At 42.7% G+C, this 112,475-nt stretch overlaps 1 protein-coding gene across 4 annotated transcripts; it reads right to left on the bottom strand.

Moving 5' to 3' along the window:
- Nucleotides 1-40,297: 40,297 nt before the first annotated feature.
- On the bottom strand, nucleotides 40,298-112,055 carry LOC147619252 (ABC transporter B family member 25, mitochondrial-like). 4 transcript variants are annotated; one of them, XM_086772915.1, is made up of 17 exons: nucleotides 111,744-112,055; nucleotides 78,098-78,187; nucleotides 75,477-75,605; nucleotides 62,386-62,587; nucleotides 61,774-61,934; nucleotides 61,538-61,609; nucleotides 61,293-61,358; nucleotides 60,798-60,971; nucleotides 60,617-60,687; nucleotides 59,924-60,029; nucleotides 59,635-59,841; nucleotides 59,448-59,537; nucleotides 59,099-59,167; nucleotides 41,239-41,289; nucleotides 41,051-41,107; nucleotides 40,875-40,973; nucleotides 40,298-40,773 (listed from the first exon to the last, which is right to left on the bottom strand). In XM_086772915.1, the coding sequence occupies exons 1-17, from the start codon at nucleotides 112,020-112,022 to the stop codon at nucleotides 40,648-40,650; spliced, it is 2,049 nt and encodes a 682-aa protein (XP_086629041.1). In that variant the 5' UTR covers nucleotides 112,023-112,055; the 3' UTR covers nucleotides 40,298-40,647. The 4 variants fall into 4 exon arrangements, 2 of the variants coding, with proteins under 2 accessions (XP_086629041.1, XP_086629042.1); XR_015261831.1 differs by lacking the exon at nucleotides 40,298-40,773 and having other exon boundaries at nucleotides 40,928-40,973; nucleotides 41,239-41,284; XR_015261832.1 differs by lacking the exon at nucleotides 40,298-40,773 and having other exon boundaries at nucleotides 40,944-40,973; nucleotides 59,099-59,133.
- Nucleotides 112,056-112,475: the final 420 nt, after the last annotated feature.

Raw genomic sequence — 112,475 nt, 5'->3', positions numbered from 1 at the left:
CAGGTTAAGAGCATGTGGAGGGGCCCTCGAAGTCATTGACAATGAGGCCAAATACAATGCACACTCCACTAGTCGCTTCAATTTGTCATTGTGCTATTCTGTTTGCTACTTCTATTGTTGACTCAATTGCTACTCTAATATGGCACTATGAGCATCCCTTTTTATTAGATGAGTTGTGATGGTCTCCTCATGATTTGCCCTTTCTTGTAGGAGAGTGGTGTACTTTGTGTTGGCTTCATGGGCTTGACATATCTTCAAGCTAGACCAAGGCCTTTTGAAGTAGCTCTTCCTCTAATTTCACCTTTATCTTTACCTCTTGTATATAATCTATCAAATGAGTCACTACTTTTGCTGGTGACTAGTGATAGCTAGTTCTAGTTGCTCTTTTTGGACCTCTACATGAAGAGAGCGGATCATATGTGCATGTGCTCTATTCTTTCCTTCTCTTATTGATCTTTCAATCTCTTTTGATCTCCTCAACCTTGTGAAGCTCTGCTACCTCTTCTTTAACTAGCTTCTTGCTAGCTTCAAAGTGTGCTTCAAAGTGTGCTTCAGTTTGTTGGAGCTTGGCCTTCAATTCACTACATTATTCTATCTCCACTTTTACCTTATGTTCATAATCTTCTTTAAGCTCCTTCATATGCCTTTCTTAATATAGTCATATAACTTAAGAGGTTTGGCTCTATATGGCTTGGATATAATCGTGGAAGATCTATAAGGGAACCTGGCGTAGGCATCTGTAAGCTGAGATCATTAAGAGGGAATCTTCTCTTTCTTGGTCGCTCATGTGATGATGCTTCTATAGGTTCACTTGTCCCATGCTTTCTTGAGGATTCTGCCATATCAGCTTCCATGTGTTGAGATGCGTCTACGTGTTCTTTGAGAGGAGTCTCTTTCTTGCAGTTTTACGAGCTCTTCCTATTGTACTTCTTTCTCTTATACTACATCCTCAACTCATATGGGTATCTTTCTTCTCTCTTGCTTCTTTTTCCTTGCCTTCTGTTGGTTATTCCTATTGTTGTGGGGAAGGACGTGTGGGGCTTTTCACATATTGTAGTTTTCACAAGCTCCTCCAAGGACTTCTCAGTGACTTCGTCCATTGTGCAATGGAGAGTTTATGTATTAAACAATAATGATTCCTATTGTTATACATATTAAGGTGCTCTAACAGAAGGTGTTACCTAAGCTTCGATGAAAAAAACAAACTCTATACATCTGTCATGATCGACACATGATATCATACTTGTTATTGCAACAAGGACATCTGCCTCCTCTAGGTCCTCCATCACTTCTTCCTTCATGATTTAACAAGTTTGTCTTCTAATTTTTCACATGAAAAAGCAAAATTATTGCAAAGTCAAAAAATAAAATAAAAACTGATTGGAAAGATTCTCTCCAAGCTTTACAAATACTCCATAACTTAATCTTTCCACCAAAAACAATAAAGAATCAAACATCCACCACACCTTTCACCTTTTTGTAGCAACCTTACCCACTCACGTCTATATACAAAACCTCAATAGAACTTAAAATAAAGTTTTTAAAGAATATAAAGAAGGAGCTAAGCACTAGAAGAAGGAAGAAACAAGATTAGCTACCCGACACACGATGATGACACAAAAAGTGTTATAACCTATTTCTACTCTTCTAAGAACTCTCTCATTCAAGCAAATAGTGAAACATGCAACCTTGACAGTGGTGCTAAAAATATTATGACCTATTTCTACTCTTCCAAGAACTCTCTCATTTAAGCAAATAGTTAAACATGCAACAATTGTTGTGGGATTCTTACCTTGCTTCTCGGCCTAGGATCCCTTTGACCTCCAAGATTCACCAGAGGTTGCTAGATGCACCTCCCTACTACAAGGACTTGTTCTCTCACTTTCTACACTCTCTCACACAAAGCATAGAAAGGTACATGTGTATGAAGTTACAAGTATCTTCTATGATAAAGAAGAGAAGATCATGAGGGAAAATCTAGATCTATTGTCACTATTTGAGGTAGATGTGGAAAGGATCATTCAAAGATAGGATCTTTAGGTATTGACAATCCAACTAGTGGAATAGGAAAACGAAAGCAACACGGAACTAGAAGTTCAAGAAGAGAATCCCAAACACATCCTACCAAAGAAAAAAGAAGCTAGGTTGATAGTCTCAATTAATAGTTCAAGAAGATGAACTCATTGAAATCAGTCTGGGTGAAGGTGAGGATGGGGTAGAATACACCTGGGCAATGAGAAAAATCCTATCCATATCGAGGTTGCACGTCCATTGCCTATTGTAAATCTGGATGTGGTCTACACGACTACACTTCAATAATCTATAAATCAAACTTAGCTAGCAAGCTCATTGTCAGATAACCTTAGTTCGTAAAGCATGCTATGATTCATCACTAGGTTAATTTTCCCCCTCACTTGGGTTTGCTTCATATATATGTGTCCTTTGATATACTAGGCAATGGCGTGTGTGCATCCTCACTGTGATATGGCATGGGTACTATAGGTAGGTGAGCTAATGTGAGCTAAGCTATCTAGGACATCACCCACCATGCTCTAGAAGGTACAAGGAGTCGACAACATTACTTGAATAAATGACGATGTAAGTCCATAAGTTCTTGCTCTCCTCCCCTGCTCTACAAGCTGTTCATGTGCAGTTCTAGCTTGATAGGGTCCTCCCACTGGGTAATGTACACTCACATGATTATGTCATTGTGGTGTCTGTCCTACCATGGAATGCGATAGTCCTATCCCATAGTGCCTAAAATAAGTTCTACAGTGCCAACATGAGTAGGACGTTGCGTACAACATGCGATGCCTCTACAGGTAAAGCATGGTGCAAGGGGATGGAACTGTAGGTAGAACAGGTCCACAAAGGTGGCTCCATAACATCTCTCCCCTAGTGGTGCATAAAAATAGCGTGAGTTGGTCTAAAAAGGAGGAATACTTAGCTGTCCCCTCGATAGTACCATTTTTATGGCTCACCCCCCTAACCCTCCTTGAAACACAGCCAACAAGAGATTACTTGGTAAACCACAATTGTCGTGAGGATCTTTCCAATGGCTGAGCTCGTATAACCCTTGAGGTCTCCAAGCTCTATAACTCCTTGAGAAAAAATTCCACTGCGCCTCCGCGAAGCGTTGTCACACCGTCGCATTGCACTACGGGTACTCGTCCCTCCTCTCACCTCACCTCACTTCACTCACACACACTCACTAGCATGAATTAGGGAGAGATAGTAGCAAGAGGATTAGCAGGAGCAAGACTCTATTGCACAATGGGAGAGTATATTATATTATGAGAGATATTCACTTATATACATGGCCATAAGTGTTCACACTCACTTAAATTGTGGTCGGCCGGGCACTTAGGCTCATAAGAGGCCTAATGCTGTTACAATGACTACTCTCATAATGTATCCATGAAGTACATCACGTAGGATTACATCCTAACTTGCTACCACACGTTCTTGAAGCGAGAATCACCATAAATTCTCTATCACACCGTTACGGGCACCCATCCACCAAGTTATAGCTTTGGACACCATTGCTTCATATCTTGAATGTATGACTTTTGGTGTATCTACCTTGACTCCTTGATGTAAGATAATGGCGGTAGCTCTTGTTAACCCTAGGAATGGGTTAACATTCCCCCCTTCCTGATGGTGATCACGTTGAAGACCTTTGTGTGTGGGGAGAATTTACATGCTTATAGATGGCTTTGATATTGCGTTCAATGGTTTTTTGTTCCTCTGGAAGGAATAAGGAGGGCTAGTTAGTAAATGAAAAGGTTAGTGGTTTATTGGGCATTCCTAATAGGTGGGTGGGTTGGTTTTTTTTGCGAATGATTGCATTTTTATATTTGTGTGAGCATTTTTTAAGGTTTTTTGCTCACGTTGTTTTTGGCAATCATGAGCAAGGTTACATGTGATTGGGAACGCTAATAGATGTTAATAATGGGATAGAAGAGAGAGAGGATCCGGAGGAATGTAGACATAATGATCAAAACGAGATTGTGTTTCTCATTTCCTCATTTGATTCATTGCAACAATATTCATCATTTGAAGAAATTGGCCTTCAACGATGTCCCTTTGTGTGGCATGATTCTTGTCAAATGTTGTTGAGTGGAAACTGTTCTTGCATGCTTCTTTCCATGTTCTTATGTATATTTAAGTGCTCTTATGAAGCAGATATACATGAAGTACAAGAAGTGAGTCATATAGACTCTTATTAAATTGCACTGTGTTGAAGTAGCCACTTGTTGGCGAGGATTGAAAGAATTATGTTGACTTGCGAGGCTAATATAGATATCTTCACTAAGGATTGGAGATCATTGATTTGTGAAGATGGTAGCGTCCTTTAGAGAGGTTTGTAATTTGAAGGAAAATTCCAGGCGATGGGTTGTACCATTGACCAGGCTTTCGCCCACCATGGCCCCCCCATCCATAGATGTACCTAGAATGTTATTGATAGTGAGGCTTTGGTGTGCAAATGTCCTCCAGTGCATGAGTATGGATATGTACTCATGGAGCAGCTGCTGCTGCTACCTTAACTTAGCTAAAAGAATAGTAAGCTATAAGCTTAGCAAAAATGGAATTTAAGATTCTTGGGAGTTGTTTGTGATATTCTACCACTTATAGGTAGGCCATATGTGTGACTCCCTTATGTGTGTGTGTGTGTGTGTTTTTTTTTTGGTTACCACCTGGCGAGAAATAGGTTCTTGTGGCTACTCTCCTCTTTGAGAGAATAGGTTCTTATGTTTGCCGCGTAGCTTTTGCACTTACACTTCACATCCAGAGGTGTGAAAAGAGCTTTGTGAGGTTGTCTTTGATGCGCTCATAAGTCTCCGTTGTGGGAATTGATTCTTGAATTTTTGGCTCAAATGTTGTGGAGGTGGTAGGTAAGACTACTGGTTGGTTACCATTGGGGTTGCTTAAACACACAAGCGCTTGTGTAGGTGCTGAATGCAGAGAGTAGTTGAGTGACTTGCTTGGTGTTGCTTGGGCCTCCATTCTTGTTAAACTTTAGGTGAAGCTATTGGGGTTAAGTCTATGGCGAGGCTGTCTTCACTTTGTTCGATTTTGGCAACCATATGATGGGATTACCATCAGAGTATCCTTGTTGTTGAAGCATGTGCACAGGCACCCATCTTTGATGAAACATGATAACATGATAAATTAGTGGTAATCTTTTTGGTACCCACACTCGTTGAGATGTTGGAGTTCTTTGAGGAACTCGCATAGGCTTTTGTGAGACGATGTTGTGGTGTACTTTTACCTTTCCTTTGCCTCTGAGTGTTGCATTTTGAGGAAGAGGTTTTGACTATCGAGGCACCCAAATTTGATTGGCATCTTTGTAGTAGCCTTGAGCTAAAAGTAGCTGCTCCTCCACCCACATTTTGATACCATTAAGATATCTTGATCGTGGCTGTCTTGGTGGAGTTTTCTTTTTGGTTGCAGTGAAAGGTTTTGGGCCCTCCTTCACATTGGTTGGCGTTGAGGCTACAAGTTTGAGACTCATGGGCATTGTTGATGATAAGGTTCGAGTCTCTTGTAGAGTGGTGGTTATTGATGTGGAGGCTTTTGAGCATGCAACCCCCTCTTTTGAGCATGCAACCCCTCTTTTGGTGAGGTTGGTTGATGAAGAGGCGTTTACGCTAGGGCTTTTCCCTTGAGTTCCTTGTTAGATGGTTGTGCTTGGGACACTTCTTCAGGAATAGAAGTGGACGAGGTTGTGGCATTGGACTTTGTTGGTGAGGATGGAGTGGAAGGAGTAGATGCTTTATCGCAGTCGGTCGTTGAGACAGATGGTAGGTCATTGTGTGTGTAGAGGGGCTTCTGTGGTGGAAGAGGTTTGTAACTTTTTGTGTTCAGCATCATAGAAATCCATTAGGGTTGGATCCTCTTCCTTGCAGTATGGTATGGTCAACTTTGTGGCATTGACCACCATCATGAAAATGCTAGCAAAGCACAATGGTGCCTGGGCAGCAATAGTCCATTTATGCCCAAAGATCACATCTACTTCCAACGCATACTAAGACTTGCAACAAGTAAGGGGGTTAGTTTCAATATACATTGTATGTTCAAAGTACCCCAGACATGGCATGTTCAAGTCTTGTGTAAATGGAATTCTTTCAAGATGAGCCTTAAGTGTTGGTTGACCTAACAAATCCCATAACTCGAGGGTCATGAGATTGTGTTCTCGAGTTGGATAAAGTTGTGCTTGGATTATGGTGATTTTATTGGAAATTTCCAATCCAACCATAATTCTTGGAATACTCTCAGTAAGATATGTTGGAAGTTCCAACTCTTCCAAGGTCTTGTCCTCCGGTAAGAGCAATTGCACAGTGCCTGCAGGAGTGTTCAAGGTGACTATTTGCATGGATTCATCAAGTGAATACAACGAGTCATGTATCCAAGTTCCGCCAAAGGGTAACATGGAATCTAAATTCCACATCTCCACCGATTGTTTGAGTAGCATAGCTAAAGTAACCTAGAACTTCAATGTTTTGTCCCTTGGCTCCTCTTGTAAGACCATTGTATTTAGGGGTGATTTTAGGTTGTCCCAACAATGACATCCAAGTGTCTATTGTCAGGATGTTATGACTAGCTTGAGGGCTAATTAACGCGCGTTTGCGCTTAACATCATTGCCCACAGGGAAATCTAACCATACCATGATAGATTCTTCAAGAGGAACTATGGATGTTTTAGTTTGTGTTTTAGCTTCAAATCCCATTTCGGTTTCATATTCCCATTCTCTCATCCTCTTTTTGGCTCTCAGCTCGTTCCATTCTTCTTTTTCTGAAAGAGAGCTGGCACTCCCCAAGGTGAAACACTAGGTCTTACAAACCCTTGTTCTAACAGCTGCTCAATGGCTTCAGGGACTGGCATTTTGTACGTGCGCTGGGCTACTGGGGCGGAGCTCCGGGGGTCAATTCTATCACATGATCTACTTCCCGAATCGGAGGCATCTCTGTTAGGTCTGCTGGGAATAAATCATCATACTCACTTAACCATTCTGGTTCTTTAGCCTTTGACTTTGAGTCTACCGGATTCATTTTAACAACATAAATGAGTTGCCTCTTTCGAAGTCCTTTCAGTAACTTAGAAGCTTTTACTAATTGCAGATCTGGGGATCTGGAAACTCCAGTTCCTTGAACTTTGTTCCCATGAAGGTCAAGGAAGGAAATGATGGTTCCATTGTGACAGTGAATGTCAGCTTGATTTGAGTGGAGCCAGTCTATTCCAAGGATTCCGTCAAAAACTCCCAAAGGTGAACTGGCAAGTCAGTTACATTCCTATCTAGATTAAACTAAATAAAATTTGCCTCATGGTGAGTGAAAAGAATCTTTCCACTGGCCAATTAAACTTGCATGGGTTTCCCTGATTTCTGTTCTAAGACTAGCTTACGCAAGCATGTACACTTGGTCCTCTGACAATTTTAACTGAATTCTATTTGGAAACTTGTGGATCCTCACAGTCCTGTGCTATGTAGCTCTTTATGTCTTGGTATAACTCATGTTTAGCCTTTAAAGGTGTAAGTACTGATGTTATGATGGCTTCACCATGAGAGAAGAGCACTCCTCCAAATGAGGTTTTGAGAGACTACTTTAATTTCATAAGGGATTCATCAAATTCTTCACGTGCTTTTTCAACTGCATAATTCATGCAATCTGCCTCTAATGACTCTTCCATAAAGAGTATGTCTTCCTCTTGAAAGGGAAAGCGATACTCCTCACGTTCTTGTATTTTGGTTGATTTTCTAGGATTAGCATTATGAGGTTCAATCACAACCGCTGATCTTGTATAAAACTCAACTAGGCTAAGCATGCTCTCATGAGCTTTCTTTTTGTGTTATGCATATGTCATATGATCATGATTTTCAATTGGGGGTGGTTGGGCGGGTTCTAGTTTCTTGATTGGTCTGTGAGGTGCACCTAGTGCCGAATCAGAACTTGTTTCATCCTCACTTATCGACGTACTAGAACTAGTTTCTTGATTGGTTTGTGAGGTGCACCTAGTGCCGAATCAAAACTTGTTTTATCCTCACTTACGACATACTAGAACTTGTTTCATCTTCTGACTTTCGTTGGCTCGTCAGGTTTTCATTATGTTTACCCATGCAATGAGAATGAATTTTCTTTTGGACTTTTGTATCCTGTGTCGCACATATGGGTCTTGTGGTTTGAGTGGTGGCCTTTGAGGTGGATGCCTCTCCATCATGTGTAACTTTTAGTTCTTTTGGGTTTAGGTCCTCCACAGGCTCCTTTTCCCTGTCTTTTATTTTTGTATGAGTCACTGAGACCATATATGAGTGCTCTTGTGGGTAGGGACTTAGTCAGTCCTTGGGCAACCCCCCTTCCTAGACTAGTCAATATGTCCAAGGTGTGGACATCCAAAGGTTGGTACCTATAGGATTTGTCGAAATGTTAGGTAAAGGACCAAATCCCGGTGGAATTGAAGTGATAAGGGGTGTAAGACCCGATGACACGCTTGTTGTTGGCATGGCGAATGGTATTGGGAGGTGCATTTGTGACATGGATCTCAATGGCTCGAAGATATTAGCCATTGGGTTCAGTGAGAGTGTCGGTCCATGTAGTCCCTCTATCGTTACCATGTCTGACGTTATCAATTGCTCCTTAATACGCAAGCACATGTTTTGTTTTTGTTTTTGTTTTTTAGATTTTCTCACAGCCCGTTACATTCTCAAGAGGTTTGGCGTACTCTTTGTTGGGTCAAATGAGTGTCTGTTTATCCTAATTAGCTTAGGCACTACATGCATGTGAATGATCTCTTAGAGATATTTTTTCAGAAAAGATGCATGCTAGTAGCTTCTCAGATGGAAGAGTAGGTCTCAAAACCTATTTTCCATCATAGTCTTAAGATGAAAGTTTTTTCCAAGAGTAGGCCCGTTTTTGAAGGTGTTCCAAAAGGGGTTTGGAAAAACTCTATATGAGACAGTTGTAGTGTTTTTGGAGTACTACAACTTTATTTCTTTGTCTTTCGTGATTTTATCATTTAGACCCTTAAAAAGTAGCTCGAATATGGTTCGCAATCATTTTTGCTTTGGTTTTGACGATTTTTAGTGCTTTTCAGGCTTCCTTTTTTTTTTGGCCATGATTGTCGAATTTTGAGGCTGTTGGTCGGAGGCCAAAACGATCGATTTTGACCTCGGACAAGTAAGACCAATTTTGAAAAGCTTGATGTCAGCTTTCTCATGAACATTAGAGCGCCTTCATCGAATTCACGGTTTAGGAGATACGAGCCTCCAAACAGGGCTGTTTTCTAGATGCTTTAAAAAAAATCAACGGACTCCTTCACGGCATGAACTAGCAGGATGGAGTTCACGACGTGAAATGGACTTCACGGATATTATCAAATTTGATTTTTTTAAAACGCGAGGAGTGTTTCATGATGTGAAACACTTGAGGGTTCATGTCGTGAAACACTTAGGACGTGAACTGATTTTCGATTATTATTTTTTTGGTGTGAACCCTTAAGGCGTGAGAGTGTAGAAACGGTTCACGGCGCCACGTGGCTCACGTGGAAATTTTTTGGGACTTGAACCCTTAAGGCATGAGAGTGCAGAAACTGTTCACGGTGTGAGCCACGTGGCTCACACGAAATTTTTTTATTTTTTATTTTCTATTTTTGGGACGTGAACTCTTAAGATGTGAGTGTAGAAACGGTTCACAGCGTGAGCCACGTGGCTCACGCGGATTTTATTATTATTATTATTATTGGAGTCTAGTAGTAAATTCGAATTCCTTGTTTGGGAGGAATATTTTTTGAATTTTAAATTAGGGAGATATTGACATCTTCCCAAAAAGGCAAGTGGGAATAAAAAAAGTATGACACCCCCTCACATAAATGACGCCCAAAATGGACAATTTGACAACTCATGAACATCTACTCATTCAATGCTCATTAGCCTTAATGAGTTATGTAAAAAAAGTGATTAAAATTTAATCAAAGATTAATTGTTTCACTAATGTTTTTTCTCTTTTACATTAATCAAGGATCTAATTAATCCTTAATCACTAATTAATTCACACAAAATTGAGCACATCATTAGATAGAGCAAGGCGTTGCTAAGCTATGTGCATTAACTAATGTATAAATTAATGTATAATTAGAGATTAATCAAACTCTTAATTTTTATCTCTTCTTTTAAGGCAAAATTAAGCAAAAGAGAGTTAAATTTCTCCAATTGATGAAGAAATTGATGTAATTAGGTGTTTTGATGCATCTAGATGCTCTCAAAACACTCAAAAACACTAATTTCGACTATTTACATGATCAATTTGGACCCCAAATAACATATTTTCTAAATTTTTTACCTCTTGAATAAGATTAATCACCCTTAATGACAAAAACCAGTTCATTAAGAAAGATTAGTCGATTTCAAAGATTTTTTGACGTTTTTGAGAAATTTTTTCAATGATTTAGCTACTTCTAATGCTTTCTAACACTCTAATGTATACAATTCTAACAAAAAACATAATTTAAGCTAAAATTTATGATTCGAGCTCTATGTTTAACTCTAAAGAGAGCTAACATTCACTAAAAATTGCATTGTTTGATGCAACGGATGCAAACTAAGCCTAATACACTTTATGTGAAAGCCCTAAGAACATTAAAAACCACATTAACAACAACAAAAATAATAAATTAAGCTAGAAATTAAGCAAAAAAGCATTATTTCCAAAACAAAAAAGAGAGTATTCTACACCAAATCACACACAAATCTCCATTAAATCCACATATTTTTCATGAAACACTATTAATAAAGACAATGGACAATGGGTAATGCATAGATTAGAGAAAAACGATAGAAAAAGCCAAGAGATGGCTCCCCGCCGACAGTGGCGCCAAAAATGTTATGGTAACCCTCCTTGAAACACATCCAACAAGAGATTACCTAGTGAACCGAAATTATCATGAGGATATTTCTAATGGAAGAGCTCCTAACCCTTGAGGTCTCCAAGATCTACAACTCCGTGAGAAGCAATTCCATCGCGCCTCCCGTGAGCATTGCCACACCGCCGCGTTGCACTACGGGCACTCGTCTCTCCTCTCACCTCACTTTACTCACACACACTCACTAGCATGCATTAGGGAGAGGATTAGCAAGAGCAAGACTCTATTGCACAATGGGAGAGTATATTGTATTGTGAGAGATATTCACTTATATACATGGCCATAAGTGTTCACACTCACTTAAACTATGGCCATAAGTGTTCACACTCACTTAAACTATGGCTAGCCGGGCAATTAGGCTCATAAGAGGCCTAATGCTATTACAATGACTACTCTCATAATGTATCCATGAAGTATATCACTTAGGATTTCACCGTAACTTACTACCACATGCTCTTGAAGTGGGAATCGCCATAACTACTTCATCACACCATTATGGGTGCCCGTCCAAGTTGTAGCTTTGGACACCATTGCTTCATATCTTGAATGTGTGACCTTTTGGTGTATCTACCTTGACTCCTTGATGTAAAATAAAGGCGGTAGCTCTTGTTAACCCTAATAATGGGTTAGCAATCATTCCTGGCAATTTGAGTCCAGCATAGGGTCACTCGTGTCAGTCCACAAAAAGTCCATGTTCATGGCCTGTGACTTAGAGTTGTACTTCATTATTTTGTTTTGAGATGTGCTCTTTCTCATTATCTTTTTTTTTTAAATGGTTAGTCGGATATTTAGTATGTGTATAGGTGCTATATTGTTATACATATTGGTGCAAGCTATATTGTCATGGGGTAGATTTTTCCAATAGGCTCCCTCTTGATATGGACATGAACTTTGTTGGGGAGCAAAACATTGAGGGTAAAAGTAATTATATTAGCATAAGTCCCCCCTTCCTACTTTATATCATACCCTTCCTACTTTATATCACACCTTGACTTCGTGGAAAACCATCCCATGGCGGCAAAAGGCTCTCATAAGATCGGATGGAGCCTATGGGTTCGCTCTTATGGATGAGCAATGGAGTCGACACTTGCATAGTGGGTCGGTCTAGGGAGACCAATAGGGTTGGGCTTGGATAACCAACAATGGTTTTGTAACCTTTAGTGATGTAGAAGCTTCACCATCCATCACCATGTTTTTTGTGATAGGGTTTCTCTTTGGGATCTAGAACTGTTTGGGCATTGGTGGTGAAGGTTCTTTTACAATAGCTTTCCCTTTGATGGCATTTGATCTATTGAAGCTTTTATCCATTCACTGAGGAGACTTGGGAATTTGTAAGCGGTAGTAGTGAGACTAGTGATATACATTTATGTTTTGGTATCCAAATAGAATGGTTAACCTTATAGTAGCGTTGAGTTACTTTTAATAAACATTTGGGTATCCATTTTGGGGTAACTTGTAACTCGGACTTCCTATGTCGATTCTTACGTTGAGGTCCTCCTTGCTTGGTTGGTTGAGGTGGTATTGATGGAGAAATCTTGGGAGCCCATTTCAAGGTAGATTTGGGTTGCCACTTTATAGCTTGTCGTATTTGCTCATTCTTTTGACATGTAAGTGTTTGCTATGTAGAGATAAAAGAATTGAGAGTTTTATGAATAGTGGATGCTAAAGTGGAGGGAGTTTCCATAGATTTTATGGATGTTGAAGCTTCCTTCTTGTTGCATCCCTCGATAATTGTAAGAGGTAGTAAGGGTTTATGAGTAAGTTATTCAGCTATGGTTTCATCCACAGAGACACACCTTGTCGACTAGTCAATCATACATCTTATAGCTTTCATCCATGTGCGACCAAGTATTACCGGTTTGCGTAATATTCTTGCAAGCATAACTAGAACGTTTACCACTAGGTACTTGTTGGGCCATCATAGTATGTCTCTATTTGTAGTAGTCTAAGAACCTTGGTATTTTTACCATGGATACCTTTCACCTTTAAAGAGGTATCTATGAGTTGGGGTTTTCCCAAGTGGTTCCATGCATTGAAGGAAATTAGATTGTGACTAGACCCCGTATCAAGTAATGCATTATAAAGCACTTTACCATAAGGGCTAGGCGATTGAATGGATGTTTGTAGAGGTGCTATGTACTCCTCTGTGTCTCCTTCAACCTCTTCAACAAAGGCTTGTGTGGATCCCAGAATAGCTTCTTGACGTTGTTGAAGTTTGGCTCGTCTTTCCCTTACCTCCCCTTGGGCTTGGGTCTTGTTTTGAGCATCCCTTTCCTTAGCAGCTTTCTTGTCATAAGAAGCATGTAAGGATTCTTCAGTAAGAGGTCTACAGTATTTTTAAAACTTACTACCATTAAGGAAACCTACAGCTTCAACTCCGTCTCAAGAGTCTCAACGTGTATAGTATCTTATGGAGTAACTTTACAAACTCTAAATGGTCCCTTTCCAGTATATTTAAGCTTTTTTTCACTACAAACCCTACATAAGTACAAGATTTCCTACCTTAATCTCCTTGTCCTTGAGATTTTGGTCAAGCCACTTCTTCCTTCCGTCCTTTTCGGTCAGCATGTTTTGCACTGCAATTTGTCTTTTCTCTATAAGTTGTTCTAAAACAAATAACCGGTCAGCCAATTTATTACCATTAAGCTTTTCACTTACAACTACCCTTAAGCTAGGGACCATGAACTCCCAAGGCAATACTACCTCAAGTCCATACACCATCTTAAATGGCGTGCAACCAATTGCAAATTTGTATGATGTGCGATAGGCCCATAAAGCTATTGTGAGCTTAGACTCCCAGTCAATGCGTCAAGCCTCAACAGTCTTTGTCAATATTGAAATAAGAACCTTGTTGGTGCTCTCTGCTTAATATGGCGCTGACTTACGGTGAGCGATCATGAATGTGTTAGTGAGATTTTGATAAAATTCTTACCTTGATCATTCACTAGCTCAAATGGACATCCAAAGCAGGTAATGATGTTCTCATAGAGAAACTTAACAGTCACCATTGCATCCGCTTTTCGTGAAGCTCTTACTTTCAGCCCATTTGGTTACAGAATCTGTGGCTATAATGATGAAGCGTGCTTGTGTGCTATGTGCAGTAGGACTAATATGGCCAATGAAATCTAAGCTCAATTTTTTAAAAGGTTGGTTGAGCCTGACAAGATGGAGTGGCATCCTGTCCTCCTTCTGTGGCTTTGCACAACATTGGCACTCGTCACATCCCTTGATAAATAGTGCACAATCTTTGAAGAGCGTGGGCAACTAATACCCCAATTGGAGTATTTTTCTTGTTGTAAACGTCACCTATGAAGTGTCCACCAGCTACCCCTTGGTGTGCTTGTTCGATGATGTCTAAATATTCATCCTCCCTCGGACATCGTCTTAATATGTCATCCTTGCCTCGCTTATAAAGAGTTTAAGTTGGTAAGGTGCACTCTCTTTTAGCAACTTTATTGCTAAATCTTTCTTTCCTTCTGGAAAACCATTAGCTAAAAAGTTAATGATTCTCTCACTCCATTCTAGAATAGCCTCAACCTTGAATAGTGTAGCATCTGGTAACTCGTCAACCTTGATTGGTGCTTCGCCATTAGGTATGCAGGATAGATAATCCGCCATGACATGTTTCTTGCGAGGCCTCACACAACCACTGTAAAATCAAACTCAAGAAGAATTAACAACCACCTTGTGATCCTTCCTGTGGAGCATGGTTTGTTTACCAGATACAACAAGGCTTGATGGTCAACATAGAAAATAATTTTTTTAGCAAGAAGGTAATGCCAAAATTTATTTATAGCATAAACCATTGCTAACCCTTCACAATCAGTGGTGCTATAATTAATTTTAGCTTCATCTAGTTACCGACTTGCAAAACTTATAGGATAGTCCAATTTGTGCTTCCATGGCTGTGCTAGGACATATTCGATTGTGAAATTAGAGGCATCAATGTGTACATGAAAGATGAGATCCCAATTAGGTGTTTGAAAGATTGGAGCACTAGCCAAGGCTTGCTTCAGTGCATCATAAGCTTGTTGACACTCCTCGGTCCATATAAATATACAATCAATAGCTTATACAAAGGATGAGCTATTTTTGCATAGAAAAGAATAAACCGATAGTAGTAGCCGACATGGTTCATGAATCTCTGGACTTCCTTGTAGTTTGTTGGTGGGGGTAATTTCAAGATGACCTTGATTTTGCTCTCATAAGTGGAAATCCCATTTTTGGACACTATATGCCCAAGAATAACTCCACAATTTACCCAAAACTAGCATTTTTAGGGATTTAAGGATATGCAATACAATCAACACCTTTCAAACATCCTTTTTAGGCACACCAGGTGTTCTTTCCAAGATAAATGCATGCACAAATCATCCAAGAAAGCTCTGAGAAACGTTTTTAAGAAGTCCTTAAGAGCAGTATTCATAAGTCTTTGGAAAGAGCACAAATCATCCAAGAAAGATTTGAGAAACTTTTTTAAGAAGTCCTTAAAAGTAATATTCATAAGTCTTTGGAACGTGCTGTATTGGCTAGACCAAATGGCATAACTTTGTAAGAATATATATCATGCTCAGTGACAAAGGTTGTTTTGGCTTGGTCCTTAAGTGCGATTAAAATTTGATTATAGCCTAAGTATCTATCCAAAAAGCTATACGCCTCTTTGCTCGGTCGCAATGTGTTTGAGCACATGTTCTGAATATGGCAAGGGATAGCGATCCCTGCGTGTGTGGCAGCATTCACTTTCTTGAGATCAATACACACTCTTAGTTTTCCATTCTTCTTGGGCACAACCACAATGGGTGAGACCCATTCTAAGTGTTAAATCTCATCAATGAATCTACACTCAATGAGTTTATCAATCTCTTCCTTAACAATGCTTGCATATTTGGGATTCATTGGATAGGGGTGCTGTTAGACTGGTTTACCTTTGGGAGCCATGGATGGTGTGTTGTACCACCTCTACGAGAACTCCCTTCATATCATGGTATGTCCACGCAAAGAAATCCCTATACTCCTTGAGGAGAGCTACAAGTTTAGCCTCCTCTGCCTTATTTAAGTCCAGACAAGTTTAGGATCTTCTCTTGGTTCACCCAAATTTACTTGACCTCTGTAGGCTCGTCAGACTCCTCCACTCTCACTTGTGGGGTTATGTTTGGCATTATCAAACACTAACCTGCGTTCCCCTATGGTGTATAACTTGTAATGCTCAGGTGCTAGGTGCAAATTAGACTCATTTTCCTTTCCTTTGTTAACTGCTTTAGCTGCAACCTTAGCCTCTCATTCCTTTTGTGCGAGTTTACAATTTTGTTTCCTTCTAGCCGAGTGACTCATTTTTGGTTTATCAGAGACTTCCACCTTAGCTATATCAACATGGGGTGGTCTACAATACTTGACCTTTTATAACTCCTCTCCCTAACTGTCTATAAACTTTCAATGTAAGTCAATTGCACCCATGTACTGGAGCCATTGGGTAGTAGTTGTTCTTTCTTGTAGCCTTTTATGATGATTCAGTGCTTAGCGTTTACATCTCCACCATCTTTTGAGATGCTCCTTGGGGTCTTGATAAACTTCATTCCTTTTTTCAGATTGGGAATCTGTATTAGATTCAGAGCTACTCCCTATGCAGTTTCTTTGGATATTCTGGGCTCTATTTTTCTTGTGGTGATTGAGGAGTTGGTGTCACTTTCAGTCTCTCTTTCAGACCCCTCACCACTATTGGATGTTCTGGGCTTTGTTTTTCTTGTGGGGTGATTGAGGAGTTGGTGTCACTTTTAGTCTCTGTTTCACACCCCTCACCACGATTGGTGCTTGATCTTGAGTCATCCCATGTGGACTCAAGTTCATTATAACTAATCCCCTCAGTATCAGAAGGCAGAGCACAAATCATTCGTAGGGGCACGACCTTAGGGAGCTCCTCACCATCAGGTGTAACCTATGTGGATCCTTTAGCTCCCCAACTATCGATTGTAGCCATCATATATCCTGTTTAGATCATCTTCAAGCTCAATAGCTTCTTTTTTAGCATCTTTGTAGGGTGGTTCCTTCCCTGCATCGGTCTCTTCTCTATAACAGTGTTGCTCCAAAGGGGTTGAATGGATGGTAGCATCACATCTCTCATCGAATAGTCCACCACTACCCATTGGATGTATGTGACCACTCACCAGGTTGAATCATCAAATTGTAGGTAGACATGGTTTTTGGAACAATCATGGACCATTTTAGCTTCACACATAAATGGTCTTCCTAAGATCATTTCATAAGATTTGAGTTGCTTGGAAAAGTCCATTATAATGAACGTATGTCTCACCCAATGTTTCAACACCTTTATTTTAAGATTGCGTAATATTCCCATTGTTTTGGTAATAGTATCGTTAGCCATTTTAATAGTACTGTCAGCCATTTTAATCACAATGTCTGAGACTTCAAGCCTGGGTTTGGCCATCATTTTTTGGTGATTATACTGAATCTTGAACCACCATCAATGACTCCCATTACTATGATGATTGGTAGTAATGTATTGGATTCATCACCTTCAAAATATTGAGCCAATTAATGGAATTTTGACCATTGATTTGGTGTACTCATCCTCTACTTGGGTTCTTGGATCTTCTACGACTTGAGTCGATGAAATTCCATAGTAGGGTTGAGTCTTGTTGGTTTCTACAAATGGTGGTAGTCATATGTTGAGTTCTCCATTTAAAAGAGCTTTCAATGCTCTGCAGTATTAGAGATGTTTACTTATTTTGATCTTAGTTCTAACTCCTTCTGAGTATGTGTGACCATATCCCTAAGCTCATGAAGTTGTTCCAATTCTTTTAGAGGGTTAGGATATGAACCAAGTTTCTCTTTGTTTGGTTTCTTGGGGGCTTGAATCCCTTCCTTTTTGGTCTCGTTCATTGTTGTTTGAGTGTCTCTATTTTGCTAAGAACCAGCATGTGTGTCCATTGAATCAGAATCCTCATCAATATCATTCATGTAGACCATATCCCTAAGCTCATGAAGTTGTTCCAATTCTTTTACAAGGTCAGGATATGAACCAAGTTTCTCTTTGTTTGGTTTCTTGGGGGCTTGAATCCCTTCCTCTCTATTTTGCTAAGAACCAGCATGTGTGTCCATTGAATTAGAATCCTCATCAATATCATTCAGGTAGACTGATTTGCCAGGTGTTCCCAAGTTCACTCGTTCTGTTTTGTTCGTTTCCCCCCCTTTTATAGATTTCTTTCTTCTATGGCTCCTCTTCTTTTTGGATCCCCCACTGCTGAAGTAGCTTGGTTTTCTACTTTCTTTTTCGCAACATGTGTGTTTTGAGCTATGAGTCTCGTTATTGCATTCACAAATAGGTTAGGATTTCTCAAAATTGATCTCTAAGTTTGCCCGCCCACTCTAATCATGTTGAGAGGTGTGATTGTAGGACCATTCTGCTGATTTACAACCACCACTTTCATTGGGTAACTTTAATTCAATGATATATGCCACAATGATTACAGGTTACAGGTGGCATACCGGAAGATGCAACTTGGGTGATTGGTTGGTTTCTAATGGGACACTCAGAGATTTGGTGTGGTCCCTAAAATTGATAGCATTGAAGAGGCATCCAATTGAGAGTAGAGTTAATGTCTTGACCTCTTCCTATTGTGGCTAGTTTGTATAGTGGTTTGACTCCGCCCCCTGCAGTCCAAATAAAGCTCCGTGGAGTCCTCAGCGACATGTGAGGCACTTTCCAAGTCAACCTCATATTATGGACACTCAAAAGGTTCCTCGAAACCTATTTGATTCAATGGTGTGATCCTTAAGGGTGGAGGTTGAGGTCCTAGTGGCGGTAATGACACATTTTGTGCATTGTAAATCTCCCTTGCAAAATAGGTTGTTGTGTCATTTGATCAACATTGGGTTGAGATGTTGCTATAGGCATTATGATTCGTGGCTATGATGGGGTCGGTAAAGCCAGCTGTTGAGGCCTAAAAGCATTAGAAAGGGTTTACAAACGCATGCGGCACTGTGAAGCCTCATGAACATAACGTCCACAAAAAGTAAAGTTAGTCAAATGTCTTATCGCCAGATTGAGCACCATTGAAGCTCTCTCCTTGGGTACCTATGTACATTTTTTGGGGGCTCTATTGGCCTTCATTCCCTCTTGGAGTGCTTTCATGTAATCTATGAAATTCAACTCCTCTAAAGTGTTGCCTTTAGCAAGGGGTTTAACTGTAGAAACAATATGTCTTGTGACTCTGAAAGCCATAGATTTAGAATCCGATGCTTTAGCTCCTTTGACCATGAGATTATCTTCTAATTGGATGGCATTTGTTGTGACTTCATCCCATATAGTGATCGCTCTAATGAATAAGCCATTATAGATTGCTTCATGGTTAAGCCCATGGATGAATATATCCAACAAATTCATTATTTGAATAACGTTCATGCGAAAGGCAACGAGAGTTCAAATGCTTGAGATGGCTAATGAAATCTCTAACCGACTCATCTCCTTCCCTCTCAGCTTTGTGTAGCTATGAAGCTACACCCCATAAGACTCCTTCACACATAAATTACTTCAAGAACAATCTCCTAAGAGTGGTGAAGTCTAAAAATTGGGTTAACATCTCCCCTAATTGATGTTTATTCTATCCTCAGAACATTTAAGGACTAAAAGCCATATCTCCCAACTTAAATATGTAATAATTTCTTCTTGACTATAGCTTGTGATGGTGAGTTCTTCTAAAATATGGTAGTGGTGTCTAGAAAGATTTATCTACCATGTTTTCACACGTGACATCTATGATAATGTAGACGATGGTAGTAATATAGAATGCATTATCCTTCAGGTCCCATGTTCATGTCAAAACATAGTACATCTTTATAAAAAAAACGTATTGTGTCTTACTTTTAATCTAACAAGACCACTATGAGCTTTAAGAAGCAGTATAGTAGGCGGGCTGATGAATAAGGCTGGTCTGGGATCCACCTCCATTCTCTAATCCATGACAATAGTCCTTTTCTTTAGCTCTCTATGCTATCAAAGGTGGCAGGCTCAAAGAGTGGGGAGTTATAATAGATATAACAATCCCTCCTCTATTATGTTATAAAGGTAACGGGGGTGAACCACCTCGTGATTGACATGTACAATGGGTCTGCTGCATTAGAATCAACCATATGTAGATGCTTCCATACTCAAGAATGGTGAGGTGCCATTTGATTGGATCTCAAAATCTTCTATGGCTTCATGTGTATCTATCCTGGAGTATCCACCTTGGCTCTCTATTGGGTGCTCTTTCTTCCACCTGCAACAACGGTAACTATATGCGATCATAAGGTGGATCTTGAGCAAATCGTGGATCTCAAGCAAATCTTACAATTGCGGGTTTGTCAACTCTGTGGATACTACCACATTCTCCTAAAGACATCACCATTGGCATTAATTATTTCCATTCTAGTATGGGCGCTTTGATTAGATAAGGGTCATACGGCAAGCTATGTGAGTGATACTGTAGGCGTCGGGAGAAAGCCTCATTTGTTAGGTTAAATGGAGTCACTTGCATAATCACCTTGAAGAATAGCTTTGGCATGAGCATTTGGTTGCTAGCGGTAGGAATAATAAGTCCTACAAAATCAATTTCTCATTTTTTAAAGGGTTACTCGACTATTACTAGGGTGAGGGGCATTCAATCCCTCTGCTATGGTATAATGAATCATTGACACTCATCGTAACCTTTGACAAATTCAACTGTATCACTAAACAACATTAGCCACCATAAGCTTGCTTGGAGAACCTTCTGTGTTGTGATTTCCCAAGCAAAGTGTTCTCCGATAAATTCGGAGTGTGCTTTCTCTAGAACTTGCACAAATTTATCTTATCGCACATACCTCTATAAAACATCATCCTTACCCAGCTTGTATAGTTGTCTAGCTACTATCCAATGATATGGTGCAACTAGCTTGATAAGCCACTGCATCTTAGCTTGACATGGCGTCACATCTTATTCAATGGTCAATCTTGCAAAAAACCATAAGAAAGGTATTGTGAGATTTTATCACTTAATCTTTGGTACCATGTCGATCTTAAATATGCATGCATTTGAGAGATCGTCACATCGATTCCTGTGGTAGGTTTTCCATTAGGAATCATCAGCTACTACATATTGTGTTCCCTTCCTTACAGCAGCAGCAGAGTGACCGTAAAGTTAGACTCTAAGAATAGGAGTAACCATCTTGTTATCCTTCTTGTAGTGTTGTAGGGCTTATTAACACAAGATATAACAAGGCCTGAAGAGTATAAATGTATTGGCCAAAATATAGTGTTTATACTTTTTTTATGACATAAACCATGGTAAACCCTTCTCTTTATGTGGTGATGCAATTTATTTCCACCTCATTGAGTTGCCTACTAGCAAAACAAATAAGGTAGTCCAATTTATGTTCCCCTGGTTGCGCTACCAAACACCCAATGGTAAAGTTTGATGCTTCAATATGCACATAGAAGATTATGTCCCAATTAGGAGGGGTCTCAAGATTAATGCATTTGCCAAGGCCTTCTTAAGTTCATCATATGCTTTGTTGACATTCATCGGTCCATTTAAAAACTACAAGTATTATATGTAATGGCCGTACAATCTCCACATGAAATATTATGAACCTTTTGTAGTACCCGACATGTCCCATAAACCTTTGTACTCCCTTAAAAATTGTGGGTGGTGGGTGTTCCAGCATCAACTTCACTTTTCTTTCATCTATGAAGATACCATTTTTAGATACAATGTGTCCAAATATAATACCATTTTTAGATACAATGTGTCCAAATATAATACCATTCTTGATGCAGAATTGGCATTTCAATGGGTTTAAAGATATTTGATATACAACTGACAAATTTGAACTACTTTTCTCAAGCAAGCTAGGTGGTATTTCCACTTGGAGTAAGCAAACAAATTGTCAATAAAAACTTCCAACCATTTTTGTAAAAAGCTATGTACATTAGCCATTGGAATGTAGTAGGGGCATTGGGGTTAATCCAAAGGGCCTAACCCGATAGTATACATGCCTCTCTCATCATCATAAATGTGGTCTTGTGCCGATCCTTAGGTGCAATAAAAACTTGGTTATAGCCAAAGAATCCATCTAAGAAGCTATTCTTTGCCATTTACTCTTTCTAACACATGTTTGGTATACAACAATGGGTAGTGATCTTTTCGCATAGCTACATTGAACTTTTTAAAGTTTACATACACTTGTAGCTTTCCATTTTTTTTTAACACAATGATAATGGATGATACCCAATAAGTCTGCTCAATTTCATAGACGAGACTTGATGCACTAGGTTTGTCAATTTCTTCCTGCATAATAGTAGAATACTTGGGGTTCATCGCCTTTTTCTAGATGGCCTTGATCCCTGAATGATAGGGATTGCATATTGTACCACTTTTGGGGTAGTAATCCCTTCATATCTATGTATTTCCAAGCAAATAATTCCTTAAATTCTTTTAATAACTCAATAAATTCCCTTTCTTCTTCAGGGGCTAGGTCCTTAGCAATAAGCATGGTTTGGGCTCCTCCCAAGGTTCACCTAAGTCCACCTCTTTGACTTTAGTAGGTCCATCATAAGAGATTCCCTCTTGCCCCTCCTTAGTGTCTGTGAGAGAACATGACAAATAAATTTTTCTTATTGGATATTTAACCACTAATGGTTTGTACAAATTGGACATGTATGACAAGTGTGATGTTACTTATTTGGCAGACACTTTTAATGCAATGAAAGTTACCCAAATTGTGGCATACTAGTTTTAGCCACAATTCTATTAGTGGTTTGGTGCTTTTGCAGAAACATGAGATGCTAGAGGATCTTTCTCAAATTGATCCACCACTAGGATATGTTTATAAAGAATTGGCAGACTTTCTCATCACTAACGTTTTCCAAAGAATGTGATACATAGAGTTAATCACAAATTGTCGCTCGTACACCATGATGTGTATGGTCTAATGCAGACTACATCTTTGGGAGGAACCTTATACTTTATTAAATTCATTGATGATTACAATAAATACAATTACTCTTACCTTCTTATGAGAGAAAAATCAAAGGTATTTTTACATTTTCAACACTTCATTACTATTTGAAAATGAAAATGGCTTAAAAATTCAAACTCTCCATTTAGACAGAGGAGGGGAATATATGTCTAATGCATTCCACTAGCACCACCATCTAAGATAATAGAGATTGTCTTTCCCTTATACATAACATGTAGCACGTCATTCATTTCCTTGCTTTTCAAAGTAGTGTTTGACATTTTTCATGGGCACTTGTGGTGTCCTTTGGACTTGGGTTTGAAAGGAGAGCACTCTGTGTGTGGCATGGCTCTTTGTCATCCTCTTTAAGCTTAATTATTTGGAATCTAAAATTCCCATTCATCTAGTCGGATAAATCTCTCCAGGGTTCAGGATTTCCTTATAAAAGAGAACTTACTAGGACTCAGACTTCTAAGGACAAGAAGTATGTAAGGCTTGATAATGTCCCACGGTGTGGACGATATATGCACTCACTTAGAGGAGATGATATATGCACTCACTCGAAGGCTAGGCCCTTGCATGGTGTGTATGGGAGTACAAGAAGATTGTGAGACTTGCTAATGTCCCACAATAGGAAATACATGTACTCACTCAAAGGTGGGGGTTAGGACCACCAATGGTGTATGGGATGTGCATTGAATCTTCCTTAGGAGGCGGTGCCTTTGAAGGGGCTAAAAGGAAGTCATTGTCATGGGATTGTCACTCACCAATCACCTTGGAGAAAATATTATGATAACCCTTAGAATGTGCACTGAATCTTCCTCAGGAGGTGGTTCCTTTGAAGGGGTTAAAAGGAAGTTGTCACCCCCAATCACCTTGGAGAAAATATTATGATAACCCATGGAAGGCCAACTTTGTCTCCCATTGATTCCTCTTTCATTGCATCTAGCAATGGGGAGGATTTAGTTCAATTGGTTCAAGAGGAAAAGGCTTCAAGAATTGGATTTTTCAAAGGTCTTTTGAGAATGGTTACAAGTTTAATTAAGGAATTTGGCATGCTATGAGGCTCCCTCATAGATTCTATGATTGGATCTAGAGTAAGGTCTAGGATATGCCAAGGTGAGGTCAATTGATTATACTCAGCCACATCAAGGAAGCCTACACCTTCTTCACAAGCTCTTAGGCTTGTTTCATTTATTCCTTCGCTAACATGGGTTGGGGTACTCTTTGAGTTTGTTGGGACGGTTTGTAGTCAATAAGCTTCTTTTCTTTGTGAAGAGCTAGATTAAGCAGAAGATCATTCACTATCTCTAATCTTGTTTCCACAAGGAAAGTAGCTTTAGAGCTCTTTTTTGATGGTCACGATGTCACTATTCTCATGTGTTATGTTTCCATGAACTCTTTAATGTTTTCTTCTTTTTTGGACCTCTGGTTCCACTAGCCTTTTTAGGGGCTACTATAGCCTTTAAACTTATGCCTTAGGCTCTTTAGCTGCTTTCTTTGTTGAAGCTTGAGATTTCTACTTATTTACAGCCTTAGATGTTCCCTTGGCTTAAGGGGGATTATGTGAATAAGTCCTCCTTGTACACTCAATAAGTTAATGCTCATTCAAAAGTGGCTGATGCTTGTGCCATTGGGGCAATCCTTATAAGAATATCCAAATCCACACTTGTAGCATGTGCCTCCATATGAAATGATGTTGGGGTTTTTATCATTGTTTTGAGAATGAAGTCGGGGTACTTGGTGCATCATCTTTATGAGGACACTCAGTGGCACGATGCAAGCCCTTGTAATGAAAACATTGAAGAGGTGGCATATATGTCATGTTATTGAAGTCTCTTACTCTTAGTTGCACAATTATAGATTTAAACAAGGAGTCGTATTTAGTGGATGGAGACTGTTTTGGATAGCCATATGGATTGTATTACTCATACGACTCAGCTCTCTTATTTTGACTCTCGGAGTTTATTAGCAAAGTCATCAAGTATTGTTGTATTGGTGTGTATACTGATGTGTTAACCCCTTTATAGGTTAAAATGGTTTTGCTCACCTAACCTACCGTAAGGCACTTTGCCATCTTACGTGCTCAAACATAGACTTAGCTTTTGTAAGATGGTGTTGGAACATATAAAGTGAACTCACATTGAGATTAATATTAAATAGGAAAAGTCGAACTTTGTGTGTATATTTGCGTAAGACTATTAATAGTGTCTGGATCATTTTTAAGTTTGGCTAGCAAACTATGAAAACTAGTCACTTGTATGTAGGTCAATTTTGACACCAATCATTCCCTTGTAATAGAGGTTTTCTCTTCTATATTCTTGCTTGCATGATGCTATTGATGATAGATGGTTACTTTCTTGAATAGGATTTCTTATAGATTTCTCCCTCTCATTAATTTCTTCTTACTTTGCCTTTTGTGAGAGAGAACCACAATCTCTTTTTATGGCCATCCAGGCAAGAGAGCTCTACCTTCATCCCCTTAGCAAAGGAGCATTTTGGTGTGACAAAAGAGTGAGGAAGCTAGCATATCTACTTTGGGAAATTTCATTAAAACTCAAAGGAAAGAACCAATGACACATGATTCAGTAAGGCTAATTGAGCATTTTTGGCACCATCGACGGTGACCACCCTAGATTTATTCTTCTATCCATTGGTAAGCTCTTGAGCATTTTTGGTACCACCTAATGGGAATAGCCTAGCTCTATTCTTCTAGCCATTCTAAGCTATTGGGTTTACCCAATATTGCTTGATAGTATTGATAAGAAGGTCACAATCCTAAAAACATATTATTTTGGAGCTTTAGATGTGTTAGTTTATTGTTTTTTATTTGCTTTTGAAGTTTATTACATTCTAGTTTCATATTTTGGAAGGGGAAACCCTAGTTTCTTATTTTACATGATTTTGAAACCCACAAGGCTTGCTTTGAATTAAGAAATATCTTAGTAATTGTGATTATGAGTGGAATCCACTCCAAAAACATAAGCATTTAGCTCCATTAAGTGTGGTTTAGGGTGAGATGGTGCATGATTTTCATTATTTTTCTTACATTGTTAGGATTGATAGCTTAGAACATGAAAAATCAATAAATAATAATAATAATATAATTCACTTTTATATAGCCATCATTTACTAAGATTAAGAACCTTAATCACCCCTCATGAAGTCCAAAGAATCTTAAAAAACTCTAAAAATCAGGCCAAAAACTAGCTCTCAGGTTGGGAGATATGAGCCCATAGTCCTGCCAAAAAAGGAATAAGTCAACATATGTGAGTGTTAGTCCAATTCCAGGATTAACAAGAGCTACCGCCATTATCTTACATCAAGGAGTCACGATAGATACACCAAAGGGTCATACATTCATGATATGACGCAATAGTGTCCAAAGCTACAACTTGGACGGGCACCCGTAATGGTGTGATGAAGTATTTACAATAGACTCTCCCATTGTGCAATTGAGTCTTGCTCTTGCTAGTCTCTCTCCCTAATACATGCTAGTGAGTGTGTGTGAGTGAAGTGAGGTGAGAGGAGGGACGAGGACCCGTAGTGCAATGTGACGGTGTGACAACGCTCGTGGGAGACGTGGTGGAATTGCTTCTCAAGGAGTTGTAGAGCTTGGAGACCTCAAGGGTTACGAGCTCGGCCATTGGAAAGATCCTTACGAGACAGACGCGGTGGAATTGCTTCTCAAGGAGTTGTAGAGCTTGGAGACCTCAAGGGTTACGAGCTCGGCCATTGGAAAGATCCTTACGACAGTTGCTGTTCACCAGGTAATCTCTTTTTAGATGTGTTTCAAGGAGAGTTAGGGTGAGCCATAACAGTGAGCCTAGAGATGTGAGTCTGGACACGTCAGTCATGAGTTTAGATGCATGAGTCACAACAATAGGTGTGATTCTAGAGAAAGGTATACTTAATAATGTACCAACTAATTATAACTACCTTGAAGACTTGTAAGGACATACCTACTCATGTTGTTTAATGATTTCCCTGTCATATAATCTATACTAGTTACAATTTCTAAGGATAATTCTTATCCTTTATAGTAGGTGCCAAGGTAATTGTATTTCATAAAAATAAAATCCGCGAGCCTAGTTCATATAAACAAGGTGTGATTCTAGAGGCGTGAATCTCGTACATGAGTCTACATACATGAGTCTATAAGCGTGAACCTAGAGATGTGAGCCTAGCACTAAAAAGAGAGAGAGAATAAAATAACAAAAAAACTCAAAATTATATATATATATATATATATATATATTATAGCTTGAGAAGAATAGATGTGTCTGAAATCAATTTAAGACCTGCTTTAAGAAGTACTAGAGATCATTTCACTAAAGTGAAACCTTTGATGCAAACCTAATATTAGAAATGCTAATATAATTGATTATAGTTCACCAAACCAAAATTTCTCAAGCCCACTTAGCCTTCGGTCCCACAACAAATAACCAATACACTTAATAGAGTGCTTCTCTGATAAGGAAAACTCCTTCAGATCCACCTCAAGCGTGGAGCTTTGGGATAAGATGAGTCAACTAACCATAGATGTGAGTGGAGAAATAGTGGAACCCTTGGAAAAAGGAGCTACTATGGTCTTTCAAGTCCCAAATTCACAATTGGCTCTGTAAACATCACCATTAACTTCTTTAAAAAAGGGAATTCAACCACCCTATTTTTGGGTGAAGTTAGAGTGAGGGAGTAGGAGTATTTTTAGACAAATTACTAGAAACCTTAAGGTTCACTCCCTCAAGAAGTGGTCAAACCATGTCAAATGCCATAAAATTTAAAAAATTTAGCCTCAATCCTGAGTTGGAAAGTGTAAGCAAGAGTCCCACTCTCTATAGTAGGAGCTCATTATAGAAGCTTCTTTATACCATAAAACCAACTTCTAGCTCCTTTCCATTTGAATGAGGAATAGGGACCATGAGGAAGGGTAAAGAGCCAATGATAGGGACTACCTTAAACCCTAGGGATCCACTAGGGTACTTGTATATATTGGTCGACAGTGAGCCTGTAGCCTCAAAGGCATGCTAGTGTGGGACAAGTGCCACTGAAAAGCACACATCCCAAAACAAGGGGCAAGAAATACAACCCATGAAATAGAGAGTTTTGTGCAACCACTCCCTTAAGTTTCACTGCCCATGAGTGAATATGTAAAAGACACGCTTAGAATAGAATTTGAATTGAGAAGAGGGTTTAGCACAAACATAGCACCTAGAGGCTCAGAGTTGGGCAAAACAAAGCCAAAACACATCTCAAGGATGATGACCAAATTTGAATTGGGAAGGGGAATTACCACAAATATAACACCTCTAGAGGCCTAGAGTTAGGCAAAACAAAGCCAATCCACATCTCAAGGATGATGACCAAATTTAATAGAACTGGAGATCCCATTCTCAATATCTAGAAAAGCTTGATCAAACATGCAAGACCATGGAAATTGATGATCCCACTAAGATATATTCATTTGGACTTTACCTTAGGGGCAACTTGAAATGGCCAGACATGAGGTCTTGAGGCACACATTCATTGTGGTATTCTTGCCTAGTGGAGCCCCATTACATAGATCTATAACCTCAAGCAAGATAATCCTAAAATGGGAGTGATAGACATATATTAAGCAACATAATTAAGGTGGATTAAACCACACTAAGAACTCCATAAGAGAGAGAGAGAGATTGCACACTCAACACTCAATTCTATTGCATATCACAAATGAACCATACAATGATATAGGCTTTCTAGCCTTATCCCACTTTACATGTCATCATCCATGTGGTACTCCCTTTTCCACTTCTTTTGGTCAACACTCATACACCATTCAATATTACATGTGGCATTCTTATCTTGCCACAATATCTTGCACCTCTAGGGTGCTTTCACACACTCAACCAAATAACTCATTCATTTCACATTGCACATTTCAACACCCCTCCTCAATGTAAACTTGGGTGTGTGCATACAATCTCTTCAATCAATTTGATTAACTCACTTCTCATCCTTATCAATTTGGCATTGACAATCTCAACACTCCTCCTCAATGCAAATTGGAGTGTTCTCAATAAGTGTGTGTGCATGTGCCTAGCCAATCTAGACACAAAGTCCATTTTGAGCCGACTTGCTCACAGGCGGACACCATTGAGTCCAATTTGAACATATAAGTTTGGGTGGGAACCAACCCATGTGCATGCACCTCACACGTGCATTGCTTATGCACACATCACAAACAACCATTTCGAGCTTCTAGGTGAGCTTGGGCAGGGCAACTCTCATACCATGGGTGATTACAAATTTTTTTTGTTTTGAGCACATCGGCTCGGGGATGATTTTCTCATCATCAATTATGGGTGAAAATAAAAATTACAACACGTTCTGGCCGAAGGGGCAGTGAACCCAAGTGTGAACATACCCTCAAAAACTCATCTTTTTTACATACAAACAAGGATATAAATCATCTTTTGTGTATGTTTTTGTGTATGTGAATGTACCCTTATAATGCTTAAGGTCTTTTTTACATACAAACAAGGATATAAATCATCTTTTGTGTATGTTTTTGTGTATGTGAATGTACCCTTATAATGCTTAAGGGTTAAACGTATATTTAAAAACTTTCTTCAAAATTAACACATGCTGCCAGCTCTACCATTCTGACATCTGCACATGGCCAACTTTTGTATTGAATGCCACCTATCAGTCTTCTCCTCTGCAAATCTACTTTGAGCTCTCATGGCGACCTGCAGATTTCGCACTTCGCATGGACTGTGGCCTATGCTCGTGGCCGTCTTCGCATGGACTGTGATCTACGCTCATGGCTGTCTTCGCTTAACACGTAACACAGGTGCGCTCGTTGCCTACAGAGCTCGTCACCCCGCCATGTCTAAGCCCTTCATAAGCCTTTGCTCTAGTTGCCTCGTCTCATTCTGGCTTATGGTGCGGAGCCCAACAGAGTGCCTCCTATTCAATGCCTTAAGGCTCTCCATCTCTCTGCTCGTCATCCCAGCCTTTCCATGCTGGGGTAACTCTCCTTGCTCACAAGAACAAGCACTTGGCTCTCAGCTGCTCTTCCCAGGACATGACCTCCTCCTGCATTCTGCCTATCTGTTGTGTCATGGTGGCAGTTCAGTCCGCCACAATTGTTACTTCTGTCATTTCATGGTTGTGCGACCTTACTCTGCTTCAACAATGGTGACATTGCTATCACCATATGTAGCCTTCTTTTGCTACAACTTCTCTGTAAATGATGTTGATTTGCCTGCAGCTTGGAGCTCTACACTATGCATGGCTTTTGCTTGCTACATGCTTCCTTAAGGGTGCTTTAATCTAGTCTCTCATTGAGACCAAAAGGTGCCAAACATGTGAAAGCCCACGTGCCTCCACTCCTTGCCCATTTGCTATGAGCAACACACAAGTGCATCCTCCTCTTCATGCACACACATGGACTCCCAAATGAGCCCATAAACTCGCTTGCCACAACCAAGCAAACATGCACCTTCTCGTCCTCATTGCCATATGCAAGGGACATGGGATTCGCAAATCCCGTCACATAGCAACCCTTCCAACTTGAGCAAATCCATGCTCAACCAAAACTGAAATGAGGCAAAAACTTCACAAATTACCTCCACAAATCTCCTTGGCAACTTCCTTATTGACAACGAAGACTCCATAGCCTTCATACTTGCTGAAATCTCCATTTTCAGCTTCTTTGGGCAGCACCATAATCTCTAAATCTTCATGGGTATAATCTCTCTCCAAATGCAATACTAATGACAATGAGTGTGCTAATTTTTTTTCATAATAAACTGAAAATAATGCTTAATCAAAGAACTCATAACCAAGAAAAACTATACATAAATATTCACCATGACCAAGAGCCCAACCAAGCTTTGATACCATGTTAATAATCCTAAAATGGGATTGATCATGGTGATAGACATAGATTAAGTAACATAATTAAGGTGGATTAAACCACACTAAGAACTCCATAAGTGAGAGAGAGATTGCACACTCAACACTCAATTCTATTGCATATCACAAATGAACCCTACAATGATATAGGCTTTCTAGCCTTATCCCACTTTACATGTCATCATCTATGTGGCACTCCCTTTTCCACTTCTTTTGGTCAACACTCGTACACCATTCATATGTGGCATTCTTATCTTGCCACAATATCTTGCACCTCTAGGGTGCTTTCACACACTCAACCAAATAACTCATTCATTTTACATTGCACATTTCAACAAGAGGAAGAAGAGACAATGCGGGACTACATTATTAGAACCAAGTATCTCCACATGTAGTTCTAGGGAAAGACTATATGATCACATCAATGATTTATGATTGGTCGGAAGAGCAAGAGACTTCACCACCATCTCTACACTATTGGATGAGGGAGTAGATGCTCTTCTGCACACACACATAGACACACATGCACACACACGAGCTTAGAGAGAAAGAGAGATGAAATGCGATAGCTGAAAGTACTCAATAATAATGATAAGAAATGAATGAAGTACAAGGTACTTGTAGTCCTAGGGTTGACAACACACTCTACTTGTAGTCCTAGGGCACGTCAGTGCTTTATGCAATCTGCATACCTTACACTCTGCATCTGTCTCTGAACAAAGCTAGGAGGCTATGATGCAGAAACCTCTTCCTACAAATCACCATTCAGAAATGTAGTTTTGACATCCAACTAATGCATATTCCAAAATTTATGCACAGCCAATGCAATTTCAATGGAGGCCAACTCCAAGCACATGGTTGTAACCTAATTATCATTCTCCAATGCATCAAAATGAGAAAGTGGTTCCTCATTACATGCAATGGCAATAAGGGATGTATCAGTAAAATGAGATGCATGTCGAGAGACAACACGTGTCCAACCTATCACACAAGCTGGCACAGAGCTAGCACAGAATCACAAATGGCTACATTCTCTTCAATTAATGCATTACCCATGGTATCCTGATCCAAGTGTGACTGATCTGGAGCAATAGGGGGAATGTTAGTGGGCTGCTGAATTTGCTGATTGTCAGTAGTAGGCAGAAGGCTAATTTAGAGCCAAAGGATGCTCAACGGATTCAACAATAAGCATGAAGATTAAGCCATGTGGACAATGTGCTATAGTCACAATTTGCAACAGTAATGCATAAGCTGTCAAGTTCCACTGAATGCTAATACATCAAAAAAGGAACCTTAGTCAAGGGTCAAGCTAATAAGGAGCAATGGAAATGGGCTAATATAACAAATTTTTAGCATTATAAGTGAGCTAAAAATGTTGAAAATAAAGGGATAAAGAAATCCCAAATGAAAGTATCTGTTAAGTGGGGCAGCAAGGCATACATCTATCCATTACTATGAGAGTATAAGGCAATCTCTCAGTAACACCATATGCAGAGGTGTGTATGGAAAAGTATGTTGGATGTGGAATCCCACACAGATGGATGTAAAGAAACCCTGAATTATGCATAGAGACAAGGCAACAAAGCTGAAGGCAATGTAACAGTCTGATACCATTAGCATCCATGTAAATGAGCTGCAAAGGGGAGGCAACTCAAACAAGAAGTTAGGAAAGAGAGTAACACATCTCAATAAGTAAACAACACTGCATAAAGATGTCCAAGACATAGCACAATTGATAGGTCAAATGCATAAGTGACCAAGGACATCACCAATAGCAATATACAACATGTGCTGCCCTCAAATGCAACATCCATAGAGACAACTCAGGTGACAAGTGTTATAAAGCATAATCATCTAAGTATGTAATGAAGATGTAGTGACTAAGGCATAATCATCATGAGCCAAATTAGCATCTTCCTTTACATCAAATGAACCAACACTAGCTCACACACCCAAATTAGAGTACCAATCAGAATCCGACAATGACAAACAAGAAGCAAGCAAATCACTGCATGTGACTGTTAAGGTATAGCCATCATGTGCAAAATTTGATTCCTCGGCATTTTCAGTGGTAGTTGTAGCTTCTTCTTTTTCTCACTCTCTATCCACTTCTGGCATTCCTCAATATTACATGACTAGGTTTCTGATAGTAGTTGCATCTTTTCTTCTTCTCAGTTTTCTCCTCTTGGGACTTAGGAGGATTTGAATGGGCTTGTGCTTTGCCCTTAGGTTAAGCACTAGAAGCGGCCCCAGATTTTCCTTTACCATAATGGGAGGCAACAAAAGCCTGATTTGTAGCAATCATATTGTTCCAATTGAAACAAGATTTGTAGCAATCATATTGTTCCAATTGGCTCATTGAATGCCACATGAATAATAACATAACTCATTGTTAGTGTGCGAAGAAAAACTAGTAGGGTGGACTTTGGCACCACGATAGATGCTCCCCACCACTGTGCCAAGGCAACCATTGGCCTTGCCATCCCAAATGTCACTCCTCAATTAGTACAAGCGCTAGTGCCCACCTACCAAAACTCCTTACCAAGAGGTGTGTAGTATAGACCCCCATAATTGTTGTATATCCACCTCTAGTGCTACAAACTTAACTAGTTTCTTTAAGAATCCTGCCAATACAACATTCCTCAATGACTTTGTATTTACAGATAGAAACCTACGAATAAGAGAGCTATCAATCCTATGAGAAACAAGAGAGCTATGAGTCTTATGAGCAACAAGAGAGCTATGAGTCTTATGAGCAACAAGAGAGCTACAAGTCTTATGAGTATCAAGACCTATACAAGGTAGCAAACGACAGGGACAATAGAGTTATGAGTCTTATGAATAACAAGACCCATACAAATAGGAACAATATGATCCTTATGGGTATCCTAAATAGGCTACACTCATAGACTATGCCTCTCTATTCGAAGTTGTGGTGTAGCAAAGAGCGAGAGACCTCAATAATTTGATTATAAAGGCCCACAAGAGCCTTGCCCCAAATCCCCCAAGTGCTTTAAACACTTTGAATCCTGTAGCCCTAACATAATTCCTTATGGAGGCACATGCTATAAGCACAAGTGCACGTGTAGAAGTGTAAATTCATGTTGAGATATTGAGCTCAACTAGTGTGAATATGGGTGATAAGCCAGGATGATAGCTCTGCATTTATGCCACTCGCATAGTTGGTGAGATTATGGGTGATATGCTGCCAGTGGTTTACAGGCTATGTGGTGACAACCACTTTGGTGTAGTATACTTATGGCATAGTTATAGTGTTAGCTCCTCATGTAGTTGGGTTCACACTATAAATCAACCTTTGTATGTTATAACTAGTAGGATATTACTTTCCTTTATAGTACATACTCTTATCTTTATGTTATGGTTGTAGAGAAGAGAAGAGAAGAAAAATTTAGCTATCCATTTCTCATGTGTGCTTGTCTACTCGTGTGTGTATGTTTACCTATAAAGGAGCTCAAAAGGAAGAGATACATGGGTAAGGGTAAATCCATCTCTTTCCCTTTAATTTGGAAGAAAATATTTGCAGGTAAGTACTAGGTAAGAGTAGCAACAAGCAGGCACTAGGGAGACACAAGAGCAAGGTGTACTGTCTAAACTGTGAATGAGGTTTCTTATATACTAGCTAATCCCAAGGTGTCCATTTACAGCTAGATGGCCATGGGAAAAATTCAATGGGACAAAAGTGCCCATGGCATAAGTGCATAGCCTCATAGTGTAGTACTATCAAATATCTAGCAAACACTCCTGCAATACAAATGTGAGGTTTGTTAGCGATTGCAGATTAGTCTCTGAAAGGGAAGGGGCTCAAAGCTTTGAGAAAGGTCTTAAACTTTTCACATGATACGGCGTTACTGAAAAGATCTACCGCATTGTCATGTGTACTACAATAGATCAAATGATTGATCTCACTTGCATGGAGTCTCTTTCTGACATAGTCATAATGCACTTTAATGTGTTTAGTCCTGGCATAAAATATAGGATTCTTGACAAGTGCCATTATGCTTTGATTATCAATGAGAATAGGAGTAGGGGTGTTTGAAAAGACATAAAGATCCTCCATCAATCTTCTCAACCATACATATTCAACTATCACAATGTGGACACATTTAACTATCACAATGTGAACACATTCAACTATCACAATGTGAATGTTGCTCTATATTCATCTTCATAGGACAATGTTGCCATAGTTGGTTTTTCTTACTTAGCCAAGATATGCACGAACATTGCCAAGAAAGAAAAAATTTCTTGATGTGGATTATCGTATATCATAATCATCTGCCCAATCGGAATCACTAAAGACCTATAATTGTAAATCACCTCCCTTGGCATAAAACAATTCAAGATCTTGAGTGCCTTACAAGTATGAGAAGATACGTTTAACTCCCTATTAATGCTTTAGTAAATGCATGAACTTTGAAAGTTATGATACACCATACTGGATGTATTGCACAACTACTTAATCATAAATGGTTATGTCGATGGTTCATTTGGTATCTTGTAGACTAAGTTTTATAATAAGTTCTATTGGTATAAAAGTTGGTTTGCAACTTTCCATGTTGAACCTCTTGAGCAGTGCTTTCATGTACTTTGACTACTTAATGACTATACCATCATCTTACTATATAAATTATATACCCAAGTAATAGTGTAAAAGACCAAGATCTGACATCTCAAAATTTTAGGCAAGGTCAGCTTTAAAAGCTGTTATAAAATCCTCATTGGTTCCTGTTACTAGCATGTCATCTACATAGAGAATGACAATAAGCTATCCTTCTTCACATATAAAGTGCTTTCCATAAGATTGTTTTAAAATACCCATCCAATCAAATAGGCATGGATCTTCTACTACCAAGATTCGGGATCTTATTTCAAATCATATAAAGCTTTATTATGTTTTTATAACTTCTGTTTGTCTCTATCCTCAATAAAATTTTCGCTTCATTAATTTTTTTAAAAAAAAATCCATCTCCTTATATTTTTCCTTTTTATTTAATATAATCCCTACTATAGGGGTCAGGGGACACTAACGATGAGCGGTTCTCTAGGACCTAGTGTTGCAAGAGACAGAGAGGGCCACAAGAGGACACCAGCGGGCTTACACGTCAGATTCAAGGCATTGAGTGCAGATCATGCTCGGGCGGCCCAATGTGGCTTGCTTGTAGTGATTTAGGCGCATCCAATGATAGCCAGATCTGGGCGGCGAGAACACCAGTTGCACTGTACGGCTGATGGAATGACATGAATAGAAAAGAGAACGCCAGGGAGAGGGAAAGAAGAAGACGAGGACAAAGAGAAAAAAAGAAAGATAGACGCAACAAGAGAGTTTTTTTTATTTTTTTGTTTTTGTTTTTTCCTCCTTTTTTCACGAAGAAACTTAAAGAACTAGAATGCTTGGGTACCCTTATCCTCTTGATTGCTTGGACTTGTGTGTTGTCAACGTACTTTGAAAGAATGTGTGTCATTCCGTTCATGTATAAACATCTTGAAGTGCTTGAATATTGCAACCCATACCATTTCTGCAACACCTCCTCTTCGTATGCGTGTCTTTCTCAAGTTTATATGAACAGCTTACAGAGCTCGAATGAGCATGAACATCAAGCCTATGATTATATTCAACATGATGAATCGATGGACATTGATAGAGATCTCAAGGTACATCACAAGGTTGATAATTCCAAATTCATTACCACATTTGAATCTTAGTTACATGTCATTCATCAAGTCATAGGATTTTCGTGCTCGTTTGTGTGAGTGAAGTAAAAAAAAAACCATACATAAAGTATGGTGGGGAGTTGACACAATCCTTCTCGAAATTTTATAAACATAGGAGAATGTGCCATTCCCCCGTTTCCCAAATAGCACTTTCGATATCGAAAGTGGACCAAAACACCTTCAGTGTTGAAGGCGGCCATTAGTCCTACGCATTGATTCATGATACAAAACTCATTTAATGAATTTGTAATTTTTAAATTTTCGAGGTACTTTTGAATCCCCATTGAACATAAGAACATGCTTCAAGCTCATTGATTTTGCGGATGTCAGCAGTCTAGCATTGCTTCCAAGTATGCTTTCAAATTCATGTTCATTCAAGCATTTCAAATATGCTCTACACTACACCCAAGCACTCACACAAAACATGGTAAAAGAATTAAAAAAAAAACAATCTTGTTTTGTAAGCTTCAAAGCATGGAGTGCACCTAGTTTTGATGATAATGATGATATGTGTGTGTGTGTGTGTGAGAGAGAGAGCGAGAGAGAGAGAGAGTACCTGCTTGCGTTTATGCACGAAGACATCTTGTGCATGAGGTAGTTGGGGATTCTCAAGCATATACAAACTTGCAAAATGTACCCGGTGGATGCGGCACGATGCATCTGGCCATGGACCCCACCACCTCAGGATGCCAATTGGCAGTGAAGACGGTGCTCTGTGATATCTTGGCATGGAAGGAGGACGTGGAGAACGAGGTGGCCATCCTATGCAAGATCATGCAGGCACCTGCCCTAACGTCATCAAGTCCCTGGGCTTCAAGAGCGGCACCGTGGAACGGCCAACCAAGATGCGAGGTGAAAAGGGTGTTTTGATTTCTATGAGCATTCGCACATGCTCCTGACTCGAGGCTTCGGATGAATCTTTCAGCTACGTTACCTCCTCTCCCAACAGGCTCACTTATTTCTACAATGGGGCTAACTCCACCACTTGAGATTGTAAATGAGAAATCTGTTGATTGACAGCAGTAGCCAACCACTGAGGTCTTCAGCTGCTCTAACTACTGTTGAACTTTCCATCCTAGCAATAGATCTGCCTTCTCAAGATACTTGGCTAGATATTCAGTGCATTGCCGAGCCATTATCAATAGAACGTTTTGCGAGGCATAACGCCACTTGATAGTAGGCCTTCGCCCAAGTCCATACCCCCTCCTCCTCCCCCCCCCCCCCAGCATGAACCGCTTCTTCTTTTGGCATGAAGCTTAAGATAAGACCGCTTTATAAACTCGAGCATCATCTTACAAACATGGGATTTTGTTATATGCAGATAACATGATAAAGCACCTTATCGTAGGACGACACGTGAAATCGGCAAATTAGTTAACATAACTCCGTTTCCTAATGGTGATTGTGTCCTCGCATCACCATAACTTGGGTGGTGAAGATGTTTCCAGTCCCAAAAAGATGTAGATGGTCAAAGATTTAGTCAGTAAAGAGACCAATTCATGTGCTTCTCAAGGCCTATCACAAAGATAAAAGTTGGTTGGCCATTGAGTTAAGAAGCATGTTGAGGATGCATGTGATGTACTGTGAGTGAAAAAATGCTTGATGTGAGGCCTCATTCCTAGGTTTGTGAGTTGTGTGATTTGCAGATTCATGTGTTAAGACCACATTCATTTGTAAAACTAATGGAGGTCTAGAATTGTTTGGTGCCATAAGATATGTTTCTTAGGTCTCATGATGGTGCTAGAGATTGGGCTGCTTCGTTGTGTCTTTGATGGCGAGTTTTTTTTTTGGGTGATGGTGAAGATAGTTGAAGAAGAGGTAAATGGTCTAATGAAGACTATAAGGAGTTGTTTCTTTAAAGACCTTTGGGGGTTCTTGCACATTTAAAGGGGATCCAAGCAATGGGTCATAACATGGACTAGGTATCATGGACCAAACTTTCACCCTGGCTCCTCCATCCAGAGATATACCCGGATGGCTGTCGATGATGATGAGGCTTGGTGTAGGTGCGAGCTAGTGTGAGTGCTTATGTATGCAAGGCGTGCTTATGAATGTGAAGTCTTTGTGAAAATTCAAGTGTTGTGCAAAGACTATGAGAGCTAAGGGTGTCTCGTGTGTGTGTTCTCCTTCATGTGAAAACTCCAACACTTCTACTTTCTTCAACTCTTAATTTTGCTTTTCTTGATCATTTTTTTCACGTTGATTGAGAGAAAAATGAGAGGCTTTTTCAAGCCGAGGTTTGTCGTTTGAAGATTTGGTGACAAGATGGAGTTGTCAAAAAATAATTATAGAGAACAACCACTTGTGCACGTGCATCTTTTGTGATGAGTGGAACCATGAACCAAGAGTTTGCCCACTAAGGTCTCTTTATCCAGAAATAGACTTGAAGGTATTTTACATGCACACTTTTTGTAGTACTTTCAATGTAGTATGGTTGTTTGGTTGGTCTCATAGTTTATAGTACTTTGGCTTCAAGTGCAGTATCATTCTTTGGTTGGTCTCAAGGTTTCCACAACTTTATCAAGGAAAATTGTGAGCTTTTGCTTTTTGAAGTGTATTTGGCCAAGACACTTCTAATGTTGATATTCCTACATTACTTGTGTGAGGGTAATGTCCTTAGATTTATGACATTGAATACCTCCCCACGCATGTTTTGCATTGAGTATTCTTTTGTGCTAGAATGTAAATACGTGGGGTGGCATTATCTCCTTTAGTTTTGATGTCACCTTTTAAAGTGGCCATCACTTGGGCTCACAATGCTCTTCACATCACCTCGAAATCACATGTAGCACATCTTCAAAGAGACCATCACCATTGCTTTAGTACCACCGCCTCCATTATCGAGCATGTGGGCATGGAAAGATTTAAACTTCCAAGGAATCACAACAAAAACATGTACTAAAACTTCTTTAAAAATAAGAATTGAAAAGATCACAGCTCAATAGGGAAAATTTGGACTAAAAAAAGACCTCCAAAAAGAGCCATGTTATCACTTTTCTGGAAAAAATGGAGCCTTGTGAACCTTATGTGTCTTACGTCAAAGCCCCCACATGTGACATACTAGTAAGGATGGTGTGGAAGGACTCGGTTAGTAGAAAGTACGTACTTTTGCATGACTTGCAGTTAAGTATTTTTGAATGACTTGAAGGTGTGCTTTATACATCATGTTACTTTGCCATCGCCCGTTATGTTACCACTTGAAATTCCCTCTCAAAGTAGCAGAATACTTGGGGCAAATTCCTTTCAAATCATGTGTGATTTTTACTTGTAATCCACGTAATAGAGAAATGTTAAGTGACACAATGGCTAGTCACCGAGGGTGCAAAATGCTTGCGACAAAAGAGTTTGTTTAGTTAGAGCCTTATATTGAGACGATTGACCTCTTAGAATCCTTTGGGTCCACCAAAGGTGATCTTGGCACTAAATCATGGGGGAAAAGACAAATCAATGGGGATCATTGAGGAATGACCAAATGTGTAAGTGATCATGAGACCATCATGTTTTGGCAAACTGTAACACGTTAATGCAATCTAATAACAAGCTTCACTACCATGATTAAGTGTTTATGTGATGCAGAACGCCCCGTTTGGTATTGGCCACACAAAATTTATCATCTCAATCATGAGATCGAAACTCAAATTTTGGTTTAGGTGGCTCAAAGGACTGAGAAGGTTCTAGGGATTTGCTTTTGGTTGTTGGGTTAACCAGTTATGAATTTGCACTCAGAAGAAACACCTGCAATGTTATGATAGCATTTGTCAGCCAATAGAATCCAAGAGAATGCCAAAGAGCTATATTGTATCCATAATGTTTTCATCAACATTATGGAGATTTTTTTTGAGAAAATAAAATTGGTAGTGTTCAAGAAGATCCTGAAGCAACTTGGACATGCATGTCCAACTGCAAGGTGGCTGTACAAGAACTTTCCATACATAAAAATGTGGTCCAAAAATTACACTGGTAGCATTTTTGCTTCCATATTGCCATCTTGAATGTATCATTTACACTGTACCACCTTAGGTAGGTGGATGGTGGATGGACCCCAAAGGTAGCCTGAGGTTATTTAGGTACTAAACCAAATAATTAGGTGCTTTTTTTAATGTTCATAAAGGCACCAATGGTTTCTTTTCCTCCGACTCCTGCAAAGACCACATGTCTGCATACACGCCTTTCCTCCTCAAAAGATCTTGATGTGGTCCTTCCTCAATAACCAGTCCACCATCCAAAACCTATATGGCATTCAATGTTCAAAAACATCCCAGATATCATCAACTCGTACGTTGATCACTCACATGTCATCAATACTTAGGCTGTTGCAAATACACCATACCAGGATTTTATCACAATGCATTATCGTTGATAATCGATGAGCCACAAATACACAAGTTCGACCTGTAGACAACTCTTTTAGTGTCTTCAAGATCCCTGCCTGCACAAAACCCAGTCATTGAAGCCACAAATTTTTGGTCACCAGGGAGAGAAGACAACACAACAGTTCATTCTTACTTCTGTGGTTGAGTCCAGTGCACTTGTAGCTTCATCACATATAAGCAATCTTGGAGCCTAGAGACCATAAGAAAATCATTAGTACTTCTGCATGTAGACCATCTCCACAGCATGGCATTACTGATTGGTGGTTTGAAATTGGAAACAACTAGTGTAAGAAACGTGACAACATAAAATTTAACACTCACTTTAAGAAATGCTCTTGCTATGGCTACTCGTTGCTTCTCACCTCCACTGAGCTACAAGAATGCACAAAATAACCAGATTAGGAGTAATTTCTTTTTCTACCCATGGCATCACAAGATCGCTTCAACTGAGGCCTAGAAATCAAGTTTGCACATGCTCAGCCTCTCAAAAAAAATAAAGAATCAGCGTGCTTTTGACATAAACTGTGAAGTAGGCAAAAGAGGACTTAGCAGCTCTCCTTGGCTTCAAAAAGAGTGGAAGAAAAAAAAGTGGAAGACAACTTCCTAAAGAGCACTATAGAGGATCCCTCTCATGACATGGACATACTAGCAGATCTTGCTTGACAACCATCAGAAAGTAGGAACTCTGGCTGGCAGCAAGCAGCCCCCTCCCTGGCCCTGGCCCCTACCCCTACCCCTGCCAGGGAGAGAAGACAACACAACAGTCATCCATTGTGAGTTCATTCTTAATTCTGTGGTTGAGTCAAGTGCACTTGTAGCTTCATCACATACAAGTAAACTTGGAGCCTAGAGACCATTAAAAAGATATTTAGCACTTCTGCATGTAGACCATCTCCACAGCATGGCATTACCAGCCCCCTCCCTCGCCCCTACCCCTACTACAAAACAACAGCATCACCCCCCCCCCCCCCCCCCCCCCGCGGCCGCTGTGGTCATCTTCACCGGCCTGTCCAAAGATTACTTTGAGCTTCTCCTGGTGATCGGACGCTCCATCGATCAAGTTTAGAGTCTCCCCCAGACAGCAACGAGCGACCGAGGGTGGCAAGATCCCCAACACTTCGAGTTCTCATTGCCTAACGATAGAACCTTCCAAGCCACCTGGCCCACAGTTGGATAGGATTACCTTCCAACATAGGTCAAGTTTTTTAGTCTTCCAGGGGAGTGCTTTGTCAGCCACCAGATGGATTACCATGCACGCTCTTGCCCTCCCCATTGTTCCAGTGAGGGGCAGACGGCACAAGCCACTGTAGGCTGCAGCCTTGGAGCCTGGACAACCAGCACAGCCTAGCAACACTCGCCACCCTGCCTGCCGTCTCTCCCACCCCAGCCTTGTCTTCGAGCTCCACTCCACCAAGTGGCTCTCTCCCACAGCAAGAAAAGCAACAACCCACCACTGAGCAGGAATGGCAGGTGCGTTGCCGCTGCCCTTGCAACAGGCTTGCCTAAAGTGGTGGGCACCATAACAGTTCCTATGGAGAACCGTTATGAACATTTATCTCAGGATACTCCCACAGAGCCTACACCTGATCTTGTGGGCCCGGAGCCCGCACAGGCAAAGTCACTTAACACTATCCCATCAATGAGGAGCATGTAAGACTTGATGAATCCTTGCCATAGGTGAAAAATCCAGATAATAAGCAACCTTTTAGTTACTTGAATAGCGTTACAGTGGAGAAAACTTGTACACTCTTTCAGTTTCAGTCTTTATCACCTACACATCCTTCCTGATTCTAAGGTAAACCATTTGACCAACCTTGGCCTTAGAATGTTAACGCTCATGATTTGCATAAAACTTGGCCCTTCCTGCGTTGTCACAAAATAAAGATGCTTCCCAAGCGATGGTGTCCACATGGGACCACACACTTTTTTTTTTTTGTAAAGCTTCATGTCATTAATTACAGGTGGGAAACCTCAAAACGAGGAAAACCCACCAAAAAGACCATATACAAGGGAGACTACTAGAGTGTTCACTATGTTCAGTGTGAACATAGTTAAACATCTAAAAACAATCTGTAAAAAGAGCATACAGAGATGAGTCAATCTCATGAAGAGAGAGACAGTCATATAAAGATTGCTGAAGAGAGGAACGGAAGTTTGTCTTAAGTCTTGAGTGTGTGCCATGTGGCACCTCTATAATTGTCCCATAAGTCAGTCTACTCTATCTTGTACTTCTCACCTATATATTGTGGGTGTCACATCAATGAAAGTATCAATCTTGTGTCTTGTCTACACTCATCTCAAGGTATGTCTACGCTTTATGTCTTCTTCTTGTCTTGCTTTCATTTCAGTTTCAGTTTCAGCTTTGTCTCTACCCCATTTTTCATAACATGGTATCAGAGCAGGTTTATCCTGGCTCCCCTCATCTTTGCCCCTGTTTCCTGTGAGCAACTGCCCCTCTTCTTTCTCTTGCTGCAGTCACTTGGTTCAGAACAGGCCGCCGCCTTTGCTGTTGGCCGCCGCTTAGCTGGGTGCTGCCCCTGCTCTTGGTAGTCGACCTGCTGCTGTAGCAGCCCAACAACTATCTGCCGCCACATTTTTGGGAGCTGCCTCACGTTTTTTTTGTATCTCACCGTTTCTATATGTTCGCTCCTGTCCTCTAGTATTGCACATGTAGCTCGTTATATCAGTAAGCAACCCGCCGGCCTGAACTTTCTGTCCGCCCACCTTCTTGCTGTCCACCCTGTTCAGGCTCATACAGCCCGCTGTACTGTTGCTGCTCTCCTTTGGCTGCCTTCTTCATCGACTCAAGGGTGCGCATCATCTAGAAGCAGCTCTGCAGATCGACTTTCCTCCTGTTAACGAGCTATTTGCTGCATTCATTTCTGCCATCGCTTCCTCTTGAAGAGTCTACAAGGTACTGTGCATTGTCTCCTTCAGTTTGCTGGTCAGTCCGTTTCTTATCCTCATATCTGCAAACTGCTAGTTCCTCATGCTTCGATGGGCTGTCACATGCTATGGCCTTGACAAGTGGTGAGAGAGCCGGCTTCTAAAAACAGTTTGGATCTCTTCTTTCATTCATTTCTGCAATCTTGTAAGGGAATAGACACTGCCCTTGCATTTTAGCAAGAGGTAAGACCTTCCCACATGGCCTCTTCTACTCATTCTCTCATGTCTATCGACAAATTCAATGGGTCCAACTTTCATACTTGGCAAATCAAAATCAAGTGCCATCTTATGAAAGAAAGTCTTTGGGACGTTGTTCACCATGCTGCTCCCGAAGATTCCGACATTGAGCAAGTTATCACTTATGCTCCCACTGCCAAGAATGACAAAGCCTATGCTATCATCTTGCTCGGTCTTGGAGATGATTACATTCATCACATCTCCGACATACAGTCTGCTTCTCGAGCATGGATCACTTTGGATACCCTTTTTGGACCCCGCTCTAAAAACTCTAAGATTGCACTTATGATCTCATTCTTTGATCTATATATGCAGGAGGGAGCTACTATAGCCTCTCATGTCAATTATTTTCGCAGTCTTATGGTTCAGCTTGCATCAGTGAAGTTCCCCATCTCCGAAGATATTGCTATTGCTGTGCTTCTCAAAAGCTTACCTGACACCTATGCTACTCTTGTCACTACCTTCAAGTATCACAATAATCCTACTCTTGAAGGTATCATCAATGCTCTCCAAGAAGAGGAAAGAACAAAACAACAAAAGGTAACTGACACTGCATTTTTAGCAAAGAAAGGAAGTTCTAAGGTAAGAAAGCCTTGCACCCATTGTGGAAAAACTAATCATATGGAGAAGGACTGCTTCAAGGCTCATCCATGCACCATTTGTGGCCGTGATAATCACCGGGAGAAGGACTGCTACTCTAAAACCTCTACATCAGCCCCTGCATCTACCTCAGCCCATGTTGCTGCAGCATCTCCATCAACAGCTCTTGCTGTTCATTCCTCACATGATGAGGAGTGGGCTTTCTGATTACTTCACCTTTCTTGTCTACCACTTTGACCACCGATGATGTAGGTCAAGGGGTTCTAGTGTCTTACTCATTATGCTTTTTGACCTCTCTCTTGTCCCTACCCAAGAGGCAGAGATTGCCCTTGAGGAGGGGATGTCTTCAAGGTCCATCTGTTTGTCTACAGTCAGGTCTACAGTCAGTCTTCTGTCTATCTAGTCTTGTCTGTCTGTCTATTTGTCTATCAATCTGACTGTGTCTTGTTTTAGATCCATCTTGTCCCTATCCTTGTGGACCCATATGAGGATATCACTTGAGGAGGGGTGTCTCAGGATCTTTGTCTATCATGTCTTCTGTCTTGTCTCTCAGTCTATAGGTCTTTATGTCTGTCTTCTAGTCTTGTCTTTCTGTCTTCCTCCTAGTGTCCACTTAAGGAGGGTGTTGGAAATAAGTGCACACTAGGTGTACTATTTCTCTAGTCTACATTTGTCTAGTCTCAGTTTTTGTCTTAAGTCTTGAGTGTGTGCCATGTGGCACCTCTATAATTGTCCCATAAGTCAGTCTACTCTATCTTGTACTTCTCACCTATATATTGTGGGTGTCACATCAATGAAAGTATCAATCTTGTGTCTTGTCTACACTCATCTCAAGGTATGTCTACGCTTTATGTCTTCTTCTAGTCTTGCTTTCATTTCAGTTTCAGTTTCAGCTTTGTCTCTACCCCATTTTTCATAACAACAGTCCACTTTCCAAAAGCAGGTGAAGACATAGACATACACATATGACCCAACATAATAGCCCATGGCTGGCGCTGATGTACAAATTCCAACAGCAAAGTGGATTTACGAGCAAGCACATGAAAATGAATATTCAATATGTTCAAGCCACCATGTATCTTTGGAGAACACATCTTTGGCATTGACAAAAGACGAAGACCCTTTTTACGATGTTGAGTTTTCCACACAATTGCCATTGCCAGAGACATAAACCGATCTATATCAGCTTTCCTCCACATAATCAATGGAAGAAAGAACTGTATGTAAGCTATTACAATAGCCTGCACTATTACAATAGCCTGACGTACATGAAGAGGCCAAGTGGAAAGCTACCAATAATCAATTTTGCGATTCAATTTTAGCATAACCCATTGAATCATTTGTGAAGATGATAGCTGCCAACCCAAAGGGTAACCCAAATGACGAACGATATGTCCACCAGGAGGTATTCCACCGGGCCACAATACATGATGCCATTGCTGTACGTTAAGCGCAAGCAAGGTAGACTTATGGAAATTCACTTTCAAACCAGCAGGCAGACCAAAAAGTTCCAAAGCCTCCATTAATCTCTGAAGATCTTGTTACGTATTCTTGGGCATAAAAAAAGAATCATCAGCATAAGCTTGAGCCAGGGAAGTATGCCCAGCAGGAAGCTGTAAGCCATGCAATTCATCAGTAGCTTGCAAAAAATCCAAGTAGCAAAGAAAAGGATGTGTGGCAATAGCAAACAACAAGGAACTAAGCGGACAACCCTGGCGAACTGAACGTCCCAATTTCCAAGAATCCGATAGAGAAGAGCTCAAAATCAAAGAAGCATCACTGTCATTATAGAGCCAATACACAATATTTTGCCACTTCGCACCGAAACCAAGATAACTCATAGTCATAGCTATATAGTCCCAAAGCACGGAATCAAAAGCTTTCTCGATATCAACCTGCAAAATGAGTACATCCTGCTTAGTGTATTTGGCATATTCAATGGCAATATAAGCATTGGCCAAATTATCATTGATTTGCCTCCGAGGCACAAAACCATATTGCGCAGGATGCAAACCATCATGTAAAAATCCTTTAATACGATTTGCCAACATCTTAGTCAGAAGCTTATAGATGACAGGCATAAGAGTAATGGCCCTCCAATCAGAAAAAGCTTCACAAAGATCCCGTTTAGAGAAAAGCTTAACCAATCCTTCTTTCCAAGAAGATGGTAGTGCATCATTTGCCCAAGCTTCATTGATCATATACAGCAATGATTGTTCCAGCTGAGGCCAAAAAGCATGGAAAAATTCCACTGTCAATCCATCCCATCCGGGAGATTTCCATCGACCCATTGAATGTAAAGCATCTTTAAGTTCAATATCAGTGAACGGAGATTCTAATTCCAAAGCATCCTGTGGAGAAATAATGGGCCGAACATGATGCAATAAAGCATAATGAGCATTAAGTATGTCAGATGAAGTAGTTGCCGGTTTAGCAAAAAGAGCTGCAAAATGCTGACTAGCAATATATAAGAGCTCCGACAAAGAATGAGTCCATTGACCATCAGATTTTTTCACCCTTCTGATGCATTCCTTTTGTCTTGAAGCATGTAGATTTTTGAAAAAATCTTTGGAAGAGCAACCCTTATCTATGATAGCTCGATGTCGCGAACGTGTCAACCATTTTTGCAATTTTCTCTGATCATTTAGCATGAGGAAATGCTTAGCCTGCATTAAGGATTCTTGTTCATTAGTATTTAAAACCCGAAACTGAGCAAGATCGGCCATAGATTGACATGTTTCTTTAGCTTGCAGGATCCGATCCCGCAAGTCGGCCATGTAATAACGACCATAATCACAGATCACAGCCTGCATGCGCTGAACAAATTGAAACCAAGAAATGTCAATATCCTCATGCATTTGAAGGGGCAAAGGCTCAATGGCTTGCAAAACCATTTCCTTGAAATCAGCATGCACAAGATAACTGTTGTTTAAAAGCATTAGCCTATGTTTCTGAAGAATAGAGACATCTTGTGGCATATCAAAATAAAGGCCTAACCATAAAGGAGAATGATCAAAGAGTAACATGGAACGATCAATCCATAGTTTGCAAACAAAATCATCGTATTGGTCAGCATGTAACAAGTACCAGCGATCCAGACGTGTCCAGATATGTGGAAAAGCATTGTGATTAAAAGTAAACCCTTGCAGACGAGGGAATACATGCTGCCATAGGTCCAAAATATTGCAGGAAGAGAGCAAATCATTCCATGTTCTACGTTCAGCTCCAAGCATATGAGTTCTTCCAGTGGAATTAAATTCAGGAGATGGAGCATTATTAAAATCTCCACAAAGGAATGCATTATGGAGCCAAGGATAAGCCAACATTTGCGACCATATATTTGCCCTGTCAGCTGAGCTTTGTGGTGCATAAACTGCTGCAAATTCATAAATTTGTCCATACAATAAACATTGAATGACCATCCATCTGCCAGCAGAATCATTATAGGCCAACATTGGTTGCAGATCATGCTTAACAAGCATAAAAACTCCCGAGTAATGCTGAGTGCCCGCATAAAATATATCATAACCAGCAAAGTGACCTGATTGACCCACTAAGGTATGCTGAAACATGGGACCACACACATCACTGTGTGTGAGCTGTAATTTCCAAACAGCCCTTCCAGATCCATCCTTTGGGAAGGCATTCCTGTGCATTTTGCTTGAAATGCACCCTTCACATACATGTCTAGGTGGTAGCTCCACATGAGGCATATCCTACACCATTTGATGCCTTTGTAGCATCAACAAACTCCCATAATTCACATGCCCAAATCTGGCATGCCATAACTCTGCCTCTTGCATGGCAGAAGTAGTAGTGGCCAAACATGCATCCTGTGCTCTCTTCTCAAATGAGTCCAAGTGATACAGGCCCTGGTACAAAGTCCCAGAACTGACTATCACACAGTCTTTCTCTCTATCTCTCACTGTGCATTTGTCATCCTCAAAGTTAACCACATAACCTCTTTTGGCAAAAGAGGAGACTCATGAAACTATGTATCAGGCAAAGCATGAGGCTAGAGTTGCATACCTCAAGAAAGAACTTGAGAACCTGAAGGTGCATGAAGGTGACAGTATGGCCGATCATCTTACGAAGGTCCAGGATCTTCGGGAGAAATTACTTATATTGATGAGGTCATTCCTAAAAACGAACTTGTATCTGAGACATTGTAGTCACTGCTCACTACTAGAGTCCTACTTGAATTTCCACACTTCTCTTACTTTGTGTTTAAGGGGTAACCTAGAGCCTCTATAGTTTGAGGAGTTGGTGGGTTTGTTATTACAGGAGGAGCAGACTACGAAGAATAAATCATCCATCATGCATGGCAGTGACTAGGCCTTTGCTAACAATGACAAAGGCAAGGGTAAGGCAAAGGGTGGACACTATCAGTCTAAGGCCGATTCTGGACAGCCATCAATCAAAGCAAAGAGTGATGCAGATCAACCCAAGAAGAAGGGCAAGTGTCATTATTGCAAAAAGCCAGGGTACTGCATTAGTGAGTGAATGCAGGAAGAGACAGGCCAAGGAGAAGAAGAAAGAAAATGGTTTGGTAGTGGACTCTTTTAATGATCTTGCAGGCAAAGCTGATGATTCAGCTAACTTTATGCGCAGGATGATTGGGCTTTTTTGGTTTGTAGTTATGATGCATCACGAGAACACTTATGTGCACTGCCAGGCACAATGAGCACAAACTACCACCAAATGCAGTCAATTGTACTACACAAACTTGTTGCAAGAAACTAAAGGACAAATGTAATTTGTCGACACCAGAATAGTGTTGTGTGTAGATAGCCAATGCCAAGAAGCTTGGGAACCCCAAAGCCCAAGTTCTCGTAACTTTTGCAACTTCAATTTTGTGTGCAGGTACAAAATCCCACGTTAGCACTATACGACCACCTCCAACCAAGCTTAGATTTTTGCGTAGGTGATGTACAAAGTAGAGCAAACACAGCCCCTCACCGTGGAGTAACCTAACCCTAGGCTAATCGAGACGTAACACACACCATGAGAGAAAAGACAAGGATCCCAAAGTTTATCATACCTTAGGGAGAAAGAGGGGCACAACAAGTACAGAGGCTGGTGCAACCCATACAGAGGTTGGTACAATAGGTACATAGGCCAATACAACAATAGGGAGCTTGATCCAACATTTCTTCGCGATAGAATTGTTGCACTACAGCCTGTAGGGCCTAGGCAGCCAGGAGCACAAATGATGTGCAAGAGAAGGGGTGGAGAAGGGCTAATTTTTTGTGTGAGAGAGAGGGGGCTTGCCAAATAGATAAGAAGAGCTGCAAAACTTTCCCCAAATGTGTGTCTACACCTCATAAAGCCACTTGTCATGCTAATGCATACACACTTGCCCCAAACTGTGTCTACACCTCAGAATGCCGCTTGTCCACAGATGTGTCTTCTCTTGCTCAAAACCAAGAGCATGAATGAGGCGCCCGACTTACAAAATGTCCACCCTATTAAAATGAATGTGAAAGCCTTTAACAATCAGGTTCACACATCAATTAGTGAGTATGGACACCTCATAAAGCCACTTGTCACGCTAATGCATACATACTTGCCCCAAATGTGTCTACAACTCATAATACCACTTGTCCACAGATGTGTCTTCTCTTGCTCAAAACCAAGAGCGTGAGTGAGGTGCCCAACTTATAAATGTCCACCCTAATAAAAATGAATGTGAAAGCCTTTAAAAATCGGGGTCCACACATCAATAAGTGAGTATGGACAACCAAATAAGAGCCAATTTCACGCTCAATCCTTTCCCAAATTCTTGGGCACTTGTTAGTAGGCATGCTTCCCACACAACACATGGGCTCAAGTGACCATCTTTGTGTCCAGGGAACCATCTCAGGCGCCCAAAACAAACTCTGGGAGCCTAGCTCTTTGTACTGGATGATTCCCCATTCCCAAAGCTTGTACTTTCTGAATATTCCCTTTTCCATTGGGAAATGTCCTGCCTGGTGACAAAATGCAATGGTAAATTAGAACTAAATGCTGGAGCTATGCAACGTGAAGAACCAAATGAACCAAAAACCATGTGATAGCTCTCACGACGACAACTCACATATTCCGCAAACCACACTCTACACAATGTTTGACCATTATTAGGGAGGAAAAAGAAAAGAGTTATCAAAAGAAAATAAAAAGAGCTAAGAATTTACTGCTCTAGGTTATTGTAGAGTGAAGAGAAAAGAAGAGAATTAAAGACATGCTCACGTGTCACCACATGTGCAAAATCCAAGCTCATGTAGATTGTGGCACATCGTAGCTGTAGGACAACCCGCTTTTGTACAGACTGGGTGCATTGTATGTGTCTGGAGTGAGCGTGATACCTTTACACACTACTAGTAATCAACGTCCAGACAGGCTGCAGCCTGTGCACTAAGGTTTGCTATTGGTCAAGCGTGTTTTCTTGTGTTGTTCTTTTTTCTTAGGACTGCTGTAGGAAAGCCCACGTAACAGGATATTATACAGTTTCTCCAAGAAAACTTCTAATTGTTTCCCGTGAGGCGCTCCATTTGAAAAGTGAACAAATCTCAACATCAGAAGTCTCCAAAGCTGATTGGCATGTTGCTTTATCCACGGTGGGGAAATCAATAGCCTATAGGCCTTTGCTGATGTTATTTCCTTCATAGGAATGGCAGTGTAACCAATCTCTTGCCGATCCAGTTTCCAATCATCCAGACGATTCTGCATCTCTAGCATGGGGGCAGGCAGGAAGGGTTGAAGCAACTCTTGTAGTCTATGCCAAATTGGCCGGGAGTGCATACCCAAACCATAGCGCCTATTGGCCAACGGAAAAGACATAAAAGAACCATCAGGTTGTATAACATCCTGCACATGTTTTGACTCCTTTATAGGCAAGAAAGTATGCTTTTCTGGGTTCAGCCACTGCAAGAAGCATTTGAAACATACGACTCCAATGCACACTTTCCAACGCCATGTTGTTGCCCTCCTGAAGTGGTCTCCCCGACCAACACATTGCAAGATCTCTTGCCATTGCCCTCCTGAAGTGGTCTCCCCGACCAACACATTGCAAGATCTCTTGCCAATCTATGATTAGACGGAGAGCTGCCAGGAATTGTACCTTTGAAACAACCCGTGATAAAGTCCCATATAGTGGTCTTCCAATTGCCAAATGCATCAGTCTGCACCTTGGTGCACATTTCAGCCAATATTTTCGTCCATGGTTGCATTTGGGCAGCAAAAGTATGGAGCAAGGTAGCTTTCCTCGCAATCAAGTGATAGTGAATGTTCTGGATGTTGAGTCCTCCATGCATTTTAGGAGAGCATACCAGCTCAAATTTCAGAAATGGAGTGCTTCTTTATCAGTGTGGGTTTTCCATAGACATTCCATAGCTTGTGACATAAAAGCATCCAAATCCTTTGTTCCATGCTATAAGTGGCAAGTAAAACTGTATGTATGCCATAATGATCGAATGAACAATTCTCAAGCAGACATGCAAAGGCCATGTTGAGAGCTTCCAATAATCTAGCTTCTGTTGTATGCGATGCATCACCCATCGGGTTTCATCTTTGAGCGAAACAAACCAGCCTATGGGATAGCCCAAGTGTCGTACGATTTGTCCTAGTGGCACAATATTCCTTGGCCACAAAATGTCATGCCAATCCTTATCATTCAAAGGCAAGAGCTTTGACTTGTGAAAATTAATTTGCAGCCCAGCAGCTAATCCATACAAATCCAAAGCATCCATAATGGATCGCACGTCCGACTCAGCATTGTGAGGGAAGAAAATAGAGTCATCCGCATACACTTGAGCGACAAAGTGCTTTCCATCCGGTAGCTGCAGCCCATGCAAACAGCCCACAGCAATGAGTTTATCCATATACAATAGCAATGGATGTGGGGCAATGGCATAAAGCAAAATGCATTGAGGGGGCAGCCTTGCCGTACTGATCTACCAAGTATCCAGGGGCGGAAAGATTACCACCAAGAATGCATCAAGCAGTGCTATTCTTATACAACCAATACACCGAGCTCGATGGAGACCCGCATAAAGGACACCTTTCAACCGATTGACTAGCATTTTAGTTATGAGCTTATATATAACAGGCATCAATGTTATTGGATGCCAATCAGTAAGAGACTCACATAGTCGCTTTTTCGGGGCCAACTTAACCAAGCCTTCCTTCCACGAGGACGGGAGTAGTTAAATCTCCCAACAATGATTAACCATGTGAAGGATCGTATCCTTAAGTTGATCCCAATAGGTACGAAAGAATTCCACTGTGAGTCCATCCCATCCTAGGGATTTCCATGTGTCAAGAGATTTTAATGCATCATCAAGTTCCCCCTGCAAGAATAGCATGTCCATGCTGAGAGCATCTTCAGGCAATCTATAGTAGTCACTTCATCCAACATCACATTTTTGCAGCACCCTCATGTTGAGAAGGTGACAGTGGGGCTGCAAACAATTGTCGGAAATGGTTCAAACACTCACTTTCTAATTCAAAGCTATCCATGGTCCAACTCCCATCCAATTTCTTAACCCGAGCAATAGATTGCTTCTGTCTGGTTGCATGCAAACCTTTGGATGAGCAGCCCTTATCCTCAAAGGATTTTTGATGCGCACAGATTTGCCATTTCTGTAGTTTTCTCTGGTCATTTTGAGTGATACAATTCCGGGCTGCCAAAAGATCAAGCATCTCAGATTCTTGCAGTGGTCTTCGATGACATAATTGAGAGTTCTCGTGAATTTTTTCTTTTGCATTTGCTACATGCTGTCTATGCTCACCTAGATAGTATCGGCCATACCATACAATAACATGCTGCATTCGCATTACAAAAGAATGCCATGCTACATCCATATCTTCACATGCTTGAGGGAGCAAAGGGCGGATTGCATGCTTTACCATGTCAGCAAACTGCTGGTTCTCTAGGTAGCTTTTGTTAACAATAAGAAGTTTTTGCGTAAGCAATCTACATGCATACGTATTCATGCCAAAATAGAGTCCCAACCAAAGGGCTGCATGATCCGAAAGGGTCATCGAGTGGTCCACCCACATGTCACATGTGAAGTCATCATGCGTGTCAACATTTAGCAGGTACCACCAGTCTAATCTCCCCCAATAATGAGAATCTGCATTATGATGGAAAGTATAGCCTTTGTCATGAGGTTTGGACAGCACCCAGATCTCAGAAGCATTGATGCAAGATAGCATATCAGCCCATGAGTTGCGTTCCATATTCAGCATGCCCAATCTACGCATCGTGTTATCATCACGATTTGGAGCATTGTTAAAATCTCCACAAAGGAAAGCATTGCGTAGCCATGGATAAGTTGCAATCTCCAACCACAATTGTGCTTTGTGAGCCGAATTCTGAGGTGCATAGACCGATGCAAATTCACATATTTCCCCATGCAAGAGACATTGAACCACCATCCACCTTCCACCAGAATGTATGAAAGCAAGATATGGATTCAGTTCATGTTTGACCATCATCAAAGTACTAGAATATCCATCACATCCAGCATAAAAGATGTCATAATCTGCAAAATGCCCATGTTTGCCAACAAACATATGTTGATTGTGCTCTTGTAAACACAATATGCGGCTGTTTTTTATTTACATAATGCCAAAAGAGCCTCCATTTTTGAGGATCACAGAGACCCTAGACATTGTATGACATGCATTTAAGAGGTATACATGAAGGAAATAAGCTGTAGTAGATGTAAGTCAAAAGAGCAAATTATTAGGCATCATGTGCCATATAATCCATGCTATCCACCATCATATTAGAGCCAAGGTGACTAGACACATCCACATTTGACTTCCTTTTTACAATGTCTGTCCATAGGACACCAACAACATTTACATCATGGAGCGCCGCAGATTGACCCGATGCAACCTCACACTCATCCCATGCTTTCGATAATTGAGGCCTCGTGGAAGCATGTGCTGATTTGTTTGGGGTTTGCCATCCATCCTACAGTAACCTACTGCAGCTTGTCTTTTCCTTTCTCTTTAGCAGTCTCTTTTATATTTTTCATTGGTGGGGACTATTGCACACAAGAGCAGATGCATTCCCTGTTTTGCCTGTGCCCTTTGCATTTGCAGACATAGCATTAGACACTCTGTTAGATGCAGGCAAATCAGACTGCGGTACTGCCACTGGGGGAGGCTGATGCAACAACAGTGGGCATTTCGTAGACACATGACCAAACTTGTGACATCTGTAGCAGGCACCTACAAATACACCCCATTTGAGTTCAAAATACTTAGCACCCATGTTCACATTCTCAACCTCTATAGCAATAGAGGGGATAATAGGCTTATCCGTGTCCCACAAGATACAAAATCTGTTGTGACTCCCTGTCAGATAAGGACAACAAACTACCTTGCCAAGAGAGGCAGCAATGAAAGGGAGATCTTTCCGCATATATTCAAGGAGGTTAACCACCTCCACCCACACCGGACAACTCTGACGAATAAGACCCTGACAACAGTCTTTCGTAGGGGGCCACTGTAACACATGTACCATCTGCATGCCAAACATCAAAGGCGATGCCTCCAGTAATACATTCCGATGCTTAGGCTCAGTAAGGAGCACCTCATAGAATCCCGGCGCAGCAAAATATACTCCCTCAACCACATGTCCCTGCAATACAGCTTTTATCCATTTTGCAACATCATCCACTGATGGCATTTTCCCTAGGAAAAATATGATGACTGCACATTCTCTGAGTACTTTTTGACAGGAGAGACGATGGACGGCAAAGCAATCTTGTAAGTGAAGGCCGGTATGGGCTTGTCCCAGCTCATACGGCTCTGCTGAAAGTCTTCATGAAGCGCATCATAGACATACTGCGCATCAGGGCTGACATGAGGTGCAAGATTTTCACTAGTAGCATCCATAGGTGTAGGATTGTCGCTCGGAGCAGCAATTTGTCTACGTTTCGGTTCCACAGAAGGGTCACGTCGAGCATACACTTTATCTGCAGCAACACCATTCGAAGAAGCGGCAATGTCTTCACTGCTAGAAGAAAGGAGGAGACAGTCAAGCTGATAGCAGGCGCTGACAGTAGGCGTTCGAAACACAAAATTGACAAAAAGCAGAGATGACAAGAGGCTAGGTAGGCAAATAGCGAGGGTAGTCAGCAGGCAAATAGGGAGGGTAGGCAGCAGGTGCCTAGCGAGGCAGAGACTCTCTCTCTCTCACACACGCACACACACACACTTAGAAGGGGATGAACAGAGAAGAGAATCAGAAGGCAGAAGATGACGAGTGATGCTGCAGGTTACCCACACAGTCGCACAGCAATCGCACAGGCCAGCAGGTCGCACAGGACACAGGTTGACAGGGCAGCAGGTCGCAGATCGACAGGTCACACCATCCTCTGCACACCCAAACACACACACACACACACACACACACCACTTGAACTACCACCTCATTGGCACCCCATTTATTTTATTTAAAGGTATCTCAATTTTGTATCTCAATTTTGTGAAGTGGGGAAAGCTTTTTAATGAAAACATGTTTTAGCTTTTCTCCACCCAAAAAGCACATTGTATATATATATATATATATATATTGGGCTAAGCCCCCTTGTAAATCATCCACGAGTTCAACAAGTGCATCAGTTTCAGCTTCACCAACTTTAGCATATAAAGAAAGCCGCACTCTCCCTCTGTCCGTACACTGTACGGAGATCATACAGCAGTCTATACTTCTCTGTTGTTGCTGCCATTCATGTCACAACTGCACCCCTGTCTGTTGTTGTTGCCCTACCGATTGTACGATTATACGACTGTTTACAGCCGTACAGCTGTACAGTGGCTCTTCTATCTTGGTACCGGCTGCTGAAGTCTGCCATGCAGATTGTGTTCATGCTGTGAGCATCTGTGCCAACTTGTCATACTGCCATACAGCCTGTACAACCTGGTGATGTCATCATTTCAGCACCCAAGCCCTAATTTGCTGTCGCCAGTGGCTGGTGGTGGTTCTCACAAGGTGTACTTGCTTCTGGGGGCTCTTCTACATCGCCTTTTAGTCCATATCATCATTGTACTTGTGGCCTTGGAGACCGAGAGCTCTTGAGAGGAAAGAAAGAAAGAAAGAAAGTTCTATTAACGTCCACGGAAGGCCGAACTCGACCTATGGGACAAAACAATACACCTTTCTTGTACATTCCACTTCGGGTGTGCCATTGGCACAATAAAATGAAAGTGAAAATGAAAATGAGAAAAAAGCACTAGCTCAAGGGATTACATGGGTAAGGATTACACCTAATTACATGTGTCAAATTGGCCTTTGTCCACCTTAGGTGTCCAGAAATTCTCGATGAGGGCTTTACCATATCGGTAGACAGCCCATTTTCCTTGTTTCCTGGCCTCATATACCTTGGCCAGCTCTTGTTTCTTTGATTTGAGTTGAAGGGGTGTGAGCTCATCTGCCGTCACACTTGGCCTTCGTCCAAGGATTCATCTAGAGCGTTGGAGCAGGTTCGAGACTAGAGACCGACACCGGCCCATTGGTTCCATGTATTTATCACATGTCTCGAGGACTCTTTTTTGTTGGAAATGTTGGTAAGTACACAGTGCATCAGTAATGCCTCAGAGGCTGCGTATGGCGCACACGGTGGTGGAATCCCCTGTGCTAGACGCTGGAAGCCTTGGCATGAGCACTGTGTGGCCTACACCATGGGGAGACGAGGGTTGTGACTAGGAAAGCGTTGTCTTTCCAGGGCCACTGTTTATTGTTTATTGTTTATTTTTATGTTTATGTCGAATCAGGTGATCCGTCGGAATGCCCCCATGCTTGTACTAGAAACTCCTCGGTAATATATCATTACCAAAGAAGGGTCCGATCATTCCAGTCCAGTGTGGTGTGCAGAATCTCATTATGTTATTTTCTTGTGTTGTAATGTGATTAATGAATGCTTTATAATTTGTCATATTGTCTTAACCTCTTGTTTGATAGTTGAGTAAAGCTCCTTAAACACCATACCCAGGTTACATTGGTGTTCCTTCACTTTTGTGATTGGAAGATGGTCCAAAAGGAATTTTCTTCTTTTCTTTAAGAGTATCGCTACATGGTAAGCCATTCAGACTCATGTGGCAGGGATAACACTAGTACCAGAAACTGCTCATGGGAAAGTAGCTACTTTGCAGAGAGCACTACGAGAATGCCTTTTGCAAAGTCTTCAGGCAGACCCAGTTATCAAGAAGCTTGTGGCAGAGAAGACCACTACACAGAGGAAGAGAGTTTCATGGAGCAAGCCAAGCGTGCACCAATTAAGTTGGTAGCATGTGGACAAATGTAGCAGCTTAGGGACTGGTTTGGATCAGTTTTGGACCTAATTTGAACCAGTTTTGGGATGCCTAAACATGTGCAAGCCAGCCTAGCCAAGGGGGCAAGGGTTTGCAAAAGGCTGGCCGACTGGAGTTAGTAGAACAAGAATTTTGCCTTTAAAAAACAAGATTTGGGTCAGTAATCAGCTTTCAAGGTTGGATATGCAAGCCCCAACCCTGAATCAGCAGTTAGCAGCCCCTCTTCCAAAGCCACTAAACATCTAGAAAGCCATGTAAATGTAAAAAAATAAGCAAACTTTGCCTGTATGTGAAATTCTCCATTAGCATTTTGCCTGTTGGAATGTGTTTCCTGATTTTTGATTCTCACTAAAGATTGAACATATTCACAAACAGAGGGTCTAGAGCCCCGTGTCTTTGAGGTGGGTTTTCCTATGAAGACCAGCACTTGCAGGAAATCACAAAGGGTGGCCTGGGAAAACAAGAAACAGTGTCCATTACGTTTTATAGCGGCGGCTATCTGATAGCAACCCAAAAAATATATATTTAAATTAGTTGCAACTAGAAAAACAGGCGTGAAACATCAACATATTTTCAAACATTTCAAAAGGTATGAAGTGTGTTTCAATGCAACTATGGCCGTCACCCTCTCATGTCATTGTGTAGTTTTTCCAATAACTAAAGCTGCTGCTTTGGTGCTTTTTCCCTTCCAATTTCTTTTGCCATGCACATAGAGAGCTACACTCATCAGAACAAAGCAAGAGGTGAGTCGAATGGATTGTCTCCAAAAGTTCTTCACTCTGACTCAAACTTCTTACATGATTTTGTGATTCCATTGACAGAAATTGCATTACTGGAGTTATTGTTATTGGCAACAAACGCATGTGGGATCAGCCCATCAGAGATTAATATAGCAGAAGTCATGTCTAATAGGTATGGCAAATGGAAGTATGTCAACAAATCAGCATTTGGGAGCTGCAAACTATCCACACTCAATATTGAAATGATAGAAAAGATACACAACGCTACAATCCTTATCATAACGATGGCAGGTTGTATTCAGAAATCTCCAGAGACTTAGAACTGGTTAGAAACAAGAATACTAGCATACCTTCAATCCTCGTTCGCCCACGATGGTATTGTAGCCTGCAGGCATGCACATGACTGCATCATGCAACCGCTGCAATCATTACATCAAGTTGATAATACATCATCCACAAGATTATTTTCACCAAAAAAAGAAAAAGAAATTGGCAACATTTTTCAACTCTTATGATTAGTTATTTTGTGTGTATCACATGCATGCATGCACATGCAGATACACACAATAAAAACAAAATCATTCTCGAAAAAGTTGAGTCCTGGTTCTCCTAAAGGAAGCCAGAGCTCTTACCACCACATTCCATGAGCTGTTCAATAAAGCCCAAAAAGATTAAAATTCGAAAGTTCCTGTGACTTACAGCTTGCTTAGCAGCCAGCACTACTTCTGCTTCTGTCGCTGTGGGTTGACTATAGGATATATTATGGAATATGGTATCATTGAAAAGGACCTGAGACAGCTACAAGAGCTAAGTAAGATCTCAAGGGGACCAAATCTGAACATATTATATAAGGCATCATAAGCCTGGATATCAATCTACACTTAACTGTGTCTTGAGGTACTACAGCCACAGCCCTGCGTAGAGAAGCCTGAGTCAAGGATCGTAAATCTTGATCATCCATAAACAAGGCACCCACATCTGGATCATAAAGCCGCAGTAAAAGCTTCACCATTGTAGATTTTCCGGACCCAGAAGGTCCTACAATGGCTACACTCTCACCTGGTTCTGCAACCAAAGTCACCCCATGCAACACCTGCATAGGTGAAGCTCTGCAAAGTCAGCTTCAAAGATTGGATTGCAAGAATCATAGAAATACCAACTGAGGTCAGACTCACTTTCCTTGAAGACTTGTAAGAGTAATGAAGATTTTGTGCCCTTAATTTGACTCCATTTCCATTTTTTTGCAGCTCTATATGCCCATCCTTCAATAGAGGTTTGGTCCTGCCATAACAACCAAATCTGGTTAGCCTCTTCTACATTGTTCCGTAAATATTATTAGTATAAAAAATGTCAGCCTTTGTTCACTATCTCCATGTTTCTAACATAGCTTACGTTAGTTTTTTAAGAAATCAATAATTACGGGAAACTGCCAAAAGGTAGGGTCTCCATTGCAAAACATCTGATTCAGAAGGTCCTTGGCCCCAAAATGTGTTTCAGCTGTTTCCCAGTTCCAATATGACACATTTCGGCCATTTCCCCTTTGCTGTTTCAACCACTTTTCTCACAGCTCCCTCTGCACCCCATTTCAGGTCATGTGTAGGTCAGCTGACTTACACTTTTCGATATCCACCTTTCTTCTCCTCCCTATTAATCCTTCTTCCATTTTCTTTTGAATCAATCCTCCCTCCCCCCCTCCCAACTTGTACCTCATTGGTACTGTGGTGTCTCCCGTGCCAGCTCCATTAAAGATGTTTTTGTTTCTGTTTCTGTTTCTGTTTCCATGGTTTGAGGGAATGAAGCAAGCATGGAAAACAGACTAAATTACATCTTTAATTAAGCAATTAAAATTATCTACAAAAGAGACTCACATGAGAATGTTGAACAAAGAATCAAGGTCCACCAAAGATTGCCTTAAATCTCGATAAAGAAATCCAAGAAACTGCAAACTAACAGAAAAGGTTCTCAAAATTAATCACCTTTGTGATTGGTTTGTTACTACACAAGTGCTCATATTTATCACTATAAGTAAAGAGTCCCTGAAGCAGCAACCTGCAGTGGTCCTGAGAGCTGAAGAATAAGCCCATTTGCAAGGACCAAATCACCAATAGTCATAGAGCCCTTCATAACAGAAAGACCAGCCAAACCCATGACAATTGCAACCCCAGTTGCCAAGATGAAAGCTTGTCCTGCATTCAATGCTGCTGACAGACGTTCTGCATCCAGCTGAGGGGTCATGAATCAGAATCTTTTGAGGGCAGGAAAGGCACTAAAAATTTATGTGGGCAAGCATAATTGTAGAGAAGAAGGGCATGATCATGTATTAAGAGCATATGAGATAAAGCACTAAATGTAAGGCTCTTTACAGACAGTGCTGTCATATTTTAATGAACCTATTTGTTTTGCAGGTAGCAGTTTGAACAGTGAGATCCCAGTGCAACTTTGACAGGCAGTTAAGATTGACTCACCATCCTAAGCGCAGCTTATGCCTATTAAGGACCTAACATCTTGTATAATGCAAAATGAAAGATTGTGCACGAAAAATACCATTGCAGTTTGATGCTTTCTCAATAAGCTATTGTACTGCTGTACCTCCAGCTTCTGGTTATTAGACTGCATCTCAAATAGTTCAAAGTGATCAGAAGCATGATGAAAAACACACACACCCCCAACAAAATGTTTGTTTTCTTTTAATCTTCACGTAGGGTTACAAGGAATGCGTTTAGTGCAGCAGCTTGCTACAACAAGGCCTTGCATATATTTCTGCTAAAAGGCAAGCAGTCAATTGATACCTGAGCAACCATCTCAAAGTTGAGCAGCACATCAACAACCTTCCCTGTCACAAGCTCTTCAACTTTGTTCGCCTGTGTAAAAAGTTCATGACATAGCCGTTTTCTTCATGTTCTGAGACAAAAACATACCCTTGTGTGCCATGCTGCTGTTAATAGAAGGTTTTGAGATGGTGTTTTGTAACCTGTGAAAAAAGAATGCATATGAAGCTATTGAGAAGAAAGCTTTGCATTCAAACCTCTTTTCGGCTTGAAGCAGCAGCTCTTGTGATGTTAATTGTCCACCAAACATACGCAACAAAGGTTACGAGCACAACCCCTGCAACAGTTGTACTAACTTGTTGTGCCAAGAGCACACAAACTAAGCCGAGCTCAATAGCTGTGGGGATGAACGTGAACACTGGAAATAACACAAATGCCAAGAGTAAGGAATTTCTCACAAGAGGAGCAAAAAAAAAAAATGACTTCAGAAAGAAAAGAGAGTTGTCGTGACCTGGTTAAACTTAACTATGTTGTTCACCACCTCTCATAAATAAAATACACCAGAATAGTTGTCCAAGCAGAAGGAAGAGAAAGAGGGCTTGCAAGAAGGAAGAGTTCTATCATTCCACTTCTTGCCAACAGGCTCCATGCTCCTCCTTTGCATGCATGTGCAGTGTTTACCTTTGTTACATTTACTGGGGAGAAAGGCCAAAAGATGTGGGGCAGGCCAGCCGCCCGGCCGGGGGTTGGGTGGGGGGGGTAGGGGGGGGGTGTGGGGTGGTGGGGGAGGGGGTGTGTTGGTGGCTGATATAATCAAATGAATCCGAAAGTGAACAATGTAAGGTTTTCCTTGGGGGATCTTTACATACCCACAGCTCGGAAAATGTGTACAACAGCACGCTGTGCGCGGTCAATTACACGTGCAAGCACACCAGTGCTCCTCTCCAGATGAAATGTCAAATCAAGCCCCAAAATATGGTCAAGAAGATGGACTGCCACCCTTCTACCAGTAGCATGACCCAAAGGTGCAAAAACAACATATCTCATTTCATTCATTCCCGCACTGATTGCCTGCCAACAAATCACAGTTTAATTACTCAAAAACCACAGAGACTCATCTAGCAAACATTAAATGGCATTGAACTTTTGAATGAACTTCCAGAACCAATCAAAAGAAGAGGCTTTTAAAATATATCAACATGACATCAACAAAGTTAGCATAGTGTATGCTTGAAATAACCTTATTTCAAGGTGGACCAGCCTTCTGGATGAGCAATAATCTCTGCAGCAATTTATAAAGGCCAATATCTACCCTGATAGTTGTGTGCCCTATACAAAGAACCTATTCACTAGAACTGGCCTTTTCAGGTATTTGAAACACCGAGCAGCTACTCTTAATTGAAAAACAACGAGAACACCCAAATAGGAGCCAAGACAGGAATGGCATGTTGCAATGATGATTTGAAATGGTTGCAGAGCAGGCTATGCTCTTTCGCTACCCAAATACAAACATTTTCTCCAAGAAAAGATCCCTCAGTAGTCATTAAAGAGAAACGTCCGCAAAAAGCAAACTATAAGAAAACATCCCAAGCAAAGCCTGATATGTACATCCCTCCTAAGAGGTAGAACGATGAGAAAAAAGAGCGGAAGGGGGAGGGTGCGGCAGGGGGTGGGGTGGGGTGGGGGGGGGGCCTCTGGCTGGCCACTTGGGAGAAAGGTCCCGGACTCCAAATGCGTAGGAAGTAGCTTCCTCCAGATACTCGGGTGAAGGAGGGCTATCTGTTGTGGATGTGTTGTCGATGCCCACCTGACATCCAAGGTAGAGTGCCGATGTGCCTTTGGTTCCACTCGGAAGCATCAACTAGGCAACAAGTCGGGGAGAAAGAAAGAAGGGGGGAGGATGGGGGGGGGGGGGGGTGCGCGGCTGTGTCCAACCCAAAAGCACACAACTTGTGCCAATTCATATGCTCACTAGAAGCAAGGCGAAGAGGTCAATAGTCTCTAGCAAGACTCCGTATCCAAGAGCTCCTCCAAGGTGCAAATGGAGAGGCTAAGACTCTAAGACCTCCATCTAGCAGACACATGCGATTAAACAAAACATAGAAACACATAGACACTCACATCTAGCTCTCCACCTAGCCATAGAGCCAATTAGGCTCACCCCCAAGCATGGAGGTTAATAGTATCCGAGACTTGCCTCCACATGCAAAGCCATGGCCTCCCATACCACCAAAACACACCCCTTTGCTGTACGCACGGAGCAATCCCCGGTCTACCTAACCTACAGTTAGACATGCTAGCCCAACTTTTGGGACCCACCATGTAACATACGTCCCCCCCTTAATAACCATCGATGTCCACAACAATGAATCCGCCGGGAAGCAACAGACTACACACGGACTCCCATGTAGCCTCGACCTCAAACCATCCTTTCCATTTGATCAAGTACTTTGAGTAAACAGTATATCAAGATTGTTCAATGTTCACTACATTGATCTGGAACCAACTGGGCCAACTTGGGTTCCATGGGAACATACCTAGTAATATCCTTGAGGTTAGGGATCTCTCCACTGTTACAATCTCATCACCTTCCTCTAAACCCATTTTCAAACGATTAACATGAAATTTAGGGTGAATCTTGATACTAGGGATAAACCTAGCCATCTTTGTCAACAGGTCCACAAGGACCTAGATTGAATCATGGCCCCTACAAATCCAAGGTAGCCCACTACAAAATCCATCGAGATAGTATGCCATTTGTTCTCTTCACAAATTTGCAGTGGATGCAACATACCCATAACTCTAAGATTTTCAGCTTTATTAAGCTGACATTCTTCCGCACATAATCCTCAACACAAGATTTCATATGCGGCCAATAAAAAAGGCCAAGGTTCACTATATGACAAACTGCCCCACATTGGGAGCATCATGGCACTCATATAAGATCTTAGTTTGGACACCCATATCATTGGGCACACAAACCTATGCAATCTTAAAGAGTAATCCACCTCAAATTCTCTCTATAGCATTCATGTGAGCATCTGGAACACTTAGATCTCGCGGGCTGCTACCAGCCTAGACCAATTGCCAAATGCTACCGAAGTACGTATCATCTTGGCAACACCCTTTGAGAGATAGGCAAAAGTCAATTGATATCTCCGAGAACGAGATGGCATTGACCTCAGGAATCCTACTAAGGGCATCTGCAACCCGATTGGTTGCCCCCTTTTCGGAAATTGATCTCAAAATCAAACTCAATGAGTTCAATCCATCTCGCCTTGAGACACCTCAAATCCGGCTATTCACAAACATACTTCAACGAATAGTGATCCATCTAAACAACAAACCTCACACCATATAAATTGTGTCTCCAAGTTTTTAGTGCATAAACAATTACAGAAGCTCCTTTGCCTCGCTATGGTACCACATCTGTGTCTTCGAAAGCTTCTTGCTTTCAAAGGCTATGGGTCTCCCATCTTGGAACATGGCTGCACCTAATGCAAAATCAATGGCATCTGTCTCAAGACCAAATGGTTTGCTTGGATCCATAATCCACAGCATGGGTGCCAAGGTGACTAGCTCCTTCAATGCTCAAAAGCACCGATCTAGCTTGTCATTCCAAATCACTGAAGAACTTATCTTGCCTTTCTTGCTTCTCACCCCCTTTAAAAGTTGATCAATGGGACAACAATCTTGGCATAAGCCTCAATTAACTCCCGGAAAAAGCTAGTGAAACCCAAAAATGACTTCCCTTGCCTAATCATCTGTGGAATAGGCCATTCCAAAACCTTGCGAACGTTATTCGGGTCTATCCTCATGCCATCAACAAAAGTCCCTATTTGAAAAAGTCAAACTTTGACTCCCTCACAAACAACTCTCTTGTCTCAATATACCCAAGACGATCTTGAGATGATGTAAATGTTCTTCCTATGGCGTGCTGTAGATCAGTATGTCGTCCAAGAAGACCAAGAAGACAACAATCCACTTTTCCATATATGGACAAAACAAAGCGTTCATCATCTGCTAGAGCATTGGTCAACCCAAAGGGTAGCACCAAAAACTCATAATGGCCTTACCACATGCGAAATGCATTTTGCCATTTCTTCTGCCCACCATTGCTCCTACCCACCTTCTCCTCCAGCTTTACACTTCTCCCTCTGCAGCTGTCCCACCTTCTCCCTCCTCCTTCCCCTCTTTGCTATTCGCTCCTCTTCCCACCCCCCTTGTCTCTCGTTTTTCCACTTTCCACCCTTCTTCCTACCCCTCCGCTTTGTTGCATGCGCCAACATATGGAAAACTTCTATTGTGTTCAAGTCGGCCATCCGTCCCTTGAATGGCATTATGGCTGTGAGAACTCCCATAGGCCATGAGAACTATCAACTTTTCACAAGACAAGCTTCTCATCCTCCAAAGCGACATCGACAATGAAATGAAGACCACTCTAATTAGGGGGGTCTGCAGTTCTCACTCCACCCACTCTCAAGTGGTTAGAAATTGGCTTCTGGCAGCCCTCCCTTCAAAGCTGGTTGTGCACTTTCTTGATGCACACAATCACCATCTCTCTCTTGAGTGTGCTTGCTAGTGTACTTTTCTGTGCGCCTCAATTTGTGTGCAACCATAACCTAATAGTGGTATCAGAGCTGTAAAGGCTACGCCTCAAGACCACTATTGCCGCCTCCAACTCGAGCCTGCCGTCTAGATCGCTTGTGCAGCCAGCTCCCGGCCAGCCTACCATCAACGTGCTTGCCTGTCTGCAACCTGCATCTGCATACTCTACAAAATAAGGGTTCCGACCGACCAGGTAACTGATTTTTGGGTTCACTTCAAGGGGTTTTTGTGAAGCTTGCCTTATTGCAAAAATCAAGTGCATGCAGTAGTACAGGGCAACATCTGGGTGCAGGATTCAAGGAAAATTTGGGGATTTTTTAAAATTTGTGCTTAATTGCACAATTGCAGTTAGAGGACATAGAGAAATTTGGGGCTTTTCTAAAAGCAGTGCTTAATCGCACAATTAAAGCTCATTGGTACACAGATTTTTGGGGCTTTTGTCAATTATGTGCAATTGATGCATAAATCATCCCATTGGTGCTCAAAAATTTGGGGATTTTCAACATTGCAACCTTGTATTCGGGGCAAAACATTTGCACAGGACTTTATGGTTGCCTGGCATTGCACTCCAGTGCATTCTAGATTTTGCCTGCAAGTGCTTTTTACAGCATATTTGGTTGCACGTATTTGCATATCTCTTGGTGAAGAGATTTCAGCAAATGGTTGGAAATACGACCGATAAATTCGGAGTTTTGTCCCACGAGGACAAATTAGATGGCATAGTTACTCCCTCTGGAGTTTCATGGTCCGAAATCTTCATGTGGCCAAAGGATTATGGGATTATGTGTCAGGTGAAGATGTACGCCCTATTGACATAGCACCTAACACGCCTAGTCGTGGTGCTCAACAAGTTGCAGTACCTACTTCTCCCTCACAGGAGCAAAAGAGATGTGATACTCGCCATGCCCAAGTGATGGCTTTGATTGCTTTGTCAGTAAAGCGATCAATCATACCACATATTCGGTCTTGCACAACCACTCGGCGAGCTTGGGATGTACTTGAAACCATGTATCAGCAAAGAATGAACCCAGGGTTGCATTTCTCAAGAAAGAGCTCGAGAACTTGGACATGAATGATAGTGATAGTATGGCTAAACATCTTACGAAGATCCACGATCTTCGGGAGCAGCTGCTCGATATTGATGAGGTCATTTCCGAAAGGAGCTGGTTTCCAACAAAAGCCCCATCACTACCACACATGCTGGAAGATTTGTTCTTCCGATTTTGCTCTTCATGTAGTAACAAACCAACCAACTCTTCAAACAAACAAGATTGGTTCCGAGTTTCCCCGCATAGAGAGAGTGAGCAATGTGTGGAAGTTCAAGCACATTTCTAGCAAAGATGATAGTGTTCTGCCCAAGACAAGGGAAAGGGAGAAGCCAAACACAGTTTTCAGCCAAAGGCTGATTCGGGACAGCCTTCGCAAAAGGCTAAAAATGATGCAGGCAAGCCCAAGAAAAAGGGCAAATGTCACTACTACAAGAAGCCAGGTCATTACTTGAATGAGTGCAGAAAAAGGTTTGCAAAGGAGAAGAAAAAGGAAAGCGGCATGGCTGTAGATTCTTCATCATCACCTGCAGGAAAAGATGATGCAGCATTATATCTTGTGCAGGATGAGTGGACTTTCCTTAATTGTAGTTATGATGCATCATTGGAGCATATGTCTCTCAGTGTCAATGAAAGACACGACACATGGTACTTTGGCAGCACTGCTTCTAAACACATTACCTCACGGAGGGATTTGTTTAAGAAGCTTATGGCTGCCCCTGAGAGCAAGCGGGTAACATGTGCAAACAATTCTTCTTATCCAGTTCAAGGTGTTGGTGAGGTGATCCTCACAATAGCAGATGATGCAAACTTATGTCGTCCAGATGTATTGTACATGCCAGGGATTAAGGACTTGTTGTCTGTCTCCTCTATTGCTAAAAGAGGATATGCAGTGAACTTTGAGGAGGACGACAGATGCACAGTGAAAGACCATGAAGGTGGCTATGCATTGGTCACTTCCAGCACATTGTACCATGGGTTATATCAACTTGACACGTTTGATAGGAGAGCATGATGCTCATGTGGTTACCACTCTTACACCTGCCATGCATGAGGCAGAATTATGACATGCCAGGTTTGGGCATGTGAATTATAGCAGTTTGATGCTATTGCAAAGGCATGAAATAGTACAAGATATGCCTCATGTAGAACTGCCACGAAAAAAAGTATGTGAAGGGTGCATATTGGGTAAGATGCACATAAAACATTCCCAAACGATGGATCAACAAGAGCTGTCTGGAAATTACAACTTGTGCACAGTGATGTGTGTGGTCCTATGCGGACACCATCTATCGGAAAGCATCTATAATTTGTAACCTTTATCGATGACTATTGCAGATTTGCTTGGGTGTATCCCTTGAAGGCAAAATCTGATGTATCTGCATGTTTTTAGCATTTTGTGGCACAAGCTGAAAATCAAATAGGTTGCAAAGTGCAAACTCTCCATACAGATCGCGGGGGGGGGGGGGGGGGGGGGGGTGGGGGCAGGATGGGAATAAGGCATAAAGCATTAATGCATGATGCCATATTCTCCTCAGCAAAATGGTGTTGTGAAGAGAAAGAACATGTCTTTGATGGAAATGGCTAGATGCATGGTTAAAGGCAAAGGCTTGCCTCACAAATTCTGGATGGAGGCAATAATGTGTGCTACACATGTGTTGAATAGATGCCCACCAAAGCATTGAAAACCATAATGCCATATGAGGCCTGGCACGAAAGGAAACCTAAAGTCGATCACTTTAGAGTTTTTGGATGTATAGCTTATGCATATGTACCTCAGCAGTTGAGAGGTAAGCTTGATAACAAAGCAGCTAAGTGCATATTTGTGGGTTACAACAGTGGCAGTAAAGGCTACCATCTCTTTAATCCTTCCATACAAAGGATTTTGGACAACAGAGATGTTGTATTTGCTGAAAATTCAAACCAGCCATTGGCTGAATTTTTTGGACACCCACCTTCGAGCCCACATAACATGTTTGAAGGACTTCTCCCGTTGGGAATTGATGGCTCAACAGATCAGCCATCAACTTTGCCTAATGGATAGCATTTGGGTGCTCCAAATCAGCCCATGAATGAGCTCATTACACCTCAAAATGTGGAGGAGACAGTGAAGCACGAAAGGACAGAACGGAAGAGTCTAGAGTTGTGCCTCATTGCCTGCTCCATACTTTACAGGAGAGCAAGCTTTCAGCTCCACTTGGTAGCAGTACACAAGCTGGTTCACATAATGCAAGAGAACAAGCAGATGTTGCTTGCATGAGTATACTTTGTGATGCAAATGAGCCAGATTCATTAGAAGAGGCTCATGAGGACGAGCATTGGATGCAAGCCATGCAAAATGACATGGATTCTATCCATAAAAATAGCACATGGGATTTGGAAGACTTGCCTGCTGGCAAGAAGCCGATTGATACAAAGTGGGTTTACAAGTTGAAAAGAAAGTTTGATGGTACCATTGACAGGTACAAGGCCAGGCTAGTGGCCAAAGGATATGCCCAACAATCGGGCATTGATTTATGATGAGACTTTTGCATCTACTTCTTGTATGGCCACAGTTAGATGTGTTGTTGCATTGGCTGCCCATCATGGATGGAATGTGCTTCAGTTGGACATAAAATCAGCTTTTCTCAATGGGGTTTTGCAGGAAGAAGTGTGTGTAAATCAGCCCATTGTTTTTCTGATGCATGGTCATGAAAACAAAGAATGCAAGCTTCGAAAAGCACTTTATGGTCTCAAACAAGCTCCTCGAGCTTGGTATGAGAAGATACATACTTATTTGACCACGCAAAGATTTTGTAATGGTCCAACAGAGAGCACCCTCTGTGTGAAAGAGGATCAGGGCACTTTGATTATGCTCATTCTTTATGTGGATGACACGTTGCTAACTAGGAATGATATGGAGAGAATTTCAGCATTCAAAGCTGAATTGCAAACGTCATTTGAGATGACAGATTTGGGATTGTTGCATTATTATTTGGGCATACAATTTGTGCAAACAGATGTTGGGATTTATGTACACCAATCAAAGTACATTCAAAAGTTGTTGCACAAATTTGGGTTTCAAGATTGTAAGCCCATCTCTACTCTGATGGAGCCAGGGTTGAAGTTGAGCATGTATGATGTTGGAGAGTCTTTTGATATGGGTGACTATGATACACGGCAATCCACCAGTGGGTATTGTTTCTTTTTGGGGCATTCATGCATATCATGACTGAGCAAAAAGCAGTCCACTGTTGCCACATCTACTTGTGAGGCTGAGTACAGGGCAGCCTTTACAGCCACAGTAGTTTGTGTATGGCTGAGGAGATTAATGACTGATCTTCATGAGTGTCAAGCTGTCAACAAACACCCACCACCATACCCACTGACAATCAGAGTGCTGTAGCCGTGGCACGAAACCTAGTGTTTCATGCACGTACTAAGCACATAGAGATTCATTATCATTATGTCACAGAGAGGATTCATGCAGAGGAGATCTCATTATCTTACTGATCTACACAAGACAATGTTACAGATCTATTCACGAAAGCGTTGCCTCGAGAGAAGTTTGAAGCTTTCTGCAAAGCCTTAGGCTTACTCTCCTACAGAGAGTGATCTGCTGCTGACCTTGTACAGGTTCACATTGCCACTACAAGGGGGATTTATTGGCATATATACTATGAGTAGTGCCACATGTGAACATGGGCTAACAAAGGGCACTTTTCTCCCTTTGGGTTTTTCCCCTTGGATATTAGGTGTGAAAGGACACCACATTTGATTGTATTTTGATATTGTGGAGTCAACTCCCTTGCTCCACACATTGTATGCTATCTTCTTTGTGTGAGCATCAATCACCATCTCTCTCTTGAGTGTGCTTGCTGTTGTACTTCGCTATGTGCCTCAGTTTGTGTGCAACCCTAACCTAACAACCTCCAACTCTGATCATTGCACAATGGTTTTATGTATTAGAGATCCGAGATACCATGGTTCTACTCCTCATGTGCGTATTCCTGAGCATTTCTACTCAGATGCAGAGCTTTCACGACAAGTGTTAGATACATGGAGATCTCATGACTTTTGTGATGGCCCAGGGAGTGTGACTTCCGCAGAATCTTTGATAGGCAACAGGAAAAAGACACAAGTCTTGGGCATGAGCCAGGCTTGATGGTGTGCAGGAGAACCCCGGAGTGGAACACGAACCTATTGGCTACAACTACAAAGCTGGCCGACACAGACTTAAGGTCAGGTAGAGGATGCTACTGGCCGACAAACCTTCTATCGTGCACCAAGAGAGACTATACAAACCTTCTACTCCCTAGAGGTCGACCATGTCTCATTGCACCAAGAGAGACTATAAAAGGCTATGCCAAGGAAAATATAGATTCATTCACTCCTCTAGGGAGTAGAATCAATAGACTAGGACTCTTTTGGATCAAGAACCTTTTCATGAGGGACAACCTATGGCTTGCCATGATGTACACCTTTTTGTACTATATGCATATATATATATATATATTAGAAAGGAGACTTCTATTAAGTATGAAAAAAATTTACAAAATGGAGATTTCACACCAAGAAAGGTGGAGATCTCAACCAATCAGGAGCCCTATGCTGCCAATAGGGTCCCAAATGAGAGGACGTGAAAAAGATACCAATCTCCCACTCTCTCATAAACTGGCCGCGCTTCCTCTCTGCAGCCCTCGAAGATCCCTGGATTCTGGCCCAAGTAGCCATGATGGTGTGAATAATATCACTCCAAATCCTGCAAAGACACTGAGAAACAAAAACGGGAGTACCCTCAATAGCCTCGGTGAATCTAGCCTTCCAGATATTCCAGGCTGAGATGCTAGCAATAATCTCCCAAGAACTGTCTAACCTCTGTGTCGGAGAGACAAAGTGTGAAAGTGGAAAATCCTGAAGACAACACTGCCGACGAGCAACTCCTTGCCTAACCATAATGGCCAAGCTCCTGTCAGTCCCCTCGAATCTCAGCTGTGGCCCAGAATGTGTCAACCAAATGATAGAACCAAAAGAAATGATAGCATCCCTCTTAATCCTACCAAAGAGGTGAGCAATCGCAGACCAAACACTCTGTGCTTCCCTGCATTCCCATAAACAATGGTAGACTGACTCCGAAACTCCTGCACATCTAGGGCATGTTGGGCAAGCACCAGTAACTGATCTCCACTGATTGGTGGCTAGACCACCATGAAGAGAAACCCAGATAAAGGAGGAAATCTGTGGCTTCCTATAAGAATGCCACAATCTCCGCCAAAAACTCAACTATCTCTCTCTTCTCTCCATCTCTCTTGCTTGTGTTTTGCATCAGGTTGTTCCAGGATGGTGTTTAGGGCTGCTAGAAGATTCCCAGAGCTTCCGCATGTGACACCAAGACTGCTGTCTCTGAACTCTAATGCCTAGCCAGTTGGCTGTTTGGATGCTCGAGAACGCAGCCGGCTGCATGGCTGGCTACCGATTGGGCATCCAAGGGACTATGCTTAGTGGGCTGAGCCTGAATGCTCTGATACCAATGTTGCATGCACAGAAACCTTGTTGTATTGATCTATAGCCCTAAGCCTAATTAAGAACAAGATACTGATTTAAACATGATTAAGACAAAGGAGAGAGAAGAAGAGAGAGATTGGTGTCAGGGTTTTTTGTATTTCATATGGTACAAAAAGGTTGCTTAATGAATGTACATGGTCAGGCCCTTGGTCAGCCCCGGAAGGGTTGACCTCTAGCCCCTACATATGCTTAACTGATGGCTGAGAATGAATGATGATGAAATGACTGACTTGCTTCACTTAACTAATGACTTCATGCTTATATACTTGTTTGGAGTGCTGGTTGGCCAGCAGAACTGTTGTCGGCCAGCTATTGGACAAGTAAAATAATGTTGTTTCTCATAAATGCTGCGATGACCTCATGCCACGCCGGCCTTCCCACTGATCAGTGGAGGGCTATTTTTTGGAGTAGACCCCCCTTTCCCCAAATGCCAAGTAGCTTCTAAGACATTGCAACATTGTATATGGGGGTGTAGAGCTGCTCATAGGATTTGGGGATCTATAGCTCAGCTTATATGCAAATCGAGGAAAGAGACCATTTATGTTACTTGGGGCGCTATTGCTTTGTTCAGTCAATCTGGTCCCCACAATTTTTTTGAGGGGAAGGATCTGAACACCGCCATAATGATATGCAGAGGTGTGGCCCAACGCTGCATGCTACAGGATATTCCTCATACAGAGGACAGACCACCTCTGCAGAGGATTGATACTACTTGGGAGATTTGGAGGGCCAGTATCACAACGTGGCAGATTTGGAGGGCCACATGCATAGAGGCTATTGAGGGCACTAAGATATACGACACTTAGTGCATTTATACTATGTGGTGAGATATTATTCACACTCTTATGGCCACATGGGCTGGCTCCAAACGTAACTTATATAGGCCCCCTATAAACCAAGAGCCATAAATTGCCCATGGCTCATAAAAACCAGTAACCTCCCCACAAGATGCCTAACCCCCAATCCCACGTCAACCTAACCTAAAGTTAGAGCTGTTAACCCTACTTGGTGCTTGGGACGCAACAAAGACCCTGGAGGCCTGTGCCCAACGTGCGCAAGAAGCTACTCATGGCCTCCGTGATTCAAACCCAGCATATTAATGAAAATAATCTTACCTGGGAGCAAATCAAGGCCATTATTGAAGAGAGAGATCGCCCTGTCGATGGTGACCCATCTGGTCGCACACAAAGTACTGCTCGGGTAAACCTGAAAACTCAACCCGTTGCAAGAAAGTGGAGCCCTCGAGACAAAGAATTGCGACCTTGCGAGGAAGATCCTCTCGAGAGGAGATGACAACGCAAATGAAAGGACGGCCTACTGCCCTTGCCACTGGCTGCTGCTGCACTAAGTGCCAATTCGTGTGCACGCACAGAGGGGGTTCCCATCCAAAAATTGCACGACTTGTGCCAATTGATACACTCACGAGAACTGAGGCAAGAGTGGTCAATAGCCTCTGCAAAGCGAAAAAAGAGATTCACATCCAAGCTAGATAGGTAAGCAGCAGTATCATCCACAAACTCCACATCCAAGAGATCCTCCAAGGTGCAAATGGGGAGCTGGAGACTCTGGAGGCCTGTGCCCCGTGCACGCAGGAAGCTGCTCATGGCCTCCATGACACAGGTGACCCACACAAAACACCACTTGGGTAAAGGGCTGGGGGGCGGCAGTAACAGATGCTACAGGCGGAAGATGGGGGGAAGGGGCTGGGTCGCAACAGAACCAAAGGGGGTGGGGGGATACCTCAGAGCGAAGGAGGAGAGCAAGCAGGGCCGCTGGGGACGGCAAAGGGAGGAGGCGGCAGGGGTGGCCCCAGCTGAGCGCAGAACAACAAAGCCAGGGGGTAGGGCACAGCAAGCAAGGAAAGACGAGAGAGAGGGCAAAGAGGCTAGGGGACAGGCAAGGCAGGCACATCCAAACCACAAGGAGCTGATGCATGCAGGACTTTTTTTTTTTTGGGGGGGGGGGGGGGGGGGGGGGGGAGGGGGGGGCGCGCAGAAGCCGAACAAGGAGCTCTGGCTTCTTACTTCGAGAATAGAGTTTCCCAAGGTACACATAATTGTCCTTTACATGTACACATCAAGTCAAGTTCACATGTACACAAAAGTAGTGCACATCAATAAAAGTGCATCAAGTCAAGTTCACATGAATTGCATCAGCCTTAAATAAGCAACTATTCACCTTCCCAGAGCATGAGACAGCATTAATAGTGGAAGTTTACCCCTTCGCTTTAAAGGGTCTTATTGGTGGTTGGAGAATCTAGAGCTTTTGTTTACATGGTTGTGTTGACATGCCATGCCAGACATGTTCAAACCAGCAGGCCACTCTGCATGATTACATAGAGAGGCGCACAAGTAGTTGCAATACCTGTAAATACAAACTTGTGAAGATGTTCATTTCACACGGTTTGGTCACTGAAGGCCAGATTTACCAAGAATCATTAAATTTGTTGTGTATCTTTGAGGCTATGCAGCTGAGGCCAAATGCAGTCTGAAATGGGGGAAAGTGCAGGAACTTTGAGACACATAACAACCATTAGCACCAAGCATGTTGGAACATATTTATTCAAATACTAATTTGTTTTTGGAAAATGTCACGCACAAAGGCCAATGTATGAGAGCTACTATGCAAATAAAAGGAGTAAAGGCCTTGATGCAGTAACTCTAGCTGCTAGCATCATTATAACTTGTATCATTTCTTTTAAGCAATGTAATGCTGACTTTCAGAAGGCCACAACAAGATATTACAAACATTTTCTGGCAAACCTTGCTCAGGGCAGAGAGTATGAGGCCCCAGATTATCAAGTTTGGTGACTGTTCATGCAGATAATTTGGAATGGCTTGCAGCCTGTCCATCGCCCACTTAAGTAGTAATGGTCCCACAATTCCTGCAGCCTGCACATTTTGCAATACACTTTCTTAGAAAATGGTGAAACATGCTTGAAATTGTGAAAGTGAAAGTAATGCAAGATACACAAAATAACAATTTTCAACTCCCCGATGTGGGTGTGCTACCTCGTCCATCATTCACTCTTTTGTCACAATGGAATGCTCCATGGCTATGGGGGTGAAGGAAGAGCTCTCTTTGCTTAGAAGTGAATGGCCTCTGGCCTTGACTATAACATGAGTGCTTAAAGCGTAAACAAGCAGGAGTTGGAGCCCCTCCTCCCTACTTGCAATCCTACCGCCCATCCCCCAGATCTCCTTTGTGCAGCCCCGCCTCCCTCCTCTTCGTCTCCGCCCACCTGCGCCCTCTCCCTCCCTCCCTTTCTTCTATACCCCCCCCTGGGTGTTTCCGCCTCCTGCCCGCCATTTTTCCAAGGTGTTTTTACAATGTTTTCCGCCTTGCTACCCAGTCTTGAACCCCAAGGAGGACTCCATGGCAATCGCTCCGTCATCCCCGACCAAGGCCACCATCCCTTGCCTATCCTTTTTTGAAGATCTCCAGCTCCTCGCTACAAGAGTCGCTTCTTTGCAGGCCTCCACCCTAGTATGCAAGATTGTGGGTACCTGCCAGGCGCGCGGACAGTTCATGGATCTGTTACAAGCAAGCCTCCTTGACGCGCCTGGAAAGATCACTTACATTCATCTCTTGGGGCGTGGCTACTATCAAGTTGAGTTCGATTCGCCTGCAGCCTCCGACAGAGTCATGCAGATGCACCCCGTCGCACTGCGTACGGCCCAAGCCTTCTTTCCGAGGTGGCAGCACGGCTTCAACCCGGTGTCCGATCCTTGGGCCGGCATCTTAGGCTTTCCTATGATAGTCTGCTTTCTAGGTCTTAGGAAGGAATACCTTCCTCTCCTCCCGGTGATAGGTGGTGCTATCGGAAAAGTGATGGAATCCCCCCCCCCCCCCCCCCCGCTTCAATTCTTTCATAGACGGCTGGGATTCCATCACATTGCCTCCCCAGAGTCAGTGCCTCACTCCATTCTGCTTCCTAGTCTGCGGGGGATCCTATTTTGCAGTACCCTATGTTTCATTTGCAAGCAAATGGGACAAATCGCTAGAGCTATCCTCGTCGGCAGTCCAAGCGGCCACCTCCAATTGCTGCCCCCCCCCCCCCCCCCCCCCCCCCCGCCCCCGCAGCGGCCCCAGCTCAGTCCTTTCCCAAGCGGATGGGCGAGGCACATGCCCCAAGGTACCAGAGCATCAGTTGAGACCGGTGCAAGAAGTGGCAAACCACTCGCGGTGAAGGCATGGTTAGGATTAACCCTTGAATCTAGCTGGGTTAAGATTTTGATTACAGCAAGATGGGGAGAGGCATTAAGACTGACATCTGGAGGATCGAAAATTCTAATCCCTATCCAATCATCAGTCATCAGTGTAGTAGCATTGTCTACAACATCTTCATCCTCGTAAATCCCCCTCCTATTGCACCGATGAACTCTCCAACTTTGTACCTTCGTCTATGGGCTATATGATTGTCAAAGCCGCACTTCATGCATCTCTCTCCGACACACTAACGCACATGCACAGAACTGCTCCAGGTTCAAAAACGTAAACCCTAATTTGGTTGCCTATGCTAAAGTAAAATAATGATTAACACTGAGCACATGAGAGATTAATGCTAATCTACCTTGCAAGACACAATAGAGAAGCAAAAAGAGACCTAAACTAATGTATATTGCCAAAACATGAATATATACAATGATATTCACATATCTACATCTAATTCTTGCGCAAACCTAGCTATATGCATACCAAAAAGTTCCAGCCTGTCCTACACTTGTGTGCATGCTCTAATGCACATAAGAACTGCTTGTCTTGCTGATCAACAACTTCTCTGGTGATCTAGATGCATTGGCTGTTGTTGCAAAACGGAGAGCTGCAAGTAAGGTCCACATCCACATGCCAAGCCATTAACGCATGCATGTGACAGGTGCCTCACTCTCTTCCCCCTGAGTACCCTCTTTTTTGTCTAAGGGAGCTCCACCGTGCTAAGGTCCCCTCCAAAATGTTGAAGTCACCTCTTGTAACTCACACTTCTGCCCGTAAAAAGAACTATCTAGTTAAACACCAAAAGTGGTCCCTCACTCCTAAAGATGAGGGCATATAGAAGTTACCATAATGCATGAGACAATCTCCAAAGGAAGGATACTAGCTAGTATAAAAAATGCATGTGCCCATGCCCATATTGAACCATTACAAACTATGGTGTGAAAAAGCTTATCACTCCTATCAGACAACATGCCATCCAGCTTAATGTTTCCTATAACCAATGGGTGGAGGGGTTCTATACTTCAACAACGTGGCAATCTCAACAACAATGTTCCCAGGATAATATCTTAAAACAACAGTGAGCTGAAACAAAAAGTCACCAACCAGTTTTCCTGAATATTTGTTATCCACTTTGAAAGAATGAAACAACATAAAGTTGGGCATATACCTTTCCTCCAATAAGCAGAAAGAGTGCAACAAATAAACGCCATCCCAATGTTGGGTCTCCTGTTGCTAGACTCCAAAGGTAGGGCAACACCTAGTAGTTGGAAAAATTAGCATTAAATGTTAAGAAGCTCAAGCTCTCTCTCTCTCTCTCTCTCTCCAATTGGCCGACCATTTGGTCCATCTCCAATTTTTGTGTCTCGTTCACTTGAGGCCAGGCCGGTGTCTCATGTGAAGAGGCCAGTATTTTGCTGACATGGACGGGAGCCAGGCTAGTGCCACCCGTGTGTTAGCAGGATGGTGTCGTATGGACGGGATACCTACAGGCGGGTGTCCACCATCTATTGGCGGCTGCAAATCTACACGTGTTGCACCTGTCTTCCAACAAGTATTGCCCCACTATCTACAGGCGGCTCCCTCTTCAAATCAGCCGGTTCCTCCACACTGCAGCCAGGCATCTACTCCCTTGCAAGTGAGTGTTCCTTCTCTCACAGCAGGCAGTTGTGTCCTTTGTGGTGGTACTTGTCTTGGTGGCTGCGCTAAGTTCACCACGAGGCGACTGAGCCATCCCAACAAGGTGGCTACTTCTTCAACAAGGTGTTATCTCTCCTAAGGCTGCCTCTCTATTTCCTACTTTGAAAGAGGTTGCACATCTTCTCCACGGGCGACTACAAGAGGAATTCACCTCTCCTGGGTGGCTACATCTTCTACACGAATACCTCGGGTATTGGTCCTCCATCTGCCATCCACAAGTAAGTGAATTTCAGATTTAAGTAAAGTATTTCGTGTTAAATCTGATAAGGGATTCCCAACTCCCTATACGGCCAGCACCCGTTCGGTGCCGGGTAGTCCAAGCTCTATTGGCGAACCTCGGTCCAAAGGTGCTAAGATCGGGAGAGCCAGGCGTTAGTACGAGAGCGCCTGTTTGTGCGTGGTCTCGGAACACCAGTGAGGCGCTCTCCGCGGAGTCCAGTGAAAGCACAGGACCGTAGAGATTGGACCACGCTAGTGGTCGTTCTGCTTCGAGTATCTACTTCGAACGTCGACTTCGAGCATATTTGTTTGGTACTGTTTTCATATGTACATGGACATCATCTGGTTCTTGGAACCCATGGAGCATTGTATTTGTTAAATACTCCCAATAAATATATCATATATTGAGGGGGGGAGGGGGTCGGCCCGTTCCGGCCCCAGTGCTGGTGTCCATCTTTCCATTTCATTTCATTTCAATTTCAAGTTGTATTAAGTTGTCCATTTCAAATTTGTGGTTTTAAAGTTGTGCAATTAAGCGTGTGGGTGTCCAACGGAGTCTTCCCACTAGACGGGATCGGTTTCATTGGTATCAGAGCACGGTTGTTTCCCTCTTCCTAGTGGGGAAACGAACCTGTGTACTGGACATCCCGCTTTTAGCACACTTTAAACACAATGGACAGCCAAGGCAACCCTTTGGAAGTGCCTAATTCGAGGGGTCCATCTAGTGCCTCTCGTGGGTCTGATGCCCTACGAGAAAGACACAAGTCCCTTGAAAGGGTTAATGATAGTGAATCAAAGGGTCAACTGTCTCCAGGAAAGACAGTCATGCTTGAACAAGAGCCTGATGCTATGAGGGCTGAAATGGAACATATGAGAAAACTTCTGCAGGCACAAGAGCAAGAGTTAAAGTTTTTGCATGAAGATCCCCATGTGCAAAGTGCTATTGAAGCCAAGAAGGTTGATGCAATGGTAGATGTAGCTTTTGAATCAATGGCACGAGAAGTGGGCAAGAAACCAAGGGAGTTGACACTTGCCTACCTTCTCCGCAAAGGTGATATTAAAGAGGGGGATGACGGAGAGCTGAAATTCAGAAATCCACCTCGTTTGAAGCATGGAGATCCCGCATCTCAAAGGCTGAAATCTTTAATGCAAAAGGAAGAGGTGACAGTCACCTCTCGACATGCATCTTCTCCATAAGGCACTAAGCCTGACAGATATATGTATGCCAGTGCTCATGGAGGGCATGAAAGTCACATGCATTCAAGACATGTATCTCTTGGTAAGGGTGACAGGTCTGCTGCTAGAAAAATTTTGCCTTCTGAGTTGTCTCATGGAGAGACAATGCCTTATGCAGGTAAGTCACATGCATCTGAATTCCAAGTTCGTGCAGCACATGCCACCGTGCCTCATGAAACTTCTATGACGGCCCATGGAGCCCATGCAGATAGGGCTGCCCCGTTGGACAAGGGGAAAAGAAAAAGAGAAGACCATGAGCCTCATGCCAGAAAGCTCAAGGAATTCAAAGCAGGTGACAAATCTGTTAAATTTGATGTCTTTCATGGTGAACATGATGCTTCTAAAGTGTTAGCATTTGTGGCACAGTTCGATATTGCTTTTAGAGATGAGGACTTTACTGAAAAGTCAAAGGTACGCCATGCTAGCATGTTTTTGAAAGGGACTGCTGCTCATTGGTGGATCACTGAAAAGATCACCAAGGACCTCATTAGCACCTGGAAGGAATTTAAAGACAGATTCTATGCTCAGTTTTTGCCACCAAATGCGGAGCAAACTCTCACTCAAAAGTGGGACAGGCTGGAACAAAGAGACAATGAAAGTGTGCAACAGTATGTTAACAAGTTCTGGAAAGTGTTGCTGGAAGTGACTCCCTTTATGCAAATCACTGAGGATGAAAGAAAGAGGAAGTTTCGTTCTAGACTGCAACCAGCATATCGATCGGGCATTGAATTGCACCTGAAACATACGTTGCAACAGCTCACAGCTTCTGCTCTTGCTACAGAGCAATTGGTGCTCAAGATTAAGCAGGATCAAGGAGGTTCAAAGGGGAAAGACAAGGCTGTCCCAAATCTGCAAAAGGGTGGACAGCCACCTAAAAAGAACTTCAGGAACAACTACAAGGGTGGTAAAACTGAAAATAACACATCTAAAGATCAGGGCCCAAGGAAGAACAAATTCGGCTTAACCCCGGAGCAAAGAGAGCAATATGCCAAGGATGGAAAATGCTTTTCTTGTGGTAGCAAAGACCACATGTTCCAACAATGCCCAGATCGCAAACCAAAGCACGAGGACAAGCAAACCAAGGCTAATGTACATGCAGTTCCTGATGTGCAAGGCAATACAAATCATGATGCAAAAGAGCGAATGGTTTGCAAGGCTTGGGGGCAAATCAAGGATCAGCCCGCCTTATTCATGTTTGATGACTATGCAACTGACAACTTCATCTCTATGCAAATGGCAGCTGCATTAGGTATTGAGGTTGAGAACATGGGACCTCATATTGAAGTCGAAGCTGCATTTATTGGTAAAGAGGTGCAGGTTACCCCATTGATAGGGAAGTTGCGCATCCATATCCAAGGCTACCTTGATAATGAACATTTCCTAGTTGCTCCACTGAATGGATGTGATGTATTGATGGGCAAGCCGTGGCACCATAGGCTTGAGCCCCGCAAAGACTACAAGTCTAATATGATTTCTTTTATGCATAAAGGCCGCATGCATTTTATTGATGCTGGCAAAGAAGGGGATTCCATCCCACTTGTATCACACATCCAAATTGATAAAGCAATGAAAAAGAGTCTTTTAGCGTACTTGGTTTTTGTTCGTGATAGCCTTGTGCCAAATCATCAAAATGTGGATGCTATGTCTAATGATAGGATGAATTTTCTTTATGCATTCAACGACTGTTTTTCTGATCCATTGCCAGGTGAATTACCTCCCCAAAGGCCCGAAGATCATCGCATAGATCTTGTGCCAGGTAGTTCTCCTCCTAACAAACCCGCATACCGAGTGAGTGCTGCACAACAAGAAGAAATTATGAAGCAGGTAAATGAGCTTTTAGAGAAAGGTTTGGTTCAACCCAGTTCCTCACCTTACTGCTCTCCTGTGCTTCTTGTTCAAAAGAAGGACGGATCATTCCGTATGTGTAGAGCTTTGAACAAGCTTACCATCAAGAACAGATTCCCAATTCCGCGAATTGATGATATCTTGGATAAGCTTGATGGCTCAGCTTGCTTTAGCAGACTTGATTTGAAGAGTGGTTATCACCAGATACGAGTGGTGCCACAAGATGTCCATAAAACTGCTTTTAGGACAGCCTTCGGATTATATGAATTTTTGGTAATGCCTTTTGGTCTCACCAATGCTCCTGCTACGTTTAATCGTATGATAGATAGGATATTCCGACCCCATCGCAAATTTACAGGAGTATTCTTTGATGATATCTTGGTTTTCTCCAAGAATGAGCAGGAACACAGAACTCATTTGGTCACAGTGTTCGAAGAGTTGCGGAAGCATAAACTTTTCGTCAATGCCAAGAAAAGTGAGTTTTTCCTTTCAGAGATTCATTATCTGGGTCATATTGTATCCAAAGATGGAGTTACCATGGATCCTGCAAAGATAGAGACCATTCGCAATTGGCCCGAATTGCAAAACGTACATCAAGTACGTAGTTTTTTGGGATTATGTTCGTATTATAGGCGTTTCATAAGGAATTTCGCCATGATTGCCACTCCTCTACATGATCTCACGAAGAAGAAAACTGCTTTCAAATGGACTTCAAAGGAACAGGATGCTTTCTTGCAGCTCAAGCATGCTATTATATGTGGTCCAGTATTGATTGTTCCTGACTTGCACAAGTCATTCGTGGTTGAATGTGATGCTTGTGGTGATTGTATAGGAGCTGTCCTAAATCAAGAAGGGCATGCAGTTGCATACGAGAGCCGTCGTTTGCATGATGCTGAGCTTCATATGGATATCTATGAGAAAAAGCTCTTGGCTGTAATTCACGCCTTAAAGATATGGAAACATTATCTTCTTGGGGCTGAATTTGTAGTCAAGACAGATCATCAAAGCTTGAGATACTTTCTATCTCAAACAAAGCTTTCAGAGAAGCAGATGAGAATGGCAAACTTTCTTTCCATGTTTCATTTTCAGATTGTGCATACTCCAGGAAAGAAAAATGTGGTGGCCGATGCACTATCCAGGAGGCCTTATGTAGCTGCAGTCTCAGTGGCCTCTCATGGAGACTTATCTGCTATGAGAGATTTGTATCATTTGGATGCTGATTTTTGCCATATATGGACTGATTTGATGGCTGGTCATTCACATGCCTCTTATGTTATCAACGAGGGTTATCTTATGAAGGATAATTGCTTATGTGTGGTGAAGGATTTGCGTCCAAAGGTTATGGACGAATGTCACGCTCTCACCTTATGCTGGTCATAGAGGTATTATGCCTACTACACGTATGATTCAGAGGTATTTCTTTTGGCCGAGCATGCGTAAAGACATTGAGGCTTATGTGCATGCATGTATTACTTGCCAAAAGGTGAAATTTGACAAGCAAAAACCTCCAAGTTTGCTTCAACCATTGCCTATTCCCTCGCAACCTTGGGAAAGTATTCCTATGGATTTTATTATGGACATGTCAGGCATGTGCCTGAGATCAAGAAGAACCTGTTTTTACTGGACAACTTGATGATGCTGGTTATGTTACCACATTTGGTAGTGGAAAGTGGAAGATTAGTAAGGGCTCACTGGTTGTTGCCAGAGGCTCTAAAGTGGACACTCTCTACTTCATGCATGCTGGTGTTTGTCACCATGCTAATGTAAATGCAACCGAGCTGCCGGAAATCTCTGTGTGGCATAGTCGGTTGGGACACATGAGTGTCAAAGGAATGGAGCAATTGTCTCGTTTTGGTTACTTGCCTTCTCTAAAGTTCTCAAGTTTTCAGTTTTGTGAGCATTGTATATATGGCAGAGGCAACTCCCCAGTGCTGTCACCAGGAGGTGAAACTTTTTGCAGTTGTTTTCTTTATTTACATTTCTTTATAAATATATATTTTTCTTTTCCTTCTCTTTGGTTGCTGTTGTTTTCCCCCAGGATCTCTTGGAAGGGCTTGGGCCATTGCAATGTCAGAATGGGTCAGCCACTGGAATTTTGGACCAGTGGTTGGCTAAGCCTGAGAACTGCACTGAAAGATCAATGACAGTGTCCAGGACATGGCCACTGAATGAGGGCATAGGCCGGTTTACACTAGTAAGTGGCCGCCACCGAAATGTGAATGTATCTTGAATTCGAAGCAAATTCTGAAGTGACCATAGTGGTCAAAGATGGTCAGGAGACCAGAAGGAATGCAGATGACATCATCCCTAAAATCTAGGGAACTGCTATTTTGGACAGTGTCGGAATTGAAAAGTGTTCGCGTCAGTTTGTGCAGAATGTCAAGGGGACCAAAAGCTGGCAAAGGACTGTTGTGAGAATGTGAACCAGTCAGGAGATTTTTAGCTTGGAAGATTGCATGTGGAAAAGGCTTAAAAATGTGCCAAGTGTCAAATTTATGTGCATTTTCCACACTGGGAAGAGGGAAGCGTGGGATTTTGGGCTGAATGAGGCTCATTTGCAGCCAGGATGGTGGATTGTTGCAGGTTAAGAGCTATGGCGGTGCACTCCCTTGCCCTGCAACTCACGTATTGAGGGTTGAGCTTGCTCCCCACAGTCTCTCTCTCTCTCTCTCTCTCTCTCTCTCTCTCTCTCTCTCTCTCTTGCAGACTATGGTAATGCTCTCATCAGATAAAATCAGGTACAGCTGTGTGAATTTCATGCTTATATGCAGAGGCTAGTTGCCTCCTTGAACAGGAACCGGTGTAGTTAGTTCCTACACCAAAGCAAGGACGGAAGAGGGTAATAACCTCTTCAATACAATGCTGTTTCAGCACTGTTTAGGTGCTGTTTTTGGGCTGTTATGTTGCCCGGTTGATGCCAGAATGCAGTAGGACTTTGCTAAAGTCTTCCAGGACAGTACAAGGGTTATTTTGGGCTGAAAACAGAGCTGAAACCAGGTCTGTGCAGAAAATTACCGCAAGCTGAATTGTGATGTTTTGGACTCCATTGGGTAGTCTGATGCCTATGGAAGTGAGCCTGTCAGTTGGGACTCATTCTGAGATGTTATGGAACAGTTTTAGTGCAGTTATGCTGGCAAATTTCTCCCAGAATTTGTAAAACTCAACTGGTGCAAGTAGAGTGCTCTGTTGCACTCGAGCTTTGTATTTTCCAACTTTTTAACAATAAAGAAATACCGCAAGGGGCGCCGGACTTCGGGGCCAATGTGTTGTTGAGCGAGGAAGCGAGGATTCTGTGATTGTGTGTTTGAGTAAGTCCAGGTTATTTGTGAATGAATTACCGCTTTATGTGTCCATAGACCGGTTTTATGGTTCCATTGCCGGGATAGGGTCCTCTTTTCTGCAAGAGCCCGGACACGGATTGGATTGGGTGAACAGGAGACACACATAGTGAGGTACAACTGATTACAGGTGAGAAAGAGTACGGTCTCTTTCTTTGGATACAGGTTCCCTTAAACTTTCAGTTGACAGTATGACAGACAAAGGGAAAGGCAAGCTCCCTGCCGAAGAGAGTTCCTCTTCTACTCGCAGACAGCGTATAGAGGTGACAGGTGCCCAGGTGTCAGCCTCTGCTCGGACGGAGCCAGTAGTACAGCCAGCCTTGTTAGAGGAAGAACAGGAACAAGAGGATTTGTTTCAGGCACAGCTTCTTAGCATGCTTGGAACCTTTCAGCAGCTAGTTAAGAATCCCAGAATGAAGAAATTTTTGCAGTCACGTACAGGGGATTCCCAGGTTGAAGCATCCCAGCATGCAGTAGAAAGGGCACAAGAACAGTTGCAAATGAGGGTAGAGCATGTTGAGCAGGCACCTGTGACACTAGCTGATCCAGTGCAACATGTTACCCAGGCACAGGTACAGGCATTTAATGGCCAGGGCAGTAATGTGCAAAGGGTCATGCCGACCATTCCTCCATTCGTTGCTTCCCAGCCTGGCTATTTTGGTGGTGGGTCTATTTTCCACGCCATGGCTAGGCCGCCCACAGTTTTGCCGGGACTGATGTCAAAAGGGTCACCAGGACTGATGCCTATGGAAGCTGTGAACCCTCTTTATGCCAATATAGGTGTGCAGCCCAGACTTCAAACTTATTTTAGTCCAGCTTTAGGGCCCCCAGCACCTGTCAGTGTGGCTGAATTTCCTCAACCTAGTGGACAAAGAGCAGTAAGGACTGATGCAGAAAAGGTGCAAAAGGATTACAAAGAAGGAGGTCAAGCAGTAAAGTTTGAGACTTTCAGTGGGATGCAGGACAAATTGAAAGCGCTGACTTTTATTCAGCAGTTTGATGCAGCATACATTGGGGGTAACTTACAGAGTCTTCTAAGGTGCGGAAGGCTGCTACTTTCTTAAAAGGTAATGCATTGCAGTGGTGGACCTCACTGCTGATGCAAGGACAAGCACCTGCTACATGGGTTCAGTTTAAGCAGCAGTTCTCTTTTGCCTGGCTTACAAATACTTTTGAAGTGGATGTTATGACAGCATGGCACAAACTTGATGCAGCCAACTGTGTAAATTTGGAAGAGTATAATAAGAAGTTTTGGGATGCACTCTTGCCAGTAACTTCCTACAGGACAGTGCCATTGTCAAAGCAAATAGAGAAGTATTGCTGTGGTTTGCCCAAAGAAATCAGGGATTATTGCATTAAGACCAATGTTTCTAATATGACTCAGCTCATTGAGAATGCAAACATGGCTAATGCATTGCTACAGGGAGGTTCACGTGGCTTTAAGAGCACAGTGAAGAAGGAACCTCAAGACAAAGGACAGAAGAGGCCACTATATGGCAAGTCATTTGAAGAGAGAAAGGCATTGATGCAAGCTGGGAAATGTTTCATTTGTGAACAGAAAGGGCATATGGCTGCAAAATGTCCACAACAGCCAGCAAAAGATGCGGAGGATAAACAAGGGCCACCCAAGAAGAAGACAATGCCGAGTGCAGGATTGATACCTGACATGGTTGGTGACCAGCCATGTGATGATGCGACAGAATTGTGGAGAGCATGGGGTAAAATCAGAGATGCTACAGTGCTGATTTTCTTTGACCCTGGTGCTCGAGCCAACCTTATTTCACCAGCATTGGCAGCCAAGTTGGGAATTCGTGCTGAAGAGATGGGACCAGTTGGACAGGCTGATTTGGCATGCCCTGGGCATTCAGTTCCTGTCACTCCTATACTTGGCAAACTTCGCATGCATATACAGAGTTATGTCGACACAGAGGAGTTTCTTATCATGCCCTTGGAAGGATGTGATGTCCTATTGGAAATTCCATGGTGTCATAGGAAACATGCAGTGTTGGATGCTTTCAACAGGAAAATCACAATTGTACATAGGGACAAGACTCATGTTCTGGATGTGAAGCTGAAAGGACAGTCTGTCCTAGTTATTTTTGCTTTTTCAACCTGAATTCTGAATGACCTGTACATTTGTATTATATGTTTGGCAATGTACACTTTTGACATTTGTTGTCAATGACTTAATCAATGAATGAACTTTCAGTGCTTTGAAGTTGTATCTATTACGCTTCAAATGAATGATTTGCATGTTGTGACACTAATAGTACAAGATATATGCTATCGCCCTGTGTTGCATCCGGAAACATGTATTTGAAAGGCTTGAACCTGCGATGGCACAAATGGTAGAGGGGAATCCCTATCATCGCCCCGCGTCATCCGTTGGCAGGAGATACATAAGATGACACTAATCACCTGCGGAATCTTGTGATCGTCCTGTGTCATCCGTTTGCATGTGGACTTGTAATCGAGGTCGCTTGCTTCTTTCAAGAGCGGGGTATGTCACCAGGAGGTGAAACTTTTTGCAGTTGTTTTCTTTATTTACATTTCTTTATAAATATATATTTTTCTTTTCCTTCTCTTTGGTTGCTGTTGTTTTCCCCCGGGATCTCTTGGAAGGGCTTGGGCCATTGCAATGTCAGAATGGGTCAGCCAGTGGGACTTTGGACCAGTGGTTGGCTAAGCCTGAGAACTGCACTGAAAGATGAATGATAGTGTCCAGGACATGGCCACTGAATGAGGGCATAGGCCGGTTTACACTAGTAAGTGGCCGCCACCGAAATGTGAATGTATCTTGAATTCTAAGCAAATTCTGAAGTGACCATAGTGGTCAAAGATGGTCAGGAGACCAGAAGGAATGCAGATGACATCATCCCTAAAATCTAGGGAACTGCTATTTTGGGCATTGTCAGAATTCAAAAGTGTTCGGGTCAGTTTGTGCAGAATGTCAAGGGGACCAAAAGCTGGCAAAGGACTGTTGTGAGAATGTGAACCAGTCAGGAGATTTTTAGCTTGGAAGATTGCATGTGGAAAAGGCTTAAAAATGTGCCAAGTGTCAAATTTATGTGCATTTTCCACACTGGGAAGAGGGAAGCGTGGGATTTTGGGCTGAATGAGGCTCATTTGCAGCCAGGATGGTGGATTGTTGCAGGTTAAGAGCTATGGTGGTGCACTCCCTTGCCCTGCAACTCACGTATTGAGGGTTGAGCTTGCTCCCCACAGTCTCTCTCTCTCTCTCTCTCTCTCTCTCTCTCTCTCTCTCTCTCTTGCAGACTATGGTAATGCTCTCATCAGATAAAATCAGGTACAGCTGTGTGAATTTCATGCTTATATGCAGAGGCTAGTTGCCTCCTTGAACAGGAACCGGTGTAGTTAGTTCCTACACCAAAGCAGGGACGGAAGAGGGTAATAACCTCTTCAATACAACGCTGTCTCAGCACTGTTTAGGTGCTGTTTTTGGGCTGTTATGTTGCCCGGTTGATGCCAGAATGCAGTAGGACTTTGCTAAAGTCTTCCAGGACAGTACAAGGGTTATTTTGGGCTGAAAACAAAGCTGAAAACAGGTCTGTGCAGAAAATTACAGCAAGCTGAATTGTGATGTTTTGGACTCCATTGGGTAGTCTGATGCCTATGGAAGTGAGCCTGTCAGTTGGGACTCATTCTGAGATGTTATGGAACAGTTTTAGTGCAGTTATGCTGGCAAATTTCTCCCAGAATTTGTAAAACTCAGCTAGTGCAAGTAGAGTGCTCTGTTGCACTCGAGCTTTGTATTTTCCAACTTTTTAACAATAAAGAAATACCGCAAGGGGCGCCGGACTTCGGGGCCAATGTGTTGTTGAGCGAGGGAGCGAGGATTCTGTGATTGTGTGTCTCAGTAAGTCCAGGTTATTTGTGAATGAATTACCGCTTTATGTGTCCATAGACCAGTTTTAAGTGCCCCCACAAGAAAGCTCTTGGACAGAAAGATGCTCAGTTAGAGCTTGTCCATACAGATGTATGTGAGATGCCTCAGCTTTCTTTGGGAGGGGCAAAATATTTTGTGTCTTTTATTGATGATGCCACACGCAAGGTGTGGGTTTATCCTCTTCGTTTGAAGAGTGATACATTCTCAGTGTTTGAGAAGTTTGTTGCTCATGTTGAGAATCAAACTGGCAAAACACTGAAGGCTTTGCGTTCCGACAATGGTGGAGAGTATATGTCCAAACAGTTTCAGGACTTTTGTGATGCTAAAGGCATCAAGAGGGAGCTCCCTGCTCCTTATGATCCTCCACAAAACGGGACAGCAGAGAGGATGAACAGGACCATTCAGGAGAAGGTCCGTTCTATGTTGTCACATGCTGCGTTACCTCATGGTTTTTGGGCTGAAGCTGTTATGACAGCCGTTCATCTTATAAACAGGTCACCTAACACGAGGCTTGGTGGGAAAGTGCCAGAGGAAGTATGGATAGGGAAGCCTCCGTCCTACAAGCACTTGAGAGTGTTTGGTTGCGTTGCGTACGTGCACATACGCAGGGAAATACGCACCAAACTTGATCCTAAGTCTCACAAATGCATATTCCTAGGATATGGTGACAGAGGTGAAATGGGGTATAGATTTTGGGATCCAGTGAATAGAAAGATTATACGCAGCAATGATGTCATTTTTTATGAAACATGCATGTATAAGGAACCTGCAAGGCAACAGGAGCCTGGCAGAGTCATCTTTAATGATGATGGACATCATGGACAACAACCAAGGGCTGTAAATCAGCCATTACAGCAACAAAACCAACCCTTAAATGGTGCTGAAAATGGTCCAAATGGACAGCCAAAGATGGCAGAAGATATCCCTATGGATATCCCACAGTTAGAGGAGATACCGGGCATGATCTTTCAACCTTATGGCATGGAACAGGAGCCACCATAGGTGATATGCAGGCTGGACAGCAACCTGCAAATGATGATCATTGGGTACGGAGGTCCACAAGACCCTCTAGACCCCCTGACAGGTTTGTTCCAGGGGTTGATTACTTGATGCTCACTGACTGTGGGGAGCCCTCTTGTTATAAGGAGGCTTTACAGAGGGCAGACAAGGCTCTTTGGGAGTGTGCTATGAAGTCAGAGATGGATTCTCTGCACAAAAATGGAACATGGAAGTTGGTGCATTTGCCTACAGGCAAGAAGGTTTTGCCATGCAAGTGGGTTTACAGGCTCAAAGTTGCACCTGATGCAAAGCCAAGATACAAAGCCAGGTTAGTGGCTAAGGGCTTCAAGCAAGAATATGGTGTGGACTTTGATGAGATCTTCTCTCCAGTGGTCAAAATGACCACACTTAGAGCTGTATTAGCTTTGGTTGCTCATGATGATCTGGATTTGATTCAGATGGATGTGAAGACTGCTTTTCTTCACGGTGATCTCCATGAGGAGATATATATGCAGCAGCCAGAGGGTTATGCAGTGAATGGAAAGGAGAAGCTTGTATGCAAGCTGAAAAAGAGTCTTTATGGGCTCAAACAGGCACCAAGGGAATGGTATCATAAATTTGATACATTCATGAAATCCCAGGATTTCAGGAGGAGTGACATAGATCACTGCTTATACACCAAGAAAGCTTTGAATGGCAGTCTATTGATCCTCATCTTGTATGTTGATGATATGTTGATTGCCGGGAAATCTCGTAAAGAGATGGATGCCTTGAAGAAGAGGCTGCATCAGACCTTTGATATGAAGGATTTGGGTGATGCAAATCACATTTTGGGTATGCGGATACTTCGGGACAGAAATCAGCATGTGTTGTATTTGTCTCAAAAGGAATACATTGGCAAAGTTTTGCAGAGGTTCAATATGGAAGGGGGGAAGAAGACTAGTACTCCTTTGCCTCCATATGTGAAACTCAGTGCTATGGACAGCCCACAGTCGGATAGTGACAGAGCTGATATGGATAGTGACAGAGCTGATATGGCCAAGATTCCATATGCTTCAGCTTGTGGTAGTCTCATGTATGCCATTGTTGCTACCAGGCCGGACATTGCATTTGCAGTGGGAGTGGTTACTAGATACATGGCCAACCCTGGCAAGAAGCATTGGGAAGCAATGAAAGGTGTCATGAGATACCTGAAGGGCACACAGGATATGTGCATCTGCTTTGGCAAACATGATGCATTAGTGCATGGTTACACGGATTCGGATTATGCCGGTCATCCAGATAACCGGAAGTCTACTACCGGTTATGTGTTTACATTCACAGGAGGTGCTGTGTCATGGATATCCAGGATGCAGAAGTGCACTGCCTTATCTACTACAGAGGCCGAGTATATTGCAGCCACAGAGGCTTGCAAGGAGGCATTATGGCTATCTCGGTTAGTGGTTGATTTGGGTTATACACGGGATATTCCATTGTTGCATTGTGACAGCCAGAGTGCCATCCAGTTGGCAAAGAACCCTGTCTTTCATGCAAAGACGAAGCATGTGGATGTGAAGTATCACTTCATCAGAGAGGTGATAGAGAACAAGCTGATTCAGCTTGTCAAGATTCATACGGATGACAACCCGGCTGATCTGTTGACAAAGAGTTTGCCTCCAGAGCGGTTTGCTCATTGCAGACACTTGATGGGCATTGGATGAGGCCAGTTTCAGCCTTGATATGGCCTTGTATATTATCATGTACATGCTGATTTTTTCTTTTCCTTCACTTAAGGCCACATTGCCTTTAAGTGGGAGGTTGTTGGGGTAAAGGCATTATGCCCACCCTTATAGTGTGTACAAGCCCATAAGTTTTATAGTACATAGTACACTTAGTACTTTTAATGTACTAAGTGCACTATGTGCACTAGAGCAAATATACATGTGTGATAGGGGAGTCACACACTCATACTTTGTGCGTTGACTTATCCCCACACGTCTCTCTCTCTCTCCCTTCTTCTCTGTGTGTGTCTCCCACATGAAACCCTAACTGTTTCAGCTGAGCTTCTTTAGCTCCCTTCAACTACTAGTCAAAAAGTTAAAGGTGACTATAAGCCAAAAGCATAATCAACATAGTCTTCTTGTATAAGGATGTCGAGAAGGGGGGTGATAAGCCTAAGAAGAAAGGAAAATGCAACTATTATCAAAATCTAGGCCATTATATAAATGAATGTAAAAAAGGTTGGAGAAGGAGAAGAAGAAAAGAGTCAGACATGGTTGTGGTTGATGCATTAGTACTAAGGGCTGGAAAGGAGTCAATGTTCTATGCACAGGATGATTGAGCATTCGTTGTGCACTGTAGTTTATGACCCTTATGTCCATATGATGTATGCATGTCAGTGACAGATGGCATGGTTAGTATTTTGATAGTGGTGCAAGCACACTACTTCTCAACATGCTTTGCTTTCCTCCCTTGAGTTTGCTCCGCAAGGAGGCACAATCACATGTGCAAATAACTCCTTATATCCAATGAAAGGAGTTGGTAAGTTTGTGCTCACTGCTCTACAAATGGTGGAACAATCACTCTCTTAGAAGTCGACTTCAATGCCCACACACAGAGCAGACACTGTGAGGTGTATGACTATGATGACATGGAGATCCTCCACCCTGTGGATCCAGAGGAGATAGGGGCTAGTTGGGCATCAGAGGACATTGGACCAGACAGAGGACAGTATGGGGACCACTTACTACAATTGGGAGCCAGGCATCGTCTCGTTATTTATAACGGGATGCTACAGTGGCCAGGATCAGGAGGGCTGACATGCTTCCCACATGGGGGTCATACACGAACCGGAGGCACAGTGGTAGACTACATTATGGGGTCTTTGGAGGCATCACAGCTTGTCACCTCATTCTCCATCCCACCTCGTCCTATTGGGGCAGATCATACATACTTGGCATTTTCACTAGCGCCGGATCACCGGTATCACCAGCCCCCCACATACCGACGCCACACACTACCATCTACTTCACACATGACATGGAAGACATATACACTGGCAGAGTAGAGGATGGGCTCCTACTCATGGATCCCCTGGCACCTATGGATACCATTACAGCCCAACTAGCATCACTCCTACACATAGCTGCATTACAGAGCTTCCCACATCGTGTCCACTCAGGAGAGCCTGCGAGATCTGGGACTATGCCCCAGAACAGATGGTATGATGACGAGTGCAGAGCCCTATACTCACGGCTCCGCATACGGAGAGCCTTGGGAGCCATCACAGAGCAGGAGTCGAGGAGAGAGATGAGGAGACTTACTCACCGCAAAAGGTGGGCCTTCGCAGAGATACAAGAGCTAGAGATCTTCCATTTCTTCATGAGTAGAGATGGCCCTATCTCATGGCGGCACTTCAGAGAGCCCCGGACACCGACACCCATTGCAGACCCACAAACATGGCACACATATGCAGAGGGCCTATACCACGCCACACAGCAGCCACCTATACCTATACCTCAGCCACAGGAGCCTCGACCTACCACAGCTAGCTTCTTTACCCACTCGATGGTAAAGGAACCTATCCGCGGCCTACAGCATGGATGGGCCGCAACCATATGGGCCTACAGGGTGAGCATCTCATATATGCAGTAGATTCTTTGGCTCCTTTTCTTGCACACCTGTTTAACAGGGCACTAGCAGAGGGTTTGCATGCGGAGTGGACGATGCACACCATTGTGCCGATCCACAAAACAGGGGATATGCTCAATCCGAGCAACTACAGGACGATTATGGTTGGCCACGTGTTGGCCAAACTCTATGGTGCAGTGTTGGAGCAAGAGCTTAGCTTATATGCTGAGCGAGCACGTTTACGCTGATCACGGGCAGGCAAGCTTCAGGAGAGCTTTCTCTACCAGTGACCATGTATTCACTTTGAGATGTATGATTGATCAAGCCAGAGTGAGGAAGAGAAAGCTCTATTGCTGCTTTGTGGATTTCCGCAAGGCATTTGACACAGTACCACGAGAGAGGCTTTTTCAGCGCCTGTAGTCTCTTAGCATACCAGCAGATATGACATGGGGCATCTATGCATTATATGAGCAGGTTTTTGGGCGAGTCAGATGCCCAGGAGGTATGTCCGAGACTATTGCTAGCACCATTGGTGTGAAGCAAGGATGCCCAATTTCCCCCATGCTATTTGGGTTATACATTGATGAGGTGGCTGACTTCATTACACGGGGAGGCGGATATGGAGTTGATCTAGCAGGTACCTCAGTACATATTATGCTTTATGCTGATGATATTGTATTAGTGTCTAAGTCTCCAGGAGGTCTACAGCAGCATCTACATGCACTCGATGATTTCTGCACACAGAGGGGTCTTACTGTAAACCTTGGGAAAACCAAGGTTATGGTCTTTCATACATCGAGACAGGGCAAGAGTCAGCTGACATTCACTCTCGCATGACGCCAGGTGGAGGTGGTGACATCATACGTGTACTTCGGGGTTACCTTCTCTGCAGCAGCCATGCACTTCACCATGGGTTCAGCAGCCAGAGCTAGATTGACACAGGGATATGCAGCATTGGCTATGCTAGAGAGACAGTGCCACCAGGCGCATTTTCAGGAGCCTCGGACGAAGGGGTGGCTATTTGACACATTAGTCACACCGGCACTGATGTATGGAGCAGCGGTATGGGCGCCAGGCCTTGCTACCCATTGGTGGACACAGATAGAGAGACCACAGGCCCTCATGATGGCACACATGATGCACAACAAACCGTCAGTACCTCATGACATTATCCGAGCAGAGTTTGCTGCGCCTCCTATGATGGTAGAGGCCATATTCCAGACTATATGCCTGCTAGACAAATTCAGAGAGATGCCACAGGACAAATTGTCATACAGAGCTTTTGAGGCATCTAGACAGTTGGCTGAGGCAGGAGACAGAGGATCATGGTATGCACAGGTCACACATTGGTTCTCACAGCATGGCCTAGACATGGATCATCTACCACCATTCCAGTATGACAGGGATGCACCACATATCCGTCTCTCTCATAGTGAGAGGAACAGAGTATTGAGACAGGACCTATGGCAGCTCTATACAAGAGAGACATGGATATCGCCTGCACGGCCTCTTCCACCAAAGATGCTATACTACAGAGATCACTTTATGAGTATCACTGATGATGGATTTATAGAGAGGCCTAGATACATGGAGGGCTTTTTACCACACCGCTCTCGAGTGGCTATTGGTCAGCTTAGAGTCTCATCACATCGATTGGAGATAGAGACTGGCACTGGGCAGAGCAGCACGGATCCCCCGAGAGAAGAGGGTATGCAAATTGTGCAGAGAGGAGGTGGAGAGTGAGGAGCATTATGTATGCAGATGCAGAGCATATACAGCCATCAGAGAGAGATATCCCATTTTATTCAGAGAGCCACACTCCCTACGCCAGATCTTTGAGGCAGCAGACCAGCGCATACATGGGAGATTCATTCTGACATACAGCATCACAAAGAGACGTCATTACAGGCTCAAACAGCTCCAGAGGGGGGACGACAGACATAGATTACTACATTTTTTCAAAGATCCATCCCACTCCCAACCCCTACACAGCAAGGAATTACTCTCCAGAGAGCAGAGACACTCAGAGCCCACATGAGACAGAGGACACCTGGCTTTCGGACACCACGCCTATACCAGAGAGAGATGACAGAGATCAGAGCTCAGTTTCACAGAGAGGGTGCAGAGCGACTGGCTCGCTTCAGAGCAGACCCAGGCATGTTCTTCGGGGAGCTGTGGACACCCCCTTCATTGATGTTTACCATTTTATACCCCCAGTATGGTACAGGATGGAGCTAGCTAGGTTGCATATCATGATTGTATACTCCATGCATATAGCTTTGCATTCTCCTAGTAGTAGAGCTCCATCCCCTCCCCCCCACTCATTGTACTTATTGCACACCCAGATTCAGCTTTTTTTTTTAGTTCAGTACTTTTTCATTTTGTTGGGATGACAGAGGATACCCCACACAGGTACACTGATTTGTCTCATAGACCGAGTTCGGTCTTTTGGAAGACGTTAATAAATCTTTCTTTCTTTCTTTCTTTCTCTCTCTCTTTCTCTCCCTCTCTCTCGTTACACCAACCTTGATGTATGGAGCAGCCTTCTGGGGGGCAGATTTATCCGATGAGGATTGGCAGCGAGTTGAGAGGCCCCAGGTCATGATGTTCTCACGTATGATCCGCAGCAAACCATCAGTTCCACACCAGATTATCTAGGTAGAGTTTGTTGCAGCCCCAATGGTAGTGGATGCACTCTTCCAGACAGTCACATACCTCCATCACATCAGTCACATGGATCCCCACAGGTACCCGAGGCTTGCCCTAGCGTCCTCAAGACAGCTAGCACTTGAGGGCCACTCTGGAGTATGGTATGCACTAGTTTCCACTTGGTTCTCAATATATGGGCTCCGCATGGATCGCCTACCCCCCCGGAGTCCTTAAGACAGGTAGCACTTGAGGGCGACTCTGGAGTATGGTATGCACTAGTTTCCACTTGGTTCTCAATATATGGACTCCGCATGGACCGCCTACCCCCCCTTCAGTACAATTTGGACTCCCCTTTTCTCCAGCTCTCTCACGAGGATACCAACCGGGTTATCCGGTTAGATCTTCTCAGCCTCTACACCCATTGCACATGGATCACACCTTCGGAGCTCCCCACGAAGATGCACCTCTACAAAGATCACTTCCTCACACTCATTGAGGATGGATTCATCCAGCAGTCGGGCTACTTGATTGTTCACATGTCCCATGCCATGCGGATTGCGATTGGCCAGATACGGGTTTCATCCCACCGCCTCAAAGTGGAGACAGGTAGAGCTGAGTGCATCTTCAGAGCCGGGAAGCTCATACATAGACCCAGAGAAGAGAGGATCTATCGATTATGCCACACACAGGTTGAGATAGAGGAGCATTACATATGTCGGTGCCCAGTATACTATGAGATCCGCGGGAGGTTTCACTGTCTATTTCGTGAGGGATTTGGTCCACTCTCTAGGATCATTGACTTCGGGACCAGCGTTGCCTAGGCCTCTTCCTGCTTGATCTCCGTAGACACAAGGACACGTTCTGTGACTCGCGATGTGCCCGGGGTACTAGGGCCTTTGACACACTTGTTGATACCATCAATGCATATTAAAACATTTAAACATGGCTACAGCCTTAACACATATCCATCATCACTATGAATAAAACATAAAAGCTGGACCAAACATCCATAAATGTTGAAAAATGGAGAATAATATCATGTACAAGCTTTGAGGGCCTTACTCTCCCCACAGGAGATGCCACATTATCCATATACAAATGCCATAACACAGCCCAACACGAGGCAACCAAGCTGAAACACAGGCTGTAGAAATGCCAAGCCAACAATATAATGCATATACCTCCATGTCGGTACTAATTCTTCCCCAAAAACCACGGGTCTTCATGCAATAGAGAGTTGGTACAGCAAGTACAACTCTCCATTCAGCTGACACAACAAATAAATGGCTAGTACAGTAGGTACAATGGCTGGTACAGCCGGTACAGTGGCTAGTATAACAAGTACAATGGTTGGTACAACAAATACAGTGGCTGGTACAACATGTATAAATTTTGGTACAATAGGTACACATTCTGGTACAGTAGGTACAATGGCTGGTGCAACAAGTACAGTGGCTGGTACGATAGGTACGAGTATAAATTTTGGTACAATAGGTCCACTGGCTTGTACAACCCATACAATGGCTGGTACAACAGGTACAGCAAGTACAAGGACTGGTACAACAAGTATAGTGGCTAGAAATCATAAGAAAATGATTAAATACCCTTGCCTTTAGTATTTCTTCGCGATGGAAGCCTCCAAAACAGTCCCCAACAGCCGGTATTCTTCATGGGCAACCTTCAAGAGAGAGAAAGAGAGTAGCCATCATTAGGGCAACCTGTAACGGTGGTAGAGGCTAGTGTGCAGCAAGAGAGCCTCCTCCAAATGAAGAGAGAGGACTCCAATTTATAGATTTAGGCCTCCTATGAGCTAAAATAGCAAGAGAAGGCTATAATGACAAGTGGAGAGCCACACAATAGCTGAAGTGACAAGTGTGAGGCCACTTGTCTCACTTTGATCCACTTTCTTGCCACATGTCCCAATCTAACAGATAGGTTCTCCCATAATCTTTACCTCTAAAAATATCCCAACTAGTAGCCCATTTGTCATAGGTACTTTGGCAACTCTTGGTATCTGCTCAATTCCAGATGTAATGACGCTAATATAATTTCCATCAGAGTCAGGCCAAAACTAGCAACTCTCCTAAATTTTAGGAGTGTGGTCCTTTGAATTCCAAGATAATCCCCCTGTACTCTCCAAAAAATCTTGTTTGTACTCTCTACTTGACCATTGGCCTGTGGATAATAAGGTGATGATTTTTGAAAAGTTGTCCGCAACTTTAAGCTTCAAGCTATATATCTAAGATATAATCATGTTCCATCAAGTGGGCCTGACGAAACAGTCTCATAAATCCAATATAACTGAAAGAATCCATGTCCCAAATAAATAGGCGAGACTAAATAAGTCTCCAATATCAAAATCATGTCCCAAAATAAATGAGCGAGACAAAACAGTCCCATATATAAAAGGATGAGATATTTGCAGCTGATGAGTATGTAAGAGACTTGGATATTGCTTTTGCTCAAGTGCGGACAGCCATTGCAAGGTCACAAGACAAGCATAAAAAGGCTACCGACAAGCATAGAAGGCAATTGGATGTTAAAGAGAATGATTGGGTATTGCTGAAATTTGAGAAAGCAAGACTTACAAAGAGGCCTGGCAAAGAGGGTGCATATCCTAAGCTTGCAACCAGGTACTATGGGCCTTTTCGAGTGATCGAGAAGATCAATGAAGTGGCTTTCAGATTGGCATTACCTAGTCATTGGCACATACACAATGCTTTTCATGTGAGTCTCCTTCGCAAGTATGTAGGGCCGGAGCCCAGTGAAATGATCATTGAGGATCCACCACAAGTGGATGAGCTTGAGGAGATCTTGCAGCCAGAGCAGATTGTATATCACAAGGAACCCAATTTGCTGCAGGCAAAGTTGTGAGGCATTACCTTGTGAAGTTTAAGAACTATCTTCCCATTGATGCTAAATGGGTAGATGAAGAGTTCTTTGGAGATTGCCCGCAGTTACTACAGGCATATTTGGATGCATTTCAGTTGCGGACAACTGTTTAGAAGCGGGGAGGAATGTCACCATTTGGCCACCCGAATGGTTCACTCTTGCTTTCACACTATGTACATATTGGATTGGTGTCCATAGCTTATGGAATGTGCCTATGCATGTGATTGACACATGTCATGCTGTATAGTTGGATATGATATTCCGTTGGGACTTGATGTTATCATGCCCGGAATATCTCGAGGACTTGGCTTTCTGCTGGGACTTGTACCTTTGTGTACATGCCCAGAAACGCCTGGAGGATTGGCTTTCCACTGGGTCTGGTATCGCATATACTTGCTTGGAAACGCCTGGTCTTATATGGTTTCATGAACGGAAATTGCTCATGCCAATGCTGCATTGCATAGCATCTTTATGTGCATGCCTCCAAATGAAATTGCATGCTGTTTTCATGCCTGCATGACCTATGTGTAGTTCCGGGCTAGGGGACGCTCGGCCGTGAACCGTGCGTGTGAAACTATCTGCTGACATGGTTGTGTGGCATGTGAACAAGTGATAAGTATTACCCAATCTAGGCTCAAATAGCCCTTAGGACTTAGCCAATATTTATAAGTGAGTGCGTTCCCACTTCATTAAAGTTTGGGTGCCCAAAAGTCACTTATAAATTATGACCGCTTCCAAGTTCACACTCACTGAAGTCCCGAGGCGGACAAGACTTAATGTCCAGGACCTGATCCTCTCTTTTTACTCATAAATGGACATCTCCCCATGTCCCTTCACCTGATTGGACCCCAATTCACTTACTTATTAAGAGAAAATTCGTGTTTTCTCTTCATGAGGATTTTTGGAGGCTGAAAACTCCGTTTTTCCACCATTTCTCTCCATTTCCAAGCTCTCCATAGCCATACCCAACTTGCTAGGGTGTTTTCCAAGCTTCCAAAAGAGTGTTTTCAAGTGCTAATCACTCTCCTACTCACTCCCAATGACTGAAATTCAGCAAAACAGCTCTCATTTTTGCTGTTATTTCTGGTCTTTTTGCTGAAAACCCTAATTTTAGCCTTCCTTTCTCAAGTTGAACCATAGGGGAAGCTTTCCCAGGGTTCGCTTCATCCTCTTGAAGACTTTTGTCGTGAAGGATTGCGGCAAATCGAAGATATCAACACTCCTAAAGCTTCCAACGCGAAGGCTTCCGCTTGCAACAACTTCTATGAAGACTGGTAAGCTAATTGGACAATGTGTTGTCATTACTTATTCAGTAGAAGGGCAGGACTCCTTGTTTAGCCGCCCTGTGTAGTATTTCTCTTGTCCTAAGTGCTCTTGAAGATGTTGCTACCTTGCTTGGTAGAACATAGAGCCAATGGTAGAGAATATGGGTACTGAAGTCGGGCCGGGCATCAAGGCAGCTCCTTGGTGATCTACATCGACATACCATTGTTTTCTAAATGCTGAATTTCATATGCATTGGCATGGAGGATTTGGCAATGGATGCCCGTGAAGCTATGTATTGAATTTCTCCAATAGTAATACAATTTACTCAAGGGAGGGGTCTGCCGTTCCGGCTCATTGTGTGTCTCTTGTCAATTCAGCAATTTACTTCTTGTATTTGAGCAAGTGTCCTTCAAATCTTAGTGTGTTTAAGTGTATTGATTAGCATTGTGTTCTACCAAGTTACACCCGTCTAAACCTTGCACAAACATCAGTAATCCTTGATTAATTATTAGTTAGGACAGTAGTAGAATCAGTAGCATAAGCATCATCAGTGTCAACATCATCAATATCATCATTAGCAGCATCACATCAGCATGGGGGACTTGGAAACCTGGTCGACAACCTCCATAGCACTATCATCAGCCATCCAGGGGGAAAGGCAGCAGTCAGCTGCAGCTAGGCATAGGCGGCAAGTGTGGACAGCAGTAAAGGAAAGCGCAGCTTTCAAAGGGGCATTTAATGCCTAGCATTTGTCCAGGACAGCAGGCCGACAATCCTTTAGCTAGGCGACCAGCTACCTCAAAATCATATATAAACATTAGCCAAAATTCAGTATAAGTCAACTCATTCCACCAAATCATCATCATCATTCAACGGTAGAAGTTATGTAGAAGGGGCCAAGGGTCAGCCCCTTGGGGCTGACCAAGGCCCAAGCATGTACAAGCATTTACGCAACCTTTTTGTACCATATAAAATACAAAGAAAACTTTGACACCAATCTCTCTCTCCTCTGTCTTAATCATGTTTACATCAACATCATGTTCTTAATCAGGCTTAGGAATGTGGATCAGTATAGCAAGGCTTCCGTGCATGCAACATTGGTATCAGAGTAGTTGGGCTCAGCCCACTAAGCATAGTCCCAAGGAAGGTGCACAGTTCCAACAGAAAGGATGCAACAGGGTAGCAAATAGAGTGGTCTGCCAACAGGCGAAGCCAAAGGAAGCATTTCGAGTATGTACGCAGAACCAATACTCTTCTTCTCTCTCCTCTATCTTAATCATGTTTACATCAGCATCATGTTCTTAATCAAGCTTAGGATTGTGGATCAATATAGCAAGGCTTCCGTGCATGCAACATTGGTATCAGAGCAGTCGGGCTCAGCCCACTAAGCATAGTCCCAAGGAAGGTGCACAGTTCCAAACAGAGAGGATGCAACAGGGTAGCAGATAAAGTGGTCTGCAAACAGGCGAAGCCAAAGGAAGCATTCCGAGTATGTACGCAGAAGTTAGAACCAATACATCATCAAGCTCTCAGATAAATTCTAAAGGCCTAGCAACAGGCATGATCAATTTTGGCAAGTGACCCACCACTATGTTAAGGGCAAGAGAAAAGCAAGCATGGGGACGACAGTTGAACTTGTGCTCAGTTCTTCAGTAAGACTTGGAAGTGGAGATCAAGAGTGAAGGTGTTCGGACAAAAATATCAGTTCAAGTTAAAGTCAGTTAAAGTAGCACGTCAAAGTCGAAGTCAGTAAGTCAAAGTCAATAGCAATCCACGGAGGAAGGATGACAAAGTGTCCACCCCATCATCAAGTTTAGCAGAAGGGAATGTCAAGTGCACATCCATGCCATGGCTAGCCTTAGCATGAACATCAGTAATCCCTCATTAATTATCAGTTAGGACTAGAATCAGTAGCATAAGCATCATTAATGTCAACATTTTCAATATCATCATTAACAGCATCACATCAGCATGGGGGACTTGGAAACCTAGTCGGAAACCTCCATAGCATTGTTGGCGGCCATCCAGGGGAACAAGGCAACAATCGGCTGTAGCTAGGCATAGGCGGTAGGTATGGACAGCAGTAAAGGAAAGCGCAGCTTTCAAAGGGGCATTTAATGCTCGGCATTTGTCCAGGATAGCAGGCCGACAGCCCTTTAGCTGCCGACCAGCTACCTCAAAATCATATATAAACATCAGCCAAAATTCAACATAAATCAAGCCATTCCACCAAATCATCATCATCATTCAGCTATGAAAGTTATGTAGAAGGGGTCACGGGTCAACCCCTTGGGGCTGACCAAGGCCCAAGCACGTACAAGCATTTATGCAACCTTTTTGTACCATATAAAATACAACAAAAACCCAAAAAACCACTCTCTCTCTCTCTTCTTCTCTCTCCTCTGTCTCAATCATGTTTAAATCAGCATAATGTTCTTAATCAAGCTTAGGATTGTGGATCAATTCAGCACGGCTTCAGCGCATGCAACAGATGAAGAATTGGATAATACCATAAAAGGTGTCAGCAAATGGAAGTCTCCAGGTTGGGATGGCTTGACTATGGAGTTCCTTCAAATGTTTTGGAATATTTTGAAATTGCCAATTTTACTTATGGTGAATCACTACTGGAATGTTGGACACTTGCCATGCTCATGGAAAGAAGGCTTGCTGAAATTACTGCCCAAAAAACAGCTATGTGAAGCCATATCGGATTGGCATCCTATCTCTTTAATGCCAGTCATGTATAAATTGGTCACCAAGATGCTTGTTAATAGAATAAAGGGTGTCCTACATGCGGGTTTGCATCCAGAGCAAAATGGATTTGTCCCTAGAAGACAAATCAATGACAATATAGCAAATGCACATATTTGCATTGAATATGCCAAGTATACGGAGCAAGATGTTCTCATCATGCAGGTGGACATAGCCAAGGCCTCTGATACAGTGCACTAGGACTTTATAGCCCGAGTAATAGATAGAATGGACTTTAGGCCTAGAATGAAAAATGTCATCTTTTGGCTTTACCAAAAGGAAACAACTAAATGCATTTTGAGTGGAGAACTTTCAGCCTCTTGGTATCTTGGGAAATCTGTTCAGTAGGGTTGTCCGCTTACTGCACTATTGTATGCCATCGTGACTCACCCAATGCTCCTTTACATGGACAAACTGACACAAGATGAGCGGAGCTCCATGGTCTCTCCATGGTGGATGGTGCGCAATTTGTGGCGCAGACATATCTTTCTTTTTTCCAAGAATACATAGGCTGACGTAAGGACTCACATGAAAGCATTCTCCCTCTGGTTTGGCTGCAAGATTACATGTAAGTTTTCAAAAATCAAAGTTGCTTCCTTTGAAAAATTATGATTGGCATCAGCTTTTGTGGCCGGGTCGGATCCTGCCACCTAATGAGATAGTCAGGCATCTGGGTCATCCCATTGGTTGGGAGTTGTCTTTGAAGAATGAGACTCAATGGGTGATGGCCGAATTGCACTCTAAAATAGAATATTGAAAATAATCTGCATGGCCTCTACATGTGCGACTACCCATAGTGCAATCAATAATAATGGCATATGTCCAGTTTTATCTTCCACTCCTACCTTGGTCGCGCAAATAGATTGACAATTTCATGTTTAAAGCAATGGAATGCCTATGGAAAACCAAAGCCGATAGAAAAAGGTTACGTTTGCTAAGGCAAGAGCTTATATGTTCGCCTAAAATGGATGGTGGACTCAATGTCCTTAATATTCTTATACTGGCGAGGAAGACCACTCTTCTATCTGCATTTATAGAGCAAGTCAAGCCATGGGCACGCATGCTGCCAACTATGTGCACTAAAATGCGAACAGATGCATATAGACATTGGATTATCAATTATGATGATATAGTCTTTGGACATTTCCATGGTCGTATTCTAGGCTCTCCATATTCGACTTCTCTCATTCGAGATTGGCAAGCTATACTATGTCATTTACAATGGTCTGGTAGGCCTCCAATCAGGGTAACTCCCTGTTGTTGCCCGCTTTGTCTCACCAAGAAAGGCATACAATTTATCTACATTGGGGATTCATCACATACGCAATATCATGGATGAAAGTGGTTATGTTTTCACTTTTCCACGTGCAATCAAGCAATGTAACTTAGGGATGCATCACAGGCCAATCTGGAGAGTCATTTCAAAAATGATGCAACCATTTCAACCAGTCCCAATGCTTGAGAAAAGAGACTTCAAGATTGGTGTTTTGATAGGCAACTTCCAAGATATACTCCAATGCCTTCTGCCCATTTGTCTACGGCCAAGGCTTACAGATTACTCTTATCACCTCCATGGATAAGGATCATGCAAATCGCCTTTGGCATATGTTAAAATCTCTTGCTTGGTGGAAAGCTGCATTGAAAAAGAATTTGGAAGAGTGGATTGCCCCTCAAGCAACTACTGTTTCCATGGAGATGTCTGGTTGGGGTATTCCTAGCTGGGATCTCTTATGATAGGAAGGCATATTGCCACTGCTTCTTACAAGCGGAGCTCCCATCCTACAAAGACAGTGCCTCACCTTCTTTGGTATTGCTCTCAGTCTCGGGATTTTCAAGACGATTTGTATGTAGATCTTCGAGGTCATTTTCTAGAGGCATTTCAAATGAATGTTCTCGCTTTTTGGTTGCCTTTCTCCTTTGCTACCAAATTATACAAACTTCCTTGACTGGACTGGATTCTAGGCATTTCGGACTATCTACCATGCTCGGAATCAACTTCTTTTCTCTATAGATTTTGTTCAGCTCTTTGCTTACTTTCAGAGAGCCCTTTTACAATCCGTCCAAGATTCTCATGAAATCAAAGGCCTTTCCTTCCAACAGCTGGAAGTGTTTTCCCACTATTTTGAATTGAGAAGTAGCTACCCCTCTTTGGGGCAGCCATGAATGTATACATGTTTTCCTTAATGAAACAATGGTTTCACTATAAAAAAAGTGTGTGTGTGTGTGTGTGATAGTTGGAGTTTACACCAAATTGACCAGTAGCAGTATGATGTGTTTTTCCATTGCTAGTAGATGTACAATCTTAAGAGAAGCCTTGTACTAGGGCTTCTCTCTGTAATATAAATATGAACAATGTTTTCACCCCAAAAAAAAAATGTGTGTGTGTATGTGTGTGTGAGAGCATATATGCAAATGCACATGCACATGTATACATGTAATCTACATGTTGTTATATACATGTATATATATATACATGTGCATATATGCTCATGTATATACATGTTCATATATGCACATGTGTGCATGTATACATGTGTATATATATGTATATGTATGTGTGTGTGTGTGTGTGTGTGTGTGTGTGCCGCTTCTGAACTCTCTGCAGAATCTGCTGCCTACTTTGTATACTGCTTCCTCTCTGCGTTTTCTCCTGTCCACTGCTCGTGTGTGTGTGTGTGTGTGTGTGTGTGGGGGGGGGGGGTGGTACAGCAGCTCCCGTGAGCACCTGGTTCCCTCGCAGCCTCAATTCGTCGCCGAAATTGGTCAGCAGACTGCCTCGCCATTATCCCAATTGCCCAGTTCTGCATTTTGGTCGCCGGATTCTGCTTCTGGAGTGCCCGTCCCTGCTCGTGGGTCCACTGCGACTGTTCGCTGGTGCCTCTGCAGCGCCCTCGATTCTCTGTCCAGCTGTCCTGATATTGCCTTTCTGCACCGACTTTACCTAGTGCCTATTATCTCATCATGGCTTCTCCTACAAAATATTATGCTCATAAAAAACAAAAGCAGGCTGTAGGTCAGGATGACCCTGTGCATGAAACGCCCAAGGCTGGGCTGATCTATGAGGTAATGCATGAAGGATTTCAGGATACACGCAAGAATTGGAAAGATCCTGTTCCTATGGTGGGACTTGCAGTGGATGTGGATGAAATCATAGATCCCATTCGAGAATATGCGAAGCATGCTGTGATTATTTTTTTTCCAGGCAGGATGCCTGTTGCTGCTGATGTCGGGAATCGGTTGACACGGACATTGGGTGGTTGTTTTGTTCGCAAAGTCCACTATGTGGCAAGAGGCTTCTTTGAGGTCATTATGGTGGATGAGCACCATAAGCAAACGCTTTTAGAGCACTCCCCTCTCTTCTATGGACAACAGATGGTTCATGTATTGCCATGGTCCCCCACCAGAGACTATCAGGCTTTGATTAAGCATCGTTGTCCTGTTTGGGTAGAAGTGGTGGATTTCCCCCAATGTTTGGCCTCCTTGTTACCTAAAATTGCAGCATCTCTAGGAAAGGTTGTATGCCCTCCTAGACCAAATGGCAACTCAAATCGATTCTGTATTTTATGGGACACGGATCAGCCCACTCCGGAATCTTATGCTGTTACCATAAATGGAGTGCTTTTTTCAGACTCAAATGGGGTCTTTTTGCAGGCGCATGCTTTGAGTGCAAAAAGTTTGGACATGTGGCATCTCAATGTCCTCTGGTCCTCCATAAGATGCCGCCTGATGCCTTGCCCATCCCAATGCAGAATAAGGACACTCCTGGTACTTCAGGGGTTAAAAACAAAAGTCTAAAGACTCTTGTTATGCCTCAAGAAAAAGGCAAAATGCCAGTCTCTTCTAATATGAATGTAGCTGTGGCTAATCCCTCTACTTCTTCACCAAAAGGAAAAGAAAAGACACTCCAAGAAACATCTCAGCCACCGCGCAGGACAATTATCCCCAGGCGTCCTTTGCCTTCTAGAACTTGGAATGAAGCCTCCTCTAGTGGGCATACCCCAGAAGAAAATTCTGGAATTGGCATCACCTGGGCTACTGTAACTGCAGGTCGTACTCTGTTTCCCGAAGAAGAGGCTGCTAGCTTGCTAGCCACCCGTCTCATAGATATTCCTCCTCCTGATCGGGGTACAGACCCTGTGGAGGAAATGCAAGCTTGAGCTACTTTTTTGTTCATACTGTACATACACTATAAATATGATGTCATATATCACAGTTTTGACTCTCAATGTACAAGGTTTGTGTGACCCTAAAAAGTGGAAGATGGTTTGGGCATATTTGAAGAGTATGCAGCCAGATATCGTTGCTCTTCAGGAACACAATCAACATCACTACGCTGGGCAGCAAGGCCATTATGCTGGTTATGATATTTTTTATGCAGGCCACCATGCCTTTTCGGGTGTACTTTTTCTTGTGAAACATCATTTACAGCCAGTCATGGCATTTAATGACCTCCAAGGCAGATGGATGGTTATGCAGTGCTTTATTCAGGGTGAAATCTTTGAATTTGCATCAATATATGCACCTCAATCCTCTCAGGCTAGAGGACAGATATGGCAACAAATGAAATTGTACCCTTGGAGACAGAAAGCATTCATATGTGGAGATTTCAATAATGCCCCTCAACTTGGTGATAATACATCCGGTCGTACACATATGCTTGCTACTGAGACGTCTTCGTGGGCAGATTTTGTAGCAACGCTTAATCTGATTGATCTTTGGAAAGAATCTCAGCCCTTGATGCCTGGGTATACCTTCCAACATAATGCACAATCCACTTACAAAGCTCGCCTGGATCGATGGTATCAGCTTGATCCGTTTCATTATGATACTCTCTCGACCAAATTGTGGGTGGATTATACATTTACATATTCAGATCATGTACCCTTATGGCTCAGAGTTCATCTGCACGACATGCCTGATGACAGATTGCCACTTCGAAGGTTGCTTATCATCAATAATAGTTACTTGGAGCATGATGCATTCAAAGCACTGATACTTGAGGCCTGTCAGCCACTCTTTCCTCAATCTTTCATTGACTTGGATTATGCATGGACAGCTTTTATTGCTCGCATGCAATCAGTCATCCGTGATTATGGTAAACAGTATCTGGAAGGTTGGAGACAGACTGTTGCTTATGCTAAGCAAACATGCCAATCGTTAATCGAGCTTAGTCATCTTCGCTCCCTAACTTTGGCTGAAACCACTTCTTTATGTCAAGCTCGTCACTGTATTCAGGTAAATGATCACCGAAAGCTTGTCAAATGGGAGATACGGGCACGAGGCACGACAACAGGCGCTTTTGGACAAAGGCTGCTCTTCCAAAAAAAATTTCAAGAGTTTACATTCCAGAAAACAAGCTGCATCTATATGTCGCACTTTAATTTCAGATGACACGTGGACCTCCACCCGAGCACAATTGGCTGCGACTTGTGTTACCCATTTCTCCTCTCAATTTGGTGAAGACAATTCTCACGCCATGGAAGTGTGTGATGCACATCATCGGTTATTACAGCATGTATCCCCCATCCTTTTTGCTACTCAGGCGCAACAACTAGAAACAAAATTCTCTGAACAAGAACTGTCTGATGCAATCAGGTCTTGTGGCCGATGGAAAGCTCCAAGATGGGATGGCCTTACAGTTGAATTTTTTCTTGCATATTGGGACACCCTCAAATTACCTTTGCTGCGTATGGTAAACATTGCCTGGGAGACAAGGCAAATGCCAGCTTCCTGGAAAAAAGGATTAGTGAAGCTGTTGCCTAAAAAACACTTATGTCAGTCTTTGGCAGATTGGAGACCAATTACCCTTATGCCGGTGATATACAAGATTATCAGTAAAATGGTTGTCAATCGCATTAAGGGTTGCTTGAATGATGGACTCCATTCTGCACAGGATGGATTTATTCCTCGCAGGCACATTACAGATAACATTGCAAATGCTTATATTGGCATTGAATATGCCAAATACACGCAGCAGGATGTCTTATTATTGCAAGTGGATATTGCTAAGGCTTTTGATACTATTAAATGGGGTTTCATTCAAGAAACCATGCGTGCTCTGGGATTTGGAGAAAAAATGCAGAATATCATTTACTGGCTTTATGCTGATAGCCAGGCGGCTTGTATATTGTCAGGAGATCTCTCAGAATCATGGACTTTGCATCGTTCAGTTAGGCAGGGATGCCCTTTAAGTGCTCTTTTGTATGCTATAGCGACGCATCCCATGCTTCTTTATATAGATCATTTGGTTGATACTGGCAGTCTTCATGGATTGGACATTCAGAATAGACGTCAGTTGGTTGCTCAGGCATATGCTGACGATTCTTTTTTTCTTCCTCGCAACACACATCAAGATCTCTCTACTTTGATGCAGGCTCTTTCTTTGTTTGCCCTTGCGGCTGGCCTAGAAATCAATTTTCAGAAATCTAAATTGTTGCCTCTGCATTCAAAACAGTGGCATAATTTGCTATGGCCAAGAGAAATAGTTCACTCCACTCATTTAATTCGGCATTTGGGATATCCTTTGGGATGGTCAGTCACTCGCCGTCAACAAACAGATTGGGTCTTGGCAAAGCTCAAGAAAAAGCCGGAACACCGGAAACTTGCAACATGGCCATTGCATGTTCGTTTACGGATTCTCCAATCCATCTTGGTTGCCTATATTCAGTTCTACCTTCCTCTCATCAGGTTTTCTAAGGGGGAGCTGAAATTATTTATGTCCACCATCCTTGAGATATTCTGGAGGTCGAGGCAGGGGAAAAAGAGTGTACGTTTGCTTTCGGCAAATCGTTTGTGCACCCCTAAAATGCATGGAGGCTTAAATATCCTTAATTTGCAGGTGCATATTCTTGCCCACAGAGGAAAACTGATGCTTCAATTTCTGGAAGGCACTCAGCCTTGGACAGCGATGATCCGTCATTTGTTACTTCATCTGACAAGTTCGGCTTTTGGCCATTGGCAACCTACTCATTGGGATTTTATTCTTGGTTACATTACTCGCAAAATTAAGGACTGTCCTCTCATTTCTGGCTTACTTGCTGATTGGAAGCTTGTCCTTTCAAATTTAAAATGGAAGGGTCGCGGCTCCTTACAAGGCAACTCTCTCCGTGCTGAGAGCATCCACTGGTCCAAAGCATTTTCAGTTTCCCTGGCGGTGCAAGAACCCCGGCGTTCATATTTTCTCCACTCAAAGGGTGTTACCTCTGTGGGAGATGTCATCCATCCTGATGGCTCCCCTCTTTCTTTTCCACAGGCTGCTGCACATTATGGCTTGGGACCTCATTATCGTCGTCTTTGGCGTGATATAATTCAGATGCTTCAACCTTTTTTGCCGATTCCACTGTTGGAAATTCGAGATCGCCTGCAGGATTGGACTATCTCCTCTTTTGATTCTTCATGCCATCCCTTGAGGCTATCTGATATTACAGTTGCTGGTCTGTATAAACATTTGTTGCCATTGCCTTGGGTTTCTGAACGGGCAAATCTCTTCTGGCATATGCATCGGTCATCTTGGTGGTGGAAAAATGGCAGTCGCAGCTTCCTCTTCGACCACAACTCTTTTTATGGCGTGTTCTTTTGGCTGTTATTCCCTCAGGACAGTTTCTGGCACGCAGACATATATCCTCATCCACTTGCCATAGATGCTCTGCTTCCAGGGAGACAGTCATTCATATTTTTTAGAGCTGTCCTTCTTCTCGTCAGTTTTTTCTTCCTCTCATCCAGCTTCTGCGGGCTAGATTTCCAAATATGATATTTGGAAAGTTTTTCTGGCTATTTGGTCTTCATTTGCCCAGACCAGAGTTCTCTCTTTTCTTCTCATGGGTGCGCTATTGGGCTTTATGGACACTATGGAAAGTCCGCAACCATGCAGTTTTCGGTGATGCGGTTTTTTCTGCTTTTTCTTTTTTTCGGTACTCCCTGCATCAATCTTTCTTCGATTGCATGCAGGTTGACCAAATAGATCATGATGTATATATGTCTTATATTAACATCTTCAGTTGATGTACTTTGGGACTATCTACTTTGGATAGTCAACTTGTAAATCTAATATACTTATGATTCCACTAAAGAAAAATGTGTGTGTGTGTGTGTGTGTGTGTAGAGAGACAGAGAGATGAGATCATCGGTTGGATAGATTGATAGAGAAAGAGAGAGGGGGTAAATCATCAGTTGGATGGATTGATATATAATTATATTCATATTTACATAGATAGATATACGTGTGGAGCCGATGTATCTGTTACACACACGTCTATATAAATTCATCCGTCTATCCACCTATCTGTCCATCTATCTACACATGCATACATACAATCACGCAAACAAACACTTAATATCGTCGTTGTACAAGCCTTATCAATACGTTATGTTACATTTTAAAAACCTTGAAGGAGAAGGCCACGTACTGATGAGAGAGAGACATGGCTTGGAGGTGTTGGAAGGGGAGGAGAGACGGATGCAGACTCCAATGAGGCAAATCTACTGTCAGAGCCGCTGTGGGCGTGAGAGGCTAGAGCAGAGCAGCGAGGGAAGGGGTAGAAGCAGAGCCGGTTGGAGGAGCCGAGGTGAAGAGGCGAGCTCAAGAGCAGTGGAGAGCGCCGTATTGTGAAGGATACGTGGAAGCGGGCATCTGAGGTTATCCGAGTGAGCCTGCTGGCTCCCAATGCTGCAGTTGCCGTTGCCATTCTAATCACTTCCCAGCATGCGGTGGAGCTGCCTCAAGAAAACCCAAAACTATCAAAGTCAATGTAATATAGCAAACTCTCCACATGGACACATGTGCATTCACACACAGGTCGCGTTGTCCGGCCTACCGACAAGGGCATGTGTTAACCTCACAAGTGCATTAAGGCTATCACAACGTCAATGTATATAGCAAACTCTCCACATGGACACATGAGCATTCACACACAGGTTGCCGTGTCTCTTTGATGTAGCATGGGCATGTGTTGTCAACGAGACTATTTGTAAAGTTGTAATCTCACAAGTGCATCACCTCACGCACACACTATAGACACCAAACCCTCTTGTCAAGACTGGAGCTTTGTCTTTTTTTTGCCTACCCATCCCATTGCGAGTATCCTTTATGTTCCCCTTTTATGGGCATTATGTCAGCAGTACCTTCTCTATATATATAA

Source organism: Cibotium barometz, chromosome 33 (genome assembly GCF_041138505.1).
Source record: "Cibotium barometz isolate CiBa-2024 chromosome 33, ASM4113850v1, whole genome shotgun sequence".
Taxonomy (NCBI): Eukaryota; Viridiplantae; Streptophyta; class Polypodiopsida; order Cyatheales; family Cibotiaceae; genus Cibotium; species Cibotium barometz.
The sequence above is the reverse complement of the archived record's forward strand: the minus strand, read 5'-3'. Positions and strand labels throughout refer to the sequence as shown.

What these genes read in the sequence shown, in the direction of transcription:
- LOC147619252 (XM_086772915.1), bottom strand. Translation starts at nt 112,022, where the DNA reads ATGGCAACGGCAACTGCAGCATTGGGAGCCAGCAGGCTCACTCGGATA. An exon ending in ACACATTTTCCGAGCTGTGG is followed by an intron (nt 61,935 to 62,385) that starts GTATGTAAAGAT and finishes TGTTATTTCCAG; the next exon opens with TGTTCACGTTCATCCCCACA. An exon ending in CACTGGACTCAACCACAGAA is followed by an intron (nt 40,974 to 41,050) that starts GTAAGAATGAAC and finishes GGTTTTGTGCAG; the next exon opens with GCAGGGATCTTGAAGACACT.